This window comes from Anastrepha ludens, chromosome X, assembly GCF_028408465.1.
Source record: "Anastrepha ludens isolate Willacy chromosome X, idAnaLude1.1, whole genome shotgun sequence".
NCBI lineage: Eukaryota > Metazoa > Arthropoda > Insecta > Diptera > Tephritidae > Anastrepha > Anastrepha ludens.
This window is the reverse complement of record NC_071503.1, coordinates 79,801,342-79,945,520: the sequence shown is the minus strand read 5'-3', so window position 1 is coordinate 79,945,520 and position 144,179 is coordinate 79,801,342. Positions and strand designations below refer to the sequence as shown.

Sequence of the window (144,179 nt, the reverse complement as noted above, 5' to 3'; positions counted from 1 at the left end):
CGTTCTATCACAAGAAGGACAACCGGTTTGTTTCATTTCAAGAACCTTGAATAATCATGAAAGAAATTACGCAGCAACGGACAAGGAATTTTTGGCAATATTATGGAGCGTTAATTACCTAAGACCCTACCTCTACGGGAGAAAATTTAAGATCTTAACGGATCACCAACCAATTAAGTTTTTACACGCAAAGTACAAAGGAAGGGACATGTCGCCAAGACATCAAAGATGGATTTTAAAATTGGGTGAATATAATTTTACGATCGAGTATATTAAAGGAAAAGAGAATAGAGTCGCGGACTTCCTGAGTAGATTGGAACATGTTAATGAATAAAATGTTCGGAAAAACTGGGATAATGAATCAGATTTTGATATAATATATAATGTGGAGGACGAAAATGTTTCCATGGCAACAACCCATTCAGCAGATGAAAATTTGCACGATCACTTCTACATTAAGGAAGAAATAGTAAACAAGTATAAGACACAAATTATATTAACAAACAATAAAGTTCAAGAATTACAGGAATTACATAGAAAAAGGATAATATATATAGCGGAAAGTGATTTTGAAGTAATGAGACAAATATTTAGAAAGTATATCACTAAAGGTAAAGTAGGAATATTTTCTGAACTTTCAGACAGAAGCTACAACATAGTTCAAGAAGAATTAATAGTCGTTGGAAACAACGTAGGTAAATACCCATTCAATAAAAATAAATTTGGAAAAGAATAAACTTTCCTGGAATTAAAACCACTCAATTCATATCGGGACAGCTGTCTGTATACAGCAGCTGACCCCGTCTAACAAACATAGGGCAGTGCTGCCATCGATTTTTATAAGTCGATACAACAATTTTGCCACCACTAGGTGGCGCTGCAAAGCAAACTGATGCCGACATTAACCCAAGTGTGGCTCAAAACAAAAAAATAATAATAATATAATTGCGAATCTGAAATTTTCTTACAAAACAAGATCTCTGAACTTGAAGCAATATGTATACAACTTAAGCAAGAAATGCTTCAACTTAAAGCTGATAATGCTAAGCTAAAAGATGAAAATCTAAATTTAAAAGGTTCACTAAGTACAGGGACATTGAAAGACAAAATTGTCGCTAGTTATGAAACTGATGAGGAAGAACTTAACCGAGAAACCGACTGGATCCTAAAAAAAACAAGAAGGCCAGCTAAAAAAAGAAAAGCTAATGAATCGTTGGAAGACGCTGGCCAAACAACTCCTACAGCAAAATCAACAACAGCAGTGGTGATGCAAAAATCAATTGCTAAGCGTCCGCCCCCTATAATGGTGACAAATGTAAGTGATTACCAAAAACTATATTCTTATATAAAAGATAACTCGGAAAATGAATTTAATATTAAATCACTAAATAATGATGTGCACAAAATAAACATGTTTGATGTAAATGACTACCAATGATAACCAAAATATTATCCGATAAAAATATATCCTGGTACGCATATGAAAATAAGCAATTCAGAGATATTAAAGTTGTAATAAAAAATTTGCACCAATCAAATCAACTAAGCAGTTTACTAAAAGATTTAGAAGCGCAAGGCTTTAAGCCAAAAAGTGCCATTAACAAACTAGCTTGGAAAACCAAAAAGCCACTAGATATGTTTCTTGTCAGCTTTGAACCAACCGATAAAATAGAAGATATATTCAAGATAAATAGAATATTAAATACTGTAGTTAAAGTAGAACCAGTAAAAAGTTCGACATTAATACCACAATGTCAGAACAGCCAATCGTATGGACATACTAAAAATTATTGTGGAAAACCACCAAAATGCGTAAAATGTGGAGAAAAGCACCTTACAGTTTATTGTACAAAACTGTCAACTGAAAAACCAAAATGTAGCAACTGTGGAGAAGCGCACCCAGCAAATTATAGAGGATGTGCAGTTGCCAAGGAAGCTCAGAAATAAATCTCGCAATATTTTAAATACTAAATCGCATGAAAAAGAACCTGAAAATAAAAATTTAGAAACAAGAGCACAGCAGACATATGCTACTATAGTTCGATCTGATAACGCACCGCAGCCAACCGAAAACTTTGATACTAGTCAAATCTTACAAAATATTTTGTCAAAGCTATTAAATATGGAAGAAGCTATTACAAATATTGATGAACGATTAAAACAACAAGAATATAATAACGGTAATGCTATGGAATGCAAACGGTCTTTCTAAACATGAACATGAGTTACAAATTCTTTTAGACGAAAACAACATAGATGTCTGCTTAATAGCAGAAACACATTTCACAAAACAATCGGTTATAAAATTTAAAGGTTACAACTTGTATCACACAACACATCCATCAAATTCAGCAAGAGGAGGTAGTGCCATAATCATCAAAGAAATGTTAAAGTACAGTGAAGAACCAAAATATCAAACGGAAAAAATTCAGGCAACACTAATTAAAATTTATACAAAGAAGTACAGCATAACGCTAGCAAGTCTATATAGCCCACCAAAACATGCATTTAAAACAGAAGACTATATTGTATTCTTCAAACATGTTGGAGATCGCTTTATTATAGGTGGCGACTTCTGGGGATCCAGATTGACAACAACGAAAGGAAAAGAGTTACTATGTGCAATAAACCAATATAATTGCGAAACTTTTTCATCAGGGAGTCCAACATACTGGCCCTCAGATCAAAACAAAGTTCCAGACTTAATAGACTTTTTCATAGTAAAAAATATCAGTTGCAACTATCTACAGGTAGAAGAAAGCGCTGATTTAAACTCTGATCACTCACCAATTGTACTCACTTTAAGCGAATACTTAATATCAAAAATAAACAAACCAACACTCGTGAATCATAAAACCGACTGGCAAAGTTTTAAGTTAATTCTAAAGGAAAATATAAATCTGAATGCTTCCATAAAATCGAGAAAGAGATTAGACGAAGAAATCGAAAAATATATCAAAATTATCCAACAAGCTGCCTGGCAATGCACACCGGAAATACAAAGACGACTTAAAGGAAATAGTTATCTGAGTGAGATTTTAATGCTAATAAAAAATAACAAACCAGAGCACCACAAGAAAGAGCCAAACTCAATAAACTTTCTACACAACTAAAAGAAGAAATAAAATAACTTAAAAATGACTCCATTAGAGATGCTCTAGAAAATTTAACGAGCGATAAACGTACGGACTATTCACTTTGGAAGGCAACTAAAACCTTGAATAGGCCTATTATGCATTCCCCACCAATAAAAAATTATGATGGCAGCTGGGCCAAATCTAACGAACAAAAAGCTGAGAGATTTGCCAAATATCTTCATGTTATGTATATAAAACCAAAATCTCACATTAGGAACGACCCTATAGATGAATTCATTGCAAATATAATTAAAGACAAAGTGTAATATTAAACCCATTTCCGATTTGTTTAAAGAAATTACGATTAAATTCATAAATCAAAATTATTTTTCGGTCGCGACTCCAAGAATTGCAACCGTCCCAAATTAACTAACTTCACTGTCTGCTAAGAAAGCAATTTGTAACAAATATTGTCAAATCGGCATTTCCGTTCCCACACGAAAATGCAATATTCATAAGTAACACAACAATTTTTTATAAACCAATGTAATTAGCTAGTAAGAAAACAGAATTGTAAAATATACCGAGTAAGCAAATATGTACACATATGGGCATTTTCACGGTAACGGACGCGACATTTGTACGCTTTTAAGTGCGTCCAAAACAATGAAGACAAAGTAAAAGTTTATATATATTGATATTGTTTTAAAGGGCTGACGGAGTGCTAGATTTTAATATATACGGGAAAGATCTTTTACAAATAAGTACGTAGTTATAAGCAATTATAAAGTGATACGGACGCGACAAAAAATAGAAGTTTTTTTGAGGCGCATTCAGAAATATACAAAATTCAGCAAATTAAGGATTTTTATATATATACAATATATATGTTAATAAATGCGAACAGATGACTGTTATTCGTAGGTTTATGAAATATGATAATTTTCTCTTCGTTTTTTTTTTAATTGAGTACAGAAGAAATACGGACGCGACATAGCGGACGCGACAAAATTTTCCATGAGCTAGGAAATAGAATTTTTTTCATTATAACACTTCAATTTTATTGAAAATAAAAACTCAAGTAATATTACAGTAAAAACGACTTAAAAAATTAAAAAGAAAGTTATTAGTTTTTAGGATGGTCTATTTTAATTATTTTCTTTAATGAATAGGCCGTCCGAGCAACTTCAATACATTTACTGTCGAAATATGAAAACCAATGCATACTTTTAACTCCTTTGATATTTGGAACATTTTGCCATAACTCTGACAGTTGATTAGAAAAACTATCAATTTGTGTTCCAGAGATATACAAAATTTTAACTCCATCAATGTTTAGTCCGTGAGCCAGGTGCTAATTTTTGTCAGTCATTTCCTCTCAGTCGATAATTCGTAAAATGCCTCAGATAGCTGCATTATGAAGCGTTGTGAACGTCAGCTGCGGCTCCGGGGGTGGGTTGAGCAGTTATAGCCACCCTCGCACGTACAAAAAAAAAATATTTTTAGTCATTTCCTCCCGATTAAAACATTGATCAAATTAAAGTTAGACTAATATTTTGAAGAAATAAAATTGTCAGCTGATTATAAAGTGGTGGATTATACGTCAGCTGGTCACACAAATATGCAAAAAAACAAAATTTTTTCAGTGAACGAAAATTTATCAGATGATAGTTTATGTATTGTTTTTAATAAATAAATAAGTCAGCTGGCTATATGTAGGTGGAATGTGCGTCAGCTGATGCCCTGAAGGTGTAACGTCGGAGCTAGTCGGAAACATTTATAGCCTAAGTAAATGTAGCAGCTGACGAGTTTTCCCCCAACATACTGGCAGCTGATTTGTTTTCTTACTTACAGGATCATTTCAACAATCCGCACAAACATTTTTTTTCGGGAGGAAATGACGTACTTGAAGTTATTCAACATTACATTTAATGTGCAAACTGAAATGTATAATTTTATGGCAATGTTTCGATTAAATCAAATTTTTTATGGGAACTTTCCGATTCTTAAGAATAGAAATAAATAAATATTTTGTTAAGCAAATCAACTAATTTATAAATTTTCAGTACTTAAATTAATAATGTTGAAGATTTAATACAAAAAGTTATTTAATTATGTTTGGTAATTTAATCATTTTCATTTTCGCTTCTGCTCATCTCACTTTCTTCTCTTTCTGACTCACTGTCAGTTCGCACAAATCATTTGCAATACTTTTTTTGAAATGTTTCCAATTTTTGCAATTTGTGCAAACAGAGCAAAAGTCATTATCATTGCCTTTGATAGATACATTTTCCCATCGATTAAAGACAAGCATAAACTTCGAGGTATGGAACAAGTAAACTTCCGTATCGATGGTCCAGATCAAGTGCGAAAAAAAGATTTTTCAATTGAGTTAAAAAATACCAACTTTAAAGAAGCACTTGTACAGTTTTTTATTGAAAATTGGGAAGAAAATTATATGGCACCATATATTAACAATAAAATAATTTATCTCAATGCTGACGATTGTTTTAAGTACGTAGTTACAGATTCTAAAGTGGTAAAATCGGTAGAAAAAACACTTTCGTGTCGAGCTCACGAAGAAGCCGACACAAAAATAATTTTCCACGTTTGCCAGTTAGATTTTAATGCTAATGTAACGATTCGTTGCTCGGATACTGACGTATTAATAATTATGTTAGCCAATATGGATAATATTGCAGAACATATCCAAATTTGTATGGAAATCGGAAATCGTCGGAAAAAATCAAAGATTTATCAACATAACAGAATTACATATAGCATTAGGAGAAAATTTAAGTGCAGCGCTTCCTGCATTTCACGCATTCACAGGATGCGATTACAACCCGGCCTTTTTTAAGAAGGGCAAAAACCGCCCATTTTCAATAATGTCAAAATCTGAAGAATTCACTGAACGTTTCATCCAATTGTCACAACCATCTGAGAAGAGACTTGACTTTTTTGACAAAATACAAGAGTTTGTATGTAATGTATATGGTTTGAAACGATTAAAGTTTATAAATGAGGCGAGAGTAGCATTGTTTCAAAAGACATACAGATTTCTTGATAATGACAATTCCTTTCGATTACCTAAGAAAGTTATTGATGGCTCATCTCTTCCGCCGTGCAAAACGGAATTATATAATCATTTTCTAAGGACGTGTTATAAATATTTCGGAAATTTGGTCTCAAGCGCACCTGAAAGTACCAACTGTCAATGAGCCTTCTGATGGCTGGGTAGAAATAAATAACAGATATGAATTCATGTGGTTTTCTGGTACTCAGTTACCAACATCCATTGATCAAATAACTCAATCAGAAGAAGGTAAGAATTTTTTTTAATTTTATTTTTTTTAAACATGTATCCTAAATTATTTTTTGTATTTTTAAACAGATGACGATAATGAAGACATGGTGGAAAACAGCTCTGACAGCGACTCTGACAGTGAGTCAGAAAGAGAAGAAAGTGAGATGAGCAGAAGCGAAAATGAAAATGATTAAATTACCAAACATAATTAAATAACTTTTTGTATTAAATCTTCAACATTATTAATTTAAGTACTGAAAATTTATAAATTAGTTGATTTGCTTAACAAAATATTTATTTATTTCTATTCTTAAGAATCGGAAAGTTCCCATAAAAAATTTGATTTAATCGAAACATTGCCATAAAATTATACATTTCAGTTTGCACATTAAATGTAATGTTGAATAACTTCAAGTACGTCATTTCCTCCCGAAAAAAAATGTTTGTGCGGATTGTTGAAATGATCCTGTAAGTAAGAAAACAAATCAGCTGCCAGTATGTTGGGGGAAAACTCGTCAGCTGCTACATTTACTTAGGCTATAAATGTTTCCGACTAGCTCCGACGTTACACCTTCAGGGCATCAGCTGACGCACATTCCACCTACATATAGCCAGCTGACTTATTTATTTATTAAAAACAATACATAAACTATCATCTGATAAATTTTCGTTTGGGAGGAAATCACTGAAAAATTTTTTTTTTTTTGCATATTTGTGTGACCAGCTGACGTATAATCCACCACTTTATAATCAGCTGACAATTTTATTTCTTCAAAATATTAGTCTAACTTTAATTTGATCAATGTTTTAATCGGGAGGAAATGACTAAAAATATTTTTTTTTTTACGTGCGAGGGTGGCTATAACTGCTCAACCCACCCTCGGAGCCGCAGCTGACGTTCACAACGCTTCATAATGCAACTATCTGAGGTAGTTTACGAATTATCAACTGAGAGGAACTTGGCCGTGAAAATCTGTCGCTGGCTTACGGACTAGTTGTTCTTATCACATTCATAGAAGCATAAGGCATCACCGAGAATGATATTTCTTGCTTTAACGATTTGCTAGACTTTTCGTTTAACTACGGCACCTATTCCGTCTACAGCACCTTTGCCATGTGAAGTGGCGAAAAAATTCCACTCTAAGATTCCGCAATGAAATTCAGCTGCAAGTCTTGGAATACTAGAAAGAATAAATTTATTTTTGAATTGGGAAGTGCTTTCATCAGAGAAAATATAAATGCTGGTAACTCCTTTGTACTGGTTTTGTAAGATATTGATAATTTTGGAAATAAAGCAGTAATCGTCGAATTCACTGTGAGTCAATCTATCACTGATAACAGCATAGGACTTGGTTTCACCAAGAACCCCAGCTACGCACGTAAACACTGTTACTTGGTTATAACTAAAGTGGCCATCTTGAATTTCGTTTTGGCATGTCAAGCGATAATTTTCAGAAAAATCAACTTGAATAACAATTTCATTAGCTGCTAAATTTTTCTTTTTAATTTCAAAGTAATTTTGTTGGTGACGTTTAATAAAACAATGCATTTTAAAAGCTGGTAGCTGAATCTCTACATCATGAATTAAGTCGCTTAAAGGACCAATAGTGCAGTTTAAAGTTATGCGATCGTCTACTTTTCTCCACTGTTTCCATTTGATTTGCGTATCAAATTGATTAATAAACTGTATTGGAACTATATCGTCTTTAATATCGCGTACACAGCTGTCACAAGTATTAGCCATGCACTTTTCATTCATAACGTCGCAGCAAACATATGTAAGAAATAAATCAGCTTTGGCAGGAATCTGCGGTATAATCTTTGCACAGCCTTCTAGTAGAAAAATAAAATTTGCATGGTACTTACAGATACACTAATTGTGTCGTAAATTATTGATTAACTGAATGTAAGTTGGCTTAGAACGTATAAAAATTGTTTTGCAGACTTTTTCCTCGGTATATTCGGCTTTCAAGAGTTGATATGCTTCTGTTAATATCATAAGCATAAAACGTTTTGAGACTACTTTCCCATTGATTAGCATTGTATCCTTTCTCCCAGGAGCTTGAACGCTGATTCCATCTTGCAAAAAGAATTTTACAATTATCATCAGGCTTTTTGATGACTTGGTAGTATTTTCATCCATCGTTTGCATAAAGATTTGAGGATAGCTATTTTTCTATTCAGGTTTTTAAGTAACGCACGCTCAACTTTTTTTATTGCTTTTCCCATCGTTTGCTTACAGCTGTAAATTTCGCAATTCAAACTATCAATATTATTTACGCTCTTTTTTTGCCGCAAAACTTGCTGCCTAACACGGTCCTCTTCTTTCTTCTTTTCTAATAAATTGCCATCACTTTTCATTTATTGCGATAATCTTTTTCGGTACTCTTGCTTTCGTTTAGCTTCTTTCTTCTTATATTCCTGCCATTTCTCGACGTTTTCTTTCATTTTCTCTCTATATTTCGTTGTTATTGCTTTTCTTCTTTCTTTTGCCGTTTTTGCCATCTATAAAATTTTAACCTTGTGCAATTTCTACGACTTTATTTAAAATTTAAGGTTCGTGGTAACGGACGCGATAAATTTCAAACACCAATAAATTTTATTAATCGTTTTTGTCGAGAGTCAATGGCTATTTTTCTTAAGTGAAATAAGTTAATATATTAGCTTAAAGTCTGAAAGCAATTTATACTTCAACACTTTTTGCACTAATGAGAACAATAAATGCTATTTTTCGGTAACGGACGCGACATACGAATATAAGCAGGAGTAATAAAAAAAAAACTACCGTTATTCGATCTCCACTAAGTCTCTCTCCTTGTTAAGCATTATGTTACTATCAGTAGAAGATTTTTAAATTATAAAAACATCATAGCATTGCTTTGAATGAGGGAATATTACAAGGAAAAAGTTGGTATATTTGGTCAAAAGAGTTAGATTTTTGTAAATTTTGTATATTCGTTGTATATTTCGGCTCAAAATTAAAAGAAAAGAAAAATGCTTTTATATTTATAAAGTAAACACATTTGAGATTTATTATTCATCAACAAAAAGTTTTCAGGAACAGTTTGAGTTTTGCACTCGTGGTTGACCTTTTTGTAAAAATGCCCATATGTAAGCTTTGATTTTACCTTAAGTGAAATAATAAACTCAGTCATTTAGTTTTTTTTTTATAACAACCGCGATCCGGTAACGAAATTCGCGTATGCACAAAACCTTGGTTCAGAACTCAGTCCCAGGAATAAACGCATCGCATATTTATCCTCGCCACATGACTCGACATCAATTCCCGCCGCCATATTTATTTTGTTTTTGGTTTTTTCCTTTAATATTTTTTTATGTAATCAAGAAAAAAATTGTGTAATAAATTTTACGTATGCGCTTATCCTTTCAAAAGTAACAAAATAGTAAAAAAATAAGCAGTCGAAGAAATAAACGCACCGCGTACTTATCCTCGGCACATGTTAGACTCGATATCAATTCTCGGCGCCAAAGTAAAAAAAATTTTTTTTTTTAAATTTATTTTTTTTTAACGTAATCGAAAAAAAATTTGTGTAATAAATTTTACGTATTCGCTTATTATTTCTAATATACGAAAATAGTAAAAATTTAATTGGTCTAATGTCGAGGTGAGAAATGTGTTGTGTGTTGAGGTGAAAGATGTGTGGTGTCTATAAAGTCGATGTTCTAAAATCCCTTACTACAAATCTTTCAAATCTCAATTGTACCAAAAATAGTTAACAGTAACATTTGCTCTTCTCATTCCATTAACATTCTCTGCTAAAAGAATTGATGATGCAATTGAACTTTCCACAAACATAACTAACATTATATATATACATATATTCTCGTTTTTCATGACCCAGCAAGAAGAGTGCCGGTCACGTGACCGGTCACGTTACCGGGACACGTGACCGTTAAACGGTCACTAGCCCCGCCCCTTTGCAATCACTTTGTTAAAAGCGTTGGGAAAATCGTGCCAAAAATTTTGTGTACGTGTGATTTTTTATCCCTTTCATACATATGGATTCGTTTGCCAGTGCCAGTTTCATATAAACGTAGCGACAAACAAAATAACTTTTAGGCCAGCGCCGGCAGCACAGCGCGATAGCCTAGCGGCTAGCAATGTGGGCTTCCGATCCAAAATCCTTGGTTCGAATCACAAAAAAAAAAATTTTTTTATACATTTATTTTATTTTGTTTTATGATATGTTTATGAGGAGAATTTTTTCATGGCAGAAATACACTCGGTGTTTGCAAAGCGACCGCTATTAGAAAAATGTTTTTATTAATTTTGCTTTCACCGAGATTTGAACTGACGTTCTCTGTGTGAATTCTGAATAGTAGTCAAGCACCAACCCATTCGGATACGGCGCTTATTTACTTTGATTGATGCAAAAATGAGTAAAAGTATTTGAATGAACTTTGCTTACTGCTTACACATTTGCCAAAGGTTGACAATTTGATTCTCGGCCTACTTTGATATCAAAAAGAGAGAAAAGATATCTTTTTGACTTATTGCTTTGACAGCCACTTATCGTTTTCTTTTGTTCTATTTCTATTGATGCAAAAATGAGAAAAAATATATGAATAAAGTTTGCTTACTGCTTACACATTTGCCAAAGGTGACGGAGAATCAAAAAAAAAAGTCGATTTCCAAACAAATACGAGTGCATATGTGTTAGTAACAAATAAAAAAGTGTAATTGTGTGAGAGTTTCGGTCACGCAGGTTTTGCTGGGGAAGTTTTTCATTACATACACACTTAAATGAACGCATACTACATACATACTAAGTACATATGTATGCACATAAATGATGGTGTATAGCAGTGGTCGCCAACCTTTTCAATGTGTTGAGCTACTTTCAAGATTTTGAAATAAACAGCGAACTACTTGCACAAGCCAACATAAATTAAATAATACACAGTTATATTCGACATACATACATGTATTTATTTTACTAATATACGTTCTATATATAATAAACTTATGACTTATAGTGCTTATACTGATGCATAACTACATCCATGTTCACACCTATCAATCGTAACAAAATTTTTTGCAGTCATAATGGCAAATCACAAGCGACTTAAAAAAACAACAAAACAACAAACAACAGTAATAGTACATTATTATATAAATAAAATATGGGCAGATAAAAAGAGAATATTTAATGAGAAGGTTGACATTCTGACTCATCGATAATTTTTTTAATATTTGCAGTATAATTTGATACAGTCATTCGAATACAGTTATCCAAATGTATATCTGTAAGACGATTGCGGTATTTATTTTTAATAAATTCCATATTGGAAAAAGAAGATTCACACAAATAAGTTGAACTGAATAACGCCTTCACTTTCAACGCAACACGACATAAAACTGAATACTTATCTTTACTTACAAAAGTCCATATACATTTTGTATTTGAACCTAAAGATTTTAAAGTCAAGTCACTTTGAAAAGCAATCAGTTCCATTTCTGTCACAGCAATGTCTTCACCAAAGTTGTTCATAACACAAGTTGCAAACTGTTGTATATCAATGTCCATGAAGGGTGAAACAACAAATTGCGTCACTAAAGCAATTTTGCTGAAATCCTTGAAACGATTTTTGAAGTTTTCCTTCAAGTTAGAAACTATTTCCATATGATATTTACTGTCATAGGGCCCTAATAGATTTTTGGATATCTTTTCGGAAAGAATAGGAAAATGCTTAGTATCGCGGTTTTTTAGGTTTTGTTCCCAAAATTCAAGTTTTGTAATAAATGCATTTATATCAGAAATCATTTCCGCTAATTCTTTATCCCTGCCTTGAAGCTGCAAGTTAAGCTCATTTAATTTCTCTGTAATGTCCACAAGAAAACCAAAATCTCTGAGCCAAGTCGAATTTTCCAGTTCAGGAATCGGTTCATCGCGCTCTTTGAAAAATTGGAGTATAGCAGGCAGGACATCATTGAAACGCTTGAGCACTCGTCCTCTGCTTAACCATCGCACTTCAGAGTGAAGAAGTAGCTCTCCGTATTGGCAGTCAATTTCATCAGCCAACGTTTTAAATAATCTTCTTTGTAACGCTTGAGCTCTAATCTTGTTCACAATTTTCACCACCAGTTTCATAACGTTGTTCAAGTTTAGAAAATTTCCACATAATGCTTGCTGATGTATAATACAGTGGTAACTAAGAAATTGTGGAAAACTTTCATTCTTATGACATAGCGCCACGAGCCCCTTATCACAACCCACCATAGCTGGAGCACCGTTAGTTGTCAGGCCTACCATTTTTGATATCGGAATTTTCTCAGAAGAGATGAGATTTTTTAAATGAGAAAACAGCTCTAGCCCAGTAGTATGTCCTTTGAGTGGGATAAACTTCAAAAGATCTTCTTTAATTGAAAAATCACTAAAAGCCATCCTGACAAATATGGCCATCTGTGAGGTGTCAACTACATCTGTTGATTCATCCAGTTGCAGTGAAAAATAAATACAGTTATCTAAGTCACTTCTTAACTGTAAAAAAATATCATTGCTCATTACTTCTACTCGCCTCATCACTGTATTAGCAGAAAGTTGCATAGATTTTATAGCAGACACTATTTCGTCTTTATTTCTAAAGTTGGCGAATAAAGAATCTGCAGCTTCCAAAAATGCTTGTTTTATGATTTCCCCGTCTTCATAAGGTTTTTTCTTTTGTGCAATTATCTGGGAAACACGATAAGATGCTTCAGTTGCAGCCTTATTTTTGTCGATTGTTTTCAGAAATATTGACTGTTGTCCAATTAACTGGATTTTTAAATGTTTCAGTTTTTCTTTTCTGGTGGCAGAATTTAACGGGAATGCCTTCTCAAAATTCGAATGTACAGTTTTATGATGCCTCTCAATATTTCCTTTTTTAGGAACTGACACTGATGTATTACATAACAAACAAACACTTTTGCCTTTAACTTCTGTGAAGAAGTATTGTTCTTCCCATTCCGAATGGAAATGGTATGTCTTCGCCTTCTTACTATGTCTTCGCCTTCTTACTTGCCATAATGTTTCGAACTCTAACCCAACCGCTGCACGCAGAACGTTGATAATGCCGTTCAGTATTAAACTGAGCGCAATGTCGACGTGCATTGCGTATATATAAAGCCAAAAAATTCTCGAACACGCTAATCGGTTCTAGCCGATCCTAGAACGGAGACGCGACTTCGCCTCGTGTTTGTCGGCGCGAAATCGCTTACCGCAGTGTTGCCGCTGTTTATCTATTTATTATGAAAATTTCTGAAATTTGCTAATACTGATATGATTTTCAGACTTTTGGATTTTTTGCAACGTGAGCAGCGCGAGCTACCAGAATTGCCTTTGCGAGCTACCGGTAGCTCGCGATCGACGGGTTGGCGACCACTGGTGTATAGTATAACAATATAATATGTATGTACATGTCAATAGGAGGTATTTGCATTCACAAAAAAGGGTTGAAGATAAATCAACACTTATTTTATATTGTATGTCAATTTATGCAATAGTTTATGTATTCGACAGCATATTACGTATGTATGTATGTACATTTGTTTATGAAAAACAATAATGCACAAGCGCAAGGACATCATATTCCTTTCATATATACATCTATGTTTTCATGTATGCCGAAATAACCTTGATTTTTTTATTCACATGTCACAGCACATCACATTCCTACAAGAAATCAAATAAACATACGCACTAGTGAACGAGTTCCTTCCTAACAAGCGCAAAAACAATTCTGCTCTAAGGCCTATGCAGGTGTGTATGTATATATCCCCCTTTATGTCCTACCATACATACATACATATACATATACCTACTTGCCTTCTAAACTTCCTACAAAATAATTGTATCCATATGTTACACATCCATGCACGTTCATACATACATGCATATATGCGCGAGCACAACCCTCCCTTCTTGCTTCCCTGTACTTTTGTCTACCTGCAGACGATATTCCTAATATTGTACTTACAAAAACAAAAAACCTTGATAGACGCTAAAGCAGCAGCAAGCGCACCGCGAAGGCCGCATTGGCACAACGCATTCCACATGCCTCAACATGTGTATGCCGTCCAAAGCCAAAATCTAACCCTAGCCACTACAAAAACAAAATACATTCGTATACGCAGTCGCAGCGGCCACGATTCTTTTAGTCGCGACGGCGCTAAACAATTTGGAATATTATATGGTACATAAAAAACATCATTTATAAGTTCGAGCTCATATTTCTAGGAGCAAAGTACTTTCCTTCATAAAACGAGCCGCGCATATGTCAATTTTCGCGACCATTCGAAAATAGTCAATATTGGAATATTTCCCGTAGAACTATTTGCCAATATTTGATAAATCTTGAATTTTTGTCATATCGAGTGGCCGCGGCTCCGTATGTATGTATGCACCCTTATATGTATGTAAATATGTCTTCTAACTGTTCGACAGTCGCGAGTTAATGCGACTTATTGTAGATTCCTTGAACAATTCCAGCGAATCACACATTTCTATCCGCAAAGCCGCATATATGTACCCTATGATCAAAAAGTACCGGGAATGTTTAAATTAAACAAAACAGAGTTAAATTTAAAGCAAATTTATATTATTCAAAATATGACCCGTCTGAAGCACCACAAATGTGCCAACGTTTAACCCAGTCTTCCAAACACCCCCGACATGGCCTTCAGCTCCTTCGTCGTATTCTCTGTGATCAGTGCGATGGCGCGTTACCATCATGCAAAATCCAAGAATTGTTTGCTCACATTTCCGGTCGTTTGCAACATACAGCATCTTTCAAAAGCTTCAAAACGGATATATAATATTCTTTATTGACTGTCTGGCCCGATGGAAGGTACTCATGGTGCACTATGCCTTGGCAATCGAAGAAAACAGTCAACATCACCTTCCCGGTACTATTTGATCATACGGTATACATATCCCAGATTTTCACTGACGGACAAGAAGACGGTCGCAGTTATTGTTTTTTATAGGCATACATTCTCCATTCGTTGAAAGTTTGTATGCATATTTATATACATACATCAAATATATGTGTATGCGCGTTTTGCCTTTTGGATGAATATTAGAATATTTTTTCATCAATATGTGTATGTAAGTAGTTCAGATTTGACTGAAGGCATTCAATATATGGATGCATATTCTATTTTAAATCAATTCTAATTAAACCAAATACAAAATATAATATTAAATAAAAATATCGAACAAAGAAAAGTGTGTACAGGACTTGAACCTGAGTCAAATGCCGAACAATACAACACGCCTACGACATGTCTTTCACGCTAATCTATATACAATTATTAATTTACTTTCCTAAATGGGTCATTTATTCGATTCGCTGTTTTATATGCATACATTTTGCGTTCGTTGAAAGTTAGTATGCATATTTATATACATACACACATATGTATTCGTGTATGTATCGTTTGGCTTTCTGGACGGATATTAGAATGATATTTTGTCATCAATATAGCTTAGATTTGATAAAAGGGATTAAATATATGCATATTTATCTCCAGTATGAACTATTTTATACAGAAAAGTAATTTTCTAAATATCAAATTCAAAAAAACCTAAAACAGTATTTTTAACCAATTATAATTAAATTAAACTCAACAATTTTACCAAACTGAATTGTAAAAAAGAAATAGTGCAAAACGTATGACTATTCAGGACTTGAACCTGGATTAAATACGCGCCTCAAACACCATTCAAACAATACCGCCGACTTTAGCAACTGCGCCATGAATTGACTTCTTTCGTATCTTTCCCAATCGCAAATTCATTCGCTTCGTTGTGGGCGTGAAATAAGTCAAATCCCTTACTAACTGTGGTGAAAAGTCATATGAAATCCCTTACTAGTGTGATAAACACAGAAAAAATCTGAATTCCTCTTCTTCTTCTTAATTGGCGCGATAACCGCTTACGCGATTTTGGCCGAGCTTAACAAAGCGCGCCAGTCGTTTCTTTCTCGTGCTAACCGGCGCCAGTTGGACACACCAAGTGAAGCCAAGTCCTTCTCCACCTGATCTTTCCAACGCAGAGGAGGCCTTCCTCTTCCTCTACTACCACCAGCTGGTACCGCATCGAATACTTTCAAAGCCGGAGCGTTTGTATCCATTCGGACGACATGACCCAGCCAACGAAGCCGCTGGATCTTTATTCGCTGCGCTATGTCTATGTCGCCGTAAAGCTCATACAGCTCATCGTTCCATCGCCTGCGATATTCGCCGTTGCCAACGTGCAAAGGTCCAAAAATCTTACGCAGAATCTTTCTCTCGAACACTCCAAGCGTCGCTTCATCGGATGTTGTCATTGTCCACGCTTCTGCGCCATACGTTAGGACGGGCATGATGAGAGTCTTGTAGAGTGTTAGTTTTGTTCGTCGAGAGAGGACTTTACTGCTCAGTTGCCTACTTAGTCCAAAGTAGCACTTGTTGGCAAGAGAGATTCTACGTTGGATTTCAAGGCTGACATTGTTATCGGTGTTAATGCTGGTTCCTAAATAAACGAAGTCTTTTACAACCTCGAAATTATAACTGTCTACAGTGACGTGAGTGCCGATACGCGAGTGCGCCGACTGTTTGTTTGAAGACAGGAGGTACTTCGGTTTGTCCTCGTTCACCACCAAACCCATTCGCTTTGCCTCTTTATCCAGTTTGGAGAAGGCAGAACTAACAGCGCGGTTGTTAAGGCCGATGATATCAATATCATCGGCATACGCCAACAATTGTACGCTCTTATAAAATATTGTGCCTGAGCGATTAAGTTCTGCGGCTCGTACGATGCTCTCCAACATCAGGTTAAAGAAGTCACACGACAGCGAGTCACCCTGTCTGAAACCTCTTTTGGTATCAAACGGCTCGGAGAGGTCCTTCCTAATTCTGACGGTGCTGCTGGTGTTGAGCAACGTCATCTTACACAGCCGTATTAGTTTTGCGGGGATACCAAATTCAGACATCGCGGCATACAGGTAACTCCTTTCCGTACTGTCGAATGCAGCTTTGAAGTCGACGAAAAGATGGTGTGTGTCGATTCTCCTTTCATGGGTCTTTTCCAAGATTTGGCGTATTGTGAATATTTGGTCGATGGTAGACTTTCCAGGTCTGAAGCCACACTGATAAGGTCCAATCAGTTGGTTGACGGTGGGCTTCAGCCTTTCACACAATACGCTCGCTAGAACCTTATAGGCGATATTTAGAAGACTAATCCCGCGGTAATTGGCACAAATTGCAGGATCGCCCTTCTTATGGATTGGGCAGAGCACACTTAAATTCCAATCGGCAGGCATGCTTTCATCCGACCATATTTTGCATAGGAGCTGATGCATGCACCTTACCAGCTCCTCGCCGCCATGTTTGAATAGCTCAGCCGGCAGTCCGTCGGCGCCCGCGGCTTTGTTGTTCTTTAGCCGTGATATTGCTATTCTCACCTCGTCATGGTCGGGTAACGGAACGATAATTCCGTCGTCAACGATTGGGGTATCGGGATCTTCACTTTCTCTATGACATGCGCAGCTGTCACTGTTTAACAGGTTCGAGAAGTGTTCCCTCCATAATTTAAGATTGCTCTGTACGTCAGTCACCAGATCACCGTCTTTGTTCTTACAGGAAAACGCCCCGGTCTTAAAACCTTCTGTAAGCCGCCGAACTTTCTGGTAGAATTTTCGGGCGTTCTTCCTATTGGCCAGCATCTCAAGCTCCTCGCACTCACATATTTCGGCCTCACGTTTCTTCTGTCGGATAATACGTCTCTCTTCCTTTTTCAGCTCTCTGTAGCGATCCCACATGGCTCGCGTTGCGCCAGATCGCAGCGTGGCTCTATAGGCGGTATCTTTTCTTTCGGCGGCAGCCTGACATTCCTCGTCGTACCAATTGTTTTTTCGGGCTCGCCGGAATCCGATTTCTTCTTCGGCGGCGGTACGTAGGGAACGAGAAATGTTGCTCCATTGCTCCATTGCCGGTGTGTTGGGCAGTGCTCTCCGAGAGGAGGAGTGAGAGTCGAGTGGCGAATCTTCTGGCTGTCTGTTGTGATTGCAGCTTTTCGATGTCGCACATTCTTTGCGTAGGTAGATGTACGTTTTTTGCTGCACAGAGGTGTGTGCGCAATTTGGCTGCAACAAGGTAATGATCCGAGTCGATGTTGGCTCCTCGGATCGTACGTACATCTAATACACTAGAAGCGTGTCTTCCATCTATCACAACATGATCGATCTGGTTTCGCGTTTTTCGATCAGGGGACAGCCAGGTAGCTTCGTGTATATTTTTATGCTGGAATCTGGTGCTGCAGACTACCATGTTTCGGGCCCTTGAGAAGTCGATCAGCCTCTGTCCGTTACCGGATGTTTCGTTGTGCAGGCTGAATTTTCCGACTGTGGGACCAAAAATTCCCTCCTTGCCCACCCTGGCGTTGAAGTCGCCAAGCACGATTTTTATGTCGTGGCGGGGACAGCGCTCATAGGAACGTTCCAAGCGCTCATAGAAAGAATCCTTGGTCGCATCGTCCTTCTCTTCCGTCGGGGCGTGGGCGCAAATTAGCGAGATGTTAAAAAATCGCGCTTTGATGCGGATTATTGCGAGACGCTCGTCCACCGGAGTGAACGACAGTACTTGGCGACGAAGTCTCTCTCCCACAACAAATCCGACACCGAATTTGCGCTCCTTTACATGGCAGCTGTAGTAGACGTCGCAAGGTCTTAGGTTTTTCTTACCTTGCCCCGTCCATCGCATCTCTTGGATGGCAGTGATGTCAGCCTTTACTCTCACGAGGACATCAATCAGCCGGGCAGAGGCACCTTCCCCATTAAGGGACCGGACATTCCAGGTGCATGCCCTCAAATCGTATTCCTTATTTCGTTTGCAGGGGTCGTCATCAGTGTTGGAAGTTCTCATCCGAGGCTTTGTTGCTGTTTTCATTGGGGGGGCTTTTTAAGTGGCGGGTCCCAAACCCAGCGCACAACCAGCTATGCTGGGATGCTTCGCCTTCTCACGTTAGCTCACTCCCGATCGGGTGTTCGGAAGCTAACCAGAGGATACGTGGGCTAATCCCGGACGTTGTGAGCTGCTTGAACCATATGTAGAAGAATCGTCCTGGCCACTCCCAAGTGAATGGCGATCAGTAACTTTCCCCACTTGCGTGGACTTCTACACATGGAACCATCCTCCTCTACTAGCGTGGTAAAAATCTGCAATCCCCCACTGGTGTGGTAAGTTGAATTTGAAAATCCCTTACTATGAATCTACAAATTAGTTCTCGAAAAAAGCTCATTTAACATTTGCTCCTTCTCATTCCATTAACATTCTCTGCTTATAGTGTTACATATGTGCACACGCACTAGAGCAACAATGACCTATCTCACCAGAGAATGTTAATGGAATGAGAAGGTGCAAATGTTACTGTGAGCTTTTTTTAGTACAATTGAGATTTGAAAGATTTGAAGTAAGGGAATTTAGCACACCGAGTTTATAGACACCTCACTGACTTTTGCCCACACAAAAATTAGAAACACCACAACACATCTTTCACCTCAACACACAACACATTTCTCACCTCGACATTAAACCAATTAAATTTTTACTATTTTCGTATTTTTGATATAATAAGCGAATACGTAAAATTTATTACATAATTTTTTTTTCAATTACATTAAAAAGAAAAGAATTAAAAAAAAAAAATTAATAAAAAAAAGTTTGCGCCGGGAATTGAAATCGAGTCTAACATGTGGCGAGGAAAAATAGGTGGTGCGTTTATTTCTTCGACTGCTTATTTTTTTACCATTTTGTTACTTTTGAATTGATAAGCGGATACATAAAATTTATTACAAATTTTTTTACGATTGCATTAAAAAAATAAAAAAATTTTAAAACGAAAAAAAAAAAAAATACCAGTCTAACGGTTAGACGCGATAGAAGTGAAACCTTCCGTAAAACAAACTGAGAGAGAATGAGACGAAAGCAGCATTAGGAGCGGGATAATTAAAGGTTCATTATAATATTGCTATAAAGTTCATATTTTATTTTCTTCATTTTATTATTATTCATCCTCAATGTTTTCAATTTCAACAAATGATACGAGTGGCTTATGATAGCTAAAATATGATACAAATTCTTTGCTTTCGATGTTGTTAACATATCTTTGAAATACCGCGTCAATTGTTGTTTTTGATCGTGTTGTCGATTCAGTGCGATTGTTACACATTTTTAAATTGAATGTTGTATTGAGAAAGTCAATTAAAGGAACCGCTGTGTCCAATGCAAAATTTACAAAAAATCGCCACTTAAAATTATGGGAACTTTATCGTAATCTTTTCTAAGTATCCGTGGAGTTACAATACGAGCACCGTCATTTTGATTGTGGTATATTGCAACAACGCCTGCAATAGCGGTAAATATTTAAAAATGAAAATATTTACGAATATAAAAATACGGACGCAATTCAGCACACGCGATTGCTATTATGAGCGTCGTAACGCGTATATTACACAGACGTACTAACATACACGCAAACATTCGTAGGACGCTTGGTCTAAGCAAGTATTAGGTAGTGTAGCATAGGTATATATAATGCCTTCTCGCTCAGCGGGGCTCCGTAATACGCAGGCGCGCACACATACGAACGAGCATACATACAAACATACCACGGTCGTTGTTCATTCCACCGGGCTGAACGACTAAGCTGGGCTCTAAGCTACCGTGGGGGTCGGCGGGTTGCGGATAGCCGGAAGGCCTACTAGTAGCAGGTTAGTTGCGAAATAAGTTTAAACGAATAAGTAGTCCCCGACAATGAGCGGCCAGAAGCGGAGGATGCGACTAAATGACAGGCCATCCGATGAGGCTTCCGGTGACAGAAAAACAAAAAAAAAATCCAGGCGCGGCGGTTTCCATAGTGGACGGCTTCCTGGTCAGCGTCTGTTCACCATGTTAGGTGCGGCTGCTAACTGACCGGTATATGCCGTGGCGCACTGGGAGTCTCTCATCACTTCAAGAACCATCTCTGTTGTTGAAGTGAAGGGAGTGATGTGAGCTTGCTCTGCCGAGGTGTTAGCTGCCGGGTGTATCAGTGACCAGCCCCTTCGGGCCCTAGTCAGGGAGTGTGTATTGGACGCAGAGGTAGTAGTATGCGTTGCCCCGGGTGAGCTCCGGTCCATTCGTGTTTTCCGGGACCGGTAAAGCGAAGAACAGGCCTCAGGGAACTGGGGTAGGGGCACCGTCCCCAAGGGTATACCCGTTCCTGTTTATTTCGGCCCGCCCCCTACGCACGATGCGCTGGTAAACAAAAAAAGAATGAAAAAATGTATGAGAAACACAACAAACAACAGCAGTAACATTTATGGAGCCATTATGGGCAGCGACAATGAAAGCTTGGAAGAGGCTAACAGAAAGGTACCAGGTGCAAGTGGATCGAGTGATCTACTAGTGGACCTAACTGAGGAGTACAAGACCCCCAAAGGCCGTATAATCACGGGGGCTGATCCTTTTAAGCGTACACCAAAGCTGAGACGGAGTCCTATCAAGACGCTCAGTGTAGAAAGGCCTGAGAGAGCAAAATCGTCGCCTCCTGCGTTGCAAGAAAGCAATGAGAAGGCAGCATAATCGAGTAATGATACCTTAACGCTTCTTGGTGAGATGATTGAGAAGTTGACTGAAGCAATGCGTCTACCGCAACGCTCGATTAACAACCACATAAGAGACCTCCTCGAAAAGATTACTAAGCTACACTCGAGAGATCAGGAAGAAGCAAAAAGCAAGGAAGCCAAGCGAAACGTTCTTGGAAGTGTAATGGCTGAAGGAACACCGAAAAGACCACGCGACGATAAGCAGCCGGACAGAAAAACGCCACCCAAAAAAAACAAGAATACACACGAAGAAGAACACAAAGTGTCAGCAAGTGCAGACAAAAAAGCCAAAGGAGAGAGTAATGCCAAGAGGACAAACGGGGTTATGGAAAATGGCTTATGGATGAGTGTCAAGCGCAAACCAGCCAAGAAGAAAGTCACAAATAAACCACCCCCGAGGCCGGATGCGATTGTCATTGTGCGTGCCGGAACAATGACATTCTCAGGGTGGTTAAAAAAGATGATGCCCTGCAAGAACTCGGCGAAAACGTCACGCGCATAAGAAAGACGGCCAAAGGCGAAATCCTGCTTCAATTGAAAACAGAGCAGAGGCCAATACAGGAGTATACCAGAAGAAGATTGGCAAGGTGCTAGGTGACCAGGCGCAAATCAAGGTCCTAACCCACGAGATGTTGGTGGAGATCCGTGATTTAGATGAAATCACAACCAAAGAAATGCAATAAAAAGCGTTAGAGCGGCGTATGCAGGCACGCAAACAGCGGTGATAAGCCTACCAGCACTGGACGCAAGGCGACTGCTTGAGAAGTAAAAACTAAAAATCGGCTGGGCGGTATGCCGAATAAGAGAAAAGCCTGACTTGAGGAGATGCTACAGATGCCTGGAGTATGGACACCTAGCGAGATCGTGTACAAACGAAGACGACAGAAGCCAGAACAGTCTCAAATGTGGAGAAAAGGGTCACCATGCGAAAGTATGCGAGAAAAAGCCCTTCTGCGGAGCTTGTAAAAGAAATGGAAGAGAAGGTACAAGCCATCAGATTGGAAGCAGAAAATGTCCCCTGTATCAAGCGGCGTGTATCAAAACGAAAAATTTAGCAGATCAATCTAAACTATTGCGAGGCTGCACAAGAGCTCCTTAAACAAAGGGTATACGAAAATAAGGTGGATGTTGTGCTAGTCAGCGACCAGCATAAAAACCTAAACGTCGGAACGTGGGTCTCGGACAGGAAAAGTAAAGCTGCTATTTGGGCCTGTGGAGGAAATACCCTGCAGGACAATCCGCACACCGATAGTGATTACTATACCCGAGCAAAAATATGTGGCATCTATTTCTACAGTTGCTACGCGCCACCGAAACTGACGCAAGCAGAGTTCGAAAACCTACTGGATGAACTTGTGCAAAACGCTCGTGGCACCACACCAAACGTGATTGCGGGTGATTTCAATGCGTGGACCTTGGAATGGGGTAGCAGATACACCAATAAAAGGGAAGATGCCTTGATTAAGGCATTCTCACTACTTGATGTGGTTCTGTTAAAGACACCCTCGAAGTGAATGGTCGTGCATCAATAATCGACATCACTTACGCCAGCAGGGCTCTAGTACGATCAGCAAGCTGGCAAGTGAGTGACTTTTACACAGGCAGTGACCCCCTTGCTATTAAGGCGGACTTTTCGCATGGAAAAGAAACCGTACAGAGAAAACAAAATAAGGGTTGGAGGGTGGAGACGCTTGATGAAGAAATGTTCCAAATCATGCTAGCAAAGAACCCAACTAGCACCAACGATGTGGAACTACAGGCGGAGCTGCTAGTAAAACATGTTAGCAGAGCTTGCGATGCCGCTATGTGCAGGAAAAGACAGAGCGCTCCCAGAAAGCCTGTTTACTGGTGGAACGAGGAGATCAGCACCCTAATAAGCGAATGCAAAAAAGCAAGGCGCCTTTCCCAAAGGCGTTATGGGCTGGCAAAACACTACAGGCTCCGCGAGAACTATAAAAAGAAGCGGAAACAATTAAAGAAAGCCATTAAAAGCAGCAAGGCAGTCTGCTTTAAAGAACTATGCCAGAATGTAGACGAAAACCCGTGGGTGATGGCTACAAACTCGTTATGGCCAAGGTCAAAGGCGGTAGAAGACAGGCGCCAACTTGCCCTATTCTTTTAGAAAAGATTGTACAGACACTCTTTCCAAAGCAAGACATGCAACCAAGCCAGACCCAGTTCTACGCAGCAGGAAATAGTGTTACAGTGAAGCAGAGGTGATTTTGGCAATGGAAACTTTCGGCAATGCTAAGGCTCCAGGACCTGACGGCATTCCGAACAAGGCGCTGAAGATCGCTATCAGGCGCAACGCAAAGCCATTTGCAGAACACTTCACCAAGTGTATAAATGAAGGCATGTTTCCGAAAGTATGGAAGAAGCAACAACTAGTCCTACTTCAGAAACCAAATAAGCCAGCGGGTGACCCAAGTTCTTATCGGCCACTCTGCATGATAGATACTACGGGTAAAATCTTGGAGAAACTAATCTGCTCGCTCCTGGAACAGCACCTGGAGAAAGTGCCGCCTGAACTATCCGAACATCAGTTTGGTTTCCGAAAAGGTCGTTCAACCATCGATGCCGTCAGGAGGGTGACAAACATTGCAAGTAAGGCTATTGAGGGTAACAGGTGGATGCATGGTGATAAAGAATACTGTGCAGTAGTCACTCTGGATGTCAAGAACGCCTTCAACTCGGCATACCGGCCCCATATTATAAAGGCTCTTGAAGAGAAAAAAACGCCAGCATACTTAGTACGGGTTATAAACAGTTATCTGTCGGAAAGAGTACTTCTGTACAATACAGATGAAGGTCCAAAGAGATATGCCGTGACGGGCGGAGTACCGCAGGGTTCTGTACTGGGTCCGATGCTATGGAATGTATTAAATGATGAGGTACTGCAACTCCCAATGCCGAGGGAAGTGCAAATAATAGCATTCGCAGACGACATTGCGTTGACCATAGTCGCCAAAACAATCCCTCAGATTCAGAGTATCTGCAGCGAGGCAACAACAAAGCTCAAACAATGGCTAACGGCGGCTAAACTCCAGCTAGCCGGGCAAAAAACAGAAGCAGTTCTCATTACGAGTAGAAAAAAATTAGAAAGGACCACACTAAACATTGATGGGTTCAACGTCACAACACAGGCGGCACTACGATATTTGGGTGTAATGATCGATGCTCGACTAAGCTTCAGGGAGCACATTAAAAAAGCATGCGGAAAGGCAACCAATGTTGACGGCGGCACTGTCAAGGATTATGGCCAACATCGGTGGTCCTACTCAGAGTAGACGAGCGCTCCTGGCTAAAGTTACCCAGTCTACACTCATGTATGCAGCACCCTTATGGGGTAAAGCCCTGATACAGAAAACGTACGCGAAGAAGGCGGAAATAGTTTTTAGACTTATTTCCCTTAGAGTTGCCTGTGCTTTCAGGACAGTGTCGTTTGAAGCAGTATGTGTCATATCGGGTATCATGCCACCAGATATAATGGCCTCTGAACTGGGTAGAGTGTACGACAAAGCCAAAAGATTAAACAGGCGATTAACGGCGGAAGAGCGTAAAGAACAAAGACGGGGGACCATAAGTGAGTGGCAAAATCGCTGGGACCTAGCGACAAAAGGGAGATGGACGCATAAGCTTATCAGAAGCGTACAGGCCTGGGTTGAGAGAGGACATGGTGACACAGATTACTATCTCACACAGTTCCTGACGGGGCATGGATGCTATAGAGAGTATCTCCAAAGACTCGGCCACGAGGACGCAGCTGACTGCTCGTTCTGCGGCAACGGTAGTGAGAACGTGGAACATGTCTTCTTCTCCTGCCCGCGATACGCATCTGAAAGAATGTGCATTGAAGAAATCATAAAAGAAAAAATAACCCCTGGAATCACATGCTGCAGTCGAAATTGGTGTGGGCCAAGATGAAAGAATGGTCCGCAAATGCGTTACAGGAACTGCGGAAAAAGGAATGGGAACGCAGTAAGGAAAGAAGACAAAGAAGTAATGAAGGGTAGACGGAGAGAGATATACAAATGAAGAGCCATAATGGCTAGCTTGGCCCTGCGATGCAATGCTTAAACGGCGGTACCGCAGGGCAAACTAAAGCTACAGAGGTCGGAGTTAGGGCTTAGTACGTAGGTGTACTGTTTCGCAAGTCCAGTTTAGTAGTAATACTGACTGTGCGTGGTCCCGAATGAGGTGCACCCTTAGCGATCAGTATGAATCGTGCATGCCGTCTGTATTGACGGTATTTATGTAAGATTCCCCCTTCGGATAAAAAAAAAAACAAAACATACAAACATACATACGTATGACGCTTGAACTAAACACCAAAGCAAGTAATAGGCAGTGTAGTATACATATTACAATACTCACTATACTAGCATGGCTCAGCAGTACGCAGCCACACACATATACGTATATCAACATGTAACGCTTCGTAGTGTCGCTTTTTCGTTTCATCGAGTCTCAAATCACTCCCAACGATTCTAAAGAAGTTTTCACTTCAAAAATTTGCGCCGAGAATTGATGGCGAGTCACGTGGGGAGGATAAATACGCAGAGCGTTTATTTCTGCGCCTGCGTTGTGAACAAAAGGTTTGTAATTTCGACGTAGATATGTATGCGCGCAGCGCGAATAAGTTTTAATAAATTCTGAAAGTAATTCATGATGTTTTTCATTACATACATTCATAAATGAACGTATACTCTATATGTACATAAATGATGGTATATGACAATATACATAATATGTATGTACATGTCATTAGGAGGTATTTGCATTCAGAAAAAAAGAACGGTTTGAGATAAATCAACACTTATTTTATATTGTATGTCAATTTATAGTTTATGTATTCGACAGCATTTACATACATATGTATGTATGTACATTTGTATATGTATGTATTTACATTTGTATATGAAAAACAATAAAGCACAAGCGCAAGAACATCATCTTCCTTTCATACATATGTACATATGCATGTATGCCCAATAACCTTGACTTATATATGTAGGTACACATGTCACAGCACATCACATTCGTACAAAAAATCAAATACACATACGCACTAGTGCAAAAACAATTCTGCTCTATGTATGTATATATATATACCCACTTTATGTCCTAACATATATACACACATATATACCTACTTGCCTTCTAAACTTCCTACAAAATAATTGTATTCATATGTTACTACATCCATGCACGTTCATACATACATGCATATACAGTGACTCACAGCTATTTCGTGTGAGACAATATTTTTACTTCTCATTGAAAAATAAACAACACAAATGCAATATTACAAAAAAAAAATTTTGCATTTTATTCTTTATTCACTTCTTCGTGTAACGGGACAAAAACAAAATTCAAAAATATTACCAAAGAAGAAAATATATAGCAACAACAAAAGCTCTTGCAAAATCGTCGTCACAGCTTGTTTCGTTTGTTTCAATTAACCGTTATTTAAGAGTAATACAAAACTTCAATTGACTTTTGATTTGTTTTTTACCTGCTTAATATGCTATTAGAAATTATTTCACTTATTATTTTGGTGGCTATCAAGATGGGTCGCCCGCATCAATTGAAAGGCGTGAAATCGTGATTAAACACTATAAGGAGGGCAAGAAAATCGCTGAAATTGTTGAGCTGAGCCCTTCAACAGTCCAATATAGGTATTATACAGCGCTTCGTACGGGAGAATCGCATTGCAGATAAGGGCAGAAATGCTCCTAATAAGATATTTAATGAAGCTGATAAAAGGTGGACTCTAAGAAAAATTAAGCAGAATCCAAAAATAAGTGCACCCCATTTAGCTGCGGAAGCAGAAAAGTACCTTGGAAAAAAGAGCAACCCTGAAACCATCCGCAGAATTCTTCGGAACAACGATTTTCACGATCGAACGGCTCGAAATAAGCCTTTTATAAGCGCAAAAATAAAAAGGTTAGAATACAGTTCGCAACGGAGTACCTTGGAAAGCCAGACTTATTCTGGGATACGGTTATTTTCTCTGATGAGAGTAAATATAACCTATTTGGGTCTGACGGAAAGGTTTGCGTGAGGAGGAAACCAAATACGGAGCTCCAAACTCAAAATTTACGTGGTACTGTAAAGCACGGCGGTGGTCATGTGATGGTTTGGGGGTGCATATCGGCAGCAGGAGTTGGAAGCTTGCACTTCATTGAAGGGAATATGGACGAAATTCAATACCTAAATATTTTGAAAGCAGATTTACTTCAGAGTGCGGAAAAATTGGGCATAAGAGAGAATTTCAGCTTCTATCAAGACAACGACCCAAAGCACAAGTCGGGTGTGCAAGCATGGTTGATTTGGAATTGTCCACATATGCTCCAAACGCCACCCCAATTACCAGATATAAATGCAATTGAAAATGTATGGCACCTGCTTGAAACAAAAATCAGACTTTATAACATATCCAACGTAAACGACCTAAAAGAGGCCTTAAAAACTGAATGGTGTAAGAATTCGACGGATTACACAAAAAAATTGGTTTCTTCGATGAATTCTCGTTTAAGAAGTGTGATAAAACAAAAAGGCTACCCAACAAAATATTAACTAGACTTTTTTTAATTTTTAGATAAGAATTGTTTTTAAGTTTAGTATATACACGAAATAAGCTGTGACTTTGACTTTGTATAAATTTGTTTTTGTTATATTTTTTCTTATTCTGAAACATTTTTCAAGCATTGTTTTTGTCCCGTTGCAAGAAGAAGTGAATAAAGAATAAAATGCAAAAAAAAAGTTTTTGTAATATTGCATTTTTGTTGTTTTTTTCAGTGAGAAGTAAAAATATTGTCTCACACGAAATAAGCTGTGAGTTACTGTATGCGCGAGCACAGCGCTCCCTTCTTGCTTCCGTGTACTTTTGCCTTTCACCAGTCGATACTCCTAATATTGTACTTATAAAAACACAATACTTTGATAGACGGAAAAGCAACAGCAAGCGCAACGCGATGGCCGCTTTGCCACCACACATTCTAAAATGTTCTAGAACACAACAAAAACACATACCTCACATGCGCATGTCGCCCAAAGCTAAAATCTAAGCCTAGCGGCTACAAAAACCAAATACATTCGTAGACGCAGTCGCAGCGGCCATGATTCTATCAGCGATGGCGCTGAACAATTTAGAACAAAAACAAAAAGTTCATTCATAAGTTCGAGCTCATATTTCCATTTCATTCATAAAACGAGCCGCCCATATGCTAATTTTCGCGACCATTCGAAAATAGTCAATATTGGAATATTTCGCGTGGAATTATTTGCCAATATTTGATAAATCTTGAATTTTTGTCATATCGAGTGGCCGCGGCTCCGTATGTATGTATGCACCCTTATATGTATGTAAATATGTCTTCTAACTGTTCGACAGTCGCGAGTTAATGCGACTTAGATTCCTTGAACAATTCCAGCGAATCACACATTTCTGTCCGCAACAGAGTTAAATTTCGGGCAAATTTATATTATCTCCTTCAAAATATGACCCGTCTGAAGCAACACACATGTGCCAACGTTTAACCGAGTCCTCCAAACAGCCCCGCTAGGCCGCAAAATCCAAGAATTGTTTGCTCACATTTCCGGTCGTTTGCAACATACAGCATCTCTCAAAGGCTTCAAAACGGATAAATAATATTCTTTATTGACTGTCTGGCCGGATGGAAGGTACTGATGGTGGACTATGCCTTGGCAATCGAAGAAAACAGTCAACATCACATTCCCGGTCAGATCAGATGGTATACATATCCCATCTTTTCACTGACGGACAAGAAGGCGGTCGCAGTTGTTGTTTTTTATATGCATACATTTCGCGTTCGTTGAAGGCTTGTATATATAATATGTTTTTATATATATTTATATACATAAGCGTGTATGCGCGTTTGGCTTTCTGGATTCATCCATGGATATTAGAACATTTTCTCATCAATATGTGTATGTAAGTAGTTCAGATTTGACTGAAGAGATTAAATATAGGAATGCATATTCAAATGATTGCCTTTATGGCTGTTTTACATATAAATCAATTCAAAAGAAGTATGAATAATGTTATATAGAAAATAAATTTGTAAATAACAGGTATTAGAAAAACCTGAATACACTATTTTAAATCAATTCTAATTAAACCAAATACAAAAAATTAAATAAAAATATCGAACAAAGAAAAATACCTAAGGGACTTGAACCTGAGTCAAATATGGGACGATGTACTGCATACACGACACGTCTTTCACGATTGCGCTAAACCACAATTACTAATGAACTTTTCTAAATCACTCATTTATTCGATTTGCAGTTTTATATGCACATATTCTGCGTTAGTTGAAAGTTTGTATGCGTAATTATATGCATATGTATATGTGTATGCGCGTTTGGCTTTCTGGACGGATATTAGAATAATATTTTCTCATCAATATAATTTGGATTTGATAAAAGAGATTAAAGACATATGTACATATTTTCTGTTTTGATTGATTTATATAAAAATCAGGTCATATCCAGTATGAACTATTTTATACTGAAAAGAAATTTCAATTTATGAAATACAAAAAAAAAAACAGTATTTTAAAGAAATTTTAATTAAAATAAACTCAAAAATTTTACCAACCTTTCCTGGTTTGAATTGTAAAAAAAAATGTGCAAGGCAAAAAATATGACTTCAGGACTTGAACCTGAATTAAATTCGTGGCAAAAAACAAAACGCATAATTCCGCCGACTTTAGCTTCTGCACCACAAATTAACTGCCGCGCGGCCTTCGTAATCGCAAATTTATTCGCTTCGCTGTGTGCATGAAATACGTCGATTCCCTTAGTAGTGTGGCGAAAAATCTTATGAAATCCCTTAGTAGTGTGGTAAACGCAGAAAAAATCTGAATTCCTGTCCTAGCGTGGTAAGTTAATATAGAAACCCTCCACTTGCGTGGTAAATATCTGCAATCCCCCACTAGTGCGGTAAGTTGAATTTGAAAATCCCTTAGTATGAATCTACAAATTCTTCTTCTTCTTAATTGGCGCGATAACCGCTTACGTGATTTTGGCCGAGTTTAACAAAGCGCCAGTTGTTTCTTTCTCGTGCTAACCGGCGCCAATTGGACACGCCAAGTGAAACCAAGTCCTTCTCCCCCTGATCTTTCCAACGCAGAGGAGGCCTTCCTCTTCCTCTACTACCACCAGCTGGTACCGCATCGAATACTTTCAAAGCAGGAGTGTTTGTATCCATTCGGACGACATGGCCCAGCCAGCGTAGCCGCTGCATCTTTATTCGCTGCGCTATGCCTATGTCGTTGTAAAGCTTATACGGCTCATCGTTCCAGCGTCTGCGATATTCGCCGTTGCCAACGTGCAAAGGTCCAAAAATCTTACGCAGAATCTTTCTCTCGAACACTCCAAGCGTCGCTTCATCGGATGTTGTCATCGTCCAAGCTTCTGCGCCATACGTTAGGGCGGGCATGATGAGAGTCTTGTAGAGTGTTAGTTTTATTCGTCGAGAGAGGACTTTACTGCTCAGTTGCCTACTTAGTCCAAATTAGCACTTGTTGGCAAGAGAGATTCTACGTTGGATTTCAAGGCTGACATTGTTATCGGTGTTAATGATGGTTCGTAAATAAACGAAGTTTTTTACAACCTCGAAATTATAGCTGTCAACAGTGACGTGGGTGCCGATACGCGAGTGCGCCGACTGTTTGTTTGAAGACAGGAGGTTCTTCGTTTTGTTCTCGTTCACCACCAGACCCATTCGCTTTACCTCCTTATCCAGTTTGGAGAAGGCAGAACTAACAGCGCGGTTGTTAAGGCCGATGATGTCAATTTCATCGGCATACGTCAACAATTGTACGCTCTTATAAAATATTGTGCCTGAGCGATTAAGTTCTGCGGCTCGCACGATGCTCTCCAACATCAGATTAAAGAAGTCACACGACAGCGAGTTACCCTGTCTGAAACCTCGTTTGGTATCAAACGGCTCGGAGAGGTCCTTCCTAATTCTGACGGCGCTGCTGGTGTTGAGCATCGTCATCTTGCAAAGCCGTATTAGTTTTGTGGGGATACCAAATTCAGACATAGCGGCATACAGATAACCCCTCTTCGTACTGTCGAATACAGCTTTGAAGTCGACGAAAAGATGGTGTGTCGATTCTCCTTTCATGGGTCTTTTCCAAGATTTGGCGTATTGTGAATATTTGGCCGATGGTAGACTTTCCAGGTCTGAATCCACACTGATAAGGTCCAATCAGTTGGTTAACGGTGGGCTTCAGCCTTTCACACAATACGCTCGCTAGAACCTTATAGGTGATATTTAGAAGACTAATCCCGCTGTAATTGGCACAAATTGCAGGATCGCCCTTCTTATGGATTGGGCAGAGCACACTTAAATTCCAATCGGCAGGCATGCTTTCATCCGACCATATTTTGCATAGGAGCTGATGCATGCACCTTACCAGCTCCTCGCCGCCATGTTTGAATAGCTCACCCGGCAGTCCGTCGGCGCCCGCGCCTTTGTTGTTCTTTAGCCGTGATATTGCTATTCTCACCTCGTAATGATCGGGTAGCGGAACGACAATTCCGTCGTCAACGATTGGGGTATCGGGATCTTCACATTCTCTGTGACATGCGCAGCTATCACTGTTTAACAGGTTCGAAAAGTGTTCCCTCCATAATTTAAGATTGCTCTGTATGTCAGTCACCAGTTCGCCGTCTTTGTTCTTACAGGAAAACGCCCCGGTCTTAAAACTTTTTGTAAGCCGCCGAACTTTCTGGTAGAATTTTCGGGCGTTGTTCCTGTTGGCCAGCATCTCAAGCTCTTCGCACTCACGTATTTCGGCCTCTCGTTTCTTCTTTCGGATAATACGTCTCTCTTCCTTTTTTAGCTCTCTCATGGCTCGCGTTGCGCCAGATCGCAGCGTGGCTCTATAGGCGGCATCCTTTCTTTCTGCGGCAGCATGACATTCCTCGTCGTACCTCGTCGCCGGAATCCGATTTCTTCTTCGGCGGCGGTACGTAGAGAACGAGAAATGTTGCTCCATTGCTCATGCATGCCGGTTTGTTGGGCAGTACTCTCTGAGAGCAGGAGTTAGAGTCGAGTGACGAATCTTCTGGCTGTCTGTTGTGATTGTAGCTTTTCGATGTCGAACACTCTTTGCGTAGGTAGATGCACGTTTTTGCCTAAACAGAGGCGTGTGCGCAGTTTGGCTGCAACAATATAGTGATCCGAGTCGATGTTGGTTCCTCGGATCGTACGTACATCTAATACACTAGAAGCGTGTCTTCCATCTATCACAAGATAATCGATCTGGTTTCGTGTTTTTCGATCAGGAGACAGCCAGGTGGCTTGGTGTATCTTCTTCTGCTGGAATCTGGTGCTGCAGACTACCATGTTTCGGGCCCTTGAGAAGTCGATCAGCCTCTGTCCGTTACCGGATGTTTCGTTGTGCAGGCTGAATTTTCCGACTGTGGGACCAAAAATTCCCTCCTTGCCTACCCTGGCGTTGAAGTCGCCAAGCACGATTTTAATGTCGTGGCGGGGACAGCGCTTATAGGAACGTTCCAGGCGCTCATAGAAGGAATCTTTGGTCGCATCGTCCTTCTCTTCCGTCGGGGCGTGGGCGCAAATTAGCGATATGTTGAAAAACCGGGCTTTGATGCGGATTGTTGCGAGACGCTCGTCCACCGGAGTGAACGACAGTACTTGGCGACGAAGTCTCTCTCCCACAACAAATCCGACACCGAATTTGTGCTCCTTTACATGGCAGCTGTAGTAGACGTCGCAAGGTCCTATGTTTTTCTTACCTTGCCCCGTCCATCGCATCTCTTGGATGGCAGTGATGTCAGCCTTTACTCTCACGAGGACATCAACCAGCCGGGCAGAGGCGCCTTCCCCATTAAGGGACCGGACATTCCAGGTGCATGCCCTCAAATCATATTCCTTATTTCGTTTTCAGGTGTCGTCATCAGTGAAGGCAGTTCTCATCCGAGGCTTTGCAGTTCTTTTCATTGGGGAAGATTTTTAAGTGGCGGGTCCCAAACCCAGCGCACAACCAGCTATCCTGGAATGCTTCGCCTTCTCACGCTAGCTCACTCCCGAACGGGTGTTCGGAAGCTACCCAGAGGATACGTGGGCTAATCCCGGACGTTGTGAGCTGCTTGAACCATATGTAGAAGAATCGTCCTGGCCACTCCCAAGTGAATGGCGATCAGTAACTTTCCCCATTTGCGTAGACTTCTACACATGGAACCTTCTACAAATTAGTACTCGAAAAAAGCTCATTTAACATTTGCTCCTTCTCATTGCATAAACATTCTCTGATCTCACGACGCATCGGCTTATCATATTTACATTTGAATATGCATTTATTTGTTCTTTTGTCAAACGAAATTTTTTTCATTTTACATTTATTACAGGGAATAATATATGTATGCACTTTATAGATAGTATAAAACTTTGAAATTTAAAATAAAGGAAAACTTCAAAGATACGTATTTGCATATATGGGACAACTAAGTTCAATTGCATCGTTATTAACTACTCGTATAGTGTTGCACGCATACATATTTACATACCTACTGAAGCGACCTAACCTAGCTCACGTGCATCGCCTTATATTTCATGCAATAATTAGGGAGTAAATACCCGAATGATCGAATTCCTGCCTAACAAATGCTTAAACATTTCTATTTTGCATATGCGCTTTTGTTTTTTTTGGTATACGGACTTTAGAGGTGGAATCTTCTAAAGATACGTATGAACCGACACATACGTATACCCGATTCACATGCGATATTCCCCGGCTCTTTGGAACTGAGTTTCGTAGTGCCTGCGGACTAAACCACCCCATCGCCTCGTTGTTCTGCTTTTTTTCCTCGGTATTACCAGTTAAGATATTCCTTCGAGTATGTTTATTCACTAATTTGTCTGCGTTCGTTGTCATCATGTCTCAGCCTTCGCATAATTGTTGAGGCTACGTTACAGCCATAGTTCCACGTTTCTTCAGATTCTAGCATATATTGTACTAGGCTAGCAGCTGTTATGCTCTCGCCGATATTTGAGCGCCACATGCTTCATTTCCCATCAAATCTAGAGCACTCCAGCAGGGCATGCTCAGGCGTTTCATGTTTTTCTTGGCAGTATAGGCAAAATAGGGAGTCTGTGTGCTTGTATTTGTACAAATACTGCCTGAAACAGCCATGCCCAGTTAAAAACTGTGTCAGCATGAAGTTAACGTTTCCATATGTTCTCCGGATCCATTTTTGTATGTCGTGGATCATAGTGAAAGTGGGTCTTCCCTTCCCACTATCGGTGCATTTGATCTGCCAGTTTTGCAGAACGGTATCATCGATCCTCTGTAGGGCGCCCTCAGTGAGGCTTTGTCACCATACACCCACGCGTTTTTTGCATGCTGGTATTTTTGTTTCATGCATTTTTACCTTTATATCGAGGGGGATTCTGCCTGCTATTACCCCTGCTGCTTCGTCAGATATGGTCCTATAGCCTCTAATTATTCTGACATTGCATAATCTGTACACCCGTTTATCCTGTCTCAAATAGCTGGGATATTTCACTACGTCGCCCCACACTTCCACAGCGTAAAACAGGATCGAGTTGCAAACGCTTGCTAACAATGCTCTCATTTGTTGCCTTGGTCCACTCACATTGGGCTACAGTCGCGATAAAGCCGCGCAGGACTTTGCAGCTTTGGAGCTTGCGTATTCCAGATGCTTTTTAAAATTGAGCCTCCTGTCGATCATTACCCCTAAATATTTTATGGTATCTGTTGATGTTATATTGTGACCACCAACCTTTATTTGAATATTTTGAACTTTTCGCCTAGATCTTATGAGAACCAATTCGGTCTTATGGCCTGCTAGTCTTAGCCCAGACGATTGTAACCATTGCTTAATTTTATTAATAGTGTCCTCTACCCTTCGTGAGACCTCTTTTAGCGTTTTCCCTACGACTACCACAGCTAGGTCATCTGCGTATCCAACAATGCTGGCTTGTTCGTGTTGTTCAACGCGTAGCACTCCATCACACATGATATGCGTGCATATGCGTGTACATATTTGTATGTGCGTATGCACACTTGATGCCTTAGTCTATGTACTTACATTTTTGTGTTCTGATCTTCCAGCAAAACAATGCATAGACATACAACCGCACACACAGGACACTCACTTTATTTCTCTACATAAGAATGTCGTTCCAAGCTAAAATTCTATGCCTAGCGACTACAAGAACAAAATGCATTATCCGGCCATCATTCTAGTTGCCATAGCGCTGAACAGTCTGAAATAGTCGCGGCGGCGCCTAACAGTTTCAACTATTGTACTGTACAACAAAAACTCATCATCAAAAAATTCATTGATTAATTCGAGCTCATAGTTCTAAGAGTACTTTCATTCATAAAACGAGCCGCCCATATGCTAATTTTCTCGACCATTCGAAAATAGTCAATATTGGAATATTTCGCGTATAATTTTTTGCCAATATTTGGTAAATCTTGAATTTTTGCCAATTCGAGTGCCCGCGGCTCCGTACATATACTATATGCATCAATATATGTATGTAAATATGTCTTTCTATTTACTCGAACACCGCAGCTGATGTGCGTCAAGTGCGCGCATGAGCATAGTAAGTTGCAGAAAACAGCAAGCTACTTATAAAAATATTCTGTGTCGGACATTTCAATACTAGGAGTAAATTGCGAAACATTTATTTTATGTTCTCTGTAAGAGAATGTAATGAAGTGTTTTCTATAGAGGATTTTGATTCAATTGAAGGGAATTCAACAAAGGACATGATAAAATTACTTACAACAGTGTAAGAAATCCATCATCCTCTTTAAAAGACAGACTGTGTAAACTCTGCAGTGAAATACCCAAATACCGTACCGACTGGAAGAATAGATTCTTGAACCAATACCAAAATTAGGTAAAAACCCAAACTCCGGTGAAGGATGCCATCACATATCCCTATTTCCAGTATTATCAAAAATCTTAGACAAGGTCCATCAGCTGTTGACTAAGTACTAGTATTTGACACACCTACACTTTACGACACGGTGGGCACACCATTTGCCACAATCTGCTAGAATCTTACGTTAAAACAAATATAAAAATTCAAAAACACAGTATAATAGTTTCGGAAGATCTACAGATGGTACTTTCCTTTCTCACATTCAGAAGAATCACTGTCAAAGTAGATGGATTTCTATCAAATACCGTAAAAATTTAAAATGGCATTCTACAAGGGGACTGTCTGAAACCTCGTTTGGTATCAGACGGTTTGGATAGGTTCATTTCAATATGACCATTACAAAATTTACACATCAACTTGAAAACATGAAGCATGAGAGTCCTACGAATCACAAGAAATCTATTATGGAATGAGTAAACGAAAAAAAAACCACGAAAAAATCCCAGACAAGCTAAGCAAAAAGGCGTCACACATAAACACCGTCCTTTTAATATGTCGATCTCTTGCAGAAGGTGTAAATCAACACTGCATCACGCTATACGGATTGGCATCTAAATCAAACACTGACAAAATAGCCACTGCACTTAACAAATGTTTCCGAAAGGCTTCTGGACTACTGGCAGCTACTCCAATCAACGTCAAAAGAGTAGAAGTCCGTTACACACACACTCGATCCACAAACTTAGCTGAAAAATATAAAATAACACCATCCCACGCGCTTTACGAAAGTTTCTGGGATCACATAGCGAAACATACATAGTATGTCAGGGAAAAAACACAAATGCATTTTGATTACCAACAAAACCACCGGATATAAACCAAAATCCCTAGAAGCTAACACCCGCGAATTAGGGGGTTAGAATTTGGCCGCGGTAATGGACTAAAGTCCACACCTCAGCAGTTATGAGTCAACTCAACGATAATAGGCTGAGCGAAACAAGAACGGGTTGGTGAAGATGGGAACACTATCGTCATTGGAACTTCTAACTACCTGACAGTGCAACAGAATATGCTCATGATGATTTTACATTTGTTTGCCGCGCTTGTGTGTCATTCCGCATTTGGCGCTTAGTCCCACGTACAAGTGATTGTAATACTCGTATAACAGAGACTAAATCTGCTTGCACGCATATTCTTTTGGAGCCCAACCAAAACAAGGCCCTTTCGACCGAGGCCCTTTCCGCTGGTCACACTCTCGGAAGAAGAGCAGCTAGGCTCTAGCCAGGACACAGTGGTCGAACCCAGCACGTCGAGTGCTCACCATAGCACTCCACTGCTGAAACCTAGCAATTTACAGCCAATAACTCAAGAAACGCAATCCTCTTCTTCGACGACCTCTGATAGGGATGCCAAAAGGGATAGGGATCCGATCACAATTCTGATCCTTTTCGAAATCAATTTCGCACGGGAAACCATACCTCCCCACAGGAATCCTAAAATAACCGACTCTGGTCTCTGTCCAATAGGGTTTATAGGGTAATAAGTTGAACAGGCCAACTTTTTCCTACTAATCCAGTGATCAACTGGACAAGCAGGTGAAACACTTAGCAGGTCTTATCAGACCGCCTACAAGTGGCTTGTCCAGTATTTTTTAGCAAAAAGGACTTCCTTCCTGGTGGAGCAGGACGCTATCCCACTAAAAACTTTCAAACTTATCGTGTAATTTTGAAAATACAAAAAAGCCACTAAATATGCGAAACGAAACTCCTGGAAGGAGCACTGTGACTCCATTGAATCTGTGAAGGATTCTGTCAGGTTAAGCAAGATCCTTTCGGGGAACCTCTCCTGCAGAACTCTTGTAAAACGGGAAGATAGGGAATGGGCTGAATCTGCAGAATAATCTTTGACTATCCGGGTAAATAATCACTTTCCGGAAAATTGTAATACCCCACGTGACATTGCCGACAAGAGTCGACCGGTAGGGCTACTCAATGTTTCCCTAAAATCTATTCCGTCAGTTGACAGAATCACGTGAGCAATAAATAGTTTTTCCGCCTTTCAATCTCCGGCTATAATATTACTAAATTGGGGAGGACGCAAAGGACTGCATGTATTGTCATAACCGGAGCATGTTATTTCCATCGCAGCCCAAAGTGAAATCAGGTTAAAAGATGTTGGTCTCTGGAGGCAATCGATAAATGAGCATGGTAGCATTTTTGGGCAATTAACAACGCATTTCTCCGAACTTCGAACAGATCTCTCTATCCGCAAACTGGAGTTTGAGGGTCGGGCTAGGACAATCTTTCCCAAAAGGCAGTATTGGGTCGAGGGATTTTCCGCTGTACACCGAAGCTTGCACCTCAGTCTTCACTGACGGTTCCAAGATGGAATCGGGACTCGGAGCAGGGGTTTTCTCTAAGTCAACCAATTTATCTATCTCCTTTAAACAGCCGAATACTGCTAGTGTTTATCAAACAGAAGTCTTCGCGATTCTGCAGACATGCAAAATGCTTAGGGAACGCATACACGCGGAAAAGCTAGGGTTATCATTCAAACCCCATTGCAGAAGCTGTGGGGACGTTTCAGAGAAGGAGACTGTTGAACACTTTCTCTGTAACCGTTCGAGTTTGGCAGCTAGGCCATTGAGGTCACTGGGTGCTCCTTTCTTCGACAGCCTGGGGCAGTGTGCAAATCTAAATCCCGTCAATCTCCTCCATTATATCAACAGCTCTGGCTGGCTTTAGATATCGTCCATTTTGAGGTCCTATAATGGTATCAAAAGGGCGCTTTAGTGCTACTTCTGGAGTTACAGAGTGGTGATTCAACCATTTCACCTACTTACCTACTACCTAGGAGGATGGTTCCATGTGTAGAAGTTCACGCAAGTGGGGAAAGTTACTGACCATTCACTTGGGAGTTGCCAGGACGATTCTTCTGCATATGGTTCTAGCAGCTCACAACACCCGAGATTAGCCCACGTATCCTCTGGGTAGCTTCCGAACACCCGTTCGGAAGTGAGCTAACGTGAGAGGGCGAAGCATTCCAGGATAGCTGGTTGTGGGCTGGGTTTGGGACCCGCCACTTAAAAATCCCCCCCCCCAATGAAAACAGCAACAAAGCCTCGGATGAGAACTTCCAACACTGATGACGACCCCTGAAAACGAAATAAGGAATACGATTTGAGGGCATGCACCTGGAATGTCCGGTCCCTTAATGGGGAAGGTGCACCTGTCCGGCTGGTTGATGTCCTCGCGAGGGTTAAGGCTGACATCACCGCCATCCAAGAGATGCGATGGACGGGGCAAGGCAAGAAAACCATAGGACCTTGCGACGTCTACTACAGCTGCCATGTAAAGGAGCACAAATTCGGTGTCGGATTGGTTATGGGAGAGAGACTTCGTCGCCAAGTACTGTCGTTCACTACGGTGGACGAGCGTCTCGCAATAATCCGCATCAAAGCCCATTTTTTCAACATATCGCTAATTTGCGCCCACGCCCCGACGGGAGAGAAGGACGATGCGACCAAAGACTCCTTCTATGAGTGCTTGGAACGTTCCTTTGAGCGCTGACCCCGCCACGACATTAAAATCGTGCTTGCCGACTTCAGCGCCAGAGTGGGCAAGCAGGGAATTTTTGGTCATACAGTCGGAAAATTCAGCCTGCACAACGAAACATCCGGTAACGGACACAGGCTGATCGACTTCGCCGGGGCCCAAAACATGGTAGTCTGCAGCACCAGATTCCAGCATAAAAAGATCCACCAAGCTACCTGGCTGTCCCCTGATCGAAAAACACGAAACCAGATCGATCATGTTGTGATAGATGGAAGACACGCTTCTAGTGTATTAGATGTACGTACGATCCGAGGAGCCAACATCGACTCGGATCATTACCTTGTTGCAGCCAACTTGCGCACACGCCTCTGTGCAGCAAAAAACGTACATCTACATACGCAAAGAATGTTCTACATCGAAAAGGTGTAATCACAACAGACAACCAGAAGATTCGCCACTCGACTCTCACTCCTGCTCTCAGAGAGCACTGCCCAACAAACCGGCATGCACGAGCAATGGAGCAACATTTCTTGCACCCTACGTACCGCCGCCGAAGAAGAAATCGGATTCCGGCGAGCCCGAAAAAACAATTGGTACGACGAGGAATGTCATGCTGCCGCAGAAAGAAAGGATGCCGCCTATAGAGCCACGCTGCGATCTGGCGCAACGCGAGCCATGTGGGAGCGCTACAGAGAGCTAAAAAAGGAAGAGAGACGTATTGTCCGCAAGAAGAAACGAGAGGCCGAAATACGTGAGTACGAAGAGCTTGAGATGCAGGCCAACAGGAACAACGCCCGAAAATTCTACCAGAAAGTTCGGCGGCTTACAGAAGGTTTTAAGACCGGGGCGTTTTCCTGTAAGAACAAAGACGGCGAACAGGTGACTGACATACAGATCAATCTTAAATTATGAAGGGAACACTTCTCGAACCTGTTAAGCAGTGATAGCTGCGCATGTCACAGAGAATGTGAAGATCCCGATACCCCAATCGACGACGACGGAATTGTCGTTCCGCTACCCGAACATGACAAGCTGAGAATAGCGATAACGCAGCTAAAGAACAACAAAGGCGCGGGCGCCGACAAACTGCCGGCTGAGCTATTCAAACATGGCGGCGAGGAGCTGGTAAGGTGCATGCACCAGCTCCTATGCAAAATATTTCTAGCGAGCGTATTGTGTGAAAGGCTGAAGCCCACCGTCAACCAACTGATTAGACCTCATCAGTGTGGCTTTATACCTGGAAAGTCTACCATCGGCCAAATATTTACAATACGCCAAATCTTGGAAAAGACCCATGAAAGGAGAATCGACACACCATCTTTTCGTCGATTTCAAAGCTGTATTCGACAGTACGAAGAGGGGTTATCTGTATGCCGCTTGTCTGAATTTGGTATCCCCACAAAACTAATACGGCTTTGCAAGATGACGCTGCTCAACACCAGCAGCGCCGTCAGAATTGGGAAGGACCTCTCCGAGCCGTTTGATACCAAACGAGGTTTCAGACAGGGTGACTCGCTGTCGTGTGACTTCTTTAATCTGATGTTGGAGAGCATCGTGCGAGCCGCAGAACTTAATCGCTCAGGCACAATATTTTATAAGAGCGTACAATTGTTGGCGTATGCCGATGAAATTGACATCATCGGCCTTAACAACCGCGCTGTTAGTTCTGCCTTCTCCAAACTGGATAAGGAGGTAAAGCGAATGGGTCTGGTGGTGAACGAGAACAAAACGAAGAACCTCCTGTCATCAAACAAACAGTCGGCGCACTCGCGTATCGGCACCCACGTGACTGTTGACAGTTATACTTTGTTTATTTACGAACCATCATTAACACCGATAACAATGTCAGCCTTGAAATCCAACGTAGAATCTCTCTTGCCAACAAGTGCTAATTTGGACTAAGTAGGCAACTGAGCAGTAAAGTCCTCTCTCGACGAATAAAACTAACACTCTACAAGACTCTCATCATGCCCGTCCTAACGTATGGCGCAGAAGCGTGGACGATGACAACATCCGATGAAGCGACGCTTGGAGTGTTCGAGAGAAAGATTCTGCGTAAGATTTTTGGACCTTTGCACGTTGGCAACGGCGAATATCGCAGACGCTGGAACGATGAGCCGTATAAGCTTTACAACGACATAGGCATAGCGCAGCGAATAAAGATCCAGCGGCTACGCTGGCTGGGCCATGTCGTCCGAATGGATACAAACACTCCTGCTTTGAAAGTATTCGATGCGGTACCAGCTGGTGGTAGTAGAGGAAGAGGAAGGCCTCCTCTGCGTTGGAAAGATCAGGGGGAGAAGGACTTGGCTTCACTTGGTGTGTCCAATTGGCGCCGGTTAGCACGCTTTGTTAAACTCGGCCAAAATCACGTAAGCGGTTATCGCGCCAATTAAGAAGAGAAGGCGAAGAAGACCTACTACCTAGAAGCTAATAATTGACAGCCCATTATGCGATATATATAAAAAAGCTCGACACGTGCCCCGAATATTTCAAACAACAATTTCTGGTACATAAGAACAACAACAAGCTCTATTTCGGCCCTATGTAGGAGTCTACAATGCAGAACTGGCAGCAGTAAAGTTTGCAATAAAAGACGCTCCTGAACGAAATAATATCCACAATTAGACACAATAATATATATACATATATATAATTGGCGGGTACACCCGTTTTTTGGTGTTTGGCCGAGATCCTCCTCCTATATGCGGCGTGCGTCTTAATGTTGCTCCAGAAATGTAGGGACATATAGTTTCAAGCCGACTCCGAACGGCAGATATTTTCTATGAGGAAATACACTCGGAGGTTTGCCATTACCTGCCGAAGAGCGACCGCTATTAGAAAAAGCTTTTCCTTAATTTTGTTGTTTCACCGAGACTCGAACCTACGTTCTCTCTCTGAATTCCGAATAGTGGTCACACACAAACCCATTCGGCTACGGCGGCCTCCTTAGACACAATAATACCCATTTATAATATAGCAGTAAAAGGAACGAACAAAACACTGTATGAGAAAATTCTATCAGTTTTCTAAAATCGCACAATACCATCATCAAAAACTACCTTACAACAAAAAATGCACAAGGAATGATTGCCCCAAACTAGCACGGATGAGAGTTGGAGAAACTATATTTACCACACAACACTACAATAACCATTGGGTAAGTACATAATAACATAGAGTCACAATCTCGAATAAAATTATTTTGTATGGGGGCCAGTACAGGTACCCCAATTCCACTCAAATATGTTACGTGACTCATTTTCGCGAAGTATGACAATAATTCGATATCATGTGGACTGAGCAGGAAATTCAAAAATTTGGCATGTTGTGGTGTAAATTAAGCATATGTCTTAAAACTCAGTTGATCTGTGAGCTTGATATGGAAGTTTGATGTCTGAAGTTGTTCTGATACTTGCAGCACACTGGTGGTTACAGTATTTTATTGCTTCATTGAGTTAATACTTGCTCAATGATTGCTTTTGTAAGATCCTTTGATGTTTGTCACCAGGTTTAAATCTTGGGACCGGCATATCCCCACATTCACTCTTTATTTAAATTTTATTAGAATATACGCATTTAGATAGATCACATACATATACATATCTACGTAAATATACATTGCTAATTTCGCAATAAAGAATTGTTCCGAATTTGGCACATGGTGATATTTTTGCTGTGCCGAGTGAGTACCGATATATATACTTACATACATATCTATTTATAAGAACAAAAGTGTGAAATGGTGACAATTATGTAATTTGTTTAAATCTGAACCAGAAGAGCTTGGAATTAAGGGTAAATGTGTTTAATCTACAACTAGCTGGTCTACTGGTTAGTGTAGAAACCACAGGAATCAGTTATTATACTTTTTCGTCCTAGTGCTTCTGCGAAAGCACTGCTCCTATTTAAATCGAATTTTAAAGCGTGTTGGTTTGATTCCGTCGTAGATGAAGCAACTGGTACAAATGAACATACATATGTCGGCAGCGCAGGAAGAGAGCTGCCTTAAATTACATGTGCTGGTAAGGCAGTGCTTCTAATGATCTATAGCCATACTCGCTAGCGGCGAGTCTTACTCGATAAATTTGTTGAGTGGGGAATGGCGAATAAAAGAGGCCTAATATTACTTACTCAATGCATAAAGATACGCAAATCATCGTGCCGAGTAATAAAGGCGACCAATGATGACGTTGCTCGTAAACACGAATAGTAAACGCTCAATATAACCAGTGGATAAAAATGAATGAATTTGGATAAAAATGTTTTCCTTAGTGAGATAGCTTCGCTGTATCCTTGATACTCGAGATTGTTTTTTGGTTTTCCATAGCTTTTATATTTTCGATGAAATTAAGTTTAAAATGAGGTTTAAAAATGGTTTTTTCTGAAGCATTTCAACAATCCAAATAGGTCTATATTTCGGACAATAAAATATTGTATTTGTCCCCACGAAGAAGATACTGTACGACGCAGCCAAGCAAGTTCTGCGCCGGGCGCACAGAAAAATGTATATTTAAACATAGATACACTACAGCAAAAAAAAGCAGCACTCTGGTTTCAAAGTAAATTTCTAACTTTTTGGCTATACTACTTATTTCGTACATAAAGGTTGTCAAAAAAGTCTTGCGGTATTTCCGCAAGCTTGTCTTTGCAAGCGCGTAGTTCTAGTTGTATTCGTCGCATCGGTTCACGCTAGAGCTTTTTAGAAAGCTCTTTTCACGTGCTAACACGTGTTTGATTAATTGTTGTTTGCTTTTAGTCGTTCGTGAGTTATAGCGTCGCAAACATGGAGCAAAATAAAGAGAAAATACGGCATATTTTATAGTACTACTACGATAAAGGCAAAAATGCATCTCATGCTGCCAATAAAATTTGTGCAGTTTATGGACCCGATACAGTTTCCATTTCCACCGCACAACGATGGTTTCAACGTTTTCGTTCTGGTGCAGAGGTGATCGAAGATGTGCCACGGTCCGGAAGGCCTGTCGTCGAAAATTGCGATAAAATCGCTGAATTGATCGAAAGAGACCGGCATAGTAGCAGCCGTAGCATCGGCCAAGAGCTGGGCATGAGTCATCAAACCGTTATAAACCATTTGAAGAAGCTTGGATTCAAAAAGAAGCTCGTTGTATGGGTGCCACACGACTTGACGCAAAAAAACATTTTTGCCCGTATGGATGCATGCGAATCGCTTCTGAATTGCAACAAAATCGACCCGTTTTTGAAGCGGATGGGGACTGGCGATGAAAAGTGGGTCACTTACGACAACGTGAAGCGCAAACGATCGTGATCGAAAAGCGGTGAAGCTGCCCAGACGGTGGCCAAGCCTGGATTGACGGCCAGGAAGGTTCTTCTGTGTGTTTGGTGGGATTGGCAGGGAATCATCCACCATGAGCTGCTCCCCTATGGCCAAACGCTCAATTCGGACCTGTATTGCTAACAACTGGACCGCTTGAATGCAGCACTCATGCAGAAGAGTCCATCTTTGATCAACAGAGGCCGAATTGTCTTCCATCAGGACAACGCCAGGCCACACACATCTTTGGTGACGCGCCAGAAGCTCCGGGAGCTCGGATGGGAGGTTCTTTTGCATCCACCGTATAGTCCGGATCTCGCACCAAGTGATTACTACCTATTTCTGTCCATGGCGAACGAGCTTGGTAGTCGGAAGTTGTCCACAAGAGAGTCCTGTGAAAATTGGCTCTCCGAGTTTTTTGACAATAGGGAAGCGAGCTTCTATAAGAGGGGCATTATGAAGTTGGCATCTCGTTGGGAACTCGTCATCGAACAAAACGGCGCATATTTGACTTAAATCGCATTATTATAACCAATTTTATGAACAATTGAAAATTCAATAAAAATACCGCAAGACTTTTTTGACAACCTATATTTGTCAATCCCATACGTGAAGATATAATTCTTAATTAAGTATTTATCTTTTTTAAGAGAACAAAAAGGAATGGATTTTAAATTTTCAATAGTACGAAATTTCGAAGACGTAAACTTGTTTTAAGCTAACGCCGGCTTCTGTTTACATCATTAGTGTATGCCTCTGCGCGCCATTCAGTAAGACTGTCGCCATTTTGTCGCGCATTTAGAAGATATATGTATATTCCGGAAGAAGCGAGCGCCAATGCAACGTTATTATCTGATCGAATTGTTGCTAATAGCAATGAAATCAAAAAGGTCTTTCCTGTTCCCCCAGGAGCATCCAAGAAAAACAATCCACCAGCCCCATGGCTAACATTATTCATGATTGTATCATAAACATGTTGCTGTTGGTCATTCAATTTCGTTAAATTTGATGTTACAAATGTGTTTAGTTCATTACAATCATAATGGTATTCACGCTCCAGTTCTCGATTGAACATATCATGCACTGGAGGATTTGCTACTGGCATGCCCAATTGTACTAACGATTTGTTTGACATCGACAAACAAATGTCGTTAATCCTTATCAATACTTCATTGTAAATTTCCAAAGTGAATTCCAACTCATAATTTGCAGTAGCTCGACGCATTTGGTGTAAAATATCATCTGCCATATAATCTTTGAAATTATTCCTTAATTCCAATGGATTAGATGGGGAGCACATTGCAATTATTATCGAAAATAATGTTCGTATTTGGTGTGGACTGGCTATTACAGCTGAAACGGCAAGCGTATCTTCCCAATGCTTATCATCCTCCAACAAATTTAATTGTTGACATGCTTCACGATATGTAGCGCACAATTCACCATTAATTGTTCTTAAAGCTTGGAATGATGTTGGGACATTAACATTAACTAACAACAATCGCAAGTAAAAACACTCAGCATTATTTGGATGAACTGTATAAATGCGTCCTAATGCATCCGTTGAGAACACATTAGGATGACCTTGAACTGGTTTACCTTGTTCTCGCCTTTGAAATGTTATCCTGGATTTATCCCATGTGAAATATTGTGACACTTCTGCATATAGCAATGTTCTTGCAAAATTGTCCGATTGACATAAATGAAAAAAGGCAGTCAAAGTTGTAATCGGTGCACTTCAGGAGTAAAATAAACGCGTTGGCCATTTTGAAGGTGAACCGCTAAATGCACGACTGTTGGATGTCTTTCGTGTATTGGGAATGAAAAAATTCGCCATATCGCTTCGTTACTGCTTATATAACGCCCCATTTGATATTTTTTGAACACCCCTTTGAAAAAATGTTGTCTATGTGTCATAGTGGTATTCCATTAACTTTTAGGATTATAGTCAAATACTTACAAATATCTACGCTTTCACAAATAGCAACAATAAACAAATTTCCTCAAAACCAAAAAATTGACTTTTTTTCTAAAAAAATACTAAACAAACAACGTAATAAATTTAGAATTTTGTGTTCACGAAAAAACAGTATTGTTTTTATTGTATTAACTGAAAACCAAAATGTTGCAAAAAATCAAAACAAAACTAAATTATTTTTATCGATCACCAATTCCAACAGGATTTCAAAATCAGAGTTGGAATGAGTTGTTGTGTGGTATACTTCTGAAAAAATAAGAAATAAACAAAATAAATCTAAAAATTCAAATTCTAACTTTATCTTGTGTATGTTCTTATTACCTTTGAGTTTTTCCAATGAAGCACCATTCATTTTAAATTTTCCAAGAATTTTTTTTATCATTTCGCGTTTCTTTCCTTTTTCATTCCATTCCAACATTTGTTCATAGCCGAAAACATCGTTTGCAAACGCATTCATTTCCATATAGAATTGGTCAGGGAAAGCATTGCTCAATTGAATTGAAACATTATTTTCATTCGAATCATTTGAAATTTCTGTATTCGACTCTTTAATTACAACACGACACAAATCGTTTCACAGTAACGAAAAATTCAAAAAAAGTTGTACACATAAAATGAATGTCGATTCGAAACTTACTATAATCTAAGAATCGAGCAAGTTTTGTTTTGTACAATATTTTGATTTTTTCTTTTTTTATATGAAGAAAATATTTAAAAAAAATTTTTTTTGTTAAAAACCTTCCCCTAGTGGATCCCTATAATATGAAAAAAGAACGAATAAAATTGGCCTCGTTTCGGCCCAAAAAATTGCGTACAAACGAACATCATTTCATTTTTATATATATAGATATAAAGAGAATAAGTTTGAATAATTGCTACATCTAAATCTAAAGCACTGGTTGCCAGAAAGATGTATGGATATTTGATCATATACTTTTTTTACATAGAGATAGAAACTGTGATAGAATATTAACGCTGGTGATTTAAATAAGAATCCTACAAAAATCAAAAATACGCAACTCAAAATTTTGCCATAGCATCGAATATGATACAGTGTTGCTGTTTTTGTTTTTTGTTTTTTTATTTTTGCGGAAGGGGAGGATAAAAATGTCAGAAACATTCAATTGATGCCGTCGCGCCAATGATATGTGGGGCACGCTCCTACTAAAACAGACCTCTTCTCTTCGGCTGACTTCTACGCCGGGACCGCATTTGCACTACATCGAGGGTGGAGCCGAGATTGTGGATAACAACTACAAAAGAAATCTGCGTCCAGGCTCTCTACCTATGATGTATGGAGGTTATACGTCGGTGATAGTCTCCATTACTCCATTAAGAAGTAAATAGAACTTCGAAAGTATGCTGTAATGTCGTGTGCATTACCGTCTTGTCTGCGTATGATATGGTCGTGAGTCATTAACTCAAGCGTCCGTAATTGTTCTCGGTATGTCAGAGTCGACCTCCTCTGGAACACTGCTTCATGCTAGCTTTAGCACTTGTAAGGAAATTCGGTGTGATCAGACGCGGCACAGAGCGTTAATATTATTTTGCTCTAGCTGCCAGTACTGAAGCAGCTCTATTCTTCGCCTTTCTTCGTCCTGCTTGTATATCGTACGCAATACTTGCTTGGAAAACTTGCATGTAGCATCCCAGCAATGTTTTGAAATGCACATACTGCCAGTCAAACTAGTCTCACTTGGCTGTCTTCCAAGGATAGTGGCTAACTCCTGACGTTCTCTTGCGAATCTTGAACAGTAGAAGAGTACGTGTCGTGCGTCTTCAACATTCTCTGGGCAGGTAGGGCAGAGTGGTGAAGCGGAGAGACCAAACCTATGCAGATAATACTGAAATTACCCGTGCCGCTCAGCAGCTGGAAGAGGAAGTAATCCACTTTTCCGTTTCTTCGCCGTAACCTCGTGTCAAGGTTAGGGATAAGTTCGTGCGTGCAGCGGCCTTTAAAAGAATGATGCCATCTTCGCTGCCATTCGTCAAGTGATTCAATTCGCTGTGCCAACTTTTGGTTCCCTGTAGGTTTTGCACCTTGGCTTGGATAGAGACGGTTTAGTTCACGTGCCCAGATATCTAGTGGAATTTTTCAAGCAAATTGCATCATCAGATACTGTCCGGTATGCAAGGCTACTCGCAAAACACTCACTCTATAAACCTGTCTGGCCCCTCGTAGGTGCATTTCTCGGTTTTGGGACCAAATTGGAGCTGCATACAACAGGATGGAGTTTGTCACAGTAGATATAAGGCTCCTTTTTGCGTCTTGGGTTCCCCCAAAGTTCGGTAGCAACCATAATAGATTATTTGCAACTACGGCGTCTTTCGTATTGACTTTCATTGCGTGCTCTCTGAACGTTATGTGCGAGTCAATCATAACCCCCAAGTACTGTATAGCCGGCTTGAACTGGATGTTGAGACCTCCGACATTTACCGTTAATCTCTCCTTCTCCTTCTTGTTGCTCAACAAGATTGCTTCAGTTTTTTTCGCTGCTAGCTGGAGTTTGACATTGTATAACCAGCGCTCAATCCTCGCTATCGCATCGTTGCAGGGAGTTCTACAGCAATGACCTGTTTCCCCGTTACAACCATCGCAATATCGTCTGCGTATCCTACCAGTGTCTCATTCTTGGGCAGCTCCATTTTGAGGGTGCCATCGCAAGTGCGTTCCACAAAGTAGGGCAGAGAACCGAGCCTTGCGGTACTCCGCCTGTCACTGTGTATTTCTGAGGTCTATCGACTGTGTCGTATTCAAAAATCGTGCTATCGAAATAGCTCTGCATAATTCGCAGCAGGTACGAATACACTCCAAAACTACTCAGTGCTGAAAGAATTAGCGTCGAATTTGCTGAGTTGAATAGCTGATTTTCGAAAGAGCGGCCAATACCTCTTCTTTTGAGACCGTATACTCATCTGAATGCGGGGGGGAAGGATGTAAATTCGTTAGGAGGGTTTTGGCCCTCTCACTCTCTCCATAACTGCTCTATATGCTTTACCCCATGGGACAGTATTTGCGGAGTTAAGCCACGGAATTTGCTTTGCTGTATTGCCTGTTGCAATGCGTGTCGGGCTTCTTTATGAAGGTCTTGTTGAACAGGATATCCTGGCCGGCGACGCGCCCTTTGAGCTCTTCTACGAGTTTTGTTGCATCGTTTTCGGAGTTTCGCGGCTTCGTTTGTCCATCAATATACAGGCCCCCGGTTTAAAGTTCCTCTGCGTCTTGGCATCGCTGCATCGCAGGCTTCTTCTAATCTCTTTGCTACTTGGTTTGCTCGCTGTTCTGCAGATCCAACAGCAGAGTACGCCCCGCTCCAGATCGCTAGGAAAGATTCTGCGTCAAAAGCATTCCTCTTCCAAGACACTCTTTGCACTTTTCTTGCCGGCTTGGGCATGCGAGTTGTGTACAGGTCCATTATGATTGCATGGCGATCATTGTGGGTGTACATGTTTGAAATATGCCACTGCACGCGAGTTGCCGTGGATCTATCGGCGAAGGCAAGGTCTATGACTGATCGTCTAGTACCAGTATCTAGCGTGTGGCATCCTGGCGTGTTTAAAAGCGTCAAATCCAGACTAGCAAACGTTTCTTCCAGTATTCTTCCTCTGGGGTTGGTCTGTAGGCTTCTCCACGTGGTCGATCACGTGTTAAAGTCACCTGCAATGATGATAGGTCCCTTGTGGTAGAAATCTGTTGCTATCCGCGTCAACATATCCGCGAGTTCATCTAAGATCATCCTCGGTGGTGCATAGCAGCTTACAATGAAAAGGCCGTCTACTTTCGCTCATGTATATCCCTTCTGAGGACCATCTGGCTTGCGTTGCAGTGCTTTATTTCCCGGTATCCAGATCGCAGCCCCGTATATTGCATCGGTTAACCAGTTACAGTTGTCAATAGCAGAACATGGTTCGGAGATTAGAGCGATGTCGGCTTTAAGCTCGCTCATTTTCCTCCACAATATATCTTGAGCAGTTCTGCAATGGTTGAGGTTAATTCGTACTATCTTCATGCGCGCTTTTTACTAACTGCCTCCTGGAATCTAGAACATTTTGTGCTCCCTTCGTTATGTGCGCCACAGCAAAGTCCACATCTTTCAAGGTTCTTGCATGTTGCACCTCTGTGGCCAACCTCGCCGGAAGCACGACACGAAGATGTTTCAGGTCTAGAACCATCTTGACGTCTTCTGCAGGAAGCGATATGTATGCTGTCTGCGTATCTCCATACTCCATTTTTGCCAATCTTTCTGCAGAGTCTTCTGGCCTCCTGACTTAAGTCTGTGTCTCTAGGGCATCCAGTAGCTCTTCCTTCCTGCTAATATCCGTTACCAGGCCTTTACAGCGAATAGTCATCAAGTGGGTCTGCTCCTGCACCGATGCGTCTTCCTTAAGTACGCCCTGTATTGCTGCTTGTAGTATACGGGTACTAATGTTTTTTGTTCTGCTGAGCTCAAGCAAAAGATCTCCTTTTTGGGTACGCCTCAATGTATGGACCTCTTCCATCAGCGACTTTGTGGCATCATTGGCTTTGACCGCCCGTAGGATATCAGCATATGACATATTTTCTGATTTAGTCGGAATGAGGATTTAATCAGTTTTCATCCGAATTATTTTCGGGTTTCTGTTTGTGCCTTTTTTGAACCTTGATCCACTCCTCCTTCTCGTCCCTTATCCTTGGGGTTATCTCTGTCCTCGCGCCAAGCGACTTTTGCTTTTTAGCAGCTGGGATTTAGTTTTTCCTGCTTCCGTAGGGCTAGATTGGGATTGGCCGATCTCCCTAGTCCTTCTGCAAGGGGAGCATTCATCTCTTGGGTTGGAGTATTCTTTTCATCCAAACCCCTCCGCCTTTCCTCTTTGTCCATCTCCAGCATGACTTCAGTATGAAGTCGTTTGACGATGCTACACCGCCTGATTATATCTTAATGCATATATCTCTGAGATGTGCAGAACTTCTGCAATTCAATAATTTCTCTTCCCAGAGACATTAAACGTGCTTTCATCAATTGGGGCTGCTGGGTCGCCGTCTGCGGTTGGATAAGAACTGCACCTTCTACTGGTTGTGCCGTGGATGTGGATGCACCACGTTCCATATCTTGTTGTGTGCATAATTCAGCTCTGTCGTCCATAGCCGACACAGTCCCGAAAAAGGTGTCAATGGGAGTACTCCTTGTCGTTGTGTAGTGTTCTCTAGTGGAGGCAGCAATAGTCTTCGGTGTCTCCAAGATTATAACCTCTGGATTAATTTTGGTTACACGTACTGGCGATCTCGCTGTTTCTGTGTCTTTTTGAAATGGGGACGGTATCTCGATGTCTTTAATTAGGCGCTCCGTTGTTTGCTTCAGAGGATTACTCTTGTTTGGTTGTCTTAAATTACTCATAGTTGCTGGGTTCCCCCTTGAGGCCGCTATCCCAGTTCGTTCATACAGTCACCTTTATGACCCCGTGGTTATCTTTGCAAAGCAAGGAGGCCAGCGCGAGGGTTGACACATGACCTTATGAGTGACGAGAGAATGTACCTCAAGGCCTGCCACGGTTTTACGGGAAAGGGGGCAATTGTAGCAATATCTATACCGCAGTTTCTGTGGGGTTTCAATCCACATACTAATGGGACAGTCACAACAGTTACCAGCTCACATAATCAATTCAAATCGTTTTCCAGTGATATAATACCAGAGCCCTATTGGGCTCAGAATCCAGTATTCGTTGTGGTAGCATGAAGTCGTGAAATGCCCGTTTTGACTACTTTTAGTCAACTTTCTGGGGTGGTTCAGCCGCTCATTCTGAGTCAGACGCTGACCCAACAGCCGCTTACTATAAGACAGTCGCTGATGGGATTTCACAACTACATAAGTGCTTACACTTAGCATTTTCTATGTTGAAACCCACCTCCAAGCAGGTGCCAGGTAGTTCAACGCCTCAATGACAATAGTGTTCCCATCGCCACCAAACCGTTGCTATACCTGTTTTGCTCAGCCCATTGGCGTTGAGTTAATGCTCAAGATCAATAGGCCGAAATCTGGATTTTAGTCGCCTCTAACGACAGGCATACCTTCTTCTTCTTCTTAATTGGCGCGATAACCGCTTACGCGAGTTTGGCCGAGCTTAACAAAGCGCGCCAGTCGTTTCTTTCTCGTGCTAACCGGCGCCAATTGGACACACCAAGTGAAGCCAAGTCCCTCTCCACCTGATCTTTCCAACGCAGAGGAGGCCTTCCTCTTCCTCTGCTACCACCAGCTGGTACCGCATCGAATACTTTCAAAGCCGGAGCGTTTGTATCCATTCGGACGACATGACCCAGCCAACGAAGCCACTGGATCTTTATTCGCTGCGCTATGTCTATGTCGCCGTAAAGCTCATACAGCTCATCGTTCCATCGCCTGCGATATTCGCCGTTGCCATGGTGCAAAGGTCCAAAAATCTTACGCAGAATCTTTCTCTCGAACACTCCAAGCGTCGCTTCATCGGATGTTGTCATCGTCCACGCTTCTGCGCCATACGTTAGGACGGGCATGATGAGAGTCTTGTAGAGTGTTAGTTTTGTTCGTCGAGAGAGGACTTTACTGCTCAGTTGCCTACTTAGTCCAAAGTAGCACTTGTTAGCAAGAGAGATTCTACGTTCGATTTCAAGGCTGACATTGTTATCGGTGTTAATGCTGGTTCCTAAATAAACGAAGTCTTTTACAACCTCGAAATTATAACTATCAACAGTGACGTGGGTGCCGATACGCGAATGCGCCGACTGTTTGTTTGAAGACAGGAGGTACTTCGTTTTGTCCTCGTTCACCACCAAACCCATTCGCTTTGCCTCTTTATCCAGTTTGGAGAAGGCAGAACTAATAGCGCGGTTGTTAAGGCCGATGATATCAATATCATCGGCATACGCCAACAATTGTACGCTCTTATAAAATATTGTGCCTGAGCGATTAAGTTCTGCGGCTCGCACGATGCTCTCCAACATCAGATTAAAGAAGTCACACGACAGCGAGTCACCCTGTCTGAAACCTCGTTTGGTATCAAACGGCTCGGAGAGGTCCTTCCCAATTCTGACGGCGCTGCTGGTGTTGAGCAACGTCATCTTACATAGCCGTATTAGTTTTGCGGGGATACCAAATTCAGACATAGCGGCATACAGGTAACTCCTTTCCGTACAGTCGAATGCAGCTTTGAAGTCGACGAAAAGATGGTGGCATACCTTACCGTGGGCAAATTCTAACCCCTTAACCTGCTGGGGGGATCCACCTCCTTCGAGGGAGCTAAGAGAAGTAGTCAAGTATGCAGAACCCAATAATCTGGGGCTAATAGTAGGCTATGATGCAAATTCACAGAACATTGTATGGGGAAGCAGCAAATGCAACCCCAGAGGTCTCAAGTTACTGGATTTTATCCTGTCATCTGATTTGGTCATTAAAAACACTGGTAACGAACCAAAACGAAGACAAGAGGTGATTGATTTAACACTTACCAATAGGTCAGTTGGAAATTAACCGATGGCGAATTTTGGAAGAGGACTCTCCTTCTGATCTTCGTCTTATCGAATTCCGACTGCGAGTTGATGCAATATCAATACCTTCTGGTAGGAATCCTCGAAATGTGGACTGGGGCAGGTATGGTGGCTTGTAACTGAGCGATTACTAAACCTGAAAAAACTCAAATCCATAGAAATGATTGAAGATGCTACTGAGAAATTAGAAGGTACTTTAATCAACTGCTTTGAGGAACTGTGCCCACTCAGGCAATGTATACAGGGGAAAACGGTTTCTTGGTGGAACCCTGAATTGTCGAAGCTTCGTATACGGTCCAGGAAACTTCTTAATAAGGCCTTAATAACCTAAAGAAGAGGATTGGACTAATCATCGACTACAACAGAGAGAATATAAGAAAAAAGTACGGGAAACCAAACTATAGAAAGGAAAACTATCCTATAGAAATTTCTGTAGTAGCGTCGAAGAAATTGGGGGAACGGCGAAACTTTGTAAAGCCGTTCATCTAGACCGCTCAGTAAGACTGGATTCCATTCGAAAATGTGATGGTTCATACACCATTTCCAAATCGGAAACGTTTAATTCTCTACTCGAAACACATTGGTAGTTAATCTCTCTGAAGTAGAGAGTGGCATGAACAATAACGGTAGTCACTGTGGAACCTATAGGTTCAGCTGGTATATTGCTAGTCGGACAGTGACAAAAGAATCAATAAGGTTTTCCTTGTCTTCCTTTGGGAACTTTAAGTCCCCTGGACTAAATGCTTAAAAAAGGAGGAGACAGGCCAATTGAGGTCTTGAAAAGGATCTTCACAGCCCGTCTTGCACTATATACCATCCCAATGGCGACGCGTAATAGTAGTATTTATTCCGAAACCAGGAAAAGACGACTATTCCCAAGCAAAAAGTTTTAGACCAATCAGTTTGACATCGTTCGTGTTGAAAAGTCTGGAACGAGTGGGGTAGAAACATATTCGAGTGGGGGTTTTGCCGAAAGGCCCACTTAGGAGAAATCAAGAGCTTACCGGAGTGGAATACCATGTGAATCATCCGTACACGATCTTGTGAGCAAGGTTGAAGCCGGTTAGGAAGCTGAAGAATACACAATGCGCGTGTTCATGGTCATTGGGGGGGCCTTTGATAATGCCACTTTCGGCTCAATATGCTCTTCTGCCGAACGACATGGAGTTTTTCAAACCATTGAAAAATGGATATATTCCGTGCTCTCTGAGAGGCTGTTAACCGCTGGTGAGAATAGTGACGAACTAATCACCGTCAGGGCCAAGCAAGGATGTGCCCAAGGGGGTGTTCTTTCTCCGCTGTTGTGGTGCTTGGTCGTAGACTCTCTACTAGCGGAAATGCAGGAAATCGGTTTTTATGTCCAAGCATATGCGGACGATGTCTGTGAGCTAACATCTGATAAATCCATAAAGAGGCTTTCGACGAAAGTGCGGAGGATTCTGGACAAAACCGATGACTAGTGCATGAGACAAGGTCTTTACGTTAATCCAAACAAAACAACCATAGTCAACAACCAGTCTTCTACTACTAAAAGGTGTGACACTTGGTCTTTCCGATGAAGTTAAATATCTAAGAGTAAGCTTGGATAAGAAGCTGACTTGGGAGACACACATTTCACTGAAGGTGCGCAGAGCCTTCGGTAAAACCTGGGGTACGAAACCTGCTGTGGTCCTATGGATATACACAGCACTTCTCAGACCAATCATCACTTACGTCCCTGGTGCCTGGTGGCGACGGTGCATGGCTAAGTCCACAATCCGGGAACTATACAGGTTGCAAAGAAGTGTATGTTTATGTATTACGGGTGCTATGAGTACAACCTTCGGCGGTACTCTAAATGCTATGCTTGATTTGCTCCCCTTGGATCTAACGATACAATAGGAAGCAATAGAAGCAATAAAAGTAATATGTAGACTCCATAAATATGGTTTCTGGCACGAAGATGGAATTTAGAAATAGGGTCTGGAGCCGGATGGTACCTAAACGATAGTAATAGCTATCACTATGCTATGGGGCAAATGGCAACTGTTTTCCAAAGTTTTTGTCTTCCGGAAAGTAGCCGTATAGATAATCGAGAGGAGACAGAGCGGGAAATAGATTGGAGTTTTCAGTGACAGTCAGGCTGCACCGAAGGCCCTGGAGAACGCGAAGCAAACCTCAAAGATTTTTCAAGACTGTTAAAAGAAGCTTAATTATGTCGCAAGACAAAACAGGCTTGTACTTATATAGATTCCAGAACACTCCGGTGTTCAAGGAAACGAAATTGCGAAAGTGGATCAGCGGTTCCGCAGGCATCATGAATTGGATCAGTGATAATGTATGCAATCTACATAAAGAGCGATGCTCCGGTCTAGAACGCTGCAGAACTGCAACGTGTTTTGTGACAAGTCCGAACAGAAAACTGTCAAACTTTCCACCAAAAACTTGGAAGGAAAGACGTAAGGTTGATGGTAGGTATTACTACACAGCCCATGGGGTCAGCATATGGCCACTATTGGAATCATTGAGAATCCAATGTGCCTGTCGTGCTTGGAGGAGGTGGATAGCACTGAGCACTTTCTTTGTGAGTGTCCTGCCTTTGCTAGAGCACGGCTACGAGTATTGGGTTCCAATGTCGTGAGAATGAGTAGTATTCGTTCTCTAAAACTGGAGGATATTTACAGATTTGCCAAAGAATCTGGAAAATTCTCACAGGACTTACTACCTCTGTCCCTGTCTCTATTCTTTCCTATCTCTTTCTCTGATACTTTTCTCCTCTTTCTTGACTATCTACCCTCTTTCCAGAGCTCTAAATACAATGGGTTTCTTTAGCCTGAGTGTTTTAGGAACTACCAGATCTCCTGGTGCTCCTTGGTTCGACCTTTTCAAATTTCAATTTTCATCATACTAGCATAAAACAATGCGGAAAATGAAATGAACAACCTGAGTTTGTTTCTAAAAAATCCTTAGAAGATGTGATTCTTTGAAGGCGAAGAAATATCAGTGGTGAAGAAGAAAATTTGTTGAAGATATTTCGGCTAAGTGTTTTAAAAAGCAAGCCATACACAATGTTCTTTAAAACTTCATTTAGTGAGAATGAGGATTTTGAATCATTAAATTTATTGCTCTCACGGCGAAGACTGCAGAACTTTGGAAATATAGTACACCACGTTTGTATCATCACTCCAGGGCTATCACATTCGAAAAACGTACAGATATGATTGGTATGTTAACAAATGTCCCTCCTACTTGACTATTTTCGAAAACTTAATTATAATAAAAAAATGTTAAATACATTAAGAGTAAGAGTGTAAATAATTTGGTTGAATAGTAAATGTTGAAATAAATTTTTTTTTAAATTGATATTTTTTATTGTTGGAGAATTTAAAAAAAGTTTGATAAAAAAATTTTTGTTTCAATTGAAATCCCGTGGTTAATATTTTGTAATCATTGAAAATATACATGTTTGATAATCACATTAAAAAAAGTTACATTATAAATTTAAATCAATTTAATGTTAAGAAAAAAACTAATGTAATAAGCTATATCCATATTTTTAAAATTACTGAAAGGCAAAACCTTAAATATCTCCATATCAAATAAAATACATTTGCACTACTTTCAAAGAAAACTGCTTTGGTAGAACCTGGCCATGGCCCTCCTGAGCTGTCAAAAGCGTCCTACTTCTGCTCGTAGTCTTAACAGACCAGCTACGAGTTCTGCCGTGAAAGCAGAGACCGGGGAGGCACTTTCTGTTAAACACAGGCATCCTTTTAAGCTGGCGATTGTAGAAAAAGTTGGTGAGGTTTATCGTGACGCAACTTTTGAGGCTATGGGTTTTGAAAAAACACCTCGTCTCAACCAAACGTTCGCGTATGGGTTTCGAGCCAGAAATCCATCTTTAGGGGCCGTTCAAGTATTCCGTAAGCAGATTTATTACAATTATTTATTTGGTACGTATATTAAATTCAAATTAACAGTCTTCAGTCCATGAAACCCGAATCCATGATTCTAAGTTTTCGATGACATTGGATTGCTTGGATTGCTGCTCAGTGTTGAGAATCTGCTCACTTTCATCCGATTTTGGAATGTCTACGTCGTTCTCATCGAGCCATTCAACATCATGGTGCTCTAAATTTTGAATAATGCACATCAGTTCATTAGCACGGCGAGCAGCGACTCTTACAGGTCTAACTTTCCTATCAGTGTGCGTGTTTGCTTTTTTATGGATCTTCTCGATTTGACGATTTAGTGACTTGATGGAAGCATGATAAAGACCACACGTTGTGCATGTTCGAGTTGATAGCCTCAATTTTACCGTCGGACAAAAATAATCGTAGGGCATTTGCAGGAAATCTTTGAGTGAAGCACTTAAGCGTAGAGCTAAATTGACTGGAAGATCAAGAAATTGCCCTCCTTCATCCAAAACCAAGTCATCAACTGTTTGTTTTACTTTTACAGGTGGTGGAAGAAACCTGTTATCTAGTAATCTGAATAGGCCACTTCTTGGACGACAGCATTCTGTATTTCTACATTTTACAATTTGAAGCAAGTATTGGGTTTCACGCACATGTTCTCAATACCATTTAATGTCTGGAAAATCAGGAACATCTTGTTGACCTGCCCCAACATATTTTGCAGTAACATTATAGCCATCAATTTCCCTTGAACTCCATACTTCAGCTAATACATTTCCTGCAAATTCGAAATTAGATCTTTCTAAATGTTCATCAACTGTAACGCCACGTTCATCCAAATGAGACCCAAAATGGTCATGAGGCAATATTAAACCAGCTAGTTCCCGACTAAGAGGAGCCATTCTGCGCTCTACTCTGTTGTACGCACTTCTTCCAGGAGCATTGGTAGCTAAAAACAATGCATCGAGATCATGTCGCTTAAAGTGTTGTATAGCAAACCCTGTGACCTTTTCATAACGCGGATTTTCATCTGGCCCTCCATCAACCGTCATGATTACCACTGAGTTTACTAGTCCATGGTCAGTTTTAGCTAATGGTCGAAACTCTTCAAGTTCGAGAAGGGTCTCGAAATCCTGAACATGAGTATTAGCAGTAGATGAACTATGCTTTCCGCTTCGAATAGCGATGTATGTTGGTCCAGAATATCCAACGGCTTGCGGTTGTCCTAGCATACTGGAAGTGATTTTGATACCGGCGTAAACAGATGGTATTAATTTATGACGCTCAGCGATTACCCAATCGTGGTCAGGTAATTTGATTCTATATGCCATGTGCATTAGAAGAGGTGCTTGCTTATTTGCCGCAGTTACGCCAATAGGGACTCGAGCTTTATCATCTTGAGATATGAAAAATACTTGATCTGGTCTAAGTATGGATGCTATGTTCTCTAAATAATGGATTGATGTTTCAGCGAACTTCATATCTAAGTGGCTCTTGTGGTGACCAGTTTGAGCCGGAATGAGCTTAACAGGGACTGTCGATACATGTCTTCGTCCCTCTGCAGAATTAGACTTTCTGGGAATCAAACGAAGATATGTCCCACTGCGACTAATGTCAAATCCTATTTTACGTAATTCTTGTGTGAGTTCATCAAGAGTTTTTACGCTGCGAATAGATTCCGTTCGTCTTCTATCATCTGCAGCACTCCCAAATAAAGCTATCTCCGCAATTGTTTTCAATAGTGATGGTTGATTGCTTTCAAGATTAGGACGTCCCACTGAATCCCTCTTGTTTTTATTTCTGGATTTTCATGACAAATATCTTCTAACTTTCTTTTCATACCATCCCTGTGTTTCTTTTGGGCAACTGCGTTTTGAATCTTCCTGGTTAAAGACTGTTTTGCTGTTTTTATTTGATCACGCAACTTAATGATCTGTTTATCAACTTCAGCACGGCTTGGCATAGTAGCTCTGATAGAATACAAAGCGTTCAGATTTTTTTCAAGTAGAACAATCTTATTTTTCATAGCTTCCTGAGAAGGTTTTGCTCTCTGTTTGTCTGCATTTTCATTATTTTCACATTGCTGTTGTGATTCATTACCGGGTTTTATTTTCTCTTCTTCCTGTTTTTTAGTATTTGAAGATGGCTGTATAATTTGTGTTTTTTCTGCAGGTTTACAGGTAGTCGTTGCCTAAAAGTACAAACTTTCTATTGGTTCTGCTAAAGATTCTCTTATTAAGCTACATAAATACAAAGTATGCAATAAAAACTGCATTTAAAGATTATTTAAAGCCATATCCCGTCATTTACGTGTATCAACTTCCCCCAGAGGGAAATTGCAAAATTCGCATAAATTTCTAATATTTCTAGTACTCATAGGTACCTAAAATGATTTCGTTACTCACCTTGGAAAAAAAATGTATATTAGTAGATTGGATTTATTCTTAGTCGCCGCTTGCAATTCTTCTTCAATTCTCTTAGATACAATGATATCTAGTTCCTTATCGGACTTTGCTTGTAATTTATAATTTCGCCACACTTCGTTAACTAACTTTTTACATTTTGTACTTTCGTACTTGTATGAGATTTTTTAAAACTTTCAAACAATTTTTGGTATAACTTGGATTTGTCTATTTGAAACGACATCTTATTTAAACGTTAAACTTTGACTAATGGAATCAACGGTAACACAAATGTTGAGATGCGTTGTATTCGAACAAAACAATACACTAACAGAAGAAATTTAGACACTAGTGATGATTAGACAATAGTGAACAGGGCGCGGCAATTTCCCGAATCGCGTATGCGTGTATATTTGCGGGAATCCCCGAAAATGCGTTTCGTTCTCAAGCATAGATAATGTGAGGATTGCCATTCGTGTAAAAAAGTAAATAACTACTGATGACGTAATCATCATCTAGACTCCCCTACCCCCCATGTCATCCAAAATAAGCAAAACAAAGACCCCCCCACCCCCCCCACTCCCCTATAGTGCTTACGTAATACTTGAACGGCCCCTTACAGATGCAAATACCATTAAGAAGGGATCAGTGGATTCCGGGAGTAGAAATCCTCTAGTAATACTCCTCTGCTTCTGAAAGGCTGAGTTTTAGCAAGATCTGCTCTAAATATATTAATTTTATCGAATCATACTGATACCGATCTGGTGGTTGCTAGTCTTGAGCTCAATAATTCTAGTTATTGGGTGGCATCTGTTTATCTCACTAATGGCCATGTTGAATTACCGCGACAAATTTTTCCAAAATCGTTAAAAAAAGCTAACAGACTTAAAGTCGGGCTGATTGTGGCACGCGATGCTAACGCTCACCACTCCATGCATACTTGTGTTTATGCAAAGTGCAGATACAAGCATCAGTCTCAATCAAGTAGTATTTAGAAAAGCTCACCAGTAGCTACAACCAGAGAATGTTAATGCAATGAGAAGGTGCAAATGTTACTGTGAGCTTTTTTTAGTACAATTGAGATTTGAAAGATTTGTAGTAAGGAAATTCAGCACACCGAGTTTATAGACACCTCACTGACTTTTCCCCATACAAAAATTAGAAACACCACACATCTTTCACCTCAACACACAACACATTTCTCACCTCGACATTAAACCAATTAAATTTTTACTATTTTCGTATTTTTGAAATAATAAGCGAATACGTAAAATTTATTAATATATGTATTTATATATATTTATATACATATGCGTGTATGCGCGTTTGGCTTTCTGGATGCATCCATGGCTATTAGAACATTTTCTCATCAATATGTATATGTAAGTAGTTCAGATTTGACTATAGGATATAAATATAGGAATGCATATTCATATGATTGCCTTTATGGCTGTTTTACATATAAATCAATTCAAAAGAAGTATGAATAATGTTATATAGAAAATAAGTTTCTAAATAACAGGTATTAGAAAGCCTGAATACACTATTTTAAATCAATTCTAATTAAACCAAATACAAAAAATTAAATAAAAATATCGAAAAAAGAAAAGTGTGTACAGGATTTGAACCTGAGTCAAATATGGGACGATGTACTGCATACACGACACGTCTTTCACGATTGCGTTAAACTACAATTACTAATGAACTTTTCTAAATCACTCATTTATTCGATTCGCAGTTTTATATGCACATATTCTGCGTTAGTTGAAAGTTTGTATGCGTAATTATATGCATATGTATGTGTGTATGCGCGTTTGGCTTTCTGGACGGATATTAGAATGATATTTTCTCATCAATATAATTTGGATTTGATGAAAGAGATTAAAGACGTATGTACATATATTCTGTTTTGATTGATTTATATAAAAATCAGGTCATATCCAGTATGAACTATTTTATACTGAAAAGAAATTTCAATTTATGAAATACAAAAAAAAAACAGTGTTTTAAGGAAATTTTAGTTAAAATAAACTCAAAAATTTTACCAAACTTTCCTGGTTTGAATTGTAAAAAAAAATGTGCAAGGAAAAAAATATGACTTCAGGACTTGAACCTGAATTAAATACGTGCCAAAACACAAAACGAATAATTCCGCCGACTTTAGCTTCTGCACCACAAATTAACTGCCGCGCGGCCTTCGTAATCGCAAATTTATTCGCTTCGCTGTGTGCATGAAATAAGTCGATTCCCTTAGTAGTGTGGCGAAAAATCTTATGAAATCCCTTAGTAGTGTGTGAATTCCTGTCCTAGCGTGGTAAGTAAATATAGAAACCCTCCACTTGCGTGGTAAATATCTGCAATCCCCCACTAGTGAGGAAAGTTGAATTTGAAAATTCCTTAGTATGAATCTACAAATTAGTACTCGAAAAAGGCTCATTTAACATTTGCTCCTTCTCATTGCATTAACATTCTCTGCTACAACAAAGCACTTAGCATGCCCATTAATCAAAAACAGAGAGAAACAAAAACTACATATCTGGTCGCAAGAATTAAATACACTTAGGAAGGAGTGTAACAGATTGTTTGATCGGGTTAATACCGCTGGTCCGGTAGATGATTTAGAATGTCATAAAAATAGCCTCAGTATATATAAAAGTGGTTTAAAGGATCACAGAATTTGTTCACTAGGAAATATAGAATTTCACAGTTTGTGAAGCCATCATTAAATGATGTAAGGCTAGAAGTACTAGATAGCGCTAATTATTTAGGTGTAATTCTCGACAAGGAACTAAATTGGAACATGAATGTAGAGGACAAGGCATGGGCAGCTACTCCAGCTCTATTTTCATGCAAAAAGTCCATAGGACGCAGGCGAAGTTTTTCTCCGAAGAGCACTCACTGGCAGTATAGGACCGTTATCAGACCTATCCTCCTTTACGGGACTGCAGTCTGGCGGACAGCTCTCGACAAGACTAGATTTGAAACAGGCTTCAAAAAGCTCAACGCTTATTTTATGTATCTTATATGTATGAACAACACCCTCTGATGCTCTGAATACTTTTTTCTTCTTACCTTCCCTAGACTTGGTTGATAAACAGAATGCAGATAAAACTGCTGCTCGGCTTACCGCAATTAATCAAAGGCGCAACACTGTTGGACACTCTGTCATAACCCTCGGTCAAGGTCTTCTAATGCTGTTGACTCTTATTTGGTTATTTAGTACTAGAATCCTAGCTTAACGTGAATGGACGGTATGCTCAACAAAATCTTCAAATCGCTAAACAAAAAATGACATAAAATTCTAACTAATTCAAACTTGGGCAAATAAATAATGCTTACGTAGCGTCTGGCTTGAGCAACGCCTTCCTGTAGAATTAAGTTATTCGTAGGTGTAGAATTAAGTAATTTTTGTAAACAGTTTTGTTTTAATTCGGACAGCGAATAAAAGCGGACGCACCGCACTAAGTAAATTGTCGTTTTTCTATTTTCGTTGAGGTTTTCCGGGCAAGGAAACCTAACTGGCGCCCGAGCGAAGTATTTTGCTAACTTGAAGTTAGAAGAACCGCGAGTGCGAGGAAAGAGGTCCCGAGTAGTTTTTTTTTCTTTTCTTTCGATAAAAAAAGTAAAAAACAAAAAGGACGCGTTTGAACGCAAGCCGCCTTGCCCGCGAACAAACATTTTTAATAAAGACTAAGAAAAAGCGGTACTAGTGCGTTCATTGCGTGCGAGAAAAAAGCTAAGAATTACTCCAACAATCAAACTCAATATAGGCGACAAAAATCAACGCAGCATTATTATTAAAAAACAACCAACCGAGTTCAACAGTCACCGCATCGTTAGCACCGAAAACAACCCAATGAATACAAAAATCAACCCAGCATTATTATCAAAAGCAACCAACGGAATATGAAAATCAGCGTAGCGGCATTACCAGAAACAACCAACTGAGTGCATCATCTAATGCAGTGTTATTATCAAAAACAACCAACGGAATACAGCAATCAAAACAGCGTTATTATCGAAAGCAACCAACTCCAACAGCAGTAACATCATCATAACCAAACGCAGAATTATAATGCAACAGAAGATGAAATTTATAGCTGAAATTCTAACGTAAGTCATGACGAATTAAATAAAGAAATATTGTAGAAAAATAAATCGTTGAATATTAAAAGAAAAATTTTATAAATCCTGAAACGAAAGACAGGATGAAATTAGGAGATAAGACCTATTGATATTCTTTAGAATTTTTTTTAAATAATTAAAATAGAAACAAAGCTTCAAAGAAATTTATTATAAATACAGAAATTTGACCGAAAAATAAATTGGTGAATATTGAAAAGCAAATTTTGTAAATTTTAAAACGGAGAAAGGGCGATAGTAAGAAACGCAGACTTTAATTTATTATTAAAAAGGAAAAAACATTTATTGTCGAAACTAAAGCTGAAATAAAGTTTCATGGGAATTTATTACTTGAAAAATGTCAAACCCAAACTTCCTAATTATTGCATGCAGATATGATAAGGCGATGCCTCGTGGTTATGGTTGCTTCAGTGCATACATATGCGTGCAATACTATATTTATTAAAGATGCAATTGAACATAGTTGTGCTATACATGCAAATACGTTTCTTTGAATTTTTCTTTTATTTATTTTAAATTTCAAAGTTTTATACTATCTAGAAAATGGCTACATATATTATTCCGTGTAATAAAATGTAAATTGAAAAAAATTTCGGTTGCCAAAGGAACAAATATATGCATATTAAAATGCCGTCGGCAATTTGATTTCATACAGAAGCCAAAAACTGTGCAGAGCCAATGTACTTATACAGAATTCACTGTAATTAGCTCTGTTAAGAACTTCACCGCTGCGAGTTGGGTGAGGTAAAAAAGTTTTCGCGGTTACACTTCATTTTTGACAATTCACACTATTCGTAGCCTGTGCATTTATTTGGCTTAGCATAATGCCAATAAATATTTTGTACACTGTGTCAAGTAAAGAATGCCCACTGGAATTTGATACTAAATCGGGATTTTCTTTCTTGAAGAGGGGGACGACAACTCCAGAACGAAAAGAAAGCGGGATCTGTTTATTCAAAAATATTATATATAATTTAACAAACGGAGGACTTCATACAGAAAAAATGCTGGCGCAAACTGGCAGAACTCATAATTGATCCTGTGCTGCCCAGGAGTGTTTTTGTTTTTGGAGTTTTTTAGTACAAAACGCAGCTCGCACCAATCAAAGGGTGTAGAAGTCTTGCGTACCGAGGTTTATGTTTACTATTGGCGGAGAATACTTAAGCGACTTTGCAAGGCGTCATCAGTCATTGAATTTCTCACCAAGTTTAGTAGCTAAATTTCTTTGCAACTAAAATAATTTTTTTTTTTGTGTTGTCCAATTTGAAGTATTTTTTCCCGCAGGAAACGCACTTCTGTCTCATCAAACAGGAAAACCATCGCGGAAGTTTTAACACTGGTTATCAAACCAGACATTTTTTGGAGAAAAATGCCAAGGTTTTGGCTTTACATCTGCTGCTCGTTTAATTTTCTTAACCAAAATGGCAACTTTTTCATCGATAGATATATTCGAGTGTCCATATTCAAAATCGCACGTGGCCGCAATTAACTCCTGGTATTTATCAGCTAAGTTGGGCCTCGAAACTAGTTTGGATAAAAATAAATGACTCTCTTACATAAAATGAGTTTTTTAGCGTAACAACTACTACAACAGATACCAAATTCAATGACCGATTTCCCAATAAAGCCGCAATACGTAATTTCCCCCAGTGTATCTTTGCGAAGTCTACCGTTAAGAATAACACCTCCAAAGTTATTAATTAACTCCAACGCGCGCATTTAGGTCTCCAACAATACAGCTTTTTTCCTTTTCGAAGTATCAATCCAGTGCAGTTGAAAATTTTTGAAAAGGTTGCCTGACTTCAGCGATCACTTAAGTCTCAAAGAAAAAGAGGTTGTCTGTAATGTCGGTTTACTGACGATAGTTTAACGTGACAACGTCATAAATACTGATGTAATGGTTGCAGTTTTCAAAAAAAAATTTTAATGTTATTTGTTTGATAGATATTTTGTATGGATATAGAGAAGGAGGTAAATGGAATCGCAATTGAATAGGTCAAGTTACATTTACACAAACGTGAAAAATGACGAAACATTTATCAAATTCATGAAAGATTTGTTCAATTTCGATTGTGCATCAGACGTTAATAAGTCAACAACACTAAGAGGCAACATCATCGTTTTGCCTTTTTCAAGACACATTATACTCGAAACACTCGCTTTCATTTCCTACTTTTCCTATCATCGTCCTATTCTCAACAGAGAAATGGTTCATTACCATGCACACAGGAAGAAGGCATATGCAAATACAAATATGTGAACTTATATACACAAGCGCATATACATACACACACATACTTATACATATATGCTCACTCAAGTAGGAGAGAGCCAGATGTCGAACGTTGCCGAACGCGGGGGCCGATTGTGCTCTTTGCCGTTCGTTCCGCGCTCTCGCTTGCAGTTCAAGCACTTAGCTTACGTTTGCTTGCGTACAGAATAGATTCATACATTTGATATATCCATATGTTTCTTGTATGCATCTTTACTTATAAATTTATTCTTTTTGTTTGAAAATTGAGCGAAATTGTGTATGTATATGCATGTTTATATGTTTTGGCATAGGACATTTGCATATTAGACTATGAAAATTGCACCAAAGTATATGTATGTATGCATGTTTATATATGTAATATACATATATTGGTATACAACATATCTTATAAGGTATGTGGTAAATATTACCATACATTTTTTCCTTCATATATAATAATAAAGTAATAATAAAAACATTAAAACAACAGGTATTATTAACAACGAGTCGTCACTAATTATAAATCCGGTAAGGATGATGATGATACACTTGGTTTTATTTTAAATTCTTCAAGTAAATCCAATTAATAATAATCAATAAGAAGGCATATGCAAACACAAATATGTAAATTTATATATGTACATATGCGCATATACATACATACATGCATACGCTCACTTAAGTAGGAGAGAGCAAGATGTCGAACGTTGCCGAAAGTTGTCTTTCGTTCCCGCTTTCGCTTGCAGTTCATGCAAGGTAACGACTATGAGCAAGGTAACGACGAATGAGTAAGGTAACGACCATCGAGCAAGGTAACGATACATTTTTTCGTGCGTGAAGCCGGCTAAATCGAATTATAAGACGTTATCACGTCAAAAAAAACAATTCAAAAGACTTAACATAGTCAAAAAATTCATTAAAATTAAGTTTACTATTTAGGTTTGCAACATTATATAAAAGAACATTAATATTTAAGAATATTGAAATTTTTTAAATTTGACTTGGGTAAAAGCTTTGCCAATTCTATTTTCCCTATATCAAAAGAAACGCCATACCACTCCATGAGCATTTTGTCAACAGACTCGTTACCACAGACCAAAACCTTTTTCAGTTGCAGGAGCACTCTTTTATGTATTCTTCCGTTAACGCAGAGGCCTTTTTCCATAAAAATATAGGAGCTGTTTTAATATTACACGCGTCTCACGAGAGAGTATATGGGGCAGTTCCATAGGTTTTTCACTCCGTCCTTCGACGCTTCGTTTAAATTTATGCCCTTTATAAACAGATTCCGGCACCTTATACTTTCGGAGAGTATGCGATCCCTTTTTTAGCAATTCTGTCCTCTTTCAGTTGTCTGTCATCTTCCTTGAGTAATTTGTTGTTTTGTTCCAACGCCGCATTTTTTTTAGATATTCTCTATTTGCACTTTAAGTCGATTTATGTCACTTTTTGTCGACAAATTTTTGATTTTGGGCAAAATATTGATCTAATAGCCTATACGATAACGTTTAATGCAGAGTCCGAACAAGTATCTATTTTTTGCGTTTAGCGCTGTGCATGGCAACAACAGCAGGATTTTTAGTTGGCGTTCGGCATATTTTATGCAACAATAAAAATACTAAATTGACAAAAACCGTAACAAAAACAGTAAGACGGCGACCCTGAATACGAATTAGCTCCTGGAGACGCTCAAGCAGGCATGTCCTGCAGCTTATATGGGTGCGTGTCGGGTGACACACGAACTTGCTTCGTGTCACACATACTTGTTGTCGGCTTTTGCATGATGAAAATCAAAAATTTTAGATTTAGCGTCAAGCACCCGACACGCACACATATAAGCTGCAGGACAAGCATGCTTGAGCGTCACCAGGAGCTAAATATCAGTTTCCCCAATTTTCTCGTACGAACTTCAAAGTTTTAAATGGAAATAAGTAATTAATAGGTGCACCTAATTCTTAAAGACACAGCAAGTAAGCAGCAGATAGTCAGCAAAACAGTGTAAGTGAAGTTCTGTCATTTGGGATTCCATGGAAAAAGGTATGTTTTGCGCCACCGAGCAAGTTCCAGCAAGATTCACTTTACACACAAAGTTCTATAAAGGACTTATTAAGTTTTCAAGGAAAATGTTAGTAATCAGTTAGCTTTCTAAGAAACAAAAAACTGTAGAGGATATTTCCTTAGCATAGAGTGGACAATTTCTGACCACCACTGGGCGAATCGATAAGTGTATTGATAATTGCAAAAAAATTCTGCAATTTACAACTCTGCATAACTAACCAAACTATGTGAAAACAACTCCGCACAACTAAATAACTAAATTTTTGAAAATCGGATAAAAAATAACGGCTAGAATTTAGTATAATGCCTATCGCTTTGGAAAAAACGGTAAAAAGGGGGTGATAGAGGGGTGTATCCCCATCTTAAAACTGAAAACAGAACCTGCCGGAGGCTTATAGTTTTTAAGTAATTTAATGTTAAAGTTCTATAATTTAGCGAAAAGTTGGTGTTGCCATACACCTGAAATGAAAACGAAGTTCGCACGCAGGGATGTTCAGTGGAAGGTTCATTGTAAAACTGCAGTATTTTTTGCTGTAATTTAAAGTTGAGAAATAAATTTGAAAATAAAAACATACAACTCATTTAAACTTAAAAACAATGATATTAAGCGTATCACAAAAAATAATAAAGTAATTAAAATTAAATTAAATTAATTAACACAGTATTTTTGCGTGGAACTCTTTATCGCGTAGGCGGCCTTCGGCCGCGCTTCAAAAAAATAACCCTCATCAGTCCAACTCCGGCTACGCAATCCACAGTATTTTTGCGTAGAACTTCTTTTCGCGTGGGCGGCCTTCGGCCGCGCTTCAAAAAAATAACCCTCATCAGTCCAACTCCGGCTACGCAATCCACAGTATTTTTGCGTAGAACTCCTTTTCGCGTGGGCGGCCTTCGGCCGCGCTTCAAAAAAATAACCCTCATCAGTCCAACTCCGGCTACGCAATCCACAGTATTTTTGCGTAGAACTCCTTTTCGCGTGGGCGGCCTTCGGCCGCGCTTCAAAAAAATAACCCTCATCAGTCCAACTCCGGCTACGCAATCCACAGTATTTTTGCGTAGAACTCCTTTTCGCGTGGGCGGCCTTCGGCCGCACTTCAAAAAAATAATAGACGTTCGCCGTCTGAAGCGTGACATTACGTATTAAACCATTGCTGCCCGGATGAACCGCAGTTACGCGCCCTAAGCGCCAATATGTTGGTGGTAAGTTCTCATGTCTTACGATGACTATGTCTCCGATCTTTACGTCCCTTGATTTCGTCTGCCACTTGTTTCGAGTTTGAAGAGTAGATAAATATTCCTCGCTCCATCGTTGCCAAAATTGTTGATGTATCTGACGCAGCCAGAGCCAGTGCTTAATACGGTTGGACGGAATTGTTCTGATGTCAGCTTCAGGGACTGCAACCAGTGGAGCGCCAACCAGAAAGTCGGCAGGGGTCAACTCTAACTTATCATCGGGATCATCGTATATAGGTGTTAGCGGACGAGAATTTAGGCATGCTTCAATGCGTATCGCCAAAGTCTGAAGTTGGCTATACCATAATGACTGCGCTCCAACGAGGCGCACCAAATGATATTTGGCAGATTTTACCGCAGCCTCCCAGAGATCACCTTGATGAGGAGCGCTGGGAGCGATGAAGTGCCAATGAGTACCGAGATTCGCCAACCTTTGTTGGTTGTTGTCGTTCTGCCAAGCAGCCAAGTCTTCTTTAAGCAAACGGTTAGCACCTGTGAACGTAGTACCGTTGTCACTATAGAGATCTCGACATGGACCTCGTCTACTTATAAATCGCGTAAATGCATCTAAGAATGCGGGTGATGAAAGATCATCAACAACTTCAATATGCACGGCCTTGGTCGCCATGCAAACGAAAACAGCTAGATATGTTTTGATTGTTGTGCGCGATCTTTTTGTGCCGATGCGCACTGTAAAAGGCCCGCAATAGTCGACGCCTGAAGATATAAATGGTCGTGCTGCCGTAATGCGATGCCTGGGTAAGGATGCCATCTGCTGAGATAACGTTACGCCTCGATGTCGTCGGCAAATAACACAAGTCTGTACAAAGCTTCGGACTGCTTGCCTTCCGTTCAATATCCAGTACCGTGCGCGAAGAGTTTGAAGAGTGATTTGCGCCCCACCATGAAGCGTGGTTTCATGTGCGTGTCGGATGAGTAAGTGTACCAAACTCCCATGCTTCGGTAAAATGATCGGAAAACGTCGATCTTCTGGAAGGTCAGCGTGACCAATACGACCTCTGACTCGCAATATGTCGTTACAATCTATGTAAGGGTTCAATGACCTTAGTTTGCTGGAGCTGGATATTTCCGATCCCTTCCGAATCAGAGACATATCAGTCGCAAAGGTATATTGCTCGTTTCGGATTAGCACGTTAAGAGCATCGTCCATTTCTGTAGGATTGACGATCAGTCTTCGCAAATGTCGGCGAACTGGTAGCCACCGAAGTACGATTGCCACGGTACGAAGAAGCTTTTGCAATGAACTAAAGCGTTCGCTTAATGGAATTATTTGGCCGTCTAGACGTCGAGTTGTAAGAATGCTCGCGTGGGCCGTCGTTGCTACAAATGATGACACTCTCTGTTCACCACGTACAATGTCAAGCTCGTCATCTTTTAATTCGATCCCAAAAGAAATTGGTAGCTGTTTGTCCATAAGCCATTTTGGCCCTTGCCACCACAACTTATGTTCAACCAGTTCTGATGCTCGGATACCTCTACTGGCACAGTCTGCCGGATTTTGTGCAGACCGTACATAATGCCAACGATCTGGTGATGTCAGCTCTTGAATGTGACGAACACGATTAGAAATGTACGGCTTGAGAGTAGTTGGAGGTTTACCTAACCAACATAACACGATTCGCGAGTCGGACCATAAATGATAAGAAGTGTCCGTTAGACGTAAAGCAGTCCGCACACTGTCAAGTGTGGATGCGAGTAAATGTGCCGCGCAAAGTTCTAGGCGAGGAATCGTTGCACCCTTGAGTGGCGCCACTTTGGTGCGAGCTGTTAGCAATGATACAGTTGACCGACCTTCACCGTCTGTTGTCCTAGTATAGAGGACAGCCGCATAGGCAAGTGGACTGGCGTCACAAAACCCAAGTAGCATAGTAGTCTTACCCTCAGCCAAACCTAACCATCGTGGTACACGGATAGGGTTTATAACGTCAAGTTCTCTGTAAAATAAGACCCACGTATTTTGAAGTGCATCTGGGAGTGGTGCATCCCATTCTAAGCCAGCAGACCACAACTTCTGAATAAATATCTTCCCGGCAATAACAATTGGAGCAAGCATGCCAGTAGGATCAAATAGTTTGGCGACCTCACTTAAAAGCCGACGTTTTGTGAGGCATCCGATGTTCTGGTTTAGATTCGCTTTGAAAAAGATCTCATCTGTTGTTGGGTCCCAGCTTAAACCAAGCACAGTTGCCGTCGATGGTTCACTTGCTAACTCTACGATTGAAGAATTGTTAATTGACAGCGAGTTCGAAGGCTTTATCCTCAGTGTCACAACTGATGAGAAAATCATCTACATAAAATGATGACAGAATCGCATCGCGCGCAACAATCGACTGATGGCCATCTGCGACTACGTTGTAGTTATCATAACTGCATTGATTGAGTGCGCGAACTGCGTTGTACGGGCTACAAGCCATCCCATACGTCACTGTAGTTAAACGGTATACTGCTAGGTCATTGTCTGGTGATTCTCTCCAAATAATGCGTTGGAAATCCCTATGTTCGGGAGTTATCAGAATTTGACGGAACATTTTCTCGATGTCTGCTGTTAATGCTACGCGAAAACACCGAAAACGAAAGATGATATTCACAAGTGGTTCTTGAATCGTGGCTCCCACCAACTGGACGTCGTTCAGTGAGAGGCCGCTCGTGGTCCGCGCTGAAGCATTGAACACAACGCGGAACTTTTCCGGAACCGCGTGGTGAGGGATGTAGTAGTTGACCCCCCCATCTCCAATGTGACTAACGGGTTCCATATGGCCGAGGTCCGCGTATTCGCGCATGAAGGCAATGTATTTTTTCTTGAGCTTACAATTCGCTGCTAGTCGTCGTTCAAGAAGATGAAATTGTCGTAAAGCATGGGCGTATGAGTTGCCCAAAGCCGGTGCGTCAGGATGAAATGGTATATGAACCATGTAGCGCCCTTCCCTTGTGCGGGAGTGTGTGGTCAAAAAGATTTTCTCACATTCATCTTCGCCGTTACAATCTTGTGAAGGCACTTCCTCTAACTTCCAAAAGCTTCTTACGAGCTCCTCCAAGCGTGCGTCCTCTTCGCCTTGCTGGGTGCTGAAGGAAAGAGTTGGCGGCGCTGCTGGCTGCGCTGCTGGCACTGGACCGAAGACAACCCAGCCGAAGCGGGTTCGCTGGGCGTGTGGCTCATGGAGGCCACCGAGTCTTATGTCCCCTTCGACTGCTTTTCCCCATACATCCGCACCAATAAGAATGTCGATATTGCTAGGAACACCGAACTGCGTATCGGCCAATTCTAGACCATTCAAATGCTGCCACCGTGTCATGTCAATATGCACTGTTGGGATGACCTTAGTAATTGACTGCATGACAAGTGCAACGATTTCCAAACTGAAACTGGAATAGAGCGATTTTAACGTGAGTGTGACACGCCCACGTGTACGTGCGTAGGAGTAAGCTCCGATTCCTTCCACCGAAACTTCGCATTTGCTCCTATGAAGAGACAAAGAGTTAGTTAATTTATCTGTTATAAAACTAACCTGTGATCCGGGATCACAGAGCACCCGCGCCAGACGTCCATTGGTAGAGTTGCCGCATGCGTATACACGCGCAGTTGCCAATAACACTGTTGAACTCGCATTGGCAAGGCAACCTACCACAGCAGGCTCTAGTCAGAGATTCGAATTTCTGGATGCAATAGCAGTGACGGCTCCTTCCGGACACGTTGACACTGACTCTGATGGATTCTGAGATAATGATTCGCGGCAAAGTAATGAGATGTGCTTACGACCACAGTGACGGCAATTCCCCGATGGACATTGTCTTGCTGAATGACCTTGCTTTAGGCAGTTAAAACAAAGCTTTGCAGTCTTTGCAGCAGTAATTCTGTCTTCGTATTTCATCACAAGAAAGCGTGCGCATTTCATAACACGATGTGCACCTTGGCAGTATATACATTTACCCTCCTCTGCAGATACGACGTGTGATCTGACAGCTCTTGACGGACCACCATCGCGTTGATGACTCTTGGACGTAAATTCAACCCCATTGCTCCATGTGACAACTGTTGTGCTGAGGCTATGAGCCCGCTGACCCAAAAACGTAAGCAGCTCATCGAGGCTCGGAATTTCGGTGGGTGAACAGCTCATGTTCCACTCGCGCTGTGTAGTTATCGGAAGTTTCGAAACTATTATCGGTACGACCACAGCATCCCATTCGGCCACTGGTAGACCCATGACATGTAAAGCTCGTAGTGATTCATGTACCGTGTCGACGATGAACAGTAACGCAGTTGGTGTGTCCTCAGTTGTCGGCTTGATATTGAGTAAGCGTGACACATGAGTCTCAGCCAGTTGCCTTCTATTGTCAAAACGTTCTTTAAGCGCCTTTCATAAATCAGCGTATCCCCCAGAATATACACTCTCGACGAGCGGTACAGCACTTGCGCTTACTGCCTGCCGCAACTTGCCTAACTTGTAGGCCTCAGGATAGTCTGTATTGTGAACAAGCAATTCAAAAACGTCCTTAAACGCCAGCCAATTCTGCATAGTTCCATCGAACGTTGGAATTGCAAGCGGTTCTAACTTAACCTCACACTCTCGCACAGGCATCACAGCAGACTGACTCGGTTTTGCACCCATGATTGCACGGTTCAAGTGGGTACATGCATTGTTGTAAATACCTTCAACCTCTTCCCATAACTTCTCGTGGGCCTCCAACTCGGCGTTTGCTGCATTGCCCACCAACAGGTCATGGTTGGTCACGAAACGTGCATAATGTGCTGACAATGATTTCAACTCTTGCTCAAGATGAAATTCATCAAATGCACCCTGCTGGAATCCACTCACCCGATCGTGTATGCGTTTAATGGCCTTTATTGCCGAAGCGCGCAAATTTAATTCTGCCATTAGCTAAACAATAATTTAATTAAACGATTCTATTTCACAATTTAATTATTTGTCCTCACAGGAGGCACCAAAATGTTTAAGCACAAATATAAAGACTTGATCACTTCGAAGCTGTACAAGCAATGAATTTTATTGAGCGTCTCATTTTTAAGTACAAAGGAAAATAACTGTTTAAAGCTAACTGTGCATAAATACCATATGTATGTATGTATAGATGAATTCGAAGAAATAATACCAATATTGCTATAAATTAAGGTGGTGCCAGATTGGACGAATTCTGAACAGCGTGTATGTAGTAAGCAGGCACAATAACCCCCATTCCCATCATTAACACTAAACTCAAGTACTTATTTTTTGTTTTCATTTGCAGGCATCCGGCAACACCATACTGTTGGCATTCCAATCTTCTTCTTATTCGCGCTTAAAATTGGAATGTGATTGCATAGGCAAATGTATTTGCATTTAATTTTAATAGATATAATTAGAATATTAGCATAAAAATCGGTAAAAACACGCGTGTGAGTGTATATTTGGTGATTTATAGTGAAATGTTAAAAAATATAGAGTGTAATGTGGCAAATTATACTGATGTTCCCAAGGGCATTTTGAATGTAAATAATTAAAAAATTATTATTTCCCGATTAATTTAAAGTTATAAAGAGTGTTCCTTAACACCTCACTAACATCTCCACCAAGTTTCATTAAAAAAAACATTATAGTTTGCCAGAAATTCCAAAATAGGCATTGTTCTAAATTCCAGCCAAAATAACCAAGTTAACTAAAAAATGATTCTTCGGTTTTTAGAAGGATAAAAGTTTTTAAACAATTTTAAAACATTTTATGAAACGTAAATCCCGTTGACATGAGCTTTAAATACAGGGGAGGACTTTTGAAATTTTTTTTCCGACCCAGTTTATTGTGCATATAAGATAAAATACAATAATATATTACCATATCAGCCATTATATTAGTCCTTAAACGATAGCTACTTTCGCCTTTCTCATACAATTTATTATGCTGCCGCACAATATTGACGTTTTGTTCGAAGGCCTCTTTACTCCGATACTCATCAAATGCATGCATGTAACTCTTATTGAAGGCATTCTAAAACAAATAAAAAAGTATTTATATTAAATACGTGCATACATATATTTTATAGTAAATATTTATGTATATACATTTTATACAATAATTTGAATTCACCTTGAACTCATGAAATGAAGAGTATTCAAGAACTGCTGAACTTACTGCAATACAAACGGCGGTCCAAACAAAACATATGACCATTTCAATAAGAACTGTTAATGGACACTGCCCTCAATTTGCCTGGCTCAGAGAAAAGCGCATATACGACTTGAGTCAAGGTACGTTGGGTATAATACGCCGATTCAGCAAATCGTGTTTTGAACTGATATTTATAAAGATGTTCACATCCATATTAGGGTGGTTGTTATTTTTCATTAAAAAAATTTTCTCTCACATGTGTTGCTAAAATTACAGACAAATTGTGTAATGAATAAAATATGTGTAAGAATAAAATGCTACGTAAAAGTACAAATTGTTTTCGAATTATAGGCAATTTGCCAAAGTGTAAAAGTGTAAAAAGTGTGAAAGCACTTTTTAAATATGTAAACATACAAACATAGGTATTAAATATAAAAATCAGTACAATATCAGAAAATCAGCAGATTTGGCATACAAACTTCGGGTTCTTAAAAATCAGTAAATAAATTTTCAGGAAGTATTTAAAAATAAATAATGGTCACGTAGACTTTTGTTTTGCCGGGTGTATTTATTGCTACAAAAGTCACTAAACCCAATTCACATTTTGGATGCAAGTGGAGCCGTTTCTACACATATACATACCCTCTGACTACGCCACAAGTCGATTTACATAAAACGTCATGTTTTATTACACCCAGAGAAAAAAATAATTGAATTCAGATTGTAACAACAACGGATAAGTCTGTTAAATTAGCCAATTTTCTTCTGTTGGCAAGAGGTTTAACAGTTAACTGTAGAATTTTCAAATGGTCTGTCAAATTAATTGACAGTCAAAATTATTATTTTTTTTATTAAAATTAAAAAAAGTTTTTAAATATGTTTTTGTAGATCGTGTATTTCATATAATCTTTCTATATATAATTGAATGTTTGTCTGTATGTCATCGATGACCTCAAAAACTACAGGACCGATTATTATAAAAATTGGTATATATTATATATGCAGTTTTCCACGGAGAAGGTTTGTAGAATATGCTCCTTGATGCCACTCTGGCGCTGCAGAGTAGCAACTTCTGCCCCGTTCAATCGATTGTTATAAAAATTAGTATGACCATGTATTTTTACACAGAGGAAACGAATATGACATGTTCATAGATGTAACTCGCCACCAGGTGATTGAAGACATATGTTTGACAATCGCTAACAAGGCACTGGTGTAACTGGGAACGCCTGCTTCAAACCGACCTGCAAACAACCTTTTCGATTGTGATTTGCAACGAGAAACACACTATGATTCTGACGAACTGCGGACATTCGTTAGAACAAATCTTCCGCAGCTGATTCCAGAATTATGGGTGCAATCACAGAACAAAGTGGTGGACTGTTTTTCAAAGATGTGCCCGGTGGTACAGGCAAGATTTTTCTTCTTTCACTAATTTTGTCAACCATACGATCACAAAATAATATTGCACTGGATATTGCATCACCTGGAACTGTGGAACCACTTTTGGATGGTGGCCGAACAGCACATTCAGCATTAAATTTGCAAAACACTGAGGCATCAACATACAACATCAGTAAAAACTCTGTATTGAGAAAAGTACTCCAAACGTGTCAAACTACCATATGGGACGAATGTACAATGTCTCACAGAAAGCATTGGAAGGGGAAATGAATGAATCTACACAATTTATCACCCTGCCAGCAAACTTCTGTAAGATCACATTGCACAAAACTACAAAAACCATCAGTGGCTCAGTACGCGTGCTATATTATCAGCCAAAAACATCGATGTCAATACCATGAACTTCAAGATTCAGCATGGAATACCCAGTGAACCGACAACATATAAGTCCATCGATACTGTGGAGAATCAAGACGATGTTTTCAACTATCCAACTGAATTCTTGAGTTCGCTTGATTTGCCGGGCATGCCGCCACACGTTCTTACAGTGAAAATTGACGTACCCATCATTCTTCTTCGAAACATAAATCCACCACGACTTTGCAACGGAACCAGACTCTCAGTGAAGAAAATGATGAACAATGTTATCGAGGCAACAATTTTGACTGGAAAATTCAACGTTTCCACGACAGTCGGTTCTACGTTACCGAAACGATCCGGATTTATATCCGGCCAAGGACTGTCACTCCAGCAGAATTCCCCGTATGTAAGTATGGGGAATGTTTATGCTGCTACAACAACAACAAACAACTGGAAAATTCAAAGGTGAAGACGTACTGTTGCCCAGTATCCCAATGATCCCGACAGATATGCCATTCGAATTCAAACGTGTACAGTTCCCGGTGCGACTCGCTTTCGCAATGACTATTAACAAAGCACAAGGACAATCGTTACAAGTGTGTGGACAAATTTGGACAGCTCTATGTGGCTTGCTCACGTGTCGGAAAACCTTCTGATTTATTCGCCTACGCACCAGATGGAAAAACAAGAAATATTGTGTATTCCACAGCACTTCAATAAACATCGAGTTGAAACTAAACTTTTTAATGTCACAATTTTTTGAAATACTATAAACAAACTCAATAAAATGGTTTACAATTAATTGAATATTTGTGGACTGATTGTTAGCGTAGCAACGCGCGGCGGGTACAGCTAGTTTAATGAATAAGGGAGAATGGGGAGTTGTGAGACGGGTTTTGTTTTTGGACCCGTATTACTCAAAATCTTAATATTCTGCATATGTCAACGATGGAATCTTTAGTCAATGAATACTGGAAGCTATTGGTATGGCCTATTTAACAAAACTACAATTTCCCTTAAAATTAAAATTGTATATAATAATATAAAATATAATACAAAATACAAAAATGTGGGGAGTTGTGAGACACCATGGTTTAAATCAATAAAAATGACTTATTTTAGCTGTTAGTTCTTTATTAAGATGAAAAATAAAAAAGAAAAGACAGTTGTTATAAAAAAGTGTATAAAAAATGCAATGCCATCAATCTGATGATTCGCAGTGAGAACATGTATAATAACCAGTTCGTAAATTGGCACACTTTAGGTGCACAGCTTGATCGCATACATTGCAATGAATGGAGTTGTTTCTGCTTAACTTTTTCGACATTGCCCCTTTGCAGATGATGCAAAAATGATATATATACAAACAATGCATGAATATTGCGAGGTACTTATGAAAGATGCGTTAAAACGTCGAAAAAAACGGTGTCTCACAACTCCCCACATTTGTTGTCTTACAACTCCCCAAATCGTTTTTTTTATAAATGGCCGCGTAGTCATAAACACATCGAACGTTCATGCCCAAGTGAATGTGTAAATTCAAAGCTAATAGGACAATTAATAATTTGTATATGTATATTAACATTTGCAATTTGCTTCAACAACTGATCGAATGTATCGCAAAACAAATGATGAAATAAACTTACCGAGAAATTCCAAAACACAGTAACTGGAGAGACGCGTCGAATGCGTGTAAATATGACCAATGCTAGCTGAAAAGTGAGATCGCATCGAGAACACTTGTTGACACTTAAAATCGAATGTAAACAAATGAATAATGCCGAACGGTAACAATGTCTCACAACTCCCCATTCTCCCCTACAATTTACTATGAACTTTTTATTTATAAACTTTATCCAAAAAAAAAAAAACTGGTAAAATTTTATTTGTTTGCATCATTACGAATTTTCGTAGTTAATTAAATTCCAAATATAATTACTTTGAAAATGGTATAAGCCCACTTTCCTCAAAGACGCACTACTATTTAGTTCAAAAATGTGCTATATAATTTCTTTAGTGCAGTTTTATATATGTTGCCAACATTGTAAATGACATAGACATTTTTATGGTTTCCCGGAACTTTGGCGTTTCCCAGTTTATTATAGAATATAAAGATATCCAGGGGTGACCAAGAAATTGTTTCTTGTTGCTTGAAGCGTTTAAAAAATGTAACCCCGCATCAATATGTAATAGCCTACAGCGATATGTGCACAGGACAAAATAGAAATTTTAAATTGGCTTTAATGTGGATTAAAGTTGATCAGTCCTCCAAGAATGGCAGACCATACATTTTGATATTCCGGGCACTCTTATCAACCAAATCATACCGATTTGGAAGCATCGAGAGTACTATAAGACTATCATACTATCATGTCGGTCTCCTTGCCGCGGGGATGAGGCTTAAGCGGTGATTTAACCCCATGTTGTGGAGATTAACTTACCACGAACTGAGAGGGCAGCAGGAATTGGGTATCCATTTATCCGCCGAACGGCGAAATCGGTGGCCACCCAAGTACTATGTGGAGAGTACCGTACCGACAACCTAGCAGGAGGTATAAAATGCATTTCCTACAATATGGAGGTTAAACAAGGATCTCACTGCACGAGGTAACCCACTTTCGGGAAATCCTTCCGTCGAACAATCGAGGGCTCGGGCATCGGATGTGCAGGCCAGAAGCCCACACCCCCTATGACCGGGACTGACACCCAGGGTTCCGGAGGAAGGGCACTACTAGTGGTGAAACATGGCACATTGGCTATGCCTATGCCAAGACAGATCAAGCGAAGAAGATAAAAGGCGAAGAGAGCCGAAGCATTAGCTAAGGTAAGTACTCAAGCTCCGTCAACTTCGACACCTGTAATGGAAACGGGAAAGCGTCGCAGAACAGAGGATTTCTCTGTAACGTTGCACTCTTCCAGAAACGAAACGGGGTCTGTGCCAACGACCGGGAAGAGGAGAAAGGCAAAGAAGAGGAAAGTTGAGAGACGGAAGTCGGAAATGCCTGCATCCTCGACCGAACCCAAGGCAGACAAATCTTTACCTGACAAGGCAAAGACTAAGAGACCTCAAATGTCGAACGACACTCTTCCGTCGACGTCTGGCGAATCAGTCGGGAGAATGGCAGCAAAGGCAATGACGGTAGAGATACATACCAACAAACAAGACGAAATACTGTCCAAAGGGCAAGAAAACTATTTTGACAGATATCTTTGGAAAGCTATCGATGAGTCGAACGACGCGCCGGCTTTCGAGAGTAAAAGCGTGGTGGACGGCATCGTAAAGGTGCACTGTTCCAATGCTTTTCCCCGAGAATGGCTGGAAAAAGAGATAGGAAAAATTCCAGCTTGCGAAAACAGCAAGTTCATTCTTGTTGAGAGTAGCAAAGAAATGTTGGTACGTGCGAGTGTCTGGATTCCGGGCCCTTCCTGTAGTTCAGCAGAACTCTACACACGCATCCGTGTATAGAACAAAAATCTTGACACGACTCTCTACAAAATTTAGGAGGCGGGTTCCCACCTGGTACTGAGTGTCGAGCTTGGGTCTCTCAAGATGCTGAAGTCGAAGTGCCGTTGCCGTCCTCACCTACATCTGGGGCGAATCCGTTTCCGTGTCCAGGATAAGGTGGAGGACAAAGCGTAAATATACTCAGCCTCATGACTGAAGTAATATTTACACAGATAAATCTGCAGCATAGCAAAGCGTCTACGGCTCTCCTGTGCCGTAGGCATGCAAAACTGCAAACATTCCCACACGCAATACTAATACAAGGACCATGGGTTTGTCACAAGCGTATCTGGGGTCTAATGCTATGTCGTGGGGACAAATACTTCATTGTGAAGGGAATGTGAGACCGCGAGCATGTATTATCATGTTAAGGTTGATCGAACACACGATGTTAACAGAGCTATGCTCCGGAGATATCGTTGTTGCAAAAATAAAGTATTGGAAGAGTGGGAACAGTGTCGAAGCCATCACAGTTTCGGCCTACCTACCCTACGACTTTTTACAGCCACAGTTTTTGTTTTTGTTTTTTTTTGTGTGGGGGGGAGGATAAAAATGTCAGAAACATTCAATTAATGCCGTCGCGCCAATTATATATGGGGCACGCTCCTACTAAAACAGACCTCCCCTCTTCGGCTGACTTCCTACCCGGCATCGCATTTGCATTACATTGAGGGTGGAGCCGTGATTGGGGATAACAACTTTAAAAGAAACCTGCGCCCAGGCTCTCTACCTATGATGAATGGAGGTTATACGTCAGTGATAGTCTACATTACTCCATTAAGATGTAAATAGAACTTCGAAAGTGTGCTGTAATGTTGTGTGCATTACCGTCTTGTCTGCGTATGATATGGTCGTGAGTCATTAACACAAGCGTCCGTAATTGTTCTCGGTATGTCTGTCGACCTCCTCTGGAACACTGTTTCATGTTAGCTTTAGCATTTGTCGGGAAGTTCGGTGTGATCAGGCGCGGCACAGAGCGTTAATATTATTTTGCTCTAGCTGCCAGTACTGAAACAGCTCTATTCTTCGTCCTGCTTGTATAGCGTACGCAATACTTGCTTGGAAAACTTGCATGTAGCATCCCAGCAATGTTTTGAAATGCACATACTGCCTGTTAAATTAGTCTCACTTGGCTGTCTTCCAAGGATAGTGTCTAACTCCTCACGTTCTTTTTCGAATCTTGGACAGTAGAAGAGTACGTGTCGTGTGTCTTCAACATTCTCTGGGCAGGCAGGGCAGAGTGGTGAAGCGGAGAGACCAAACCTGTGCACATAATACCATGTCCGCTTAGCATCTGGGAGAGGAAGTAATTCACTTCGCCGTAACTTCGTGTTAAGGGTAGGGATAAGTTCGTGCGTCCAGCGGCCTTTAGGAGAATGATCCCATCTTCGCTGTTCCAACTTTTGGTCCTTTTGTAGGTTTTGTACCTTGCCTTAGGTAGAGACGGTTTAGTTAACGTGCTCGGATATCCAGTGGAATTTTTCCCGCAATCACGCAAATTGCATCATCAGATACTGTCCGGTATGCACAGTCTACTCGCAAAGCACCGAATTGGAGCTACATACAACAGGATGGAGTTTGTCACAGTAGATAGAAGTCTCCTTCTTGCGCCTTGGGTTCCCCCAATGTTCGGCAGCAACCATAATAGAGTATTTGCAACTACGGCGCCTTTCGTACTGACTTTCACCGCGTGCTCTCTGAAGGCCATGTGCGAGTCAATCAGTACTGTATAGCCGGCTTGGACTGGATGTTGAGAGCTCCGATATTCACCGTCAAACTCTCCGTCTTCTTCTTTTTGCTCAACAAGACTGCATCAGTTTTTTGCGGTGTTATCTGGAGTTTGGCATTGTATAACCAGCGCTCAATCCTCGCTATCGCATCGTTGCAAGTGAGTTCCACATCAATGACCTGTTTCCCCGTTAGAAAAAGGCGCAATATCGTCTGCGTATCTTACCAGTGTCGCATTTATGGGCGCTCCATTTTGAGGATGCCATCGTACATTGCGTTCCACAAATTAGGGCCGAGAACCGAGCCTTGCGGTACTCCGCCTGTCACTGTGTATTTCTGAGGTCCGTCGCCTGTGTCGTATTCAAGAATTCTGCCATCGAAATAACTCCGGATAAGAGACTACTCAGTGCTGAAAGAAATAGCGTCCAATTTGCTGAGTTGAAAGCGTTCTTTATGTCCAACGTTATGACAGCGCAATATTTCATAGAGCCGGATGCCCCACCAGTCCTGTTAATAGCCTCGCTCGCTGTTTCGTCCACCAGTCGAATGGCGTCGACAGTGCATCTTGCTCACCTGAAGCCAAATTGTCGCTCCGCAAGTCCTGTTGGCCCCTGTATGTATTTCTGCAACGGCCCACAGATGATTCTTTCTAGTACCTTCCCCACTTTATCTAACAGACATAAGGGTTGCTATGCTGATGGATCATTCGGCAATTTTCCCGGTTTTGGCAGTAGCAATAAACGCTGTCGCTTCCATTTCCTGGGAAATATACCATATTTGATACACTCAGTGTAAAGATCAGCAAACATTTCTGGGCTCGCTTGGACCGCTGATTTGAAAGCAATATTGGGGACACCATCTGGACCTGGAGCTTTTACATCGCTGATAATCGTAAAAGCGGCCAATACCTCTTCTTTTGGGACCGTATATTCTTCTGACTCTGGGGTGGAAATAGGTAAGGGAGTATCTTTTCCAGCAAGACAGGGCATGTGGGTTGGGAGGTTTTTGGTCCTCTCACTTTCTTCATAACTGTCTTATATGCTTTACCCCATGGATTAGTATTTGCGGAGTTTCTTAATTCAATAAAGCAACGGAATTTGCTTTGATGTATTGTCGGGCTTCTTTATGAAGGGCCTGTTGAACAGGATAAGATGGCCGGCGACGCGCTCTTTGTGCTCTTCTGCGAGTTTTATTGCATCGTTTTGGAAGTTTCGAGATTTCGTCTGTCCACCGATACACAGGCTCCCGGTTTTGGCATCGCAGGCTCAGCGTCTTGGTTTGCTCGCTATTCTGCAGATCCAGCAACAAAGTACGCCCCGCTCCAGATCGCTAGGAAAGATTCTGCGTCAAAAGCATTCCTCTTCCAAGACACTCTTTGCACTTTTCTTGTCGGCTTGGGCGTGCAAGTTGTGTACAGGTCCATTATGATTGAATGATGGTCACTGTGGGTGTACATGCTTGAAATATACCACTGCACGCAAGTTGCCGTGGATCTATCGGCGAAGGCAAGGTCTATGACTGATCATCTAGTAGCTGTATCGAAGGTGTGGCATCCTGGCGTGTTTAAAAGCGTCAGATCCAGACTAGCAAACGTTTCTTCCAGTATTCTTCCTCTGGGGTTGGTCCGTAGGCTTCCCCACGTGGTCAACCCCACGTTAAGGTCACCTGCAATGATGATAGGTCCCCTGTGGTAGAAATCTGTTGCTATCCGCGTCAACATATCCGCGAATTCATCTAAGGTCATCCTCGGTGGTGCATAGCAGCTTGCAATGAAAAGGCCGTCTACTTTCGCTCATGCTATCCCTTCTTAGGACCATCTGGCTTGCGTTGCAGTGCTTTATTTCCCGGTATCCAGATCGCAGCCCCGTATATTGCATCGGTTAACCAGTTACAGTTGTCAATAGCAGAACATGGTTCGGAGATTAGAGCGATGTCGGCTTTAAGCTCGCTCATATTCCTCCACAATATATCTTGAGCAGTTCTGCAATGGTTGAGGTTCATTCGTACTATCTTCATGCGCGCTTTTTACTAACTGCCTCCTGGAATCTAGAACATTTTGAGCGCCACAGCAAAGTCCACATCTTTGTAGGTTCTTGCATGTTGCACCTCTGTGGCCAACCTCGCCGGAAGCACGACACGAAGATGTTTCAGGTCTAGAACCATCTTGACGTCTTCTGCAGGGAGCGATATGTATGCTGCCTGCATATCTCCATACTCCATTTTTGCCAATCTTACTGCAGAGTCTTCTGGCCTCCTGACTTAAGTCTGTGTCTCTAGGGCATCCAGTAGCTCTTCCTTCCTGCTAATATCCGTTACCAGGCCTTTACAGTGAATAGTTATCATGTGGGTCTTCACCTGCACCGATGCGTCTTTCTTAAGTGCGCCCTGTATTGCTGCTTGTAGTATACGAGTACTAGTGCTTTTTGTTCTGATGAGCTCAAGCAAAAATTCTCCTTTTTGAGTACGCCTCAATGTATGGACCTCTTCAATCAAAGACTTTGTGGCATAATTGGCTTTGACCGCCCGTAGGATATCAGCATATGGCATCTTTTCTGATTTAGTCGCAATGAGGATTGCATCAGTTTTCGTCCGAGTTATTTTCTTCGATGGCTTCTGTTTGTGCCTTTTTTGAACCTTGATCCACTCCTCCCTCTCGCAAATATGATACATTAGTGGGTACATACAAATGTATGCATGAATATATGTATGTACATACGTTTACCGTACGCTTTCTCAGTGCTTAGGCAAAGACAAATCGACGGATTCGCATGTAGGTATTTCGTGTCGACTTCTTTTTGTGTATACGAGCAAAGACATCGTTTCTCGCGCCTCGAACTGTGCCAATATGCCCGTTTTCCAAAAATTGAGTGATTGTGACTCTATCTTATTACTTACTCAATGACACGAGTCAGTCGGTCCTTTCTCTACGTGTGCGGGCTGTGGCAAAGCTCTTGAAGCTCTTAAGTTGAAGGGAGCGGAAATACAATTTTCCAGTTCGGTTGAGAAAGAACATTATGTAAAAACTGGATATATACAGGGTGAACGATATGAAGTGTTACCAACTTCACACTGCTTGTATCTGTAAAACAGCTCATGACATCAACGTCAAAGTTGTTCTAATGACAGTACAGTAATATATTGATATTGTTTATAGGACATCAAAAGCATTTGCGTCTCAGTTTTGTTGAATTTTTTTTTCTGTGATGGAATTCAAGCGTAATAGTTTGATTGCGTTATATTTGGCTGGAAAATCGCAACCAGCCATTGTTCGTGAGCTCAAGTGAAGGCTCGACTTGAACGAAATCCACGTCGAAGTGGAAGAAAAATGGCCAAAGAGCTGAAAATATCGCAGAACAGCATTCGACGTATATTGGAAAATGAGCTCAAGGTCAAGGCTTACAAGTTCCAAAAAGCACGCGATCTTTCACCCCAGCAAAAAAAGTTAGGTGCGAAAGAGCAAAGGAGGGGTTACGCTTGCACGAACGTGGCGAATTTCCTAACATTGTGTTTTCTGATGAAAAAAATTTCCCAATTGAGCAGTTCATAAACACTCAAAACGGTCGTGTTTACTTGACCGAACGCTCATAAGAAAATTTGAGCATACGTATGGCCACTCGAAGCAATTTCCCATCGCAAGTAATGGTTTGGGCCGCAGTGGACGCTCTTCAATCGTTTTTATCGAAACTGGTGTCAAAGTAAATGCGACTTATTGTCGGGAAAATGTTTTAGAAGCTGCTTTAGAGCCATGGACACGCAAACATTTCGGTCGTACACCATGGACGTTCCAACAGGGCTCGGCACCGTCTCATAAAGCTCATGTGAACCAAGAATGGTTAAAAAATCATGTTCCAGGCTTAATTTCGTCCACACAATGGCTTTCGAATTCGCCAGACGCAAATCCCATAGACTATTCCATCTGGTCCATTTTGGAGAGCAAGGTGAGGACTAAAAAATATGCCAGCATGGATGCGCTGAAAAAAGCGATAATACGAGAATGGGCCAAAATACCTCAAGATCACATTCGCGCAGTATGCAACTCATTTTTTGACCGTTTGAAGGCTATAGACAAGGCAAAAGGTGGTCATATCGAGGTAAAGTGAATATATGCTAAAATTGTAATCATTTTTGAACAATGTTGTCTTTGAAATCAATAAAAACTAATTTCACACAAAAAAGTTATGGTGTTTGCATATTTAGGGAAAATATGATTCAACTAAATAGTTTGGTTTTTAATTCAGATTTGCCACGAAATTTGGCAGAAAAGGCGCAATAGGAGCATTTGGATTCACTCAGTTTGTAATTATTGCTCCACCTTTAAGTAATGTTGACTGCACCTAATACCGATTGGAGCACCAAAAAAAAGGATTGATATTCAAAGAAAAATGTTATTTTTCTGGTATAAATGATCGCATGTTTATTTCATTATGAAGAGGAAGGTATGCCGTTTGTTACGAACAGTCTGGCAGCACGGTCAGGATAGATCCCACTGTGGCTCAAAAGCAACACTGAAATGCGTGTCGATCGGTGATTGGTCGATGAAAAAAGAAAAAAACGGGAGAAACATAGGAAATCGAAAGCCCTGTAGGAAAAAGGCAGTACGCGAACAGACATCAGGGCAGACAGAGCAACTAAATTTTTTAATTCATTTTGTACAGCTTATTCAAATAAAGTTATTGAATTGTAAATAAAGTTATTGAATTGCAAAAAATTTTTGGCAACAAGTTAAAAAATTTGTCCTGTCCACAACGTACGTACGAAAAATTCGGATGTCGCAGGCTACTACATTGTCTTCGAACATAGCCGATGTGACCGCTGCGCCGGCTAATATCGCCATTGCGCCTAGCTCCAGTGCCGCCGCTAATCCCACCGTAGCGATGAGCTATCCCGTTGCATCCAATTTTATCGCTCCGGGTAACAATTTGCTGATGCTGGAAACGTGTGCCGCTAATAGTGCAGCTGCCCCACAACAAGCCTCGGTGGCGCATCGCGAAAACCTGAAAGCTGGTATTGTATATGGAACTCCCTCCGCGCCTAATACAGCGCGTGCCATGCCATCCGGTCGACTACTGCTCCAGGGAAACCCGCCGATTAGCCCCACTCACTCTATTAACTCTGTTGGCTCGCAAGGGCTTCGCTCGCATAGTTTTCTGGATCGCATAGATGCAATGGGTTTTGACGATGACCTAGATGATGGACAATGCGCTGTACCTAGGTTTACAGCTTCCGGACATGATTTAGGTCCACATTAAACGCAAATTATACAGCCACCTCCAAATTTTATTACACCATTCAACATAGCTGCTTCCGGTGCCAATAATTTTACCAATACTGGCTCAGCCAGGAGGGGGTCTAACAGCATCTGTTCTTCAATGCCTATTAGACAGAATACAGTCACTTGAACAGCAAGTACACAGGCATTCGACACTCAATCGAGGATGTTCTCCGCCACAACCACAACCGGCACAAACTACTTAGCCAACAGCTTTCGGTGTCTCGACTTCTCGATGCTTGAGTAGAGACCAAATTGCTTCTCGTAACAGCCGAGGGGGCTTGTGGATTCTCGGACGATGAGAATCTTAAAGACTGCGGCAGGCATTGGAAGGGCCAGCACGGAATGCAGTTAAACATTTATTGTTGCATTCCTCTTGCGTGCCCCAAATTATTGCTACCCTTCAACTGCGATTTGGACGACCAAAAATTAATTATCAGTGTTCTACAGCGACAAATTTGTGAGCTTCCATCACCGTCAGAGAGTCAGCTGGAATCGATCGTCGACTTCGCCGTAGAAGTGCAGAACATCTGCGCAACAATGTCTGCGTCAGGCCTGACCAGCCATTTGAATAATCCCGATCTCAAACAGAAGCTGGTTTCGAAATTGCCTGGGCTACTACCAGCTTAGTGGGGAATGCATAAGCAAAGTTTACCGATCTGTAATTTACAACATTTCAGTGATTGGCTTTTCCTACTAGCACATCGTGCCAAAGGAGTCAACAAAGGTGCGCAAACGGTGCGGAATTAATTATCATTTTAATGCGGTAAGATGTATCGTTTGTGGAGAAAATTGCAGTGATGTGACTAAATGTGTCTCTTTTAAGGGAATAACACGTAGTCAAAAATGGGGAATTGTTCGCAAGTTGAAACTTTGTCACCGATGCTTGAAGGGTCATTTTACAGCTGGTTATAAATCGACTGCACCTTGCAATGTTAATAGTTGTACCCGTAATCATCATCCTCTGTTGCACAACGGAGAGTTAGTTGCTAAAGACGCTCCAAACAATGGCAAGGGCGTTACTACAATGCGGGCTGTCAACGTTAACATGCCCAATTTTGGCGAAGGCAGTACCCTTTTCCGTGTCCGTTCCGTAGTTCTACACTCAAGCAAACGGAATGTATCAACATACGCTTTCATAGACGATGCGTCGTCGCTCACCCTTATCGACGAAGAGCTGCTGAATAAGCTTAATATTAAGCGCACACCACAACCACTGTGCCTGCGCTGGACTGGTGATACACATCGGTAAGTGGACGAGTCTGTCGTTGTCGACTTAGCCATATCAGCTAAAAACGGTAATAAGAAATTAGGGCTTAAAGGCGTTCACACAGTCAAAAAGCTTGACTTGCCTCTTCCATCGATTAACGCTGCTAAACTGCAGTCCAAATTTCAATATTTGAAAAGATTGCCTCTGGAGTCCTATTCAAATGCGGTACCACAACTATTGATTGGTTTAAACAACGCTGCGCTTGGTTTTCCAATCAAATCTTTATATGGCCGTGAAAATGAGCCAATAGCAGAGAAGTCCAAATTCGGATGGACATTGAAAGGACAAGCATCAAGTACAAATCATGATGCGGCACACCCTGTCTTTCACATTTGCGACTGCTCCGCACAGGCTGAACTCGTTAAAATTACTAAGTTGTACATTTGCCTCGATAATTTGGGCGTGTCAGCCAAATCTTCTGCTTTAATGTCCAAAGAGGACGAACTTTCTATGGTACAGCTACAACAACACACTGTGCGAGTTGGTAATCGATATCGAACCATCTTATTGTGGAAGCATCCTAAAATGCATCTACCCGATAGCCTACCAATGGCCTTATTTCGAGCGAAGTGTTTGCTGAAGAAGATGCAACGAGACCCTAACTTGGTGAGGTGCTTCAGCAAAAAATTGATGAATATGTTCAAAAGGTGTACGCTAGACGTATGACAACAGTCGACAGCGCCGTTGAAAGATACTGGTATCTACCGGTTTTTGCAGTTATTAACCCCAACAAACCAAGCAAGGTGCGCTTAGTCTGGGACGCAGCCTCGAAGGTAGTTGGTGTATCCTTGAATACCATGTTGCTTAAAGGCCCAGACCTAACGACCCCTTTGTTGTCGGTGTTGTTTAAATTTCGACAAAAGCGAATTGCCATGTCAGCCGATATTGCTGAGATGTTTCACCAAGTTCAAGTCCGGGAACAAGACCAAAATTTCTTGCGTTTTCTTTGGTATGAACAGAATGCCAACCAGCCAACTACATTCATGATGACTGTTATGACCTTTGGGGCCACCTGTTCGCCCAGCTGCGCTCAATATATCAAGAACAATAATGCAGCCGAATTTCGTGAAGAGCTCCCTGGTGCTTCGCAGTGCATAATAGAAAACCACTACGTCGACGATATGTTAGTTAGCGTGGATATTGAAGAAGAAGCTATTAAGTTAAGCGAGAGATGTGCGTCCCGTACATGCGATGGGAGGCTTTCACATAAGAAATTTTTTATCGAATTCAAGTCGTGTGCTAACCGCCCTAAATGGCAGCTCCACCGATGCACTATGCCTTGATTTTGAGAACGAGCAGCTAACTGAGAAGGTATTAGGCATGTGGTGGGTTACCTCTAGTGACCATTTCGCCTTTCGTGTATCATCCAAATATAAGACTTCTGATCTTCACTGATTAGGCTGATAGGTTTCTACGTTGTATACGCCAAAGTTATCCTGCAGGAAATATGGCGAGCTGTATGCGACTGGGACGACCCAATTCCAGATGACCAATTTGCAAAATGGCTGCGGTGGATTAAGCTTATTCCAAAAATAGAAAACCTAGGGACTCCACGTTCTTATGCGCGAATCAAATTGGACGATACACCTCAAATAGAGCTACAAACCTTTGTAGATGCAGCTGTATGCTACCTACGATACTCACATGGTATATTAATTCAATCGACTGTATGATGATCGCCAGTAAAACCAGAGTGGCTCCGCTTAAATTATTGTCCATACCTCGCCTGAAACTTAAGGCAGCACTGTTGGGAGCCTGCCTTGCTAAGCATATCATCGAGTCGCATTCTATTCACCTTGATAGTTCCGTATATTGGTCAGATTCACGAACGGTATTAGCCTGGCTGTATGCTGATCATCGCCGCTACAAACAGTTTGTGGCTTTTCGAGTTACTGAAATTCTAGAACTTACCGACGTCAGTGAGTGGCGCTGGGTTCTGACTACAGCAAAAGTTGCTGACGAAGCCACCAAATGGAACGGTGATCCAGATTTTTTAACGATAGCCGATGGTTTAGAGGACCATCCTTTTTATATCTTCCGTGTGACGAATGGCCCATGTCTAACGGAACGCAAAGTATATCAACAGAAGAACTCCGTCCTTAGTTTATTGGAGCTCATTGTATAATTTCAGAACAACTTCTTATGGTGCCCAAACCTGAGAGATTTTCTACATGGGACCGTCTCCTCCGAGCAACCGCCACGACCTTGTACTGCGCTCGTATTTGGTTAAGCGTAATGCGAGATAATCAAGTCTTACAAAGCGTTGCCACTACCGACGATTTTCGTAAGGCAGAAAACTTTCTTTGGAGGAAAATCCAGCAAGACGTTTTCAATGATTCAATAATATCTTTATCGGTTGGGAAGGCCGTTGACAAATCTAGCAAAATATTCAAATTATCACCCTATCTGGATGACAATGCTGTTTTGGGAATAGATGGCCGAGTTAAAATAATAGGGCGCACGGACCAAGTTTTGCTGCCTAACAATCATCACATTACGCACTTAATTATAAATCACTTTCATGTCAAATATCATCATGTGAACTCGGAGACAGTCGTCAATGAAATTCGGCAACACTTTTGGATTTTAAAACTTCCCACCGCAGTTAATCGAATTCGTCGCAGCTGTCAGGTATGCAAAAACAGAAGCACTCAACCACGTCCACCTAGAATGGCCTGCTTACCTACAGCCGGATCGCACAATTTTGTCGTCCATTTTCCTATGTAGGGGTTGACTACTTTGGCCACTTCTGGTCACGGTTAAAAGGAGCACCGAAAAGAGATATGGGGTATTATTCACCTGTCTGACAGCCAGAGCGGGGCATCTCGAAGTGGCATATTCGCTTTCTACAGACTCCTGCATTTTGGCTGTACGTAATTTTATGGCACGTAGAGGGAGCCCATTGGAGATATGGAGTGACAACGATACAAATTTCAAAGGCGCTGAGAGGGAATTGAAGTCTGCGTTTACGCTCCTAGACCAAAATCGATTGACGAGAAACTACACTTCGGCTGCAACCAAATGGCATTTCATACCACCCGGGTCTCCACACATGGGCGGAGCATGGGAGGGGCTAGTTCGCTCAGTCAAGGTTGTCCTACAACAGATATTGACATCTAACTGTTCAAATGACGAGATTCTTCATGCTGCTTTAATGGAGGTGGAGATGACAGTTAACTCGCGACCGTTGACTTATATTCCTATTGACCACGTAGAAGAAAAGGCACTTACACCCAACCACTTCCTATTAGGCAGCTCCAATGGTGTTAAGCCGATTGCAGAACCAGTTACTGAGGGCGTCCTAATGCGTCGTAACTGGCGAGCATCACAAAACCTTGCGGACGCGTTCTGGCGACGTTGGGTCACCGAATATTTGCCCACCATCACTAGGAGAACTAAATGGTTCGAAGACGTAAAAGCAATAAAAGTCGGAGATATTGCATACATAATATAGTTGATCCAAACAACCCAAGGAACTCTTGGCCCAATGGTAAGGTAATTGGCGTGCGAACGAGTGTCGACGGAAGGGTTCGAAACGCTACTCTCGAGACAATCTGTGGAATCTATGAAAGACCTGCTGCTAAAATAGCCGTTCTAGATCTGAAAAGCTCGGTACATCCTAATCGGCAGGATATACCAGGGGGAAGTGTTACGAACAGTCTGGCAGCACGGTCAGGATAGATCCCACTGCTCAAAAGCAACACTGAAATGCGTGTCGATCGGTGATTGGTCGATGAAGAAAGAAAAAAAAGAGAGAAACATAGGAAATCGAAAGCCGTGTAGGAAAAAGGCAGTACGCGAACAGACATCAGGGCAGACAGAGCAATCAAATTTTTTTATTCATTTTGTACAGCTTATTTAAATAAAGTTATTGAATTGTAAATAAAGTTATTGAATTGCAAACAATTTTTGCCAACACCGTTAATAGTGTAAAATAACATCAGGCAAATTACCACCACGACCACGCTTACAGGACAATATCCTTTTCATGAAATTTTCCATTACCAAATTGCAAAGTGGCTGGCCTATGTCCTCGATATCCTCACGAATTCCATCTTTGAGATCTTGAATCGACCCTGGGCTGAATCGACACGTGGCCCCAAGGAAAAGAGTCACAAGGTGTTGAATCACAAGATCTCGGTGGCCAATTGTGATCACCTCTTCGAGAGATAACACGGTCCGGAAACTTTTCCCGTAAAAGATCAATGGTTTCGTTGCTTGTGTGGGAAGTAACACCGTCTTGTTGAAAATAAACGTTGTCCAGATCAATACCATCCAATTTCGGCCATAAAAAATCGTTAATCATCTCTCGATAGCGATAGATAACCCCTGTTATTGGAAAACCCTTTACATCACAAAGGCAATAGTACAACAAATGCAGAGTTCTGACAGAAACTGTATCTAAAGGGTGTTTGGTGTATTGAAGTCGAGCATCAGATGCTTCCGGTAGCACAGAATTTACAATACTGCCATGAAGTCTCAGCCCTTTTTGTGAGCATTTGCGATATACGAGTATTGCATAATATGATGATAAAAACGGATATTACATTGAACGAGATAGACGATAATGTTGTAGGCTTTGATTACGAAAATTTGACACAGTGCGCGAAGGAGAAAGGACAAGGTCTATATATATTTCCACTCTCTAAATAAGCCAGGAGGATGTTTCCGTGTGTAGAAGTCCACACAAGTGGGGGAAAGTCCCTGATAGCCATTCACTTTGGAGTAGCCAGAACGATTCTTCTGTTGCGGGGTTTAAGGGCCGCTTCATGAAAACCCACTCTTGCCACCCATAAAAACGAAGACTCGGATAAGAACTGTTTCCTCTGACGTCGACCCCTCCAAGCGAACTAAAGATTATCATTTGAGGGCATGAACCTGAAATGTCCGGTCCCTTAATAGGGATGTTGCCTTTATCCGGCTGGTTGCCTGGATGCCCTCGTAAGAGCAAACGCAGACAATAGTTCTATTCAAGAGATGGGATGGACAGGGCAAGGCAAGAAGAGCATGTGACCTTACGACGTCTGCTGCAGCTGCCACAAAAGGAACGCAAATTTGGTGTTGGATTAATATTGGAAGAGAGACTTCGTCGCTAAGTACTTTCACTCACTCCGGTGGACAAGTCTCCCGCAATAATCTGAATCAAAGCAAAGAGTTTTCAGCATCTCGCTCATTTGCCCCACGCCCCGACAGAAGCGAAGAACGATGCGACCACAGATTCCCTCTATGAGCGCATAGAACGTTCCTATGGGCACTGCCCCCACCACGATATAAAAATCTTTCTTGGTGACTTCAATACCAGGGTGGGAAAGGTGAGAATTTTGGTCGCACATCAGAAAATTCAGCCTACACAACGAAACATTCGGTAAGGGAAAGAGGCTTATGGCCGGGGCTCGAAACTTGGCAGCATGCAGCGCCAGAATCCAGCATAAAACATACAAAACTACAAACAAGCTACGTGCCCGTCTCATGTTGCGATAGATGGAAGACACGCTTTTAGCGTTTTAAATGTACGTACGATCCGTGCACCCAACAATGACTCGGATCATTACTTTGTGGAGCAAAAAACGTACATACATCTAACTATGCAAATAATGTTCGACATCAGAAAGCTGCAATTGCAACAGACAGCCTCGATACCCCAATAGTTTATGACAGGACTGTCGTTCCGCTACTCGATCATAACGAGGTGAGAATAGCGATATTGAGGGGTAACGACCAACAATGCCAGCTGAGCAATGTAAACGCGGCGGCGAGGAGCTGATAAGATCTATGCAAAACGTGGTCTGATGAAATCATGACTGCAGACTGGAACTTAGGTGTACTCTGCCCAATCCACAGTCTATGTTAATTACAGCCTATAAGGTTCTAGTCCACCATAAACCAACTTATTGGACCTTGTCAATGTGGCCTTAAGCCTGGAAAATCTACAATCGACCAGATAATCATAATACGCCAACGTCGATTTTAAAGCTATATTCGACGGTTCGAAAAGGAGTTGCCTATATGCCACGATGTCTGAATTTGGTATCCCCGCAAGCTAATACGGCTATACAGGACCTCTCCGAGCCGTTTGATACCAAACGAGGTTTCAGACAGGGCGACTCGCTGTCGTGTGACTTCTTTAACCTACTGGTGGAAAAGATTGTACGATCCGCAGAACTTAATCGCTCATGCACAATTTTTTATAGAAGCGCACAATTGTTGGTGTATGCCGATTATATTGGTATCATCGGCTTTAACAACCGCGCTGTTAGTTCTGCCTTTTCCAAACTGGGTAACGAAGTAAAGTGAATGGGTCTGGCGGCGAACGAGGACAGAACAAACAATCAGTCGGCACACTCACGTATCGTCACCTACGACAATGTTGACAGTTTTGATTTCGAGGTTGTAAGAGACTTCGTTTATTTAGGAATCAGGTTTAACACCAAAAATAAGGTTTGTCTTGAAATCCAACGGGGAATATCTCTTGCCAACAAGTGCTACTTTTGACTAAGTAGGTAATTTAGTAGTAAAGTCCTATCTCCACGAACAAAGGTTTAGTATAAGGCTCTCGATATGTCTGTCCTAACGTATGGCGCCGAAGATTGGACAATGTCAACATCCGATGACGCTTCCTTTGGAATATTTGACGGCGAGTATCGTTGGATATGGAACAATGAACTGTATGAGCTTTACGACGACGTAGACTTAGGGCAGCGAATAAAGATTGAGTGGGTTCGTTGGCTGGATCATGTCGTCCGAATTGAAGCAAACGCCATGGCTCTGAAAGTATTCAATGCGGTACCAGTTGGTGGTATCAGAGGAAGAGGAAGGCCTCCTCTGCATTGAAAAGCTCAAGTGGAGAAATACTTTGCTTCATTTGAAAGAAATTACTGACGCGCTTTGTTAAACTCGGCCAAAATCGCGTAAGAGGTTATAGCACCAATGAAGGAGAAGAAAAAGATTCCAATAATTTCATTTGAATTGCTTGATTCTATTATTTAATAATACAAAAGATTTCCTCAAACACCTTTCATTTGATACCAATGTTATAATAATTTATATCCATATATCCTCTTTTATACAATAATTATAGATTTAAATAAATTCCAAAATATTTATCAACATTTTAAATTTTTTATTAATAGAAGGTTTTTTTTTTAATCTCCTTCAATATCGGCACATTTAAGTCGAAATTTTAAGTATCTAAAGTTCTCGTTCTATTCAGTACAGAGTTATCAAAACCAACACTAGAATGTGTTAATAAAAAATTCTGAAAAAAATAATCTTTAAGTATCCGGTTAGAGTTCATAAGTATTTTAATTTTCTTAACTCGAGTGCAGTATATGGCGGCCGCCGTAGCCGAATGGGTGCGAGATTACCATTCGGGAGTGCGTACGTTCGAATTTCCGGGAATGAAACAGCAAAATGATAGGAAAAGTTTTTTTTAATGGCGGTCGCTCCTCGGAAGGTAATGGCAAACCTCCGAGTGCATTTCCACCTTGAAAAAGTCCTAATGAAAAACTATTTGCCATTCGGATTCGCCTTAAAACTGTAGCTTCCTCATGTGTGAAACAACATTAAGACGCTTGCCGCGAATAGCATCAATAGCTCAGTCAAACATCTAACAGAAGTGTTGTTGTTGTTAATAAAGTGGTAAAGTCTTTTAGTTTTTTATCCTAATTAGTGACCAGTACCGTCTTACTACCACTGTTCTCGTGGGATGACGTCTTTTTTATTGTTTTTTTGTGTTTTGTTCTAAGTCAGATCCATTTAGTGAGGTCCAAGTATAGCAGCAAATTCCTTATCTCGATGTCCAAAATTTCATTAATTTGCTGTAAGAAAGGCTTACCGAAGGAGCGAAGTCGTGCCCTAGCTAGCCCTGGACATTCACATAAGTAGTGGAAAAGACTTTCCTTCACCCCTTTCGCTTGACAACTTCAGCAGATTGGATTGAAGGGGAGGTTGAGTCTGGCTCAATGATCCCCTACTTTCCTATGACCTTTAAGGGTTGCAGTGATGCGTAAAATGTTTGGTCGAGAACATCCTAACAGGTGATTCGTCCTTTGGATTTTGTACGACGGTCATGTGTTTCTTGTTGTAATACATGTAGTTAATTGCTTTCATCTTCTTTCGGCTAAAGCATGAAAGTGTGAAGCAATGGATGCAATTATTGTGTTTAGTGGGGTGGGGACTGCCACCGCCTCTGCTATACCTTCGAACCTTTTCTTGCTATCTCATCCGCTATGTCATTACCCCATATGTTCCTATGACTGGAAACCCATATCAGAGTAATTTTAAGTCAACGCCTAAGTTATTCCTGTTCCTGTCTACACTGTGAAACTAGTTTGGATTTTCATTCTTCTCCGAGTTCTGCCCGGTACACGCTGTGAACTGTGGTTCATCTTAGAACCGTCAGTTTAGATTTCAATATCGTATCTTTCAATCACCTTCCCTTTGCTCCATTCGGCTCTCGGTGGAAAACGTTCTGTAAAGTCTTTCTTGAAGTTAAGGTCGGGGACTGTGTAGCCTGATCTGTTTTTAAGCAGCGAAGGTCCCTGTAGGAGGTCCTGGTTTGGTTGTATTTCTTTTCTATTGCGGGCCTTCAGACTGGTGTCGCAAGTGCTAGTATTGGCCTTACAATGGCTGTGTAGGACTAATTGGATAGTTTTGGTTGGAGATCCCATTTTTTACCCAACATTCTCTTGCACGTGTAAAGAGCTAAATTCGCTTTTTTTACCCTGTACTCTACGTTGGACTTCCAGCTGAGTTTGGGATATAATATAAGAACTAGGTATTTTGCCTGTTGGGTTAGCGTAAAACTAACGCCGTTTAGTTTTGGAGGACTAAAGTTTGGTATCTTGGTTTTCTAAGTGAATTGCATCAGTTCAGTTTTGCTCGGGTTTACTTAAACCACAGTCAGTGGCCCAATTACTGAGTAATACCAGAGTTCCTTCCATAATCTGATTGTGGAAACATTCCTGAAACCATGAGCACTATGTCGTCCGCGTACGCCACAATTTTAATTCCCTTTCGGTTGAATTTGGTAAGGATATTGTTGACAACTAATAACCACAGCAAAGGGGATAAGACCCCTCCCTGAGGGCTTCCCCTGCGGACAAACTGAGATTAAATTTTGATCTGGCTTCTTCCTTTAATTTCGAGAGCGCATTGCTCCACCAGGATTTTTTGCTATATTTAATTGGACACGACGTTTTGTAGGCCCTTCTGAGTGTCTTCACCAATGATGTAACCCTACTCTAAAGGTTTTCCGCGAGAGTGATTTGGCTGTTCGGAATGCTTCCCAACCTGTTATTTACTTTTCTTTTGAACTTCTCCAAATAGTTCTTAATGAGTTTCGATACAGTAAGGGTGTATCCACCCTCAGATGCAGCTTTGTCTACCCTTACTGAACTGTTTTCGAACAGTAGAGTAATATCAATCACTTCCGCCCATCCCCTAAAGTACTGCGTACTAGGAAAGGTGAAAGTGGGATATTACCTTTGTGACATACCGTCAGGTTAATAAAAATAAAATCGGTAAAAGACTCACCTCATTCATTCGTTTCCGAACTGGACCATAGAGAGTGCCTTGGGTTGACGTCGCATCCGAGTAGCAGGTTTTTGTTTCTAGCTTCAAGCACAATCCGACGAGCCTCCTCGGGTGGTGCTGGCCGATCATGTGCCATGTAGATGGAAGCCTGTATTATGCCGACACCGTCCGCGGTTTCCACCTCAACAGCTGTCACATCCTGTAAATAATATGATGGCATTAAAAATATGTTCCAATGTTTTTGAGCTACAATAGAAGATCTGGGGATACCTTCAGTCCGTTTGTAGAAGAGGCTGTGGTTTTTTCCAGTCGACCCCTTCAAATCGGTGTTCCGCAGCCAAGGCTCCTGGATTAGTGCGATGTCGACGTACTTCTCCGCCAGAAGAACGGTTGGGTTGTCCGTTGCAATCCGCGAGTGCTGCAGGTTTATTTGGAGACCCATGGTGCTGCTCGTTAACGCCATCGTTTTTGGTAGGAGCGGCGTCGTCAAGTTGCATGCCCGTGAGAAACTCGTTGGCGCCGTCAACTTCATTCTGCTCATCCTCCGGAATTGCAGAACAGAATATCTTCAGTTGCGCTTTCCTCACGTCGAACCGAAGTTTGTTGTCCCCTTTTCCCAGTGGCTCGATGCCCTTCTCCGATATGTGGAGAAGGAAGGCCACACTGTTCTTTTGCGGAGCCTCCGCTTTGATGATGCTCCAGTCATCCATCGGAACAGTGCGGTTGTGTGCTTGTAGGTATGGGATTAGCTGCTTAGTTTCGAACTTCATCTTCGGTATCCAGATGCGAGCTCTCGACCGTCCAGGGATCTCTATACTGTGCCATATGCCAGACTAGAATATGTGCCAGTTCGTTTTTCTAGGGTTTCTATATGGGGTCGGTTTCTCTAGCTCGAGATTGATATCGAAGAGAATCCAACTATGGTCCGAAAAGGATTTCTTGTCGGATACCCTCTAATTTTTGACTATGTGGGAGTTATTGTTTGTGCATAAAGTAACGTCTAAGACCTCTTCCCAGCCTGGAAAATTTACCCAGCTCGGAAAAGTGAAGGTTGCGGTGTACTCGCCAATTCTTTATTTATTTATGTTTTATATGGGCTGAAGCTTTTTTAAATACGTTAAATGAGCCTTGTTGGTATATTGCAATCAGTTTTCGTAGTAGACGCAGTAGTTTGGTACTTTGTTAATATTGTCTTTCAATAAAATCTTGGTTAATTTAAGCCTACCTTTAAGCTGTGATAGTATTTCATCCCGGAGTGTTATTTCTCACCTGTTGTGTTTTTTTTTTATTACAGAGAGAAAATTACTTTTTTCTTGAATCACATAACGGGTTAGGGGTAGTCAGAATTTTCAAAAAATTGAATTTTTTGTTTGCATTTTCTTAAAGTATAAAAATGTTGTGGAAAAATTTGAAGTGAATCAGACAAATACTTTTTGAGTTATTCAACAATTAACAAAGGGCGCTAGGGTGCTCCTAAATCAACAGCAAAACTTTAAATGCGTTTTCCTCAAAACTATGTTTTTTGAACTGGTGATCACTGTAACTTAAAAACCACTAAAACTAAAAACCACTAAAAAACTCGTACCTGATCGAAGGATTTTTGTTTTTTTCAAAAATTTCCATTTTATTAAACAATTAACTGTCGGTTTTTTTTCTCGAAAATCTTAAAAATATTTGCTGAGACCGCAATATTGTTAATTTGGAAAAAAAGCTTCGACAGGTACAAGATTATCTATTAATAAAACTAATTTCTCTTGTCCGATTGATTTTAGATGAATCTCCAAGAACTTGTGATGATCGCCGCAAGGGACTTCTGGCGAAACGGGCTCCACAAAAACAGCGATAACCTTCACAATTATTAATTAGATATATTAGTCTAGGAAAAGTTATTTTCTACTTTCAATTATCAAATGTTTATGAAATTTTTTTTTTTTTTTTTCGTATTGGTTCATGGTTTGGCTTTCATTTCATTTTATTTTGTCCATAATCCCATATATCCCATATTATGAAGTAAAAATTCCAGAGTCACTGAACAATAGAATAGGCTGCATAGTTAGCAACACCACACAAATTTTTCCCCTTACGTAAACGCATATACCCATTCTCTTCCCACAATTCGCCCCACCAATTCTTTAGAATCCAATAATCTTTGTTGTAGCCCACAACAAGCATAGCATGGTTGACCGTGTCTGAAGAGCAAGAGTCGTCGTCGTAAATACCATCGCTGTAAAAATTAATGAATGTAATTTTGAATATTTTTGTACTTATTTACTAATTAAAAAACAAAGTTTCAATAAAGAGAAAATCAAATGATGTTCGAAATATGGTCAACCATGTTATGAGAGAAAAATTAAATTAAAAAATTTGCAAGAATGAAATTTCTGACCCAGACGCGATAGGATATTCAAGTTTGTATGGAAGGTGCAACGTGCATATTTTCAGTTCCTAAACATAAACAGTTCCAAGGAAAAGTTCAGTGGTAGGTGCCACGTCTCCTTTTTCCAATATCAACCGTAAAAGCCCAGCCCTCTATCTGGCAGTAGTATTTGTCATTACCCAAGTTGTCGCGGCTTGGAGAGTAGTAAACAATTTTTGTTCAAAGCGAGGGTACTTCTCAGATTTTCTGACAGTTAGGTAGATGAGCCACTGCTTTCCCAACCAAATCGAAAGCTATGATGTACAGTGATTTCGTAAACGAAATTGCCCATGAGTTAGCTAGATAGCATCGTTTGATAAAATAAAGCGTGGAGTACCTTCCAAATTCTGCAACTACACTTGACTTCTTAGCCGTCATCATATCCTGGCCTCTAAATCCTGAAAATTAAAAGATATACTGACCTGTAAAGCTGAAAAGTGCGTCGACTGGCATTTATGGAGACAGGTACCGGCCCAATGTAATATCAAATGTTCAATCTTCGATGTTTTTTAAAATTTGGTAATTGGTGTTTTGGATACATACATCTAAACAATTTACCTTTGAAACATATTTGTAATCCTGTTCCCGCATTAAACCACCAGTATCCTGCAAATATTTGAATGTGTTCCGTAAAGATCCACCAGTACAACCCTGATTACCATGCGATACACTACAATCTACAATCTGCTGCGGACTGAAAGCGTTATGGTATTTGAAATATTTACGTATTATCTTTCTAGTAAGAGAACTATTTTTGCAGAAAATATTTTTTATGAATAAGAAAATATTCCTATCCCATCTCATAACTCCTTAGCTCATATAAACTTGCGTACACATCCTATCAAACATGTATTGAAGAAAAATATCGGTGTTCCAATTGACTAATAACTTTTCAGTCTGGTCCGTGCTTACTCCAACCACATGGTCATGTGTCTCATTTCCACGGCCTCATGTCACCTACACAGTCATGGTAGAACGAATCTGATATACATATTTACGATTTGCATTACCTCAAGAGGTATATTGATAAAGATGCAAAAGCTCTGGGACTACACGTAAATACCGAGAAAACCAAATACATGATTCGGTCAGTCAACAACACGACACGCGATGACCTAAGTATTAACAACTTTGCTTTCGAAAATATCACTGAATTTAAATACTTGGGTTTTAAACTATCAGCAGATAAAGATTCGGCGATAGCTATTAACGACTGAATCCAAGCTGCAAATAACGCCTACTACGTTAACATAAAACTATTTAAATCAAAAGATTTGTCCAGAGCACAGAAAATAAGAATGTACAAAGTACTGATACGACCCGTCCTTACATATGGTGCAGAAATATGGACGCTGAAAACAAATGATATTCATCAGCTGATGTGCTTCGAAAGACGTATCATAAGGAAAATATATGGTCCGGTTGCAACAATAGATGACAGCTACCGCATTCGCTACAATAATGAAATCGAAGAAATCGTTCAAGGACAAAATATAATACGTTTTATCCAAGCCCAACGAATTAGATGGATTGGGCACGTACTGCGCATGCCGAAAGAGCGAAATGCTAGGAAAGCTTTTATTTTAACACCAATTGGAGGAAGAAAAAGAGGACGCCCACGAAAGCGATGGTTAGATGACGTCGAATCAGATCTTAAGCAAATGAACGTACACAACTGGAGAGATGTAGCCATGGATAGAATAAAGTGGAGAAAAATTGTTGATGAAGCTATGGTCCACCACGGACTGTGAGGCTAAGAAGAAGAAGATTACCTCAAGAGGTACTTTAAAGTTCATACTTTTACACCGCCAAATAGTTCAAAGCATAATTCAAGGATTGCTTGGGCCCTGCCTTGAAGCCCCGTAGGACAGGCCCTGCCTGTCCAAAAGAAAAGTGAAACTTATACACTGCCCTGGAGTCTTATTTTGAAGCCGTGGGGATATACTATCTCAGTAATCTGTGCCTTTTCTACCAGCATTACCATATATTTTCCTGCAATTTGTCTTCAATGTTTCGCACATATGAATGCCATGCTGCCATGAAAAGCTTTTCATAAGAAACTATCTGCCTCCAATTTCATATAACAACAATTTTTATGTACTCAAAATTTAAATAATTCAAGGATATCATATTTAAAATTTTATCATTGATTGTATTTTTGCTTACTGAAAACTTGCCTTACCTCAGATGTAACAGGCGCCCGGTTCGCTTGAATACCTGCCCCTCAATGTTCCTAGCTATGCTAAAAGCGTAACAGGAGCCGCAGGTTTTTTGATTATCCGGCTGCGTTTTGATGCCTTTTTCACGCCAGTCTATATTCTCTGGTGTTTGTTGCATCAGTAGTGAGCCCACAATCTGCGAGTCCATATCAATATCTGCTCTGAAGCCTTTATTTCGCAATAGACGTAGAAAGCCTTTCAGATAAGAGTCGCCGTTCTGCAATTGTGGCAAATATAAAGGTTATGCAAGGTTGAGAGAACATAGAAGATTGCTCATATCGCAATACTGCTACACGGTTCTCAGTCAATTTGACAGAATCAGAGGTAGTTTATATCAAAAAGATCCACATTTTTTACGAACATGTCTTTTTATTAAATTCCGTGTTTAAATAAAGGACATAAAATAATAGTTAATAAATAATTGGCGCGTACACTTCTGTTAGGTATTTGGCCACCTCTTATCGGTGGTGGGCATCTTGATGTTGTTCCACAAATGGAGCGCCCTACAGTTTTAAGCCGACTCCGAACAGAAAATGGTTTTTTACGAGGAGCTTTTTCATGACAGAAATACACTCGTAAGCTTTCCATTGTCTGACGAGGAGCGACCGCTATTAGAAACAACTTTTTCTATTATTTTTCTGTTTCATGCATGGAGATTCGGACGTGCGCACTTCCGAATGGTAGTCACGCGCTAACCCATCGGTTACGGCGGCCGCCTATAGACAAGGCATAACAGTTATGGGTTTTATGAGAAAATCGTTGCTCCGAGTGTATTTCTGCCATGAAAAAGCTCCTCATAAAAATATCTACCGTTCGGAGTCGGCTTGAAACTGCAGGTCCCTCCATAATCACATGCTGACAATAACAAAGATATTTGTTTAAATTTATAAATTATGTCATTGCAAAATTCATATCTAAGCTTCCTGTCGATCTGCGTAATCTTTATTCTTAATATCACTGGGCATACGTCCATATATGCAGTATGATACTTGCATTAAATGCCAGAAGTGTTGGGTGCGCATAAGAGCTAATTTGTAATCATAACATACATGCGTATATAATGGCGAGAGTCCTCATATCACATATGTAAGGAAACTCGTGCGAAATCGTGTGCGGTTTCTGGTTTATGTAATGGATGGAATTGCCAGCACTTTCAACAGTTGCAATTGTAACGGTAGAGAATAGGTCGAAACCGAATTCTAATACAGTCTTGGGGGAATAACCGGGAGTCCCCTTATGGCAGGTAAGGAACCTTATACAAAACCGCCTGCGTTGTCTGGCTTAGCGGGTAGCCATCTCTTGCAATGATTCTCCCTTAGTTTTCTCGGAACTTGGAGAGCTAGACCTCAGTATGGCTTCTAAATCCATTCTGAGAAGCAACCTTGAAGACTTGAATTTACCTCACTTAGAAGCTTTAAACTTCTACAATACAACTGCAGCGGACTCACGAGTAAGGTCGACGAGATAGTTGACTTTATGAGCCGACACAGTATCCCAATAGCTGCTGTCCAAGAAACCAAGCTGCACGCTAGGTCTCCCTGATCACCAGGGATGGCTTTAACATGTACAGTTATGATCGCGAGCGAGACTATGGTGGTGGCCTAGTGTTCATAGTCCACCACACAGTGCAGTATCGTCTCATTAATGAAGTCAGAGACAGCACCTTAAAATATCAAGATATAGCTGTCAGGCGATGCCGAGCTCGAAATGTATAATATTTACATACCCTCTGTCACCAGTTGCCCGGCAGGATCTCACCCTCACATAGGTGCGCTCATCAGAGGTGAAAACCGATTAGTTGTAGGTGACTTTAATAGGCATCACGATCTTTGCCATTCAAGCCTGCCAAACGATCGTAGGGGACAACTCTTGGCAGAGTAGATAGACGATTCGACATTCAGCACTGTGAACGACGACGCTTGCATCAGACCACTTGCCCATTATCTTCTCGATTGACAGACTTGCCGACTTTGTTTCCGCGAGTCACCGATCCTATATTAACTTTAACAAAACTAATTGGGCCGGATTCGCGGAAATCACGGAGGACACATTCGCCGCTCTTCCCATCCCCACTAATGTGAGCGCAGGCGAACGCGCATTCCGCTAGTTGCTCACAGCTGCTTCGGCTCGCTTCATCCAAGCTGGAAGGCTCAAGGACATCCGCAGAGATGCGCGAGCTATTTTAGACTACTTTTCACACCGTATCCTCCGGCCGACAGAACCAAGCGTCGTGCCACCAGACGGCTGATATTTTAGACGACTTTTCACACTGTATCCTCCGGCCGATAGAACCAAGCGTCGTGCCACCAGACGGCTGCACAAACTGACGAACTACAGTGCGCCACTTACTTTCTCGAGCGATGAGGTTCAGGGGGGCATAAATAAAACAAAAAGCCATTAGCCCTGACGGACTGAAAACGCTGATGCTGAAGCACCTGTGACTATTGGGAGTAGGATTTCTCACAAGGGTCTTCAATCTGTCCTTGATCACTCTCATCATCCCTGACAAGTGGAAAGCAGGGAGAGTAGTCCCACTACTGAAACCTGGAAAACCCGCCAACCAAGGGCAATCTCATCGTCCGATAACTCTCCTTTTCCTAGTAGTGAAAACACTTGAAGCCTTTCTATTCCCACTCTTTACGAAACATCTGGCCCCAGCCCCACATCAGCATGGTTTCCAACGAGTGCATAGCACTACCACTGTACTCACCGTCATTAACGCCCAGATAAATCGCGGCCTTAACCAAAACCCCCCTACGAGAGGACTGTCAAAGACGCGTTGGACTTGAAGAAGGCTTTCGACACAGTCAGCCATTCCACGCTACTAGATGATATTTATCAGTCGACATTCCCGCCAGGGTTGAAGAGGTGGTCCACCAACTATCTGAGCGGTTGTCACTCGTCAGTGATTTTTCGTGACCAATTTTCTAATCAGAGGAATATTAAGCAAGGTGCTCCGCAGGGTGGTATCCTTTCACCCTTGCTGTTCATCTTCTACATCTCGAAACTCCCCCAGCCACCAGAGAGAGTCTCCCTGGTTACATACGCTGACGACTGCACGATAATGGCGTCGGGCAATGACATCGATGGCCTGTGCTCCAGAGAGAACAACTATCTCACAGACCTTTCGCGCTTTTTCACTGGGAGGAATCTCCAACTTTCCCCCACTAAGTCCACGGCGACCCTCTTTACCACCTGGACAAAGGAGGTCGAACTGCCTCTCAAGATAAAAGTCGATGACACACCAATTCCGACGGAAAACAATCCCAAAATTTTAGGTGTAACCTTCGAAAGTTTGCTCTTCTTCTCTGTGCAAACAACTGCAATTGCCATTAAAATCCAAAATCGCAACAAGGTCCGCAAATCGCTTGCCGTCAGCACTTGGGGCAAAGACAAAGAATTGTTGCCATCGCTATTTCAGGCAATAGGCCACCGGTTTTAAACTATGCTCCGCCTGTCTTTTCGCCTGGAATCAGTGACACGTACGGGATAAAGCTCCAGACATGCCAAACACACATCTACTGGACCAGACAGTGTTTAGACAGACATTAAACGACATTCACCGGGAGACTGTTACCACTTTCATTAGCTCCCGTCCAGAGAATGCCGTAATCGATGTCCAACCACCACCCATTGCAGATGAAGAGCTCCAGCTTCCCCGTGAGACCCACATAACACTGGCACAATTACGTTCTTCTAACGAAGATGATATACTCTACATTGACGGGCTTCAATTACTGCTACAACAACAACAATATGAGTTTACGATTCTTTTCCACAGGGTGGAGGGTGATCAGATTGAAAGTATTTTTTCCAATAGGGTTTTTTTTGGCAAACCACTCGTAGATGGCTTCAGTTGAATTTTTAGGTTTGCAGACGTAGTACAAATGTAAAACACATTTTGTTATTTGATAGTTCTCAATTCTGCTTGAATCTACCCGACAAGTTTTCTTCTTCGGTGAGTTTTAAGCAGCTCTGATTGTCTTCGAATAATGTCCTTGGTGCAGTCTCCTGATGGTTCATATCTTCGAGAATTTTACGGATCCACCGAGCCTCTTTACATGCTTCTGATAGAGCGATGAATTCTGATTCAGGTGAAGATAGTGCCACACAGGTTTGCTTTCTGCAGCTCTAGCTAACTAAACCCATATACATAAAACCATATCCGCTGTTTGATTTTCTATCAACGTGATTTGGTGGGAATACAAAGGGATTGTCTACTTTGAACTCTTACCACCCAACTGAACGATCAATTCTGATGTCTAAATTGAACAACTAATGAAATTAAACAATGTAGTTGAAGAAAAGCGGAACTGGCCAATCGAAAAAGCATTGTCATCATCACAATGCAAGGCCACACACATCTTTGGCCACTCGGTAAAAATTATTCGAGCTTGGTTGGGATGTTTTTCCACATCCACCATAGAGTGCTAACCTTGCACCATCTGATTAGCTTTTGCTTCGATCTTTACAAAACTCCTTGAATGGTAAAAATTTCAATACTGATGATGTTAAATCGTACCTTATTCAGTTTTTTGGTAATAAAAGCCATATGATCGTGGAATTACGGCGCTGCCTGAAAGATGGCAAAAGGTTATTGATCAAAATGGGCAATAAATTACAGAATAAAGTTATTTGGTTAGGTTGGTTGGTTAAAGTGGTGATCCTTCCACAATCCAACTAGCGTTTCCGCACCATTTTGGTGCCACATCCTCATTACCAACTTGTGTAACGGTTATTTACAGCATGACTATATCCAGTCTGTGCGGTTTAAGAACCGTATTAGGTTGTTGACGTCTAAGCCAGACAGTTGTTCGATATTCTCGAACAGTGGTTGGCCCCGGGTTAACATTATGTCCTTCCATAGGGCAGGGCATTCACAAAGGAAATGGAAGATGGTCTCCTTTTTTCCGGTTGTTTACAACTGTGACAGTATATATTGTGAGGGATACCCATTTTGGCTGCTTGTTCTCCGATAGACCAAAAGCTAGTTATGACTGCCGTTAGTCTCCAGGCATCCCGTCGTTTCATTTTCATTAATGCCGACGATTGCTTGAGATTGTAGGTGGGCCATAACGTTCTGATAATTTTGCATTTCGTCTGGTCTTTCCACCTAAAATCCGCGATTCGGAGGTATTTTTGGGAAATTGTACTCTTGACTGCACCTAATGGTGTGAATACCGATTCTGCAAGAGCGTTATTCATGGCAGATCCCGCTCTTGCCACTTCATCTGCTTTTTCGTTACCTTCAATGTAGCTCGTTGGATGATCCCACTGATCGTGTTAGGACACAGTCCTCACGCCATTAACACCACATCATCAGCGTATGCCACCGCTTTTACCCCACTTCTATTAAGTTTTGTTAAGACTTTGCTAATAACGCATAACCAGAGAAGTGGAGACAATACTCTCCCTGTGGACCTTCTTGGTTATGCTGATATTACCCATATTAGCTTTGATTATCCTGGTTTTTAGTATAGAGATGACCCAATTGCTGATGCAATTGTCCACCACCTGCGAATGATAAGGCGAAAAGAGCTAGGTCGCTAACTGGGAGCGATCGAGCTACAAATACTGATGACTGAGCCAATAGGAAAACGTTCACGAATTTTTTCCCCACCCACCAAATAAATTGTGAAGGATAACTTGCTATTGGCTTTAGGGAAGAACAAAAACACTGTCCTTAAGAAGAATAGCAATGCTGAGCCGGCATATGTTAAAGGTCCTGCGACAAATCAGGCAGGAGAATGAACAAAAGTCATGAAGCAGAAACGTGCGAAAAGCAAGCATACACGGCCAGACGCCATAGTTGTTAAGAAATCAGGGGATCTTTTCTATGCAGATATTCTCAAAATTGTGAAAAATGAAGAGACTTTAAAATGCATGAGTTCAATGGTACGTAAAATCCGAAAATCGGCTCAGGGAGATCTGGTATTTCAACTTAGCGAGTCTTATGAGGAAAATACCTCAAAGCTTCAAGCTGCAGTGGGGCAAGTATTAGGTGGAAAAGCAGAGGTGAAAAAATTCACAGATATCACACAGTTGGAAATTCGTAACATCGATGAGGTTACAACTCATGACAAAATCTGTCAAGCCGTTAATGACCTCTAGGTTAATAACCTAGAGCCGTCAAACATTCGATCTTTGCGTAAAGCATACGGTGGCACCCAAACAGCTTCTGTGACACTACCTACGGACTGGGCGATGAAAGTAATTAGCATCGGGAAAATACGTATAGGTTGGGTTGTTTGTCGCATACGTAAAAGACTTCAACCCCAACGATACACAGTGGTCCCGCCGCGTAGGAAGAGCGGTCATAAGAACTTTTGGCGTGATAAATGACTTTTTAGAACGTTTTTAAGTTGAGAAATGTTTTTATTTGTTAAAAATACATTAAGACATTTTAAAAGTAATATATATATAATAAGAATATATATAAGATATAATAATAATAATACATAATAAAGTAATATATAATTAATATAAAAAGTCAAAGGAAAATTAGGTACACACATTTTTTATATAAAATTTTTTTGTTTCGTTTAAAGTTCTGCATAAATCTTAAATTATAAACAATAATAGAAAAAAAAACATTAAATTCCGAAAGGATGAGCATAAAGTATACTTTGATGACAGTTAACTTATTCTTATTTATGAAAGCAACAATAAAATATTCACTTCCAAAAAAGTTAATGTACTTAGAAATACAAAACTTTTAACTCAATAAATCTAACACTTCTCTTGACAGCATAAATTTCTTTTTAAATGGTAATTTTCGTAGACTAGATATAAATGGATCGGAATTAAGAAGAAGCCTGTGCAAAAGATCCGTGTTAGTTACAGTTCTTGAGTGCTTTCTGGTATTGTCACGTCTGAATTGTTTCACTAATTCATTACATGATTCAGCTGCCTCCTCTGATAATTCTCCAATTGATAATAAACAATGGTCGATCACCTCCGACCCATGGATGATCATTTTATGAACTGATGCAGGTAAATTATACCATGAATATTTACTAACTTGAATTTTAGCATTGTCTAGTGCGTATATTTTGAATTTATTCGAATTCATTTTAAAACCAGATGAAAAACATTGTAGGAGATAACTACATCTGTATATAACGTGTTTGTCTATTCCTGTGATTTCGGATGATATGGTTGAATGAAGGAAACATTTTCGTGCTGTATTTCCATCATTAGAGGTGCCACTTCCTCCACTTCGCGGTTTGTCAACTATCAAGCTTAATTGTTCTCTAAACTCCCTCTGAACAAATTCCTTTCTCTTAGCTAAAAGTGCTTTTTCCTCGGATGAACGTGCTTGCCACCTTTTAAATTCGATTGTATAAGAAACATGAATAAAGTATTGAAAAAATCCGTGAACAGATCCAAGAAACACGATTTTCAACGTCTTCTAAGGTTAAATTCTCAGAGTTTGGTAAAGCTTGAATTATGTTCTTCAGTATGTGGCGACATCTATCAACATCATTTTTAATGCTATTGTAACATAACCACGTGTCCAGAATATGCATGCGCGTAAATGAACACTTCAAATTTACACCTAAAACAAAAAAAAAATCTTTATTAGCAATCTTGGTAGAATCACATTTTTCAAAATCCTACACATAGGTACAGATTAGACCCGGTATCAAGCGCAATCGCAGGTCATCGCAGCTGGAAATTATTTTTCCTTAAAGAGGACATACGTAAGAATATTTTAATGTATGTTTCATTTGTGCAGATTCATGCGAACTTAGTTAAAACTTTACAAACTTCTTATAAAAAAAATAAACGGCAAATCTTAAAGTACGTATTTCGTACGGTCTGAAAACCTATTAAATAATAATTAAAAAAGATAACAAAACGTTTAACATGTCGTACATACCTTCAACTTGAATTTCTATTGTACAACAGGTCATAAACACAGTAATGCTCAGAAAAATAACGCTTCCCGGAACTGCGTAAGTACGGAGCGGAGACCACGCTAACTATCACTTTTCAAATTCTCTTTCTTTGGAGGCACAATTAAAAGTGAATTGCTTGTGCAGCTGAAATTTCTTTTGTACTCTAAGTTACTATGACTAATGAACTAACATTTAGCTAAATAGTGTTGCATAATTTCAACATGACTATTTTCATCCAATGTCCTATGGCGGAACCACTGTGCGATGCTTCAAATGCCTTGGACTGGGCCACACTTCCAGATATTGAACGAGCAATGACGATTTCAAGGACGCTTGTTTTAAGTGCGGTGAAAAAGGTCGCCTTTCTAAAAAGTGCACCAATTCCCCAAAATGCATATTATGCATTAAAAATAATGCTTGCAAAATTGGTTATTACAGTAGCAGTAGCAAATGCCCTATTTATCTCGAAGCCTTACAAAATCTTAGGAAAAATTAGAGTTTTACAACTCAACTTAAATCATTGCGCAGCAGCTCTAGACCTAATAAGCCGAACCGTCCTGGAACTTAACGTTGATGTAGCGGTACTATGCGAGCCTTACAAGCCATAGGCATCAAACTAGCTGCAAGACACCAGCGGAAAATCAGCTATTTGGTGCTGCAAAAACCAGACAAATACCATGACGTACGAGATTGGGAAATCGGAATTTATCTGCGCCAAAGTAAACGACCTATATATTTGTAGTGTCTATATACCACCCAGCGCTCCGATTGATACCTATACGAGACTGTTTTGAAGACGATTATCGACGCTGAGAGTAGGAATAATTTTTTTATTGCTGGCGACTTCAATGCATGTGCGCAGGAATGGGGTTGCCCAAGAACAAGCCCTAGTGCGAAAATCCTCCTCGAAAGTATAGCATGCTTAGACGGAGCCCTTCTCAATACTGGGACGCAACACACCTTTAGTCGCAACGGATTTGAGTCGGCCATCGATCTAACATTTGCTAGTTCAGGTATCGCTAGATTATGCCAATGGGGCATAAAAGTAGTATACACCCACAGCGATCACGCAGCGATAATTTGCGACATAAAAACTAGCAACAAACATTCAGTCTCCACTCGGCAGCCATCAGGTTGGAAGATCAACACGCTTGATACTGAAGTGTTTAAGATAATGCTACAAAACTAAATGCGTAATGAAGAGTATTACAGCGGCCTGTGATGCATCGATGAAAAGAAAAACTGCATATAAATCGCAAAGTGCTGTTTACTGGTGGAATGAGAGAATTTCCATGCTTCGTAAGGAATGCCTAAAGGCTAGAAGGAAATTTCAAAGGTCTAGAGGGAGAGTAAACTTTCTAAAAAGTATGGTATGTTTTAAAGCAGCAAGAAAAGCTTTTACAAACGCTATAAATGAGAGTAAGCGAAACAGCTTTTTGGAACTTTACGATGACGCCGAAAGAAACCCTTGAGGTTCCACATACAGGATAGTAGCCAAAAAGCTTAAGAGCAGCAAATCCGCAGCGCCTATGTGCCCGTCTTTCATGGCTAAAATCTTGGATACGTTATTTCCTAAACATAAACGTTTGGTGTCCCCAATCAACAACACCAAGTTAACCAATTTCGACTTCATTACAGAGGATGAAATAATATGGGCTACAAGCAGTTTAACAGACTCAAAAGCCCCTGGACCGGATGGAGTGCCAAATAAATGCTTGAAGCTAGCAATCGAACAACAAATCAAAGTGTTTAGCAACTAATTTAATAGTTGCCTTTCGTAGGGCACCTTTCCATCAATTTGGAAACGCCAAAATTTAATCATGGAGGAGCCGTCGAGCTACAGACCAATATGTCTAACCGACTCTGCGGGTAAGGTGCTCGAACGAATTTTATCCGATCGACTAGACGCGGAAGTCAGATCAAAGGGAGGCCTGTCTGAAAATCAATTCGGATTTAGAAAGGGGAAGTCAAAGATAGATGCAGTATCTTCAGCAATCCAGCTTGCAACGAAAGCAATCAGCGGCACCCGCTGGGTAAATGGCACCAAAGAGTACAGCCTGATTATCACCCTAGACGTCAGAAATGCATTCAACTCTGCAAACTGGGCGAAAACCTTAGACGCCCTAGAGCGAATTGGGGTCTCCATGTACCTGAGGAGAATATTGCGCAGTTACTTCGATGACCGAATTCTATGGTACAGTACATCAAAGGGACGAAAAAAAGTTAAAATAACAAGTGGCGTTCCACAGGTTCTCGGGTACGACGGTGTTCTCCGTGTCAGGATTCCAGAAAGAACCACGATAATTGGCTTTGCCGACGACATTGCCGTTGTGGTAACGGCTAAAAATCTAGGCGATATCCGCAACAATGCAATCCATGCGGTTTTCAGCGTGCAATCTTGGCTAGCCCAAAATAAGCTAGGCCTAGCGCAACAAAAGATCGAATCAATCCTTATATCCAGCAGAAAAAAGCCAGAAGAGATCTCTTTTAGAATCGGGACTTCAACATAACGACCACTCCCGCAATCAAATACTTGGGAATAATGATAGACAAAACGCTGTCTTTCAAAACACACTTCGAGTACGCCAACAAAGAAGCATCCACCACCACGACGGCGCTGTCGAGGCTGATGTTAAACGTATGAGGACCAACACAAAATCGCCGGCAGCTTCTGGCTAATGTCGGGAAAAGCCAAATTTTGTATGGTGCTCCAGTGCAGGCGAATAAAACAGATAATTTATCTTCCTTTCGAGGTCTACAGTCTACCTACCGATTGCGCGCACTACGCGTATGTAGCGCATTTAAAACGGTGTCCGACGATGCAGCCTTAGTAATATCTGGCATGTACCCGCTAGGCATATTAGCATTGGAAACTGCCCAAATAGCGAGAGCACAGCGACCTATAAGTCCGTCTACTAGGGCCGCGTTACGATATAATTTCATCGACGAGTGGCAAACTAGGTGGGACAACTCGGCCAAAGGGCGTTGGACGCACAGATGCATTCCCAACCTAAAGCTTTCGTTAAAGAGGCCACATGGAGAAGTGGACTTCTACCTGACCCAGTTTTTGAGTGGCAATGGATGCTTCAAAGCATATCTATACAGGTTTAACCACGACGACAATCCTTATTGCGACTACTGCGATGGAAACATTTTAGAGGACATTCACCACATACTCTTCACATGCTCGCGCTCCCGTTCTGCAAACGAAAGACTGTATAGAACCTTTGGAGAACCTCCTTCGCCGGAAATATTCGTACATCACATGCTGCGCTCGAAGGAACAGTGGAATACGGCATGCGACTTAGTGGCCGGGATTATGAAGGAGATGAGGCGCCTGGAAAGACTTCGACACAGCAACGGCAACTAATCGCCTTCTCTCAACGCGAAGTAATACTTTACGGCTGTCCCGCGGAGAGAGGTGATGGAGAGAAACTGGCTCAGCCCGGTTTCAGAAGGCCACTTGAGGGTAGCGCGCTATCACAATGCCTAAAAAAAAACAAAAACAAACCCCCGCACGACACTAACCACCTTTTCACATGCTCTTCAAAACCCACTCATCTAACACCCCTCTCCCTCTGGACCCAACCTGTCGAAACAGCATGTTTCCCTTTAGATGAGCCTGACGAAGATGATATACTCTACATTGACGGGCTTCAATTACTGCTACAACAACAACAACTTGAGTTTACGATTCTTTTCCAAAGGGCGGAGAAGGAGAGGCTTTTAACTCAGATAAAGGGTGATCAGATTGGAAGTATTTTTCCCAATAGGGTTTTTTTTTGACAGACCACTCGTGACTACTGTCAAACTATTGGCTTGGCAACTAAGTAATTGCGGTTTTAACTCATAGATGGCTTCAGTAGAATTTTAAGATTTGCAGACGTAGTACAAATGTTAAACACATTTTGTTATTTGATAGTTCTCAATTCTGCTTGAATCTACCCGACAAGTTTTCTTCTTCGGTGAGTTTTAAGCAGCTCTGATTGTCTTCGAATAATGACCTTGGTGCAGTCTCCTGATGGTTCATATCTTCGAGAATTTTACTGATCCACCGAGCCTCTTTACATGCTTCTGATAGAGCGATGAATTCTGCTTCAGGTGAAGATAGTGCCACACAGGTTTGCTTTCTGCAGCTCTAGCTAACTAAACCCATATACATAAAACCATATCCGCTGTTTGATTTTCTATCAACGTGATTTGGTGGGAATACAAAGGGATTGTCTACTTTGAACTCTTACCATCCAACTGAACGATCAATTCTGATGTCTAAATTGAACAACTAATGAAATAAAACAATGTAGTTGAAGAAAAGCGAAACTGACCAATCGAAAAAGCATTGTCATCATCACAATGCAAGGCCACACACATCTTTGGCCACTCGGTAAAAATTATTCGAGCTTGGTTGGGATGTTTTTCCACATCCACCATAGAGTGCTAACCTTGCACCATCTGATTAGCTTTTGCTTCGATCTTTACAAAACTCCTTGAATGGTAAAAATTTCAATACTGATGATGTTAAACCGTACCTTATTCAGTTTTTTGGTAATAAAAACCATATGATCGTGGAATTACGGCGCTGCCTGAAAGATTGCAAAAGGTTATTGATCAAAATGGGCAATAAATTACAGAATAAAGTTATTTGGTTGGGTTGGTTGGTTAAAGTGGTGATCCTTCAACAATCCAACTAGCTTTTCCGCACCATTTTGTTGCCACATCCTCGTTACCAACTTGTGTAACGGTTATTTACAGCATGACTATATCCAGTCTGTGCGATTTAAGAACCGTATTAGGTTGTTGACGTCTAAGCCAGACAATTGTTCGATATTCTCGAACAGCGGTTGGCCCCGAGCTAACATTCTGTCCTTCCATAGGGCAGGAAATGGAAGATTGTTTCCTTTTTCTCCGGTTGTTTACAACTGTGACAGTATATATTGTGAGGGATACCCATTTTGGCTGCTTGTTCTCTGATAGACCAAAAGCCAGTTATGACTGCCGTTAGTCTCCAGGCGTCCCGTCGTTTCATTCTCATTAATGCCGACGATTGCTTGAGGTTGTAGGTGGGCCATAACGTTCTGATAATTTTGCTTTCGTCTGGTCTTTCCACCTACAATCCGCGATTCGGAGGTATTTTTGGGAAATTGTGCTCTTGACTGCACCTAATGGTGTGAATACCGATTCTGCAAGAGCGTTATTCATGGCAGATCCCCCTCTTGCCACTTCATCTGCTTTTTCGTTACCTTCAATGTTCCGATGTCCCGGGACCCAGATTAAGGTAACTTTATGGTTTTCACTCAAAATGGTGAGGCTATTCCTGCTTTGTTCCACCACTTTAGAGGTTGTAGTAGCCGAACCCAGTGCCTGGATTGCAGCTTAGCTATCCGAAAGAATAGCGATATTGCCCTTAAAAGAGAAATCTGCGATTAGTAGCCTACAGGCATCCCCAATTGCCAGTACTTCCGCCTGGAAGACACTGCTGGTATTAGAGAGACACACAGATTTCTCAACTTTAAGTCTGTGAGAATATATACCAGCTCCAACACCGCAGCCCATTTTACTGCCAACCGTATAGACTGTAGTGTCGAAGTTGTTTAGAGAGAATCCCCAATTCCATTCTTCCTTAGATGGAAAGAAAGTGGCAAAATTCCTATTGAATGTTACCGTCGGGACGATGTAGTCAGTTCTCAACGAGATTAACTGAGTTTGTCGCAATAATAGACTAGCATGGCCATACGTTTTTTCTTTCCAGCGGCCCGCTTGATTTAACCTAAAGGCACTCATGGTTGCCGTCTTCTTAATATGTAGGTCAATTGGAATAACGTGTGTCAGTGCATTGAGAGCCTCTCTAGGACATGATCTGATTGCACCGAGCGTTATTGCACAGGCTGATCTTTGTATTCTGCCGAGTAGTTTGGTATTGTACTCTCTCCCTAGAGCCTTCCACACAACTACCGAACCATCTGATAAAATAGGTCGTATAACCGTCTTATACAGCCATAATGTAGGCTTAGGTTGAAGACCCCATCTTCTTCCAGGCATACGTTTACAGGCATATAAAGCAATTTCGGCCTTCCTTACCCGTTCTTCAACATTTAATTTCGAGCTTAGCTTGGAGTCCAGAATTACCCCTAAGTACTTTGCGCTGGGTGATAGTGGGAGAGTTTATCCGTTAATATTTGGTAGGGTAAAAGTTGATACCTTATATCTGGTGGTGAAAAGCATAAGTTCTGATTTACGCGGGTTTCAACCTATTCCACAGCCTGTGACCCAAGAGGTAAGCTCGTTGGATGATCCCACTGATCGTATTAGGACGCAGTCCTGACGCCATTAACACCACATCATCAACTTACGCCACCGCTTTTACCCCACCTCTATTAAGTTTTGTTAAGACTTTGCTAATAACGCATAACCAGAGAAGTGGAGACAATACTCCCCCTGTGGAGTGCCCCTGTGGACCTTCTTGGTTATGCTGATATTACCCATATTAACCCCGATGATCCTGGTTTCTAGCATAGAGATGACCCAATTACTGATGCAATTGTCCACCTCTAAGTCTATCAACGCCCGTTGGATGGAATCTGTACTAACGTTATTAAATGCGCCTCCTGTGTCAAGAAATGCTTCCAATGTGTACTGTTTGCTTTCTAGAGACCCTTCTATTGTTCGGATTACCTCGTGAATCGCTGTCTCCGTCGATTTGCCTTTGAGGTAAGCATGTTGTGCAATTGATATACTAGAGCCCTCCAGCGAGCTTCTAATGTGTATGTCTAAAACCCGTTCAAATGTTTTTAGAAGGAAGGACGACAGACTAATTGGCCTAAAGTCCTTCGCTGATTCATGTCCCCTCCTGCCTATTTTTGGAATGAAGACAACTTTAACAGGTTTCCAGCTATTTGGAATATAACCAAGGTTTAGACACGCTTTGACAATTTCCATTAGCCAAGTTAAAATGTTTTCAAGAGTTTCTTGTAACATCTTGGAAAAAATCCCATCAGGGCCTGGAGATTTGAAAGGTGAAAATGAATTGATTGCCCGTGCAACCTTCTCTTTTGTGACTATTACATCATTGCGCCTCCGCCGGATTCTACCTACATCGCTATCGTGGGTGCTACATCTCGGAAAATGAGTGTTTAAGAGAAGTTCTAGAGACTCTTCTGCCGTAGAAGTCCAAGTGCTATCTAGCCTCTTGGGGCCATTGAGTGATCTTTGGACAAAATACAGTTGCGCCGCGCAGAATCTCTGGTAGGTTCGATCGAAGAACAAAAATCTCTCCAGCTTTCCTTTTTGGCGGCCCTAGTTGCCTTTTTGTACTGTCTCCGACTTTCTCTGTACAATTGCCAATTATCTGTAGAGTAGCTGAGATTAAATTTTGATCTGGCTTCTTCCTTTAATTTCGAGAGCGCATTGCTCCACCAGAATTTTTTGCTATATTTAATTGGACACGACGTTTTGTAGGCCCTACTGAGTGTCTTCACCAATGATGTAACCCTACTCTCAAGGTTTTCCGCGAGAGTAATTTGGCTGTTCGGAATGCTTCCCAACCTGTTATTTACTTTACTTTTGAACTTTCCAAATAGTTCTTAATGAGTTTCGATACAGTAAGGGTGTATTCACCCTCAGATGTAGCTCGTAAAGGATCAAGCTGTGATCCGAGAAAGAATACTTTTTGGCGACCCTCCCTTTGTCTACCCTTACTGAACTGTTTTCGGACAGTAGAGTAATATCAATCACTTCCGCCCATCCCCTAAAGTACTGGAAAGGTGAAAGTGGGATATTACCTTTGTGACATACCGTCACGTTAGTAATAAAAATAAAATCAGTAAAAGACTCACCTCATTCATTCGTTTCCGAACTGGACCATAGAGAGTGCCTTGGGTTGACGTCGCATCCGAGTAGCAGGTTTTTGTTTCTAGCTTCAAGCACAATCCGACGAACCTCTTCGGGTGGTGCTGGCCGATCATATGCCATGTAGATGGAAGCCAGTATTATGCCGACACCGTCGGCGGTTTCCACCTCAACAGCTGTCACATCCTGTAAACAATATGATGGCATTAAAAATATGTTCCAATATTTTTGAGCTACAATAGAAGATCTGGGGATACCTTCAGTCCGTTTGTAGAAGAGGCTGTGGTTTTTTCCAGTCGACCCCTTCACCTCGGTGTTCCGCAGCCAAGGCTCCTGGATTAGTGCGATGTCGACGTACTCCTCTGCCAGAAGAACGGTTGGGTTGTCCGTTGCAATCCGCGAGTGCTGCAGGTTTATTTGGAGACCCATGGTGCTGCTCGTTAACGCCATCGTTTTTGGTAGGAGCGGCGTCGTCAAGTTGCATGCCCGTGAGAAATTCGTTGGCGCCGTCAACTTCATTCTGCTCATCTTTCGGATTTGCAGAACAGAATATCTTCAGTTGCGCTTTCCTCACGTCGAACCGAAGTTTGTTGGCCCCTTTCCCAGTGGCTCGATGCCCTTCTCCGATATGTGGAGAAGGAAGGCCACACTGTTCCTTTGCGGAGCCTCCACTTTGATGATGCTCCAGACATCCATCGGAACAATGCGGTTGTGTGCTTGTAGGTATGGCTGCTTAGCTTCGAACTTCATCTTCGGTATCCAGATGCCCTCGACCGTCCAGGGATCTCTATACTGTGCCATATGCCAGACTAGAATATGTGCCAGTTCGTTTTTCTAGGGTTTCTATATGGGGTCGCTTTCTCTAGCTCGAGATTGATATCGAAGAGAATCCAACTATGGTCCGAAAAGGATTTCTTGTCGGATACCCTCTAATTTTTGACTATTTGGGAGTTATTGTGTGTGCAGAAAGTAACGTCTAAGACCTCTTCCCAGTCTGGAAAATTTACCCAGCTCGGAAAAGTGAAGGTTGTAGTATACTCGCCAATTCTTTATTTATTTATGTTTTATATGGGCAGAAGCTTTTTTAAATATGCCCAATGACCCTTGCTGGTCTATTGCAATCAGTTTTCGTAGTAGACGCAGTAGTTTGGTACTTTGTTAATATTGTCTTTCAATAAAATCTTGGTTAATTTAAGCCTACCTTTAAGCTGTGATAGTATTTCATCCCGGAGTGTTATTTCTCACCTGTTGTGTTTTTTTTATTACAGAGAGAATATTATTGTACTTTTTTCTTGAATCACATAACGGGTTATTGGTAGTCAGAATTTTCAAAAAATTGAATTTTTTGTTTGCATTTTCTTAAAGTATAAAAATGTTGTGGAAAAATTTGAAGTGAATCCGACAAATACTTTTTGAGTTATTCAACAATTAAAAAAGGGCGCTCGGGTGCTCCTAAATCAACAGCAAAACTTTAAATGCGTTTTTCTCAAAACTATGTTTTTTGAACTGGTGATCACTGTAACTTAAAAACCACTAAAACTAAAAACCACTAAAAAACTCGTACCTGATCGAAGGATTTTTGTTTTTTTCAAAAATTTCCATTTTTTTAAACAATTAACTGTCGGTTTTTTTTCCCGAAAATCTTAAAAATACTTGCTGAGACCGCAATTTTGTTAATTTGGAAAAAAAGCTTCGACAGGTACAAGATTATCTATTAATAAAACTAATTTCTCTTGTCCGATTGATTTTAGATGAATCTCCAAGAACTTGTGATGATCGCCGCAAGGGACTTCTGGCGAAACGGGCTCCACAAAAACAGCGATAACCTTCACAATTATTAATTAGATATATTAGTCTAGGAAAAGTTATTTTCTACTTTCAATTATCAAATATTTTATGACATTTTTTTTTTTTTTGTTGGTATTGGTTCATGGTTTGGCTTTCATTTCATTTTATTTTGTCCGTAATCCCATATATCCCATATTATGAAGTAAAAGTTCACTAAACAATGGAATAGGCTGCATAGTTAGCAACGCCACACAAATTTTTCCCCTTACGTAAACGCATATACCCATTCTCTCCCCACAATTCGCCCCACCAATTCATTAGAATCCAATAATCTTTGTTGTAGCCCACAACAAGCATAGCATGGTTGACCGTGTCTGAAGAGCAAGAGTCGTCGTCGTAAATACCATCGCTGTAAAAATTAATGAATGTAATTTTGAATATTTTTGTACTTATTTACTAATTAAAAAACAAAGTTTCAATAAAGAGAAAACCAAATGATGTTCGAAATATGGTCAACCATGTTATGAGAGAAAAATTAAATTAAAAAATTTGCAAGAATGAAATTTCTGACCCAGACGCGATAGGATATTCAAGTTTGTATGGAAGGTGCAACGTGCATATTTTCAGTTCCTAAACATAAACAGTTCCAAGGAAAAGTTCAGTGGTAGGTGCCACGTCTCCTTTTTCCAATATCAACCGTAAAAGCCCAGCCCTCTATCTGGCAGTAGTATTTGTCATTACCCAAGTTGTCGCGGCTTGGAGAGTAGTAAACAATTTTTGTTCAAAGCGAGGGTACTTCTCAGATTTTCTGACAGTTAGGTAGATGAGCCACTGCTTTCCCAACCAAATCGAAAGCTATGATGTACAGTGATTTCGTAAACGAAATTGCCCATGAGTTAGCTAGATAGCATCGTTTGATAAAATAAAGCGTGGATTACCTTCCAAATTCTGCAACTACACTTGACTTCTTAGCCGTCATCATATCCTGGCCTCTAAATCCTGAAAATTAAAAGATATACTGACCTGTAAAGCTGAAAAGTGCGTCGACTGGCATTTATGGAGACAGGTACCGGCCCAATGTAAGCCACTGCCGCCTCAATTGCTTTCTCATCATTAGCTGGCAATATTACCCACGATGTGACATTCACAACAGCCAGTTCTCCAGCAAATTGGCATACGCCTTTCTGTTTGAAAGGAAATTATTTTTCAGCTTAAGCTTTCGTTATCAGGAAGGTAATTGTCTTAAGAATTTATCTCTACAAGATTTTTAGAATTTTTAAATAATATCAAATGTTCAATCTTCGATGTTTTTTAAAATTTGGTAATTGGTGTTTTGGATACATACATCTAAACAATTTACCTTTGAAACATATTTGTAATCCTGTTCCCGCATTAAACCACCAGTATCCTGCAAATATTTGAATGTGTTCCGTAAAGATCCACCAGTACAACCCTGATTACCATGCGATACACTACAATCTACAATCTGCTGCGGACTGAAAGCGTTATGGTATTTGAAATATTTACGTATTATCTTTCTAGTAAGAGAACTATTTTTGCAGAAAATATTTTTTATGAATAAGAAAATATTCCTATCCCATCTCATAACTCCTTAGCTCATATAAACTTGCGTACACATCCTATCAAACATGTATTGAAGAAAAATATCGGTGTTCCAATTGACTAATAACTTTTCAGTCTGGTCCGTGCTTACTCCAACCACATGGTCATGTGTCTCATTTCCACGGCCTCATGTCACCTACACAGTCATGGTAGAACGAATCTGATATACATATTTACGATTTGCATTACCTCAAGAGGTATATTGATAAAGATGCAAAAGCTCTGGGACTACACGTAAATACCGAGAAAACCAAATACATGATTCGGTCAGTCAACAACACGACACGCGATGACCTAAGTATTAACAACTTTGCTTTCGAAAATATCACTGAATTTAAATACTTGGGTTTTAAACTATCAGCAGATAAAGATTCGGCGATAGCTATTAACGACAGAATCCAAGCTGCAAATAACGCCTACTACGTTAACATAAAACTATTTAAATCAAAAGATTTGTCCAGAGCACAGAAAATAAGAATGTACAAAGTACTGATACGACCCGTCCTTACATATGGTGCAGAAATATGGACGCTGAAAACAAATGATATTCATCAGCTGATGTGCTTCGAAAGACGTATCATAAGGAAAATATATGGTCCGGTTGCAACAATAGATGGCAGCTACCGCATTCGCTACAATAATGAAATCGAAGAAATCGTTCAAGGACAAAATATAATACGTTTTATCCAAGCCCAACGAATTAGATGGATTGGGCACGTACTGCGCATGCCGAAAGAGCGAAATGCTAGGAAAGCTTTTATTTTAACACCAATTGGAGGAAGAAAAAGAGGACGCCCACGAAAGCGATGGTTAGATGACGTCGAATCAGATCTTAAGCAAATGAACGTACACAACTGGAGAGATGTAGCCATGGATAGAATAAAGTGGAGAAAAATTGTTGATGAAGCTATGGTCCACCACGGACTGTGAGGCTAAGAAGAAGAAGATTACCTCAAGAGGTACTTTAAAGTTCATACTTTTACACCGCCAAATAGTTCAAAGCATAATTCAAGGATTGCTTGGGCCCTGCCTTGAAGCCCCGTAGGACAGGCCCTGCCTGTCCAAAAGAAAAGTGAAACTTATACACTGCCCTGGAGTCTTATTTTGAAGCCGTGGGGATATACTATCTCAGTAATCTGTGCCTTTTCTACCAGCATTACCATATATTTTCCTGCAATTTGTCTTCAATGTTTCGCACATATGAATGCCATGCTGCCATGAAAAGCTTTTCATAAGAAACTATCTGCCTCCAATTTCATATAACAACAATTTTTATGTACTCAAAATTTAAATAATTCAAGGATATCATATTTAAAATTTTATCATTGATTGTATTTTTGCTTACTGAAAACTTGCCTTACCTCAGATGTAACAGGCGCCCGGTTCGCTTGAATACCTGCCCCTCAATGTTCCTAGCTATGCTAAAAGCGTAACAGGAGCCGCAGGTTTTTTGATTATCCGGCTGCGTTTTGATGCCTTTTTCACGCCAGTCTATATTCTCTGGTGTTTGTTGCATCAGTAGTGAGCCCACAATCTGCGAGTCCATATCAATATCTGCTCTGAAGCCTTTATTTCGCAATAGACGTAGAAAGCCTTTCAGATAAGAGTCGCCGTTCTGCAATTGTGGCAAATATAAAGGTTATGCAAGGTTGAGAGAACATAGAAGATTGCTCATATCGCAATACTGCTACACGGTTCTTAGTCAATTTGACAGAATCAGAGGTAGTTTATATCAAAAAGATCCACATTTTTTACGAACATGTCTTTTTATTAAATTCCGTGTTTAAATAAAGGACATAAAATAATAGTTAATAAATAATTGGCGCGTACACTTCTGTTAGGTATTTGGCCACCTCTTATCGGTGGTGGGCATCTTGATGTTGTTCCACAAATGGAGCGCCCTACAGTTTTAAGCCGACTCCGAACGGAAAATGGTTTTTTACGAGGAGCTTTTTCATGACAGAAATACACTCGTAAGCTTGCCATTGTCTGACGAGGAGCGACCGCTATTAGAAACAACTTTTTCTATTATTTTTCTGTTTCATGCATGGAGATTCGGACGTGCGCACTTCCGAATGGTAGTCACGCGCTAACCCATCGGTTACGGCGGCCGCCTATAGACAAGGCATAACAGTTATGGGTTTTATGAGAAAATCGTTGCTCCGAGTGTATTTCTGCCATGAAAAAGCTCCTCATAAAAATATCTACCGTTCGGAGTCGGCTTGAAACTGCAGGTCCCTCCATAATCACATGCTGACAATAACAAAGATATTTGTTTAAATTTATAAATTGTGTCATTGCAAAATTCATATCTAAGCTTCCTGTCGATCTGCGTAATCTTTATTCTTAATATCACTGGGCATACGTCCATATATGCAGTATGATACTTGCATTAAATGCCAGAAGTGTTGGGTGCGCATAAGAGCTAATTTGTAATCATAACATACATGCGTATATAATGGCGAGAGTCCTCATATCACATATGTAAGGAAACTCGTGCGAAATCGTGTGCGGTTTCTGGTTTATGTAATGGATGGAATTGCCAGCACTTTCAACAGTTGCAATTGTAACGGTAGAGAATAGGTCGAAACCGAATTCTAATACAGTCTTGGGGGAATAACCGGGAGTCCCCTTATGGCAGGTAAGGAACCTTATACAAAACCGCCTGCGTTGTCTGGCTTAGCGGGTAGCCATCTCTTGCAATGATTCTCCCTTAGTTTTCTCGGAACTTGGAGAGCTAGACCTCAGTATGGCTTCTAAATCCATTCTGAGAAGCAACCTTGAAGACTTGAATTTACCTCACTTAGAAGCTTTAAGCTTCTACAATACAACTGCAGCGGACTCACGAGTAAGGTCGACGAGATAGTTGACTTTATGAGCCGACACAGTATCCCAATAGCTGCTGTCCAAGAAACCAAGCTGCACGCTAGGTCTCCCTGATCACCAGGGATGGCTTTAACATGTACAGTTATGATCGCGAGCGAGACTATGGTGGTGGCCTAGTGTTCATAGTCCACCACACAGTGCAGTATCGTCTCATTAATGAAGTCAGGGACAGCACCTTAAAATATCAAGATATAGCTGTCAGGCGATGCCGAGCTCGAAATATATAATATTTACATACCCTCTGTCACCAGTTGCCCGGCAGGATCTCACCCTCACATAGGTGCACTCATCAGAGGTGAAAACCGAGTAGTTGTAGGTGACTTTAATAGGCATCACGATCTTTGTCATTCAAGCCTGCCAAACGATCGTAGGGGACAACTCTTGGCAGAGTAGATAGACGATTCGACATTCAGCACTGTGAACGACGACGCTTGCATCAGACCACTTGCCCATTATCTTCTCGATTGACAGACTTGCCGACTTTGTTTCCGCGAGTCACCGATCCTATATTAACTTTAACAAAACTAATTGGGCCGGATTCGCGGAAATCACGGAGGACACATTCGCCGCTCTTCCCATCCCCACTAATGTGAGCGCAGGCGAACGCGCATTCCGCTAGTTGCTCACAGCTGCTTCGGCTCGCTTCATCCAAGCTGGAAGGCTCAAGGACATCCGCAGAGATGCGCGAGCTATTTTAGACTACTTTTCACACCGTATCCTCCGGCCGACAGAACCAAGCGTCGTGCCACCAGACGGCTGCTATTTTACACGACTTTTCACACTGTATCCTCCGGCCGATAGAACCAAGCGTCGTGCCACCAGACGGCTGCACAAACTGACGAACTACAGTGCGCCACTTACTTTCTCGAGCGATGAGGTTCAGGGGGGCATAAATAAAACAAAAAGCCATTAGCCCTGACGGACTGAAAACGCTGATGCTGAAGCACCTGTGACTATTGGGAGTAGGATTTCTCACAAGGGTCTTCAATCTGTCCTTGATCACTCTCATCATCCCTGACAAGTGGAAAGCAGGGAGAGTAGTCCCACTACTGAAACCTGGAAACCCCGCCAACCAAGGGCAATCTTATCGTCCGATAACTCTCCTTTTCCTAGTAGTGAAAACACTTGAAGCCTTTCTATTCCCACTCTTTACGAAACATCTGGCCCCAGCCCCACATCAGCATGGTTTCCAACGAGTGCATAGCACTACCACTGTACTCACCGTCATTAACGCCCAGATAAATCGCGGCCTTAACCAAAACCCCCTACGAGAGGACTGTCAAAGACGCGTTGGACTTGAAGAAGGCTTTCGACACAGTCAGCCATTCCACGCTACTAGATGATATTTATCAGTCGACATTCCCGCCAGGGTTGAAGAGGTGGTCCACCAACTATCTGAGCGGTTGTCACTCGTCAGTGATTTTTCGTGACCAATCTTCTAATCAGAGGAATATTAAGCAAGGTGCTCCGCAGGGTGGTATCCTTTCACCCTTGCTGTTCATCTTCTACATCTCGAAACTCCCCCAGCCACCAGAGAGAGTCTCCCTGGTTACATACGCTGACGACTGCACGATAATGGCGTCGGGCAATGACATCGATGGCCTGTGCTCCAGAGAGAACAACTATCTCACAGACCTTTCGCGCTTTTTCACTGGGAGGAATCTCCAACTTTCCCCCACTAAGTCCACGGCGACCCTCTTTACCACCTGGACAAAGGAGGTCGAACTGCCTCTCAAGGTAAAAGTCGATGACACACCAATTCCGACGGAAAACAATCCCAAAATTTTAGGTGTAACCTTCGAAAGTTTGCTCTTCTTCTCTGTGCAAACAACTGCAATTGCCATTAAAATCCAAAATCGCAACAAGGTCCGCAAATCGCTTGCCGTCAGCACTTGGGGCAAAGACAAAGAATTGTTGCCATCGCCATTTCAGGCAATAGGCCACCGGTTTTAAACTATGCTCCGCCTGTCTTTTCGCCTGGAATCAGTGACACGTACGGGATAAAGCTCCAGACATGCCAAACACACATCTACTGGACCAGACAGTGTTTAGACAGACATTAAACGACATTCACCGGGAGACTGTTACCACTTTCATTAGCTCCCGTCCAGAGAATGCCGTAATCGATGTCCAACCACCACCCATTGCAGATGAAGAGCTCCAGCTTCCCCGTGAGACCCACATAACACTGGCACAATTACGTTCTTCTAACGAAGATGATATACTCTACATTGACGGGCTTCAATTACTGCTACAACAACAACAATATGAGTTTACGATTCTTTTCCACAGGGTGGAGGGTGATCAGATTGAAAGTATTTTTTCCAATAGGGTTTTTTTTGGCAAACCACTCGTAGATGGCTTCAGTTGAATTTTTAGGTTTGCAGACGTAGTACAAATGTAAAACACATTTTGTTATTTGATAGTTCTCAATTCTGCTTGAATCTACCCGACAAGTTTTCTTCTTCGGTGAGTTTTAAGCAGCTCTGATTGTCTTCGAATAATGTCCTTGGTGCAGTCTCCTGATGGTTCATATCTTCGAGAATTTTACTGATCCACCGAGCCTCTTTACATGCTTCTGATAGAGCGATGAATTCTGATTCAGGTGAAGATAGTGCCACACAGGTTTGCTTTCTGCAGCTCTAGCTAACTAAACCCATATACATAAAACCATATCCGCTGTTTGATTTTCTATCAACGTGATTTGGTGGGAATACAAAGGGATTGTCTACTTTGAACTCTTACCACCCAACTGAACGATCAATTCTGATGTCTAAATTGAACAACTAATGAAATTAAACAATGTAGTTGAAGAAAAGCGGAACTGGCCAATCGAAAAAGCATTGTCATCATCACAATGCAAGGCCACACACATCTTTGGCCACTCGGTAAAAATTATTCGAGCTTGGTTGGGATGTTTTTCCACATCCACCATAGAGTGCTAACCTTGCACCATCTGATTAGCTTTTGCTTCGATCTTTACAAAACTCCTTGAATGGTAAAAATTTCAATACTGATGATGTTAAATCGTACCTTATTCAGTTTTTTGGTAATAAAAGCCATATGATCGTGGAATTACGGCGCTGCCTGAAAGATGGCAAAAGGTTATTGATCAAAATGGGCAATAAATTACAGAATAAAGTTATTTGGTTAGGTTGGTTGGTTAAAGTGGTGATCCTTCCACAATCCAACTAGCGTTTCCGCACCATTTTGGTGCCACATCCTCGTTACCAACTTGTGTAACGGTTATTTACAGCATGACTATATCCAGTCTGTGCGGTTTAAGAACCGTATTAGGTTGTTGACGTCTAAGCCAGACAGTTGTTCGATATTCTCGAACAGTGGTTGGCCCCGGGTTAACATTATGTCCTTCCATAGGGCAGGGCATTCACAAAGGAAATGGAAGATGGTCTCCTTTTTTCCGGTTGTTTACAACTGTGACAGTATATATTGTGAGGGATACCCATTTTGGCTGCTTGTTCTCCGATAGACCAAAAGCTAGTTATGACTGCCGTTAGTCTCCAGGCATCCCGTCGTTTCATTTTCATTAATGCCGACGATTGCTTGAGATTGTAGGTGGGCCATAACGTTCTGATAATTTTGCATTTCGTCTGGTCTTTCCACCTAAAATCCGCGATTCGGAGGTATTTTTGGGAAATTGTACTCTTGACTGCACCTAATGGTGTGAATACCGATTCTGCAAGAGCGTTATTCATGGCAGATCCCGCTCTTGCCACTTCATCTGCTTTTTCGTTACCTTCAATGTAGCTCGTTGGATGATCCCACTGATCGTGTTAGGACACAGTCCTCACGCCATTAACACCACATCATCAGCGTATGCCACCGCTTTTACCCCACTTCTATTAAGTTTTGTTAAGACTTTGCTAATAACGCATAACCAGAGAAGTGGAGACAATACTCTCCCTGTGGACCTTCTTGGTTATGCTGATATTACCCATATTAGCTTTGATTATCCTGGTTTTTAGTATAGAGATGACCCAATTGCTGATGCAATTGTCCACCACCTGCGAATGATAAGGCGAAAAGAGCTAGGTCGCTAACTGGGAGCGATCGAGCTACAAATACTGATGACTGAGCCAATAGGAAAACGTTCACGAATTTTTTCCCCACCCACCAAATAAATTGTGAAGGATAACTTGCTATTGGCTTTAGGGAAGAACAAAAACACTGTCCTTAAGAAGAATAGCAATGCTGAGCCGGCATATGTTAAAGGTCCTGCGACAAATCAGGCAGGAGAATGAACAAAAGTCATGAAGCAGAAACGTACGAAAAGCAAGCATACACGGCCAGACGCCATAGTTGTTAAGAAATCAGGGGATCTTTTCTATGCAGATATTCTCAAAATTGTGAAAAATGAAGAGACTTTAAAATGCATGAGTTCAATGGTACGTAAAATCCGAAAATCGGCTCAGGGAGATCTGGTATTTCAACTTAGCGAGTCTTATGAGGAAAATACCTCAAAGCTTCAAGCTGCAGTGGGGCAAGTATTAGGTGGAAAAGCAGAGGTGAAAAAATTCACAGATATCACACAGTTGGAAATTCGTAACATCGATGAGGTTACAACTCATGACAAAATCTGTCAAGCCGTTAATGACCTCTAGGTTAATAACCTAGAGCCGTCAAACATTCGATCTTTGCGTAAAGCATACGGTGGCACCCAAACAGCTTCTGTGACACTACCTACGGACTGGGCGATGAAAGTAATTAGCATCGGGAAAATACGTATAGGTTGGGTTGTTTGTCGCATACGTAAAAGACTTCAACCCCAACGATACACAGTGGTCCCGCCGCGTAGGAAGAGCGGTCATAAGAACTTTTGGCGTGATAAATGACTTTTTAGAACGTTTTTAAGTTGAGAAATGTTTTTATTTGTTAAAAATACATTAAGACATTTTAAAAGTAATATATATATAATAAGAATATATATAAGATATAATAATAATAATACATAATAAAGTAATATATAATTAATATAAAAAGTCAAAGGAAAATTAGGTACACACATTTTTTATATAAAATTTTTTTGTTTCGTTTAAAGTTCTGCATAAATCTTAAATTATAAACAATAATAGAAAAAAAAACATTAAATTCCGAAAGGATGAGCATAAAGTATACTTTGATGACAGTGAACTTATTCTTATTTATGAAAGCAACAATAAAATATTCACTTCCAAAAAAGTTAATGTACTTAGAAATACAAAACTTTTAACTCAATAAATCTAACACTTCTCTTGACAGCATAAATTTCTTTTTAAATGGTAATTTTCGTAGACTAGATATAAATGGATCGGAATTAAGAAGAAGCCTGTGCAAAAGATCCGTGTTAGTTACAGTTCTTGAGTGCTTTCTGGTATTGTCACGTCTGAATTGTTTCACTAATTCATTACATGATTCAGCTGCCTCCTCTGATAATTCTCCAATTGATAATAAACAATGGTCGATCACCTCCGACCCATGGATGATCATTTTATGAACTGATGCAGGTAAATTATACCATGAATATTTACTAACTTGAATTTTAGCATTGTCTAGTGCGTATATTTTGAATTTATTCGAATTCATTTTAAAACCAGATGAAAAACATTGTAGGAGATAACTACATCTGTATATAACGTGTTTGTCTATTCCTGTGATTTCGGATGATATGGTTGAATGAAGGAAACATTTTCGTGCTGTATTTCCATCATTAGAGGTGCCACTTCCTCCACTTCGCGGTTTGTCAACTATCAAGCTTAATTGTTCTCTAAACTCCCTCTGAACAAATTCCTTTCTCTTAGCTAAAAGTGCTTTTTCCTCGGATGAACGTGCTTGCCACCTTTTAAATTCGATTGTATAAGAAACATGAATAAAGTATTGAAAAAATCCGTGAACAGATCCAAGAAACACGATTTTCAACGTCTTCTAAGGTTAAATTCTCAGAGTTTGGTAAAGCTTGAATTATGTTCTTCAGTATGTGGCGACATCTATCAACATCATTTTTAATGCTATTGTAACATAACCACGTGTCCAGAATATGCATGCGCGTAAATGAACACTTCAAATTTACACCTAAAACAAAAAAAAAATCTTTATTAGCAATCTTGGTAGAATCACATTTTTCAAAATCCTACACATAGGTACAGATTAGACCCGGTATCAAGCGCAATCGCAGGTCATCGCAGCTGGAAATTATTTTTCCTTAAAGAGGACATACGTAAGAATATTTTAATGTATGTTTCATTTGTGCAGATTCATGCGAACTTAGTTAAAACTTTACAAACTTCTTATAAAAAAAATAAACGGCAAATTTTAAAGTACGTATTTCGTACGGTCTGAAAACCTATTAAATAATAATTAAAAAAGATAACAAAACGTTTAACATGTCGTACATACCTTCAACTTGAATTTCTATTGTACAACAGGTCATAAACACAGTAATGCTCAGAAAAATAACGCTTCCCGGAACTGCGTAAGTACGGAGCGGAGACCACGCTAACTATCACTTTTCAAATTCTCTTTCTTTGGAGGCACAATTAAAAGTGAATTGCTTGTGCAGCTGAAATTTCTTTTGTACTCTAAGTTACTATGACTAATGAACTAACATTTAGCTAAATAGTGTTGCATAATTTCAACATGACTATTTTCATCCAATGTCCTATGGCGGAACCACTGTGCGATGCTTCAAATGCCTTGGACTGGGCCACACTTCCAGATATTGAACGAGCAATGACGATTTCAAGGACGCTTGTTTTAAGTGCGGTGAAAAAGGTCGCCTTTCTAAAAAGTGCACCAATTCCCCAAAATGCATATTATGCATTAAAAATAATGCTTGCAAAATTGGTTATTACAGTAGCAGTAGCAAATGCCCTATTTATCTCGAAGCCTTACAAAATCTTAGGAAAAATTAGAGTTTTACAACTCAACTTAAATCATTGCGCAGCAGCTCTAGACCTAATAAGCCGAACCGTCCTGGAACTTAACGTTGATGTAGCGGTACTATGCGAGCCTTACAAGCCATAGGCATCAAACTAGCTGCAAGACACCAGCGGAAAATCAGCTATTTGGTGCTGCAAAAACCAGACAAATACCATGACGTACGAGATTGGGAAATCGGAATTTATCTGCGCCAAAGTAAACGACCTATATATTTGTAGTGTCTATATACCACCCAGCGCTCCGATTGATACCTATACGAGACTGTTTTGAAGACGATTATCGACGCTGAGAGTAGGAATAATTTTTTTATTGCTGGCGACTTCAATGCATGTGCGCAGGAATGGGGTTGCCCAAGAACAAGCCCTAGTGCGAAAATCCTCCTCGAAAGTATAGCATGCTTAGACGGAGCCCTTCTCAATACTGGGACGCAACACACCTTTAGTCGCAACGGATTTGAGTCGGCCATCGATCTAACATTTGCTAGTTCAGGTATCGCTAGATTATGCCAATGGGGCATAAAAGTAGTATACACCCACAGCGATCACGCAGCGATAATTTGCGACATAAAAACTAGCAACAAACATTCAGTCTCCACTCGGCAGCCATCAGGTTGGAAGATCAACACGCTTGATACTGAAGTGTTTAAGATAATGCTACAAAACTAAATGCGTAATGAAGAGTATTACAGCGGCCTGTGATGCATCGATGAAAAGAAAAACTGCATATAAATCGCAAAGTGCTGTTTACTGGTGGAATGAGAGAATTTCCATGCTTCGTAAGGAATGCCTAAAGGCTAGAAGGAAATTTCAAAGGTCTAGAGGGAGAGTAAACTTTCTAAAAAGTATGGTATGTTTTAAAGCAGCAAGAAAAGCTTTTACAAACGCTATAAATGAGAGTAAGCGAAACAGCTTTTTGGAACTTTACGATGACGCCGAAAGAAACCCTTGAGGTTCCACATACAGGATAGTAGCCAAAAAGCTTAAGAGCAGCAAATCCGCAGCGCCTATGTGCCCGTCTTTCATGGCTAAAATCTTGGATACGTTATTTCCTAAACATAAACGTTTGGTGTCCCCAATCAACAACACCAAGTTAACCAATTTCGACTTCATTACAGAGGATGAAATAATATGGGCTACAAGCAGTTTAACAGACTCAAAAGCCCCTGGACCGGATGGAGTGCCAAATAAATGCTTGAAGCTAGCAATCGAACAACAAATCAAAGTGTTTAGCAACTAATTTAATAGTTGCCTTTCGTAGGGCACCTTTCCATCAATTTGGAAACGCCAAAATTTAATCATGGAGGAGCCGTCGAGCTACAGACCAATATGTCTAACCGACTCTGCGGGTAAGGTGCTCGAACGAATTTTATCCGATCGACTAGACGCGGAAGTCAGATCAAAGGGAGGCCTGTCTGAAAATCAATTCGGATTTAGAAAGGGGAAGTCAAAGATAGATGCAGTATCTTCAGCAATCCAGCTTGCAACGAAAGCAATCAGCGGCACCCGCTGGGTAAATGGCACCAAAGAGTACAGCCTGATTATCACCCTAGACGTCAGAAATGCATTCAACTCTGCAAACTGGGCGAAAACCTTAGACGCCCTAGAGCGAATTGGGGTCTCCATGTACCTGAGGAGAATATTGCGCAGTTACTTCGATGACCGAATTCTATGGTACAGTACATCAAAGGGACGAAAAAAAGTTAAAATAACAAGTGGCGTTCCACAGGTTCTCGGGTACGACGGTGTTCTCCGTGTCAGGATTCCAGAAAGAACCACGATAATTGGCTTTGCCGACGACATTGCCGTTGTGGTAACGGCTAAAAATCTAGGCGATATCCGCAACAATGCAATCCATGCGGTTTTCAGCGTGCAATCTTGGCTAGCCCAAAATAAGCTAGGCCTAGCGCAACAAACGATCGAATCAATCCTTATATCCAGCAGAAAAAAGCCAGAAGAGATCTCTTTTAGAGTCGGGACTTCAACATAACGACCACTCCCGCAATCAAATACTTGGGAATAATGATAGACAAAACGCTGTCTTTCAAAACACACTTCGAGTACGCCAACAAAGAAGCATCCACCACCACGACGGCGCTGTCGAGGCTGATGTTAAACGTATGAGGACCAACACAAAATCGCCGGCAGCTTCTGGCTAATGTCGGGAAAAGCCAAATTTTGTATGGTGCTCCAGTGCAGGCGAATAAAACAGATAATTTATCTTCCTTTCGAGGTCTACAGTCTACCTACCGATTGCGCGCACTACGCGTATGTAGCGCATTTAAAACGGTGTCCGACGATGCAGCCTTAGTAATATCTGGCATGTACCCGCTAGGCATATTAGCATTGGAAACTGCCCAAATAGCGAGAGCACAGCGACCTATAAGTCCGTCTACTAGGGCCGCGTTACGATATAATTTCATCGACGAGTGGCAAACTAGGTGGGACAACTCGGCCAAAGGGCGTTGGACGCACAGATGCATTCCCAACCTAAAGCTTTCGTTAAAGAGGCCACATGGAGAAGTGGACTTCTACCTGACCCAGTTTTTGAGTGGCAATGGATGCTTCAAAGCATATCTATACAGGTTTAACCACGACGACAATCCTTATTGCGACTACTGCGATGGAAACATTTTAGAGGACATTCACCACATACTCTTCACATGCTCGCGCTCCCGTTCTGCAAACGAAAGACTGTATAGAACCTTTGGAGAACCTCCTTCGCCGGAAATATTCGTACATCACATGCTGCGCTCGAAGGAACAGTGGAATACGGCATGCGACTTAGTGGCCGGGATTATGAAGGAGATGAGGCGCCTGGAAAGACTTCGACACAGCAACGGCCACTAATCGCCTTCTCTCAACGCGAAGTAATACTTTACGGCTGTCCCGCGGAGAGAGGTGATGGAGAGAAACTGGCTCAGCCCGGTTTCAGAAGGCCACTTGAGGGTAGCGCGCTATCACAATGCCTAAAAAAAAACAAAAACAAACCCCCGCACGACACTAACCACCTTTTCACATGCTCTTCAAAACCCACTCATCTAACACCCCTCTCCCTCTGGACCCAACCTGTCGAAACAGCATGTTTCCCTTTAGATGAGCCTGACGAAGATGATATACTCTACATTGACGGGCTTCAATTACTGCTACAACAACAACAACTTGAGTTTACGATTCTTTTCCAAAGGGCGGAGAAGGAGAGGCTTTTAACTCAGATAAAGGGTGATCAGATTGGAAGTATTTTTCCCAATAGGGTTTTTTTTTGACAGACCACTCGTGACTACTGTCAAACTATTGGCTTGGCAACTAAGTAATTGCGGTTTTAACTCATAGATGGCTTCAGTAGAATTTTAAGATTTGCAGACGTAGTACAAATGTAAAACACATTTTGTTATTTGATAGTTCTCAATTCTGCTTGAATCTACCCGACAAGTTTTCTTCTTCGGTGAGTTTTAAGCAGCTCTGATTGTCTTCGAATAATGACCTTGGTGCAGTCTCCTGATGGTTCATATCTTCGAGAATTTTACTGATCCACCGCGCCTCTTTACATGCTTCTGATAGAGCGATGAATTCTGATTCAGGTGAAGATAGTGCCACACAGGTTTGCTTTCTGCAGCTCTAGCTGACTAAACCCATATACATAAAACCATATCCGCTGTTTGATTTTCTATCAACGTGATTTGGTGGGAATACAAAGGGATTGTCTACTTTGAACTCTTACCATCCAACTGAACGATCAATTCTGATGTCTAAATTGAACAACTAATGAAATAAAACAATGTAGTTGAAGAAAAGCGAAACTGACCAATCGAAAAAGCATTGTCATCATCACAATGCAAGGCCACACACATCTTTGGCCACTCGGTAAAAATTATTCGAGCTTGGTTGGGATGTTTTTCCACATCCACCATAGAGTGCTAACCTTGCACCATCTGATTAGCTTTTGCTTCGATCTTTACAAAACTCCTTGAATGGTAAAAATTTCAATATTGATGATGTTAAACCGTACCTTATTCAGTTTTTTGGTAATAAAAACCATATGATCGTGGAATTACGGCGCTGCCTGAAAGATTGCAAAAGGTTATTGATCAAAATGGGAATAAATTACAGAATAAAGTTATTTGGTTGGGTTGGTTGGTTAAAGTGGTGATCCTTCAACAATCCAACTAGCGTTTCCGCACCATTTTGTTGCCACATCCTCGTTACCAACTTGTGTAACGGTTATTTACAGCATGACTATATCCAGTCTGTGCGATTTAAGAACCGTATTAGGTTGTTGACGTCTAAGCCAGACAGTTGTTCGATATTCTCGAACAGCGGTTGGCCCCGAGCTAACATTCTGTCCTTCCATAGGGCAGGAAATGGAAGATTGTTTCCTTTTTCTCCGGTTGTTTACAACTGTGACAGTATATATTGTGAGGGATACCCATTTTGGCTGCTTGTTCTCTGATAGACCAAAAGCCAGTTATGACTGCCGTTAGTCTCCAGGCGTCCCGTCGTTTCATTCTCATTAATGCCGACGATTGCTTGAGGTTGTAGGTGGGCCATAACGTTCTGATAATTTTGCTTTCGTCTGGTCTTTCCACCTACAATCCGCGATTCGGAGGTATTTTTGGGAAATTGTGCTCTTGACTGCACCTAATGGTGTGAATACCAATTCTGCAAGAGCGTTATTCATGGCAGATCCCCCTCTTGCCACTTCATCTGCTTTTTCGTTACCTTCAATGTTCCGATATCCCGGGACCCAGATTAAGGTAACTTTATGGTTTTCACTCAAAATGGTGAGGCTATTCCTGCTTTGTTCCACCACTTTAGAGGTTGTAGTAGCCGAACCCAGTGCCTGGATTGCAGCTTAGCTATCCGAAAGAATAGCGATATTGCCCTTAAAAGAGAAATCTGCGATTAGTAGCCTACAGGCATCCCCAATTGCCAGTACTTCCGCCTGGAAGACACTGCTGGTATTAGAGAGACACACAGATTTCTCAACTTTAAGTCTGTGAGAATATATACCAGCTCCAACACCGCAGCCCATTTTACTGCCAACCGTATAGACTGTAGTGTCGAAGTTGTTTAGAGAGAATCCCCAATTCCATTCTTCCTTAGATGGAAAGAAAGTGGCAAAATTCCTATTGAATGTTACCGTCGGGACGATGTAGTCAGTTCTCAACGAGATTAACTGAGTTTGTCGCAATAATAGACTAGCATGGCCATACGTTTTTTCTTTCCAGCGGCCCGCTTGATTTAACCTAAAGGCACTCATGGTTGCCGTCTTCTTAATATGTAGGTCAATTGGAATAACGTGTGTCAGTGCATTGAGAGCCTCTCTAGGACATGATCTGATTGCACCGAGCGTTATTGCACAGGCTGATCTTTGTATTCTGCCGAGTAGTTTGGTATTGTACTCTCTCCCTAGAGCCTTCCACACAACTACCGAACCATCTGATAAAATAGGTCGTATAACCGTCTTATACAGCCATAATGTATGCTTAGGTTGAAGACCCCATCTTCTTCCAGGCATACGTTTACAGGCATATAAAGCAATTTCGGCCTTCCTTACCCGTTCTTCAACATTTAATTTCGAGCTTAGCTTGGAGTCCAGAATTACCCCTAAGTACTTTGCGCTGGGTGATAGTGGGAGAGTTTATCCGTTAATATTTGGTAGGGTAAAAGTTGATACCTTATATCTGGTGGTGAAAAGCATAAGTTCTGATTTACGCGGGTTTCAACCTATTCCACAGCCTGTGACCCAAGAGGTAAGCTCGTTGGATGATCCCACTGATCGTATTAGGACGCAGTCCTGACGCCATTAACACCACATCATCAACTTACGCCACCGCTTTTACCCCACCTCTATTAAGTTTTGTTAAGACTTTGCTAATAACGCATAACCAGAGAAGTGGAGACAATACTCCCCCTGTGGAGTGCCCCTGTGGACCTTCTTGGTTATGCTGATATTACCCATATTAACCCCGATGATCCTGGTTTCTAGCATAGAGATGACCCAATTACTGATGCAATTGTCCACCTCTAAGTCTATCAACGCCCGTTGGATGGAATCTGTACTAACGTTATTAAATGCGCCTCCTGTGTCAAGAAATGCTTCCAATGTGTACTGTTTGCTTTCTAGAGACCCTTCTATTGTTCGGATTACCTCGTGAATCGCTGTCTCCGTCGATTTGCCTTTGAGGTAAGCATGTTGTGCAATTGATATACTAGAGCCCTCCAGCGAGCTTCTAATGTGTATGTCTAAAACCCGTTCAAATGTTTTTAGAAGGAAGGACGACAGACTAATTGGCCTAAAGTCCTTCGCTGATTCATGTCCCCTCCTGCCTATTTTTGGAATGAAGACAACTTTAACAGGTTTCCAGCTATTTGGAATATAACCAAGGTTTAGACACGCTTTGACAATTTCCATTAGCCAAGTTAAAATGTTTTCAAGAGTTTCTTGTAACATCTTGGAAAAAATCCCATCAGGGCCTGGAGATTTGAAAGGTGAAAATGAATTGATTGCCCGTGCAACCTTCTCTTTTGTGACTATTACATCATTGCGCCTCCGCCGGATTCTACCTACATCGCTATCGTGGGTGCTACATCTCGGAAAATGAGTGTTTAAGAGAAGTTCTAGAGACTCTTCTGCCGTAGAAGTCCAAGTGCTATCTGGCCTCTTGGGGCCATTGAGTGATCTTTGGACAAAATACAGTTGCGCCGCGCAGAATCTCTGGTAGGTTCGATCGAAGAACAAAAATCTCTCCAGCTTTCCTTTTTGGCGGCCCTAGTTGCCTTTTTGTACTGTCTCCGACTTTCTCTGTACAATTGCCAATTATCTGTAGAGTAGCTGAGATTAAATTTTGATCTGGCTTCTTCCTTTAATTTCGAGAGCGCATTGCTCCACCAGAATTTTTTGCTATATTTAATTGGACACGACGTTTTGTAGGCCCTACTGAGTGTCTTCACCAATGATGTAACCCTACTCTCAAGGTTTTCCGCGAGAGTAATTTGGCTGTTCGGAATGCTTCCCAACCTGTTATTTACTTTACTTTTGAACTTTCCAAATAGTTCTTAATGAGTTTCGATACAGTAAGGGTGTATTCACCCTCAGATGTAGCTCGTAAAGGATCAAGCTGTGATCCGAGAAAGAATACTTTTTGGCGACCCTCCCTTTGTCTACCCTTACTGAACTGTTTTCGGACAGTAGAGTAATATCAATCACTTCCGCCCATCCCCTAAAGTACTGGAAAGGTGAAAGTGGGATATTACCTTTGTGACATACCGTCACGTTAGTAATAAAAATAAAATCAGTAAAAGACTCACCTCATTCATTCGTTTCCGAACTGGACCATAGAGAGTGCCTTGGGTTGACGTCGCATCCGAGTAGCAGGTTTTTGTTTCTAGCTTCAAGCACAATCCGACGAACCTCTTCGGGTGGTGCTGGCCGATCATATGCCATGTAGATGGAAGCCAGTATTATGCCGACACCGTCGGCGGTTTCCACCTCAACAGCTGTCACATCCTGTAAACAATATGATGGCATTAAAAATATGTTCCAATATTTTTGAGCTACAATAGAAGATCTGGGGATACCTTCAGTCCGTTTGTAGAAGAGGCTGGGGTTTTTTCCAGTCGACCCCTTCACCTCGGTGTTCCGCAGCCAAGGCTCCTGGATTAGTGCGATGTCGACGTACTCCTCCGCCAGAAGAACGGTTGGGTTGTCCGTTGCAATCCGCGAGTGCTGCAGGTTTATTTGGAGACCCATGGTGCTGCTCGTTAACGCCATCGTTTTTGGTAGGAGCGGCGTCGTCAAGTTGCATGCCCGTGAGAAATTCGTTGGCGCCGTCAACTTCATTCTGCTCATCTTTCGGATTTGCAGAACAGAATATCTTCAGTTGCGCTTTCCTCACGTCGAACCGAAGTTTGTTGGCCCCTTTCCCAGTGGCTCGATGCCCTTCTCCGATATGTGGAGAAGGAAGGCCACACTGTTCCTTTGCGGAGCCTCCACTTTGATGATGCTCCAGACATCCATCGGAACAATGCGGTTGTGTGCTTGTAGGTATGGCTGCTTAGCTTCGAACTTCATCTTCGGTATCCAGATGCCCTCGACCGTCCAGGGATCTCTATACTGTGCCATATGCCAGACTAGAATATGTGCCAGTTCGTTTTTCTAGGGTTTCTATATGGGGTCGCTTTCTCTAGCTCGAGATTGATATCGAAGAGAATCCAACTATGGTCCGAAAAGGATTTCTTGTCGGATACCCTCTAATTTTTGACTATTTGGGAGTTATTGTGTGTGCAGAAAGTAACGTCTAAGACCTCTTCCCAGTCTGGAAAATTTACCCAGCTCGGAAAAGTGAAGGTTGTAGTATACTCGCCAATTCTTTATTTATTTATGTTTTATATGGGCTGAAGCTTTTTTAAATATGCCCAATGACCCTTGCTGGTCTATTGCAATCAGTTTTCGTAGTAGACGCAGTAGTTTGGTACTTTGTTAATATTGTCTTTCAATAAAATCTTGGTTAATTTAAGCCCACCTTTAAGCTGTGATAGTATTTCATCCCGGAGTGTTATTTCTCACCTGTTGTGTTTTTTTTATTACAGAGAGAATATTATTGTACTTTTTTCTTGAATCACATAACGGGTTATTGGTAGTCAGAATTTTCAAAAAATTGAATTTTTTGTTTGCATTTTCTTAAAGTATAAAAATGTTGTGGAAAAATTTGAAGTGAATCCGACAAATACTTTTTGAGTTATTCAACAATTAAAAAAGGGCGCTCGGGTGCTCCTAAATCAACAGCAAAACTTTAAATGCGTTTTTCTCAAAACTATGTTTTTTGAACTGGTGATCACTGTAACTTAAAAACCACTAAAACTAAAAACCACTAAAAAACTCGTACCTGATCGAAGGATTTTTGTTTTTTTCAAAAATTTCCATTTTTTTAAACAATTAACTGTCGGTTTTTTTTCTCGAAAATCTTAAAAATATTTGCTGAGACCGCAATTTTGTTAATTTGGAAAAAAAGCTTCGACAGGTACAAGATTATCTATTAATAAAACTAATTTCTCTTGTCCGATTGATTTTAGATGAATCTCCAAGAACTTGTGATGATCGCCGCAAGGGACTTCTGGCGAAACGGGCTCCACAAAAACAGCGATAACCTTCACAATTATTAATTAGATATATTAGTCTAGGAAAAGTTATTTTCTACTTTCAATTATCAAATATTTTATGACATTTTTTTTTTTTTTTGTTGGTATTGGTTCATGGTTTGGCTTTCATTTCATTTTATTTTGTCCGTAATCCCATATATCCCATATTATGAAGTAAAAGTTCACTAAACAATGGAATAGGCTGCATAGTTAGCAACGCCACACAAATTTTTCCCCTTACGTAAACGCATATACCCATTCTCTCCCCACAATTCGCCCCACCAATTCATTAGAATCCAATAATCTTTGTTGTAGCCCACAACAAGCATAGCATGGTTGACCGTGTCTGAAGAGCAAGAGTCGTCGTCGTAAATACCATCGCTGTAAAAATTAATGAATGTAATTTTGAATATTTTTGTACTTATTTACTAATTAAAAAACAAAGTTTCAATAAAGAGAAAAGCAAATGATGTTCGAAATATGGTCAATCATGTTATGAGAGAAAAATTAAATTAAAAAATTTGCAAGAATGAAATTTCTGACCCACACGCGATATGATATTCAAGTTTGTATGGAAGGTGCAACGTGCATATTTTCAGTTCCTTAACATAACCAGTTCCAAGGAAAAGTTCAGTGGTGGGTGCCACGTCTATTTTTTCCAATATCAACCGTAAAAGCCCAGCCCTCTATCTGGCAGTAGTATTTGTCATTACCCAAGTTGTCGCGGCTTGGAGAGTAGTAAACAATTTTTGTTCAAAGCGAGGGTACTTCTCAGATTTTCTGACAGTTAGGTAGATGAGCCACTGCTTTCCCAACCAAATCGAAAGCTATGATGTACAGTGATTTCGTTAACGAAATTGCCCATGAGTTAGCTAGATAGCATCGTTTGATAAAATAAAGCGTGGAGTACCTTCCAAATTCTACAACCAGGAATGTTCGTCTCATTTACTACTATACTCTACATTGACGGGCTTCAATTACTGCTACAAC

General features: G+C 40.8%; 2 protein-coding genes across 2 annotated transcripts; both read right to left on the bottom strand.

Annotated features, from left to right (window-relative positions):
* Window positions 1-76,964: 76,964 nt before the first annotated feature.
* LOC128869670 (procathepsin L-like) lies at window positions 76,965-120,935 on the bottom strand. Its single transcript, XM_054112255.1, is given in 8 exon segments — window positions 76,965-77,248; window positions 77,348-77,632; window positions 100,439-100,637; window positions 100,709-102,662; window positions 103,277-103,337; window positions 103,340-103,548; window positions 105,037-105,290; window positions 120,807-120,935. Coding segments are annotated over 5 exon segments (852 nt in total). The 3' UTR covers window positions 76,965-77,248; window positions 77,348-77,632; window positions 100,439-100,637; window positions 100,709-102,463.
* Window positions 120,936-122,819: 1,884 nt separating this feature from the next.
* LOC128869669 (procathepsin L-like) lies at window positions 122,820-143,349 on the bottom strand. The gene is made up of 6 exons (XM_054112254.1): window positions 141,630-143,349; window positions 141,360-141,558; window positions 125,592-125,845; window positions 123,968-124,103; window positions 123,631-123,791; window positions 122,820-123,016 (listed from the first exon to the last, which is right to left on the bottom strand). Exons 2-6 carry the CDS (start codon window positions 141,486-141,488, stop codon window positions 122,821-122,823), a joined length of 876 nt encoding a protein of 291 aa, XP_053968229.1. The 5' UTR covers window positions 141,489-141,558; window positions 141,630-143,349; the 3' UTR covers window position 122,820.
* Window positions 143,350-144,179: the final 830 nt, after the last annotated feature.

What these genes read in the sequence shown, in the direction of transcription:
- LOC128869669 (XM_054112254.1), bottom strand. Translation starts at nt 141,488, where the DNA reads ATGATCGGCCAGCACCACCCGAAGAGGTTCGTCGGATTGTGCTTGAAG. An exon ending in TTCGGAAACGAATGAATGAG is followed by an intron (nt 125,846 to 141,359) that starts GTGAGTCTTTTA and finishes CCACAATTGCAG; the next exon opens with AACGGCGACTCTTATCTGAA. An exon ending in CGCACTTTTCAGCTTTACAG is followed by an intron (nt 123,017 to 123,630) that starts GTCAGTATATCT and finishes TAATTTTTACAG; the next exon opens with CGATGGTATTTACGACGACG.